The 129,102-nt window shown below is 40.5% G+C and overlaps 1 protein-coding gene across 1 annotated transcript; it reads left to right on the top strand.

The window, feature by feature from the left end:
- Window positions 1-19,824: 19,824 nt before the first annotated feature.
- Window positions 19,825-126,854, top strand: DCHS2 (dachsous cadherin-related 2). Its single transcript, XM_069854981.1, has 20 exons — window positions 19,825-21,594; window positions 68,573-68,764; window positions 75,171-75,402; window positions 85,417-85,653; window positions 86,988-88,007; window positions 89,240-89,427; window positions 89,918-90,017; window positions 93,500-93,657; window positions 94,845-95,688; window positions 96,615-96,854; window positions 101,528-101,662; window positions 101,905-102,114; window positions 103,306-104,163; window positions 110,156-110,266; window positions 113,577-113,785; window positions 115,272-115,423; window positions 118,604-118,734; window positions 120,233-120,516; window positions 121,755-121,893; window positions 123,926-126,854. The coding sequence occupies exons 1-20, from the start codon at window positions 19,825-19,827 to the stop codon at window positions 126,532-126,534; spliced, it is 9,819 nt and encodes a 3,272-aa protein (XP_069711082.1). The 3' UTR covers window positions 126,535-126,854.
- Window positions 126,855-129,102: the final 2,248 nt, after the last annotated feature.

Raw genomic sequence — 129,102 nt, 5'->3', positions numbered from 1 at the left:
TTGTGCTGCATCCAAGAGCACATTTTTTTAACTAGGAAAAGGCACTAAGAATCTTAACATGGCTTTCAAGTAAATCCCCTTGACAAGCAACCTTTCTGTATTGACTACTGTTTTACTGAGAGCTGACCTCTAGTGATATAGAGGATGAATATAAAAAAATCCATACAAAAATTTGAACATGTCTTCAGCTGCCAGATGACTGAACTTAATGTCCTTCAAGTATATTAATTCTTTCCTGCTCATCCAATTTCTTTTCTTCCCATGCAACACAGTAATGAACATGACTCTTTCCTTAAAAGCTTGGCAATGCAAACCTACTGGAATTGATAAGTTCTGTTAATGACTTCTTTCTATTTTGGAACTGAAAATCCTAGTGAATGAGTTCTATTATTCCATGTTGCTTTTAAATCAATTTTTAACAGGAAATTCAGAAGTAACTAGCAACTCAAACTGACCATGATAGCTAAATGAAATTGTAGATAAAAATAAAAATGCTTGTGTCTAATTGAAACAAGTATAGTGAAATATAGTGTATTTCTCTTCCTGAGCAAGCCCATGTTTTTTAATTTGCTAGGTCGTAAACGTCCTTCAATTACATAAGAGGCAAGGATACTACTCATGGGTTTATCCATTTGTAGTGGTGCTGGTACATGTGGTTGCTATGTCAATGATGCAGCTTTTCTCTAGCCATTAACATAAGACAACTGTGCTTAAAATGGCAGCGTTTCAAACTTTTACACACTGAAGAAAATGCCTTTATGCTTTCCAGTAACATAGCCCTGTGGTCTAGGGCAGTGTATTTTTTTTTTTTAAAGTGGTATTCTGTCTCACAGGTTTCAACTTCTCTGTAATTATTTTAGACAACTGTAGCCTTTAAAATGGAAAACTGGTAAGAAACTGGAAGCTCTGTAACTCCAGCTCAATTAATTACAACTGGGTAACTCCTTTCTTGTCTTCCTTTCTCCCACACTTGTCCCTGCCTTCTTCCATCAATAGCATCCCTGTGGAGCGTGCGAGATCCTCAGCTGTTCTGGAGAGCTTCACATTGTCTAGGTGCAGTGTGCAGTGCTATAGAATGCTTTTCCAGGGCCCCCTGTTGTTATGCCTTGCTGCATCAAACACAGTGACTGAACTAAGAGGTGGGAGCATTTTGTGGTGGGAAGTTGTTCTTGGAAATGGGAAAATATTGCCTGGATAAAAATCTTATATTCTCTCCTGACACACAGCCTGCTGTTTGCAGATGGCAATTCTCCCTCCACTTCTCTCACCCCACTTGATTTTTTTTTTTTTTTTTTTAGTGATCCTGCTAGTGATACAGTGCACTGTGGGTAAAATGCTCCCATGGTTGCTAGCAATACCCCATGCTAGTTTTCATAACAATACCTGACAACAGTTTTCACATCGCTGGCAGAATAAAACCGCGTAGTAAAGCTGAAAGCTGAATGATACACACCAAGGAAACCTAAACGAAAGTCAGGAAGATGTTGAAGTAAATCACACCCAAGGGCTTTTTCTCTTTAACTTCCTGTTCTGCTCAGCATTCTGCTCAGTATCATGCTCAGTAACAGTTTATTAGCCTCAGTTTACTCTAGGATAGACTGACCCAGTTGAGTCTGTCCTAGCCAATACTTTCTATTCCTGAAGCTGAGCAGGAGGAGATGTGGAAGAATGCCAAAATCTTTCTGCTAGTGAAAGGCTGTGATGGGAAAATGTCTATCTCCTCTCTGGGTGTTTCACATAGTGCTCTTTACTGTTCTCAGTTTCTTAAAATACCACAAATAGTTGCTATGAATACTGTTGTAAAGAGATCTAGTACTGCAGGTAATACAGGTCTTTCAATGGTGGGCAGAATTCCTATATGGTCTTAAAACTGTGTCCTTGGGAATATCGCAGGACATATACAGCTTGTGATAATATGGTATCTTGTACTATTAAAAAATTGCGGACAAAAAGCCACTATCCATGATGGTCACAATGAGGAAATGGAACATCCTGCTCTGCAGTATATTGCATCTCCACCCATGTCTTGAAAAAAAGTCTGGGTTTTTTTGGGGAGGGAGAGGGAAGGGGGGATAATGGGGTTATAGAAAATGAATAGCCAGAGCATAAATTTCCTTACGCTGTTCTGTAAATGTATGCCTTACACCCTGTTTGTGCCGAAGCAGTTCATTTGAAGTGACTATGATGGTAACTGGCGTCTCTTGAGAGGGGCATGTTGGATATGAAAAACAAAACTGGTCATTATCTGTGGGAGAAACCTTACAATTGACCACCAGGAGACAGCACATTTTAAAGTAACACAGCTGTTGTCATTCATACCTTAGGGCACTACTGTGTTGTCACACTGTCCTGTTTTCAAGACACGTCAGTTCACATGTGTTTTTTGACATGGTGTGTTTCTTTGGTGTATACAGGGTTGAAGTAATTTGTGATGGAATTTAGAAATCTTCCCGTATGAACAACACGCTCTGCCAAGAACAAGAAGCCTCATACTCTTTCAGCTTCTGTCTCCTATGCGTTTTGCTGAAAGGTTTTCCTGTACATTCTCATACGCAGTTCATGTAAAGTCACTTCTCCCCTCAGTAGATGGGGAACAAAATTAGTATTAAGCAAGAGAGGGTAAAAGCAATGTTCCCTGAGAAAGATTAAAAACTATTAATGTTACTTCTTGTTGGTAAGCAGATATAAAATAGATATATACTCGGATAAGTCAAATTCATTTGATAGCTTCTAAAATTCATTTTCAGTGCCTTCAGATTTCCTTAGGCTGCCGTAATTTCCCCTTGTGCCAAGGCTGATTAGGACACTGGTACAGCAGAGAGAAATTCTGCTTTCTTCCCTCCTGTGCGCACTATGCCCTCTCCCATGCTCAGTCTCCCTTTTACAGGGAGGTGGGAGATGATGGACAGAAGACCAGCCACAACTGTCTCCTCCCAATTCAGAGCTTTTTCCCCTGCCACCAGTTGTGCCTAAAGTCTGTTTGTCTCCTGTTTATTCATGAGCAGAATAAAAGGAAGATATTTCCCTACTGTGCACTGCAAACCACCAGGGAGGTGAGAGTATTACAGACAAAGAAGGAACAGTTTTCTTTTTTTCCTTTGGTACTTAGAGTGAGAAAGTCATCACCCACTGGAAACACTGGAGCTGTGTTTATAGGGTTGTATCTTCTAGAATTCACTGTGAAGCTTCTAGAAATGTGAATTTTAGGAGTGCTTTGCTGACAATGTTCTTTTTCCTGTTTGAAAGCATCACAATAAAAATAATGTCATCTATCATTTGCCACAATGGGCATTGAATATGGAGCTGGCATTTTTATATGCTTTCCTCCAAAGAGTTTGGTGTTGTTCTTTGCTTTTGAAATAAGACTGGGCAGCATTGATTCACTCCATTTGGTTTATGAATTTTAAATATAAAACATAACTGGCTTTCCTTACTGCCTTCCAACAGCAATCATTGTTTCTAGCAAGCATGCAGCCTGAGTATTAAGAGCATAGCACCACGGGATCATCCTCCGAAAGCTATGACAACATGACAGTGCGACTACAGTTATCTGCAGAGCTTGTTCCTTGCCAATTGCATTATCCCTGGTGTTTGCTAAGATGGTTTTGCACCTTGGCTGCAGGTCCAAGATGCTAGTGTTGAAATATTTTTGCTACTGATAAAAAATTTCTTCTGTAGGCCTGAGGGTGATGTAACCCTATCAGCCCTGGGAACCATGTTCCTATTTGGAGGCTTTCTCACAGGTAACGAGGTAGATCCCATCTGATCTGTGCTGCTCCATACGTGTTGCACCTCTTGTCTCACTTTCCAAGGGATGAGTGGCAGCAACAGCACCTTTGACAGAACAGTGCACTGACAGCTATTTGGAAACGTGTCCAGTTGTTCAGGCTGTTTGCTGCCTGATTATCCGTTCCCTCTTCCCCTCTGGGAAAGGGGTAGCAGGCCAAATGAAACACGTGCCAGATCCAGCCAGGCCATTGCTTTGGCCTGCACTACCAAACTTGCCTAGGTAGCAGAGCTCTATCAGGCACCTGGGAGTGACAATCTTTAGCCAACAGGTTGGTCTTGGACTACTTCTTCTGGAGCAGCACATCTTCTGGACTCCAGTACTGAAATCCTGGAACCTTTGAATTCTCCCAGGGTCAGTTCTGGCTCCAGTGAAACCCCAAGACACAACTGGCTGCAGCTCATGCCTCTGATAGCACAGCTTCCACTCAAAAAGCCCAGCTCAATCTCACTTTTCATTAAAAATCTGAGATCTTGATGCCAAACCTAGCATGCTCCACAACTTAACCAACTACTTTGCATGGTGGACATTGAGCTAGAAAAATGAAGCATATGAACATTCCTGAAGAAAAAAAATTTGAGATGGTAAGTTTACAGCTTCTATTTCACATTCTTTTTACACATTTTAAATGAAGTATCAGGACAGCAGTGCTATGAGTTGCATTGTGTGTGTGGCAATCCTCCCTGCTGCATCCCATAACAGGAGGAAGAGAGGAAGTGTTGCTTGCATGTGCTCTGCTATGAAGTCATCTTTGCCTTGCAAAAATCTCTTTGTTGGCATTTTCTCCATATCTGGGTCATTGAAGCCAGATATGTTTTCCATTTGTTGCCTAAGTTAATAGAATTAGTTTCTTCTTATTATTTAATATTGCATTTTAAATATAAAAATACCCCACTCCTCCAACAGTCTGATAAATTGTTGGAATACTATTTGCTCTCTTTGCCCTCTGCTCTACTTTTCACTTTTTTTCCTTCTTTATTTTATTCTCTTTGAACCACTTTTGCACACATGCCTGCCAAGTTTTATGTGTTCTCACGTGTGTTGTGATGCACACAAACTGTGTAAATGAGGTTTGCTGTTTTCTCTCACTGTGAGCCCAAGTCTGACACATGCTTTCTCTGGGAGAGCCCAGGTGACCTGTGTGCTGGGAACAGGACATGAGATGTACCAAGGACAAGAGGATGATACATAAAAAGTGCAAGGAACAGTTAAGAGAAGCAGCTTTATCATCTTTTAAATAGTTTCTGGGGCTGGTTGCCTGACCCACTTCCCATCTCTCTCTACTTTTTCCACAACTGTTCCGGGGTTTTGCCCCTTTACCAAAAGGAAATAAAACAAAAAAGAAAAATCAGAGTGCACAAGGGAATGAATATTAAAAAATAACACTGAAGTGAGATTTTTCATATGCTATTTGTGTCCTGTAAACCCAGCACAGAAGTAGGACCATAGGATCAAGATTTCCCAATTTCACGCTATAAAGCTTCCTCTATTAAGCCCTTCACTTTTCCTCTTTTCCCTTTTGCAAAGATCTAAGCCAACAGATAAGTCTTGTCTCATAGCCAAAGGCCAATAAATCCACCTGAGACACACCTGCGCGGCAATTAAAAAGTTACATTGTCCTCATGGCCACATTTTCTAAAATGCCTTTTCTCTGCCAGTATATTTGGTCATAAGACCTTTGCAGAAAGTTTTACAGTCGTATTTGTGCCTTGAAGCTGTACTAGTAAGAACAGAGGAGCTGATTTCTACCACACTGAGCAGTTCCGGTTTTCAATGTATATTCAGCTACAATTAGTTACTTGAAGTGAGGCAGATGGAGAGGGTAAGATAGGTGTGCTGGTCTGGTCTCATTCCTTTCAAAATGTTCAAACAGCATTAATGTACTGCTTCTTTCTTCCGTGTCCTTCCACTGCTCAGAAGGTGATAAACTGAGAGATCAGTATTTTTTCCGTCTGACCATCTATTTAAAACCCAAGTTTGAACCATTTTATCATTTGTGTGCCCTTGCCATCTCACTGTGTTTCTACAGAGGGAAAAATCCCCAGGCTGAGATACTAGCCCAAGTGTGTTGCCTTTCTAACAGAGAGACCAAACAATGGGAACTGGTTTCTGAAATGCCAAACATCGAACAGCTTCTTTAGATCTAGGTTTTGAAGAGGGAATTGCATCTCCCAGTGTTTTGGTGAGGACATTCAATACCTGAATTGATGAGCAGGGGGAAAGCCAGGCATGAGTTCACAGTGGAGAAATTTAGTAGGGAATCAAAGCCTCTCAAGAGAGAATCTTAACACTCCTCCTTACCTAAAATATATTTATTTCCCCAATGATCTTCCCCTCTTGTGTTTCCCCCTCTTGTGTTATCTGCAACAGTTTGATGTCCCCAGATGTCCCACATTGCTACCCATGGCTTGGGTGCATGGGAGAACAGCCTGCAGTCCGTGGGCTGTCATTGGGGTATTTGCCTGGCTGCAGTGCCCCAGCTGGGGGTTTGTTTTGGAACTTAGAGGATGAAATTCTGTCCCATTAGAGTAAATGGGAGGTTTGCCATTGACGTCAATCAGGTCAGCATTTCACCCAATACCTTTTAGATATGCTTTTATAAGTTATGACACTTCATGAATGAACTAAAACAATCCCTGTAGAAAATATATAAGATTTGTCCTCTATCTTGAGGGGGGAGCTATCTTCATTTATTGCCTACTATACTGGGTTTCTTGGAAAAAGATGCAGATGGGAGAGTCTTTATTACATTAACAATACGTACTCAATCTCGTATCTCTCCCTTGTATAATCCTTCAGCAGCAGCATTACACAGAGGTTAGCTGGGAAAAAAGAACAGATGGGAAGAAAATGTCTGCAAATGGATTTGAAGGGGGCTGAAGTGGTGTTTTCTGGATGGATCTGGATAAGGAGAACGCAAAGTGAGTATCTTGACCTTTGAGTGTGTCCATCTTAGGTTGTTCCAAGTCTACAATCCAAAGGCCTGGTTGGATTTCAAGTCTAATTCTGTCTGGATTTCCAAACACTCAGGACAGCATTAGTAGCCAGCACAACTTTTCCTTTTTTTTTTACTTTTTTTTTTACTTTTTTTTTCAGTTTCTGTCTGATGCCTGGTCAGGAGATTCTGATAAATCTTTCTGGAGACAGATCTTATCATTTTATCCAGGTCTTCACCTCCCCAACAGCAGGTTCATTCAACATGTTACTCGAGAGGATGCATCTTCCATCTGATTGGAAACCAATGACTGTGGAGATTATGAGTGGGTTTCATCCCTACTGTGAGCATGTAGTGCCTGTGCTCCACAGTCTACTTTGGCTACCTCTTGTCTTGATTTGAACATGTTAGTTTTGGCCCTGGAAGTTCCAGCAATTCGAGGAAGTTTGTTCTTTCCTGGCCCAGCCACCAGTTAGTTCTGGCCCTTGGCCTGGAAGGTTGCTAATGTGAGAGAAAAAAGGGGTAGCTGGAGAGCCATTTTTTGTTCAAGAGCTTTGACTTGGAAACTTGCTTTCTCCCCTTGGTCAGAACTACTTGGGTGGAGTGAGTAAGTGGTTTGGAGCTTAGGCAACGAGAGAAAGAGGATGGAGCTAATGTCATGCTGTTTTCTCTTGCAAGAATTGTTAGCAGGCAATTGGGGGAATCCTCGATTACCGTAACTGAGATCACTTTAAATATTCAGTCAAGTGAAGTCAGAAGTGGCCACTCAGAGGAAATAAAACATAGCTAATATAAAGCCTATGTGAATTAGAGCATGGGAAGATATTATGAATAACTGGTAGGAGAAAAATGTTGGTGATGCTGTTGACTGCAGAGAGCCAAGTCCCAAGCCTTTGCTAACAAATCCACATTGCTCAGCTCAGGTGTAGAAGCAGTAGAGCTGTTTGTTGGGTAGTTTTGTGTGCAAGTAAATAAGCTTATTTTTCAGAGCAACTTGGATGTCTTCTTTACCTGTGGTATGACTAATTCCCAGCCACAATAATTTACTTCTGTGTAACTGAGAGCTGTCTATATTTCCAAATGGATCCTACAGTTATGAATGCATGGCTGTTATTTATGCAATTAGAGAGGTGTATTTTAAACTAATAAGAAAATTTAATTGCTCATTGCAAAGGACTTGCACCTGTTTAGTAGTCTAACAGAATGCAATTCTGAGTGTTCTGGATTTTTTATTTCCCTGGTACGCTATTGAGTTCCGACTTCTAGTTGGTACTCCTGACACAGTGTTGTCAGGAAATTCATCTAGGCAATAATGGAATGAAAGTGTTGCAGTAAATAAAGCATTTCAGGTAAGTGCTTTAGTGCTCAAGCAAAGAAGCCCATGGGAATATTTCAACTCACTCTGATTTCCTTTAAAGATTATCTTGGCCATGAAGTACTACTATTTGTCCTTGCAATATGAATTTTTGCTGGAAAGCTTTGACACAAGTTCTCTTGTATCATATAGTTTTATAATAAATTAACATGGTTTGGCTGATGTTCTGGTTTAAGTCTGCTCTAAAACGGAAGGAAGGAAAGTAGCCTAAAATAGCAATTAGAAGAAAGATTTTAGGATCACAAATTATTTTCTGTTTCTGTCACTAGTTTAGGTCTCAGCTCAGAACACCTTGAAGTCAGAAGATATTCTTCCATCGATTTCAGTAGCTTTTGGATCAAGTGCATTCAGTCTGACTTCAGACAAGTCAGGTGATTTCTGTGCTTGGGAATGAAAGGTGAATGCCCTGCTTAACATTCAGCAGGATAGCTATAAAGCTTCATTTATTCATTCACACCTGCAGAGAGCTTTAGGACTTGCAAATGAATGCCACTTTTTAAAGAACAAACTGTTATTTCAGTGTAGATTAATTAATTTTACCTTCTGACTGGCTGCCAACAATCTTAGAGCAAAGAAATCCTGAAAGCCTGTGTCAAAAACTGAGCGCAGCTCTTTCATGACAGAGGGAGAAAAGAAAAAGAGAAAATGCAGACCTGAACTCTTCCCCTTACTGAGAATTTTGGTGTATTAAAATAAAAATTGTGGCTGTTGTGTAAAAAGGCCCTCTCGTGAAAGAAATGTATGTTAATTTAAAATTGCTGTTATTTTTTTCATTCCATTGCCATACAGACCTCTCCTGGTTTTTGATGAAGAGTGAGGTGAAATATCGCACAACTGAGCTGCAGAGAAAATATCAATCTGTTCCAAGTGCATAAGCCAAAATGGGCGTTCAGAGAGAGATCACTGTCATGAGCTCATTCTGGCAATATGGTCTACTCTATGGGTGTAAACTGAGATTTGATCCTGAGAGACACTCTATATAGAGCCTCCCAGGAGCACTTCCTTGTGTGTTTTTTTCTTTAGCATCAGCGAGGAAGTTGTGAACTGCTCCCAGACCTAGAAAAACACCTACAGCCCCCAGCGAGTCCCACTGCCCCATGGTCTCCTCTGCTCCCCTTCCCTCCCAACCATGAAGCAATAAACTGAAGACTCAGCCAGAGGAAAAACATGCAGATATTTCTGAGGGGACAATGACATTTTGTCTTATGTAACTATTTGGGTTTGTGTGGTGGTCTGACAGTTTTGCCTGTTTTCATTCAAGTGGGCTGATGTAGGGACGTGGGTGGCAGGGGCAAGGACGTGGTGATCAGGGTTGGGAAGCTGAAAGGCAGAGCGAGGTCCAGTGCGAGGTGGGCACAGTGTAGATCCCAGTGTCCCTGCCATTGTGTGGCAGCAGGGAGCCCAGGTGGGTCTTCCCATGGAGAGTGGGGGCCCTGACATGGCTCTGACATCCCTGAGGAAGGTTGAGGGCTAAGCAGGTCATGCACATTTCATTCCCAAGCACAGAAGGCACCTGACTTGTCTGAGGTCAGATTGAATGCACCTGATCTAAAATTTACTGGGGACCAGCCCTGAGGCCAGCAGCAGGAATATTCTTTCTCTGGTTCACATGAAGGAGAAGAATGACCTGGGTGCAGCCAAAAGTCAGCAGAGTACCCCGTTTCTCTGTATTCTGAATTTTTAGTCAATTAAGTACTTTGCTGAGCAGGAATGGGCAGCATTTGAATTCTCTAGGATATTTCTCAGTACTGTTTTTTTCTGCCAGAAAACCACTGCAGTGCAAACCACTGCTCACCCATTCTACTGCTAAACACTTTACAATTCCTTTTAAGAGTATCGTACCTTCCCTATTGGGAAAGCCTGAAAAGCACAGCAGTAATTCTTTTTGTTGGTGTGCTAAAAAAGGCTAGTAATTCTTCTTAGGAAAAATGTATTTTAAAATAGCTGCACTACTCCACCCAAAGCGCTGGCACCCAGTTTTAGTGTATGACCGGGAACCCAGCATTGCAGGGGCCATCCCCAGCTGTGCTGGCCCTGAGACACCCACTCTGATGAGCAGGTTTAGGAATCTGGCTTCATTTGCCCGATAGCATTGTTCAGCACAGTTCAGCAAAGGGATGCATTTTATGTTGTTTTGAAAGAAGCAGCCTTTGACATTGAAATTCAGGAGTGATGGGGTCAAGGCAGGTATGAACACATGGCAAGTGCAACTGAAATAGCGAGATAGGCCTATAGACAGTTTTTGCCTAAAATTAACTGTATTAATTTAGTCTTCCTATGATTTTTTTTTTGTTCCTGTAGCCACATTCTAGAGCATGTATGTACACAGGTTTAGAAGAACAGCTTTCCTTTTACAGATACCTAGCAGTCTTCCTTTTTCCTCTAAATATATTGCAGAAGTTTATCTTAAAGGCTTAAGAAGCGTCTCCTTCCTACCTCTTTTGGCTGAGTTCATTCTTGAAATACAAACACTGATTTCTACATCTGCTGCTGAGTGTCCCATGAAAGCATTACAACCCATAAACAGTTAGTTAAAGACAACAAGCAAAGAGATGCATATTCAACAATGTGTCTGGGAGCGGTGAAAAGACATTAAAAAAGAGATTTAATTGACAGTTTTATGTTGGGAAACAAAATGCTTTGGGTACTAGTGCAGTCTCCATGCTCGAAACTTTAAAACCACTGCTGTGCTGCTGTGATATCAAGCATCTGATAACTGACGTTCCAGAAGATACATAGCTGAAATTCATAAAACCTATATTATTTTGTTCTTAGGCATACCAGGAAAAAAAAAAGTCAGCAGTCAACCACAACTAGAGAAGGCTGGGAAAAGCAAGGAGGGACAAACAAGCCCCAAGGCCCCACCTTGGGATGCAGTTGGTGCAGGTTGTGTTGCTGACTCCCTGCGTGACTGTGCGCACATCAAGCTTGCAGATCTCCACCCCAGTGTTTTCACTGTGCAAAGACACTAGTTTGGCTCCAGAAACTGTGATGCTGAGATAGTTGTGGCTTTTCCAGCATATAACTCATCCCTTGGGTTTGTTATTTAAGGCTTGGGACCCTGAAGTTGGTGCTGTGACATCTCCAGCTGAAGAGCAGGGTCAGCATTACCTCAGGGTTCTTTGTCCATTGTGGGATGCAAATGTACCCTATGGACATGTAATTCAATGACTGCGTGGTTCCTCTGTGGAATGGTGATATTGACCTTTCTCAGCCTCATAAAGATTCTGTAAAGATAACCTCTGCGAAAAAGGGATGAGGACCTTGGATAATTCAGTGAAAGCACCATAGAAATAAGATTTCCCCCTACAGGCATAGAGTGGCTGGAAGATGCTGGCAAAACTGCTTTTAGATGCAGCTTGTATGTCCTAAATTAAAATAGGCAATCAACTTCTGTTTCCAGCACTTGCTCTTGGCTTACTTTCAAGCAGATACGATCCATTAATTAGGATTTGCACAAATGTGTTTTCACACATAGTAGAAATGGGTGCCTAGCCAAAAGCTAGTAAGTGCTCCGCTACCACTCACTGAAACAAAATAGGCAGAATTAGCCAGCCACAGTTTATTGCCAGCTGCCAACAGAAACAAATCTGCTACAGGAGGTAACACAAACATCCGCTCCCCTATTGCTTCTGGAGGGTTTCACCCCATCCAGCTGCACCTCCAGCTGTCACCTCCCCAAAGAAATGTGTAGTACTGCAGAACACCATGTGCGCTGAAAATCAGTAGGTCAGGATGCTTGTGTACTGGAATAAAGGAGATTGCTTTGTTCTTGTGTATTTAGAGCTTTGTCTTAACAGCCTGTTTAAGAAAACAGGCAAACGTTTTAGGATTGTAATCGTGGCAGTGTCCGTTGGAGCACAGCAGCCAAGACTCAGGCATCCAAACTCCTTATGAAATTATCATCTGGAAAAGGAGTGCAAAGGCTCAAAACCCACTTCTATTGTGAGCGTGTATGTGAGAGAGAAAATAGCCAGGGGCCTTAATTCACACATGGATTATAGTGTATTTTACTTTCAAAAGCGAAGCCCTTTTCTGATTTATAGCTATTTTAAATAACTACTTACCTCAAAACAGCAAGGGAATGGGCTGGCATAGTGGCTTAGCATATTAAGATACAGCTTTATGTACTGACCCTCTCTCCTTTCAGTGCCACAGGCTTGAGTCCTCAACAGGGACTTCAGCTGATGAAGTGATAGCAGCAGGCTTCCAGATCTCAAGCATACTGTGTGGGCTGCTTTTCTGCGATGAGGGCAGCTGCCTTGGGAAACTGGATTTTCATAGATGTGAAAGCCAGAAAGGAACAGTCCAATCATTTAGCCTGACTTAACTTTACTTAGTAATTCCTGCCTAAAGCCCTGTCACTTGTGCCTGAAATAGAACGTCTGTTAGCTGTCTAGCCTCGATTTAAAGACTGCGAGAGACGGAAAATGCATCCTGTCCCATGGCATGCAACTGCAATTGTTCTTGCTATTACTATATTGTTTGTGGTTTGAACTGTGTTGATTTTTAACTTCCAGCTACTGTATTTTGGCTTGCTGGCACCAGCAGTGCTGTGCACTGAGCTAGCCAGCATTCATGTTGGCTAACTGACATCCCTGAAAGAAAATCTGGGAAGAGCTAATTCACAACAATCCTCTAGCCGATAACTTCTTACATCTTCAGATATGGTTATAATGATTTTGTTCTGCTTGCTCTCAGCCAACTTGCTTTTCAAAGTTCACAGAGAGAGGGATTTTGGAAGGGTAGGAAATGCTAGGATACTGTATCCTGTATTCTCTAACTCTCTATCCTGTATTCTCTAATGCTGTACTTGTATCTGTAAATTGAGAGGCTGCATCCAGATGAAGATTATTTGTGGATTTAGAGGTTTTGCAAATACATTTGGTCACTGTATACTTTTGGTGTCATCTGCAGTTCAGATAAACACCACAGATGACAAGATTTAGTCCTGTTTTGTTTCTTGCCTTCATGTCTTTTTTTCTTTTGTTCTTCTCCTACACATGCAGAATTTGACTACTGGATTCGATTGCAAGTTGTGATCTCTTATTGTGCAAGAAAAGTTAATAATCTGGATAAACTCATACATTTTTGTGTGAAAACTCAATATAGTAGTCAAGCAAGGTATTATAACAAGAGTATTAAATCCTATTTGAGATGAGTCTTTAGTCGTAAGGAGGGTCGTTCCATATGTGTACTAACCCAGGAGCCAGAGGAGCATAATGAGGCTCCCATGATCCAAGAGGAGGTGGTCAGAGCCTTGCTTACCCAACTAGAAACCCACAAGTCTATGGGGCCAGATGGGATTCACCCTAGGGTACTGAAGGAGCTGGTGGACCTGCTGGCCAAACCCCTTTCCATCATCTTCCAACAGTCCTGGAAGACTGGGGAAGTCCCACTGGACTGGAGGCTGGCTGATGTTGTGCCCATCTACAAAAAGGGCCGCAGGGAGGACCCAGGAAACTACAGGCCTGTCAGTCTGACCTCAGTGCCAGGGAAAGTCATGGAGCAGGTGATCTTGAGTGCTATCATGAAGCACATGCAAGAGAACCGGGTGATCAGGCCCAGTCAACATGGGTTCACAAAAGGCAGGTCTTGCCAGACTAACCTGATCGCCTTCTATGACAAAGTGACTTGGCTGCTGGATGAGGGAAAGGCTGTGGATGTGGTCTTCCTGGACTTCAGCAAAGCCTTTGACACAGTTTCTCACAGCGTTCTGCTTGAGAAACTGTCAGCCTCTGGGCTGGACAGGCGCACACTCTCCTGGGTGGAAAACTGGTTGGATGGCTGGGCCCAGAGAGTGGTGGTAAATGGTGTGAAATCCAGCTGGAGGCCAGTGACAAGTGGGGTTCCCCAGGGCTCAGTGCTGGGTCCAGCCCTGTTCAATGTCTTCATCAATGACCTGGATGAAGGCATCGAGTGCACCCTTAGCAAGTTTGTGGACGACACTAAGCTGGGTGGGAGTGTCGATCTGCTGGAGGGTAGGGAGGCTCTGCAAAGGGATCTGAACAGGCTGGACCACTGGGCTGAGTCCAATGGCATGAGGTTTAACAAGGCCAAATGCCGGGTCCTGCACTTTGGGCACAACAACCCTATGCAGTGCTACAGACAGGAGAAGTCTGTCTAGAAAGCTGCCTGGAGGAGAGGGACCTGGGTGTTGGTTGACAGCCGACTGAATATTGGCCAGCAGTGTGCCCAGGTGGCCAAGAAGGCCAATGGCATCTTGGCTTGTATCAGAAATGGCGTGACCAGCAGGTCCAGGGAGGTTATCCTCCCTCTGTACTCGGCACTGGTGAGACCGCTCCTCGAATACTGTGTTCAGTTCTGGGCCCCTCACCATAAGAAGGATGTTGAGGCTCTGGAGAGAGTCCAGAGAAGAGCAACAAAGCTGGTGAAAGGGCTGGAGAACAGGCCTTATGAGGAGAGGCTGAGAGAGCTGGGGTTGTTTAGCCTGGAGAAGAGGAGGCTGAGGGGAGACCTCATTGCTCTCTACAGCTACCTGAAAGGACGTTGTAGAGAGGAGGGTGCTGGCCTCTTCTCCCAAGTGACAGGGGACAGGACAAGAGGGAATGGCCTCAAGCTCCACCAGGGGAGGTTTAGGCTAGACGTTAGGAAAAAATTCTTTACAGAAGGGGTCATTGGGCACTGGAACAGGCTGCCCAGGGAGGTGGTTGAGTCACCTTCCCTGGAGGTGTTTAAGGCACGGGTGGATGAGGTGCTGAGGGATATGGTTTAGTGTTTGATGGGAACGGTTGGACTCGATGATCCGGTGGGTCTCTTCCAACCTGGTTGTTCTGTGATTCTGTGTGATTCTGTGATATTTTATCAAGATATCTGGAGCTCAACTCCAAGTTTCAGAAAGAGCACTAAGCTCTGGATTCAGCAGTGGCAAATGGATGCCAAAAGACAGCTTTGTGTGAAATTAAACCCATGTAGTGGGAAGTTCTTGCATGTTTACTACTGGCCCCAGAAGGTGAACCTTTGCCCCTCTCTTAAGGGATTGCTTCAAATCTGCATCAGCTTGTTGGAATAAGAGACAGCAAAAGAAAGATGCCTTTCTTCTGCTTTATAAATAATTTTATAATATGTTAATTTTGATATACATTGAAAATCATACAAGGAAGTGAACAGCAATCAAAACCAGTGTCTTTTACACTTGGATAAATCCAGTTGCTAGAGTAATAAAATCTGTGGCTAATCTTACAAACTTAGTACATATATATAAAAGGCATAGGACATCAAAATGTGAAGGAATACTTATCTATCAAGATCTCATTTAATTCCACTAGAATTTTTTTCATATTTTATTTTATTTCCATTTTCCAGAAACTTTATTTATTAAAAAGGATCAGTTATGTATTAAGCATAAACAAGAAATTGCAGGGGTTGGTATGATTAATATAAAGTGGATAGAAGACCACGTTCGCATTTGCCTGGCAGACCCAAACATAGTCGAGCTGGGCGGGGGTTCTTTGTGATCCTGGGATGGAGAACACACATGACACTACTACTCCAGTTAGTAAGGAGGAGGCTGTTTGGTGAACCTAACTGCTCTCTGCAAAGGCAGCTGGGAGCAATCAACTTGACAAGTGAAGTGATGCTTGGGTTTGCAGCTGGAAAGGTGTCAAGTAGAAACAGAATGGGATTGACAGCAAAGAGATTAATGAAGGTCTGTAAAATGGAAACACAACATCAGCGCAGAAGATTATACCTGGATGATAGTATATGAGATAAGTGAACTAGAAGTAAAGTTAATGTGAAAATATTGATCTGGGTAATCCTACTTAGACGGTTGTATCTGAATGACAAATCCTGAAAGAATTACCCACAGAAGGCAGTGGCAACACACAATCCATGGGCAGAGTGAAGACTGATATCACAGTACATCTGGCAGAAAATGAAAAAGAACTCAGCTACTACTAGTCATAGCATAGCCTCATAACTCTCAAACTAGCATGAAAGTCTTTCCTACCCTTGAAATCAGACTCAGGTATGTTATTTCCAATCACATTCTGGCAAGAAAATTATTCTTCATCAGTGAATGTTCCACAGCAAAATGAGTTCTGCAAATTAGTTTGTGACCAAGAATGAAGGAATGGCTACCAGGAAAAAAAAGGGAAAAAAAACCCAAAAAACCAACCCCACTCTTATCTACATCTCACTGCATTTATAAGAAAACCAGCCCAATACATAACTTTCTATTATAGTAACTGTGACCAGCCTTGATTTGGTCACCAGCAAATCTATTGTGCAGCTGACATTCCTTCAAAGAGGTGTTGATGAAATCAATATACATGTGCCTGGGGCACTATAAATAATGAAACTGATGCTTTGCAAAGTTAACTCTTTCTCCCTGCATCATGTATTCCAGGCTGAACACCCACAGAGACCCTAGCCAGTAAGGCTGTAGACATCCTTTCTTAGTAGATCCAGCTGCAATAGTTGAAGATTAATTAGTTCTTCCTCACCTCACAATTCTGATTGAAAGCTTATTTATATGGGATGCCTGCAATCCAGCATAGGAAAAAAAAAATCACTGGGGTTAACAGAAATTGTTTCATCATTGGTTAATCTTCTTTGTCCTTGACAGTAAACCCACAGAGGATCAGAGAACACCACCTGGGAGGCAGAAATTGAAGCATGGTGCCTGCTGGCTGAAAGGCACTAACAAGCAGCTGAGACCATACTGCCTTCGAACAGCACAGGAAATAATTTCATGGACAGTTTTGGGGTTTTTTTTTTTGTTTGATTTTGTAATTTTATTTGCTTCAGCTCTGTCTGGAGCAGTTCAGGTACTCTCTGCCCTCAGCTGGCTGCTACCACCCATCCAGTGAGCGCTGCAGTGTTCCCACCCTGTGTCACTTCCAAGTCAGCTGATGTGGCTTAAACTGCTACTGCTGCTGGTGAAGATGATTTGCAGTAAGTCAGCGAGCTGCAGAAAAGGAAGCAGTCATGCTGCTTTACCACCTCAGTCATCTATGTCTTCAGCATCTATGACTTCATCTTAAGCTACCACAGCTGTTGCAGAGGCAAGGCAATGCTGGTAGGAAGAATTAACTCCAATAATGGTGGACCTTCATGGTTCTAACAGCACTACATCTCTTTCAGTGATCTTTTGTGTTCTAATATCATACCATCGCTTTAGTTTGCTACATTTAATTCTCGTTGAAGGAAAAAAAATCCAATTAATTCAAGGAGGATTAAGTTACAGCAAATATTGATTTACAAATACAGGATGATTAAATTTGAGCAGCTGATACAGTTATCACTTTCCAGCTTCCTTCCTTGCTCCGTTTCTGAAGGTTGGGTCCCTGCCACAAGGACAGCTGAATTGACATGTGGAGCTGCTCTGCATAGTGGAGTAGAGTGGTGCCTACGGAGGATTGCCTGAAGAGGCAGGGCTAGAAACTTTAGCGGTTTGAAAGTGAATTCACATTCTGCTCACCTGCCTACAAAGTCAGAGGTGGCCACCTCTAAGAAAGGGATGTGAGGACAGATAGAGAAGTAAGTTACTGCTATCTGACTGAGCATCCTGGCTAGCAAACAGCTGATCCCTTCTAAACTGGAACACAAAGGTATTTAGCGTTCTCTAACCAGCACCCCTTGTGTTCAAACAAGGTTGTGTTGAAAGCTACACTAGAAGGCTTGGTAGATCTGACTACCTAGCAAGTGTTTTCACTATGACAGTGACGTGTTGAGGAGGTGGGAGCACTAAAACTTTTCACCCTTGCTTCCTTTGGGACAATGTCATGATGGCAGCTTCCCTCCATGTCTTATCTGATGCCACTTCTCTTTTTCACGAAGTTCAGCAGAGAAGATGGGAAACAGCAGGGGTAGCTAAATATACCCAGGAGATGACATCTCCTCAAGATTTAGAAACTTCTGTTTGTGATTTATGAAAGAAAAGGAATGAAGCTGTGAACATGGCAAAAGAGAGAGAAAAATCTTAAGATGGGAATGAAGGAAAGAAGAAAAGGCTGAAGAAGGTGGAAGAACACTTACAAGGTAAGGCTTCTGCTTACAGAAGACAGAGCACCTGTAGTCTCCTTGAGATGTGGTATTTCTGCAAACACACTGTAGTGGGGCAGTTCTTTTATACAATTTTACTTGCTACAAAACTGTTAAAGTGCCCTGGTCTCACAAAATACACAAATGCTTGGTTATGTGTTAATACTGCCAGAACCGCAGATAACTAGGTCCATCTCTTTTTTTTCTATTGTCTTCACGCGTGATGTATCTGAACTTTGCTCTTTAGGCACTGCCTGACCTTGGCAACAGCAGGTTTTGTTTAGCTTTTCAGGGAATGTGCCTGATTGAATGTGATTCACGTGTTTTCTTAGTGACTGCATGGGACATGGCTGTTTTTCCAAACTTGCTGTGATTCAATGGAATTCAGGAATTTTCATATTGCACATCTGTGACTTGGGGAGGATCCATGTGTTTTCTCAATGAATATGAATTGAACTGGCAAGGGCCTCCATGTTTCCTTCTTGCTTCTATGCTTGTAATTATCACAGTATATAAATACACAGAGACTTTCTCAGAATGTGCCTAAGAAGATCTGACAAAATCTAGCTTTTGCTCAGCCCTGTCTCTATGTAAGGAGATAAGTTAGATATAGTGGATACATTCTTGTGTGCCTCCCCTCCTGTGCATGCAGACACACACACGCTAAGATGTCTAGATTTGTTTTAGTACTTAATTCTCCCTCTTACTCGGTTACGTGGAATTGGTAGGTCCTAACAGTCTTGGAAGAAAAATCCTCCTCTTCCCTTTCTCCTCTGTGGAGAAGGCCTCCCAACTGCTCCTCTGCAGCAGAGAACCGAGCTACAGGAACGCCTCCTGCTACCTTATGGTCTTTGCACTGATTTTAATTGTCTGTCCTAGGATGAATTTACTTTTCTTTGATTGACTGCCAGACTCTTGCCAGAAAAATGAAATTAAGTTTGATAAAGGAATGGTGTGAACAACAAGCCTGGTGACTATTGAAGTATTGTACTTAGCTTTCATGGAAAGACGGATGGTTAGTACTTAGCATTTATATGACGCTGTATATTTTCACTGTCACTGAAGAAACACTAATTTATTCTCAGACCATTCCCTGGAGAAGAGGAGGCTGAGGGGAGACCTCATTGCTCTCTACAACCACCTGAAAGGAAGTTGTGGAGAGAAGGGTGCTGGTCTCTTCTCCCAAGTGACAGGGGACAGGACAAGAGGGAACGACCTCAGGCTCTGCCAGGGGAGGTTTAGGCTGGGCATTAGGAAAAAATTTTCCCAGTTAGACATGGGAGTCAGGCATAGTGAAAAAGGAAGGAAATCCTGGTCTTGCTGAAGCTGATGGAAGTTTCTTCTTAAAGCATATTTAGGATAAATGCTCCCCCACCGTACCCAGCACTTACTGACCTAATGCTGGAATAACGACAAGCCTTTTCACAGACAACCAGGACGAGAACGATAGTTGGACTCGATGATCCTGTGGGTCTTTTCCAACCTAGTGATTCTGTGTGAGAATGCGAAGGTGAGAAAAACCCTTGCTGAATTGAGAGAACGCCTCCATCCTCGCGGATTCCCGTCTCGACCGGGACCGAGAGGGCGCTCCGGCCGCGCCCCCGCTGCAGGGTGGTCCTAAGGCGGGGGCGGCGAGGCGGGGGCTGCGGCGCGGAGCCGCCCCCTCGCCCAGCCTCGTCCTTGGCGGCGGCGGGCGGCGGGGAGGCTTTGGGGCTCGGGATGGCCGAGCAGCGGGGCGGCGGGGGCCCGACGGGGCGGGCGCTGGCGCTGCTGGTGCCGCTGTGGGTGTGCGCGGCGGGCGGCGGAGCGGCGGCCCCGTTCCGCCTCAGCCTGGCGGTGGACGAGGGGCTGCCGGCCGGGACGCTGGTGGGGGACATCCGAGCGGGGCTGCCCGCGGGCGCGGGGCCGCCGGGGGGGTTCCTGCTGTCGGAGGGGAGCGGCGAGTCGGCGGTGCTGGCGGATTTCCACGTGCAGCCGGAGACCGGCGTCATCCGCACGGCGCGGCCGCTGGACCGGGAGCGCCGGGCGCGCTACAGCTTCGCCGCGGCCACGCTGCGGGGCGACGTGGTGCAGGTGGAGATCGCGGTCGCCGACGTGAACGACCACCCGCCCCGCTTCCCGCGGGAGCACCTGCGGCTCGACGTGTCCGAGCTCAGCCCGCCCGGCACCGCCTTCCGCCTGCCCGCCGCCCGCGACCCCGACGCCGGCCGCTTCGGCACCCGGGGCTACGCGCTGCGGGAGGAGAGCGGCGCGGGGGACTCGCCGCTGTTCCGGCTGCGCTACGGGAGGCCGGAGCCGCTGGAGCTGGTGCTGCTGCGGCGGCTGGACCGGGAGCGGGCGGAGGCGCACCGGCTGCTGGTGGAGGCGTGGGACGGCGGCGTCCCGCGGCGCCGCGGCCGCCTGCGGGTGTCGGTGCGGGTGCTGGACGAGAACGACAACGCGCCCGCCTTCAGCCGCGGCGAGTACCGGGCGCGCCTGCGGGAGGACGCGCCGCCGGGCACCGCCGTGTGCCGCCTGCGGGCCACCGACCCCGACCTGGGCGCCAACGGGGAGGTGCGCTACGCCCTCGGCCGCCGGCAGAGCGACCCCGACGGCTTCTTCGCGGTGGAGGAGCGCACCGGCGTCCTGCGCCTCCGCCGCCCGCTGGACCGCGAGGCGCGGGCGCTGCACCGGCTGGTGGTGGAGGCGCGGGACGGCGGCGCCCCGCCCGAGGTCTCCAGCGCCCTGGTCTCCGTGGCCGTGCTGGACGTGAACGACAACCCCCCGGTCATCCGCCTCCTCTTCCTCACCGACGGCGGCGGCCCGCGCGTCTCCGAGGGGGCGCGGCCGGGCGACTATGTGGCCCGGGTCTCCGTCTCGGACGCGGACGAGGGCGCGGAGGGCGGCGCGGCGCTGGCGCTGCTGGGCGGCGACGGCGCCTTCGCGCTGAGCCCCGCGGGCTCCGGCGTCTTCTTCCTCCGCGTGGCGGGGCCGCTGGACCGCGAGAGCCGCGACCTCTACGAGCTGCGGCTGGTGGCCACGGACGGCGGGGCGCCGCCGCTCTCCGCCGAGGAGCCGCTGCCGCTGCGCGTCGCCGACGTCAACGACGAGGCGCCCGCCTTCCCGCAGCCCCGCTACAGCGCCTCCGTCTCCGAAGCCGCCTCCCCGGGCACCGCCGTGCTCCGGCTCAGCGCCTCGGACGCCGACGAGCCGGGGTCCCCCAACGCCGAGGTGCGGTACGCGCTGGAGGGCGACCCGGCCGCCCTGGCCCTGCTGCGCATCGACGCGCGGAGCGGCGCCGTCAGCACCCGCGCCCGCCTGGACCGCGAGCGGCGGGAGGCGCTGGAGCTGCGCGTGGTGGCGCGGGACGGGGGGCGCCCGCCGCGGGCCGCCGCCTGCCGCCTCACCGTCCGCCTGGAGGACGCCAACGACAACGAGCCGCGCTTCGAGCGGCAGGTGTACCGCGGGGCGCTGCCCGAGCACGCCGCGCCCGGGAGCTGCCCCCTGCAGGTGAGCGGGCGCCGGGGACCGGCACGGGCGGGGGTGCTGGGCGCCGAGCTGCAGTTACCAGCCTGGACGGGGGCGTCGAGCGGGGAGCTGGAGTTCCCAGCCCGTCGCGGGGTGCTTGGCGCGGAGCTGGAGTTCCCAGCTCATCAAGGAGCATTGAGTGTGGAGCTGGAGTTCCCAGCCCATCGAGGGGTGTTTGGAGCAGGGCTGGAGTTCCCATCCTGGACAGAGGGCATTGAACACAGAGGTGGAGTTCTCATCCTGCTGAGGGGCGTTGAGTGTGGAGCTGATGTTCCCAGACTGAGCAGGGGTTGTTTGGCGTAAAGCTGGAGTTCCTATCCCAGGTAGAGGGTGCTCAGCGTGGAGCTGGAGTTCCCAGCCTGTCGAGGAGCGATCAGAGCAGAGCTGGAGTTTCCAGCCAGGCGGGGGGCACTGAACACAGAGCTGGAGTTCCCAGCCTAGACGGGGCGTTCAGCACGGAGCTGGATTCCCGGTGTGTCTGCTCCCTGCCTTTGGGCTGCAGCCCTTACACACAGTGCTAAATGGCACTGCTGCTGCTGTGCAGTGCTTTTAGCGCTGAGTCGTGAGCAGTGGGGCTTAGTTAATCAGTGCACTCGTAATACTGCGATCTTCTCAAGTGCCCTTCAGAATATGTTCCTCATCCCATAAAACTTGCAGCAGAGCTCTTCAGAGAGAATCAGGTATGGGCTCTCATTAAATCCGTGAGGGAGTTAAACTGCCTGTGATGCTTTTCATAGAATCACTAGGTTGGAAAGGACCCTCCAGATCATCAAGTCCAACCATTCCTATCACACGCTAAACCATGCCCCTCAGCACCTCATCCACCCATGCCTTAAACACCTCCAGGGAAGGTGACTCAACCACCTCCCTGGGCAGCCTGTTCCAGTGCCCAATGACCCTTTCTGTGAAAATTTTTTCCTAATGTCCAGCCTAAACCTCCCCTGGTGGAGTTTGAGGCCATTCCCTCTTGTCCTGTCCCCTGTCACTTGGGAGAGGAGGCCATCACCCTCCTTTCTACAACCTCCTTTCAGGTAGTTGTAGAAAGCAATGAGGTCTCCCCTCAGTCTCCTCTTAAGGCTAAACAACCCCAGCTCTCTCAGCTGCTTCTCGTAAGACTTGTTCTCCAGCCCCTTCACCAGCTTTGTTGCTCTTCTCTGGACTCGCTCCAGAGCCTCAACATCCTTGTGGTGAGGGGCCCAGAATTAACACAGTGTTTGAGATCCAGTCTCAGGAGTGCTTTTGAGGGATTGAGATGGTCCTCAGGGTGCAATCAGTAAGACCCAGCTCAGAAAGCTGGTGTGACCCACACTTTACAGCTGGGGGACACCCCCCCCTCCACCTCCCTCCAACCTACTCCAACACCCCCAGGGGCCTGATATGAAAAAATGTTTCTGGGGCCTTTGTAATTGTTCAAAGCTCACTCTACTAATGAAAAGAATCAATTCACCCTGCCTTTACAGAAAATCGTAGACTATTTTGGGTTGGAAGGGACCTGAAAGATCATCTAGTTCCAACCCCCCCGCTATGGGCAGGGACACCTCCCACTAGATCAGGCTGCCCAAGGCCCCATCCTACCTGGCCTTGAACACCTCCAGGGATGGGGCAGCCACAGCTTCTCTGGGCAACCTGTGCCAGTGCCTCACCACTCTCATAGTGAATGATTAATGTTAATAGGAAAATAAAATTATTAATGCTAATAGAAAAAAAAAAGTTCTACTTGTCCATCAAACCCCTCTTTGTTCTTTGCAAGTGAGGTTGAATGGAGGCTTTGCAGGGCCAGGCATCGCCAGGTAGCCCTTTTGGTTTTAGCTTGGAAGGATGTTTCAGAATGCATACATTTGAACTGTGCAAAGTCTTTACCATCAGCAGTTGATCCTAGGTAAAGGTACAAACGTTTAGGAGTTTGTGTGGAAAGTTATGTTAATTTAGGGGAAAACTGCTTAAAGAGGAGACCTGGGGAGAATTCAAATGTATTTTCTTAGTAGTTTTGAAGGAAAGTAATTCTATCTTTATTTCCAGGTGACCTACTCAACTTATTAATTTTTTTAAAATCAGGAGTCATTGATGATATTTTGGGGCTAATGAACATTTTTTTTCAACAAAAAGCATTTTCCTCTTTTTTTTTTTTTCCCAAATTGCCCTCTGAGCTTAAGACGTGCACAATTTGCACAGCTGTAATAAAAATGAATCTATAAAAAGTTTGGGAAGATTGCGCTCATAGAGCTTTTAATTTCTATCCCAAACTGAAAAGGAAATTAAATAACTGCCTTTTCTTTTTCCTTCACCTCCGGGGGAAAAAAAATAAAAAAGAGTATTGAGGCACTGGAACAGCTTGTCCAGAGGAGTCATGGATGCTCCATGCCTGGAGGTGTTTAAGGCTGGGTTGGGTGAGGCTTTGAGCAACCTGATCCAGTGGGAGGTGTCCCTGCCCATAGCAAACAGGTTGGGACTGGATGATCTTTAAGATCCCTTCTGACCCAGACCGTTCTTTGATTCTGTCCTGCTCCAGTGGCCCCAGGAGAAAGTAAATCCCATACTTTCCAAGTCCACCTCCTCCGAGGGAGGAATGCAGGGTGGCACTGACATCCATGGTGCTGAATGAAGAGCGATTCTTTGCTTTTGATTTCATCAGGTAGAAGTGTATTGAAGGATTCCTGCAGCGTTTTAAAGAAATGAACCTGTGATTGTGATTATATATATATATTTTCTGATAGGTTTTGATATACTAATAGTGCACATCTTCTAGCAGGTCAGAGGTGTCACGTGCATGGGTACTATCCATGGTGTACTGAATTTTAAAGTCTCGCTGTGCTGCTATAATCCTTTTCAGAGAGCAGAAAGTTGTGTTAGGCAAAGCTTCTAGTTAGAGATTTTGTGACTGTGGCAGCTGTCAAGTGAACTTCTATTTTGAACTTAATGATGGTGTTTATTTTGTGATACATCATAGTACCTTCTGTGTATGTTTGGGCTTGTAGGTTAAACTTGCTTCTACTGCTGGAGTGTGCTGTAGCTTTTAAGGTACCCAGTGGCGTAAGCGTCATTCACTTTATGCTACATGTGCATTCTTATGAGAAGTACCTGTAATTGCAGCTTGAAGAGGACATTAATTGGCATGAATTAGTGACAGTAATGTCAGTAATTTTTTACAAAATTTACTTTTTCCTGTGGTTTATTAGAAAATACATCTTCATTGGCTTTAGAGTCATCTCTGACAGAGCTGAGGAAGAGAAAAAATATTACCTGTCAAATGATACAGACTCATATGCATTCCAATGTTACGACAATTTGCACTTTTTTTCATCCATTAGGGAGGCTGTTGTAACTGACTGGTTAGAGGTCCTCAGTTCCTGTTTTTTAAAAATAACAGATTTCCTGATGCTGAGATCGTGGAGACTTTGTAAATGCAATGACAGCAAAGAAAGAGTTTGTTTAAAGCTCTTAAAGCTAACCAAAGTATACCAGAAATTATGGGATAATAAACCTGTGGGGTTTTATAAAATAATACTTAAAGGTGTAATATATGTAGGAAGGATGCGTGGGGTCCGAGGATTTTTTAGGTGGTTTGTATATTTGAGAGGAGTTGTTCATTTGTACTTGAAACACACATTTCCAAGAGGTATTTGCAGAATGTGAGAGTTCTAAAAAAAAAAGACATTTAAACATGCATCTTTTCCTAATTTCTATCTGCCTTCTGCAAAAGAAAAAAGAAGACCAAGGGAACAAAAACGGATGGAAGATACATCCATGCTGTGAGGGATGGAGACTTAGAGAGTATAATCTGTCATTGAGCCATTGAGCATGTAGCAACATTGACTATAGACTGCATTTTTCTGCCTTTTGTTTTCCTGGATGTTGAAGCGAGGTGCTAAAAGAGAAGTCCTTTCTCTAATGGTTTTAGTTCTGGATCATTTAGTCCACGCTGCAATTACTGAAACCAGAAATGAAACCAGCAAATTAGGTTCACATAAGTTATAAAGAGCTATACAATCCAGCTCATCCTAGTTAGAGGTAAGACAAAAAGAAGATAGAAGAGATCAGGCCATGCATTTCTCTGTTGGCTTCTTCAGCTTTCCAGTTCTAATTTTCACTGCATCTGATATGAAGATGCCAGCTGCAGAAAAGACAGATTTTGTCTGTTGTTTTTTAAAATTAATACGATTGACAAGAGGAAGACCAAACCCCAGACTGAATACAGTTACAGTGAAGAAATTAATAATCTAACCTATAGCTACAATGCAAAATTATTTGCTCATCCAATTCATATTCAAATTTTACTGAGTCTGAAAACAGTTAATGTCTTCACTTTTTAGGTTTATGATTTTGTAGCAGTTAGTCCTTTCAAAAATCACAAATGCCCCTTTGCACTCTAGAAGCTGTTCAGTAGATTCTCTGTATATTCTAATAGCTTTGTGGCTATAAAATCACTTTTCATGCATAACTTTTTGTAATCTATTATTACTATATAGCTTTAGAAGTATGGCTGGTCTGGGCTCAGAGATTAATAAATGTCGCTTTGTGCAGTAGTCTGCCGATTGCAGTACTGAACAGTGCATGAAGGGAGAAAAATAAAAAAATAATCAGAAAACGATATATTATTGTAATAGTTATTTTAAGGCAAGTTTAATAGAATTTCTACATATTCTTTTGATTAAGATTTCTGTTTATGGTGCCCTTTTAGCTTCTTAACAAGAGGAAAGCTGTTTCAATAATTTCAATAATTGAAAATTATTCAAAATAATATATAATATAATTCAAAATATAATATAATTCAATATAATATAATTCAAAAATTTCAATAATTGAAATGTTTGTAAGAATTAGACTCTGTTCCTTCATGCAGTCCTGTCTGTGCCAGTGTCTAGCACTGAGTGGATGCTTTGTAAATGTAAGAAGCTCTGATCCTCTTTTGCTGCTCTTACTTTGTAGTTCCTCTTAAATGTGGCAATTGTTAAATTTTCAGTGTCCGACACCAGCAAATAAACAAGTGTTCAGAAGAAAGTTATTTATCTGTACCCATATGTTAAATCTACAGCTGTTTGCTAACTAAACCCACCACTTAGAGAACATATGAAACCCTGAAACATCAGAAATATTGACATGGAAACATTTTGCTTTTATTGAGAATTAAAAATTATGCGAAAGTTTGAGAACACAAACATTTTAAAAATTACTGCAGAAAATGACCTTTTTTTCCCAGTTCTCAGTGAAGTCTTTTAATTAATGTCAGCGAGCTGGGTCTGGGAAGAGGGAAGGTTTGAAGGCTTGTGTGTGGCTAAGTCTGCAGTTGTCTGCACATTTTGGTCTATAGCTATGACGAGGAAAGGTACATGATAAAGGTAGTGTTGTTAGAGAAATTAGATGTATCCCTAACTTTGAGGTAGTGGCAGAGGAGTAGTGGTATTAAATAGTCTTAATGACATGCTTTATATTGCAGAAATCTCTGTATTAAAACATTGAATAAAAGACTAATTAGAGCACCAATGGTAAACACAGAGTCCTTTAATACCTTTGGCTGCTAAGTTTGTTGAGTTTTATGCTGCATAACAAATAAACATTCAGTTAAGTGTCTAGCGTGTGTTTGTTCATATCCGCTGACCTTTGGGAGTAATGACTGTGAACTACTTCTTTAGATGGAAGGTGTTCCTATTAAAAAATGTAGTGGTTTTGCTGGTGTTCGCCTTCATACAAAGAGCTGACTTCAGCAGTTGTGCTATAATACACTCGAGCAAATTATTAATAAGCTGTAAATGGCTGGATATGGCCTGTCCATTTATCAAATATTAATTTAAGTTTATAATCTGTATAGATTTTTCACAAATTGCTAGGTCAGCAGAAGGCTTAGTCTTTCTTGGAAGGTCTTAAAGCATTGGGAAATAGGCGAGTTAGGAATCTCTAAGTTCCAGCTTAATATGCATAGATCGACACACTGCAAAATGAGCATTTTTATTTTACTGCACTGCTTAATTAATTCTTGAAAACAAACTTGTAATTGCATGCTGGAAAAACATCAGTGATTTACAGTGTCTGCATTTCTGTTTTAAAATGCATGAGTTTGATTTGAAACCTAGTCAGAAGGTTAATGGGCTTCAATGTGCATATGGATAGCTTGGGGAAACTCATTCTGCAGTACTTCAATGGTAGAGGTTGAACAATCCCTACTCCACGTTCAATGTAAAGTGGTAAGTAATATTAACACTGCTGTAGTGAGGAGCAGAGCTCACTGTCCAACTGATTATCCAAATCCTGCTGCAGGTGTCAACAGTATGGAAGCAGCTATCAGCTAACAAAACACTGAGGGGAAAATCCCACACTGCTCACTTGGGAGAGGAGTTCCAAATAAGAGCCTGTGTATGTGTTGTGTCAGACCAATAGCCCATCTAGCCTGATCTCCTCTTTCTCATAGATGCTAAAAGCATACGACTGGGGCAGCTGTAAGAACAGGGCAAACTTACATGAATTGTTCCCTAATGGATTCTTGACCTCCTACTATTTTGGGCTTGGGGACGTGCCAAGAAAAATAAGGTTTCTATGTATTTGTAGCCCTGAATGGATTTTTTTTTTTCTGTGAAACTTACCTAGCCCTGAGCTTTTCCCAGATATTATCAGCCGCAATGTACTGTGGCAAGGGGTGTGCTGATCAGCTACCTGCCTCCTTTGCTTTGAACATGAAGACAGGGGGAGTGATCAAACCCTGTTGCTCATGATTTCACACATCTGTTATGTAACCTTGCAACTCATTTCCAATTCTCATTCCTGTTAGCTGGGGGTGAATAATAGCATTTGGGCAGTCGCTGGTCTTGAGTGCTGAAATGTGTCACTGGTGGAAGTACTAAATTGAGCTTTGTTTACAAAGGTGATATAGTAGAAGAAAGTTCACTTTTTATAGAATTTGATAGAAAATAGTACCCTTGCTGTCTGTCTACAAAGAAGGATTACTGATCTATGTAGAATGGCATTTATTTCAGGAGGAGTAATAAGTTGTATTTCAAAAATTTATTAATCACAGTTCATTCAATTCTAAATTCTTTGAGGCTCCTTTATAAGAAGCTGCACAAAATCAGGAGGTTTTACATTTCATTGGCACTTGGGTGAAATGATTCTTCTCTAATGAATGTAGAATTGCAAGGGATTTACATCATGCCTGGATAACATGTCCTGCGGTGGTGTATTTAGCATTGCAGTGGAAGATGTGCAGATACTTCTCACCTTTTTGTACTGAACTGCTCTCCTATATATATTTTTATGTATTATTTTTATTTATATATACAAAAATGTGCATAAAATGAAACAGTTGTATCCAATCTAACCTATATGTGACAAAACGTAGTAACTGTCAGCTTTTACAGTAACTGCTAATGCACTCTAATGCAGAAGGAATGTTAGTAAGGACTTGTGCTGGCCAGCTGTGCTTGGATGTAAAATCTCTGCTGATTCTTCCTGATAATTATTTGATTAGGGTTTTCAGGTTAGATGCGAGAACTATGTAGCAAAGTAGGTAGATTACTGATGAAATTGCATTGTGTACAAAGTCAGTTCCTGTTACTGACTCTGCCATTTAAATCAAGTAGTGTGAAGAAGATTTTAACTAGGCTTTCTTTATATGGGTAAACCTTATAGTACAACCCAAGGCCTTACTCTTCACAGAATCATAGTATCATTTAAGTTGGAAAAGACTATTAAGGTAATCAAGTCCAGCTGTAAACCTAACACTGCCAAGTCCACCACCAAACCATGTCCCTAAGTGCCAGGTCTACATATCTCTTAAATGCCCTCAGGGATGGTGACAACCACTTCCCTGGGCAGGCTGTTCCAGTGCTTGTTAACCCTTTTGGTGGATAAATTTTTCCTAATATCCAATCTAAACCTCCCCTGGCACAGCATGTGGCTATTTCCTCTTAGCCTATCACTCATTAGTTGGAAGAAGATTAACATCCACTTTGCTACAACTTCTTTCAGGTAGTTGTAGAGAGCAATGAGGTCTCCCCTCAGCCTGCATTTCCCCAGGCTAAACAACCCCAGTTCCCTCAGCCTCTCTGTATAAGACCTGTGCTCCAGACTCTTCACCAGCTTCGTTGCCCTTCTCTAGACGCGCTCCAGCACCTTAATGTTTTTCTTACAGTGAAGGGCTCAAAACTGAACAGAATATTCAAGGCATTGCCTCACCCACACTGAGCACAGGGATGATTACTTCTGTACCTCTGCTGATAGCATCATGGTAGCATCTGACAGTGAGGATTAGCAGAACATGTTTTAAGGGATGATGTTTACGTTGCAACCCTTTTTGTGCTTCTTTCCCTGATTTCCACAAGCTTCCCATTGATAAATAGTTTAGTCTAGATGGATCAAATCTATGTTCTTTGAAACAGTGCTCTGTTTAGAAGTGGGTTTTTGTTCTGTAACCGAAAGTACAGCATTAGAGATGCAGCTCTAGATTCTTTCTCTTCCTCTCCTTTGCACTTAACAAAGACAAGCATTACTTTACTAGCTCCATTTCCTGCTGGATACGGCTTAAAATAAAAATCGGGATACTGTCATGCCTATTCACTTGTACTCACAGGCTGAACTGTTTTAAGCATAAAACTGTTGCAGTAACAACAATATTTGCTGTTTTAAAAACAAATGTATTAACTTCCAGCCTTGACAGATGTCTCAGTCTCCTACGCTGACCTCGAGGGACCCTTGCGTAAAGTGGTTTTGTCTCCCCTTCCCCCCTCCTCATCCCAAGCTACTTCCCTCGAGCAGAGAATTAGGCTGTCACGCTTATGTCTGCTCCACTTCCACTGGCTTGTGCCTACATCTGGTACTGGGAAAGCGGTAACAGGAAGGGCAGTTCTTTAACTAATGTCTGACTAAACATATGCAAGACAAACAACTTGTGTATGCTCCATGTTTGTTTTTTTTAACAGTAACAAGCAAACATACGGTTTAGCATAGTGTCCAGGGAACTTGGTGTATCTTACCAGGCTGAGAAACTGCTGGAGGTGGTGGTATTCAGTCTCTGATACGTTAACTTCAACATGATCTTTTATTTTTGAATGTGTAAAACCCCAGTAAATTCAGTTTTATGTTACATATTCAGTTTTTCCTGCTACGTTTTGTAGTTGCTTTGAATTCTGAACTCATGTCCAGCCACAACTGAGCAATGATTTAACAAAACCTTTTCTCCTGGCCATCCTTCTGCGGTGTGACTGCAGTGATAACAAACCTATGGTTTGTACAAAACTATGTTTTCGTACAGACTGTTAACAAGGTCACAGATACATTGGTATATTTATCTCTTCTTCTGTACACAAATGGGGTTATATATTAAACATTCCCCACAGATATATAGGCATCTAATTATTTTTACTTGGGGATACATTGTTCAGATTTTTATAGGCTATTGCCTTGGGCATTATCCAATTTGATTCTGTAAGGAATTCCTAATTTTTTTTATAAATTAGCTAATTTTACAGATATGTTTCAGTTTGCTACTTCTATCACTGTGATGCTTAGTGACATTTCTGTAGGATTGATGCTGTGCTCTTACATGGGTGTGAACTCAATAAAGCGTGTCTCTTCAGTTCTCTTCTCAAGAGATTTTCAATTGCTTTAAGATGTTCCCAAATGGAGGAGAATAAGCTGTTTGAGACAAGGATTATCCCTTTGTAAATGTTTACGCTGTATGTTGTACCATAAGTGCATGCCTTATAGATAGTTTTCTTGGTGAACTATGAGAAAATACATTGATCTCAAGAATGTATCAACAAAGAATTTAAATTTTAAAATTTGCTGTTACATTTAGGGGAAATGGAACAATGTATGTACCAACACAGCACTTGCTCAGTTTTCAGCAAGTTGGTTCATGTTTTGAACATCTTGTGTGCTGTACTGTTACTCTTGCTCATGAAGACATCGGATAAAATTTGGTTTTACAGTGTTTTGAGAGATGGATTCACTGGAAGCATATAAGTTTCTTGGGGCATGCTATGCTTACACTTTTACTTACTCTAGAGTAGCTTTTAACATCATTGGTACCAAGGGTCAGTCGGTGTTAGGAGCCCCATTAGGATCCAGTCTCTAGCTTGCAGTGCAAAAATAGGATGGGACAAAAATTGCTCAAATAGAAATCTGGCCGTTTAACTTGGAGGACGGGATTCGGCTATTTTGTAAAAATGGCCTGGTAATTCCTGCCCGCTTTCTGCTTTGTGTAGATCTATAAGCCTGTGCAAAGTAAGTATAAAATGCTATCATGCAACATCGTGCCCATTGATGGCTGCACAAGTTGGGAGGCTCTTTCCAAAAAGCTTTTGTTGCAGAAGCACACAGGGAGCTAAGGAACATAAGCTGCAATGAAATTGGCCACAACGTGTTCTTTGGGGGGTTTTCAGGTTCTCTGGATTTTGAAAATCCCAACTAATTTAATGTGTGTCAATGAGTTTCTAAGGCTGAGAGTACTGTGTGCATGACACTGCAGGAGCAAGGGGATGAAATACACAGAAATGCAAATGTGACCTGCCTTTCCAGAGCACAGAACAGCTGCATAATGTAACATTCTAAAATAATATGTGCTACCATCACTAACAGTAGTAGAGTATTTCCCCACAAGTTTACTCTTAAGACAAAGTCACAACTTAGAAAATTACTTCTCCTTTAGATTTGTGTTTCTATAATTTTTAAAGGATGTAAGAAAGCGTTTCATTCTGATTTTAAAAAGGAGAGAGGCAAAACCTCATCTACTTGGCCTTTCTTGTTTGTATGTTTGCTGCTTTTTGTTGCTATTAAAGCAAATCTCTATATCCCAGAATTTGTTTCTTCTTTTCTTTTTTTAGCTGTCTTTGTAGTTGATGTCTTTAGCAATAATTTTGGCAGTGCTGCAGTCTTAAAATGATCTTGCTGTGATACCAGGCTGATTTTGTGTTCTTTTTCAATTGAAAAGAACAAACCCTGAATTTCTTAAGTTTGTAATTTGAAATTAAGGAAGTAAGTTTCATGGAACTAATCAATAATTACTTTATTACTTTATTTATTTATTTAAATTTCCATGTGTGTCTGCATCTGACAAGGGGGAAAAGACCTGGCAGTTGAAACATACCTTTTGAAAGGCTGACTGCTTTTAATTTTCAGAAATGTTTGTCTGAAGGGAGGACTCAAGCCAATATTTGGGAATTAGTCTGGAACATGTGTTCCATTTCCAGAACCCTGTGGTTATGGGCCACAAGTTATCCCACAGTTTCTAAAACTCTGTTGTTGAAATGCCATATTGGAAAACATTTATGCTTCCTGGGATATTTTTGATGTCATTTTTATCTTATTGAAAGCCACTGAAAGTGTACTTTTTGAGACTTTGATTTTATGCTGTGGCATTATTCTTACTAATTGCTCATAATGGAGACCTTGTTTCAGGCCTATTAGTGTGCAGTAAATCCTGGTTATTTTACCTAGAAAGCATGGATGAAAATTAGAAACATTGCTGGGGAATCTCAGTACCTGCTATCCACAAGGGCTCCCAGTGACTACAGCTTCCCTCAACCACCCAATGTTTCTGGGAAGCAGAGCAGAACCGCTGCCCCTTCTGAAATGCATGGGCAGGTGGGTGTTTTTCACAGGTCTCTGGCTTTAGCTGGACCACTGGACCTCTCTGCCCTATCATACGTACTTGCTATTTTCCAAGTGGGTACTGACAAGTTATTTGAGCAAGAATATTAATACTTAACTGGTAATCTGTTTGCATTATCCAAACCCTTTTTTAATTTTCTCTTTGTTAACAGTTTACTTCTAACATTATGTATTCATCACTTAAAAACTTTGAGATGCAGACTAACTGTTGTTTATTCCTCTGCTTAATTTAAACTTAAGTTAAAATTACATCGTCTGAAGTATTCATGTCCGGTAGCTTTATTATTTTCATTGATTTGTGAGTCTCTGAGAAGTTAAAGCTCCTGATAAAGAAATGGTTCCTGGTGATGTTGTTTCTCCAAGAGCATGATCATTCTCTGTATATCTTCAAATCTAATGCTAGGGCTGAGGAGGTGTATAGCAGATACAGAACTTTAATCTATGTGATGCTGGGCAAAAAATCCACCAAACAACATATCCTATCAGCATTAGCTCAACACATTACAGCTGTTAAAATCTCAGCTTCTTGCTCTGAGGACTGTCTATGTTTCTCTTGGCTTGTAGACTTGCATATGAATTCATTCTGTTTGCTTTTTTTTTTTTTTTTAATAGCATACAGGTCAACTGGAGTTGCTAGTAGAGTTCCTCCTCTGGCGGGATATTTCACTCGCTGGTGTGTTTAGGGTATTATTTTGTTAGGCCATTCATTCTTTAAGCCCCTGGAATCAGAGCCTTCATGGGGTCTCTACACTCCTTCTGGAGATACCATAAATCTTTCAAGTGACTATTGGGATTCAGCCCAGCTTCTCTTGGCTTCTGCACCTTCTGGCTTTTCTTCATAACAAAGCTTTTCTCACATTTTGTTCTCACATGAATCTTACATATTTCCAGTTAAATATGACGACATCTTCTTTCCCCTCTCTGAAAACTATTGAGACTGCCTGCTTTGTAGGCTCTCCTTTCAAGTCTTTTTAAGCTTGTGTTTTATCCTCTATTAGTGTTTTTTTTCTTACTTGGGTATTCTCCGCTCTTTCCACATCCTCCTTGTGGACCAGCAGGAGATAACTCATTCCTTACTTTAATCAGCTTCACCCAATGAAGGAACTGTTATTCTTAGTGGCCAGTCATTCTGTCTGGTTGGGGTGGTGTGGTTGGAAATAGTATGTATGAGAATTACTCGATGAAAAAAAACAATATTTATAAAAAAATGTCCAGTCAGGCAAAGTTCATGAGTCATCTACAGGGAAGATTCATGGATGGTCACAACGAGTGTGGATGTTCTCTCTTCTAGCTGCAGTATCCATAATACAGATAATCTTTATGGGATAAATTATTCCAGAACTTAAAATACAAACATTAATTTGGTAACACCATCTTGAATTTGTTCTTTCAATCCATGTGTTTTGGAGTATTTAATCAATTTTCAATAACTCCAGCACCATCAGTCACACATTCTTTTAGATGAATTTTTTGGATCATCAATATGATTTTGACATTTAGACTAGTAGCACAGGATAAGTAGTAGCAGGATTAGGCTGCTATTGATATCTTGCTGGTTCATATCCCTAGAGCCGTGTCTTCTCCTAGCTCTTTTATCACACTTATTCTAGTGCTTCAGATCTTATCCTGCCTTGTCTGAGCTGAAGAATTAATACAGGCTTTCAGTTAGAATGAAACTTAAATTTATTTTATTGCCTTTATCTATTTCAAATTAAACATGAAATGAACAAGGTGTTGCAGGCTGAAAAAAAACCAGATACAATTCAGACTTTATATTCCACAATCACAGCTGTATACTTGTTCTTGGAAAACATTTCTAGTCTTGAAGGTATTTTTAATCATGGTGACGAAGATGCTGTAGTATGCCATGATGTTTCCCAGGGAACTGATGATAAGAAAACTAGAACATGGAATTTGTCTTTCAGAAACAAGACTCAAGAAAGGAAAGCTGAAAGAGAAAGAAAAACAAGGTTGTCATTCACAAAGGGGAGTTTACTGTGAAATACAAGTTTTTTTTCTTTCTATTCTGTCACTGCTCTTGCTTTATTTCCCTCAGAGGCCTCTTTGATACTGAAAGCCTGACTTAATTATCTTTAATTAAGTAGTTCAATCTAAGGTGGGGGACACTGAATTCAGTGGCTCACTTTGGAGGAACAGGCAGTGAAGTTGTAGAAATGGCATAAAATTGTGAAAGTCTTCAAGAATGCTTCTGCACAAGTACTTGCTGGGAATGGCAGTGAACAAGTTACTTCACAGCTTAATTGCTTTGACCAGGTGTTAACAATCTTGAGGGGGGCTGCTTCAGCTGGGTTCACTATAGTGGGATGTAACACTTTAGGCAGTTAATTGCCTAATAGATTTAATTTCTGCAGAAGAGATTCATTGTTATTCCCTAGATATTTCATCTGTTTGGCATTTAATGTTCCCCTTGCCTTTGCTTACCACTTAGCAGAGTATTTTCTCACTATGTTAGTCTTCCTTTGGTTAATGTATGCTGCGAGCAGGAAAAATTGATTACTGGAAGTTTAAACCTGTATATTGCAGTTGAAACGTCAGTAAGTTTAGATAGCATTCTGAATATCTGTTAATCACAAAGCTCTGCATTTTGGTAGTTGTATGTGGGAAGAACCTTTCGTAATTTCAGGTATTTATGTGTCTCACAGACTGCATTTTAATATGACAAGGATGATATTTTAGTGAGCTCTGCTTAGAGTTCATGCTGTTGTTCCCTGTGACTAGAAATGGATGGATTTAAGAAGTTAGCAGTGAATGTCATCTTTTTGTCTTTATTTAGCATTTTGAAAGTATCTGAAAGGTGTTGAGATATGGAGATGTGGTAAGTGGTGTGCCCAATTTAAAATCTCCAGGTTAGGCTACAGAGATCAGTAGGAGAATGTATTTAAGTTAGGCTGGTACTGCATGGAAGTAGTCAAGTATTCTGCTATGCTCAATCTCTATTATTTGATTGGAAATTCCCCTTTACATATAAATGTCAGGTTCTGTTAAACCTGCACAGCAAGACTTACGATTTTTTTTTTTTATGTCTTAGTAGAGGTTCTTACTTAGAAAACTTGTAGAAGTCCAGCAGATATTTGAAAAAGATACTTTGGTAAATTCTAGACATCAATATTTTCCATAGGAATTGTGCAAAAAAACGACATTGGGTTTTTTTTTCCCTCTAGGACAGTGATGTTTGTGATAAAGGGAATTAAAAAGAAGAATAGCCTTGCCTATGCTAGGGTTCAGGGCTGACCTATGTACAGCCTCATGTAAAGCTTTTGGCCTCTAAACCCAGCAATACAGAACATGGAGTTCAGGTTAAAAGGCTTTTCTGCAGTTGTATTTTTAGGTTAACCAGTGTTAACTGAGCAGTGAGCACGATGATTGAAGGTGTTTTAACTGGAATGGGAGACGGGGTTCTTTATTCCCAGTCCTCTACGCAAACTATAAAAGCTAATCTTATTTATTCTGTATTTTTAATATTTTACCAAGGTGCGTAGTATCTCTACACTTTGACTTATATGACTACTTTATTTTTCTTAACTGATTTGCAACTAAAGCTGTTACAGCTCCTTACGTGTGTCTGGTACGTTCTGCTGGACAGATACGTTCCTCCCAAAGTTACTCATATAAAATACATACATTGCTGCACTGTGCTTTATCCCATGAAAATCTTCATGTTATAAGCAACACAAAACCTGTGGTGTTTTTTCTTGTTGTTCTGCAGCGTGATTGGTACCTTCTTACCCAAGACAGGGCTCAGTCTGTTTCATTCCTGCAAAGAATTGCTGAAACTTACCAGCAGACTTTTCCAAATGTCAAAGCTTGAATCTATTCACCATCATACTTCTCTGGCTCTACCAATGTTGTTTTGTTTTTATATCAGAAGGTAAATTTTTGTCCTGTATTTTTGGCCATGATGATTCTTTACTTGTGGAGTAAACTAAACATGCCAAACTTCTTTATTATGCAGTGTTTAGCATATAGTCCTGTTTTTTTAATTCCTTGTCCACTCGAATTGGAAGCTTTAATTGGTAAAAATTAGCATTAAGTGTTTATTGAAAATAAGCACTTGGGGATGGTTTTGCAGCCATTTATTCCTGTTCCTGCTGTTGTCCTTCCTTAGTACTGTCTGACTTGAAAAGAGAACAAATGTTTTGTGTTGAAGCTGTTGATTACCCATATTGGGCAATCCTGTTCAAAGTTTTAGAGCTAAAGAAAAATCTCTCTTCTAGTCTAGTCCTGTCTTAAGCCCTTGAAAATGGCTCATAACCAGGGCTTTACCAAAACATTTATTTGCCTGTAATTATATAGTCCTTTAGCATGTAAATGTAAAGACTAAGACAAGTTTTAATTTTATCACTGTCAGTTCTCTGATGTCTGTTATAGTATTACTCTTGCTTATTTATTTCTAGTTTTGGAAGTGTACTTGTAAAGCAATTTAAGCTATCTCATTAACTACAGCCATGAAGAACAGCAAAATTCAATGTGCTTGGCTCTGCCATTTAGATTTCTATTTGTTTCTGCAAATTGACAGAACTGTTCATTAGTATTTTGGTATGAATTCCTTACAAATGTGAGTAACGTTTCTAAGTTTGGTTTGGTTTTTTTTACTTTATCATTTTTTGCTACTGTGAATATTTCTCTAAGTTTCTGTGATATTGTGAGAATTACTTTAAAAAACTTTATGATGCATTGCAGCCTGTCTTTAGATGCATTAATTCATAAATAGGAGCTTGATTTCACTGTCTGAGTCCGAGGATGTTTAACATAAAAATCAAAGCTTGAATTCTTTGATAGCAGTATTTCATCAGGAATTGAAATATTTTGTGAGATTATTTTAGTTGACAGTAACTGTCAAATTTCCAGTGTCTTCATTGCAGAAAAATTCCATCCCAGCTGTCCCTATGTATCCCACAAATGCTATTTATCAACAACTGTCCTAAAACAAATTTTAAGCTGCACATTTTATACTTTCAGACTGACTGGGGTTAGTATTTTATTACAGAACGAGATTTGCTTTTTTCCGGAGCTGAGCAGCTGTAGTGCATCCAAATGCCTTCATCTGAGGAGCTCCAGAACCAACAGGTCAGGTCTTATTGTGAAAAAGAAACCAAGTGCCCACTTTTCGTTGAACAGGATACTGACTCCTCGCTGTGAAATCAGGTCTCAAATGAGAGTAAGGAATTTAACAGCTGCTTTTAGCTTCTCTTCAGAAGGCTCACGAGCTTCCATGGAGGTTTGTGTTCATTGTCCTTAGGCAACAAAGAAACCTGACTGCTTGAAACTGCTCTCATTCCTTCCATTTGCCTGGATATTATTCTCTGTGCTCAAGTAGTGACTCTTTCCACAGCTGCTTATCCTCGGCTCTGACTGTACAGGTTGTGTAGATGAGTAGGTGTGAGTAAATTTGTTTTCACAAGCAACTTTGTTCTTTAGGCTGACAAAAGCAAATATGGATTTCTTCAGGGGAAGAAAACTTCACAAAGTAGAACTTGAAATAAACCTTAAACAGTATTTTTTCCATGCTGGCACTAGATGCGTGGCAGATGCAGTTATGGTAAGTAAGGAATTGTGCATGCGTTATCTTCTGGGACAAAAGCAGCCGGTGTAGCTGACCTCATTTTTGGGAGTAGAAATTCTTTATGGAGCATGACAGACCTCTTCTGCCACCTCTTTTTTCAGACCTTTGGACTGGAAGCTTGGCACTGCCAGATGACATAGGCAAAGAAATTCTTGAAGTGTACAATGAGGCAGTACTGTGTAACATTAATAAATGGAGAAAAAGCACATTAAACCTAATTTATGCAACTTGTGAATGTACTGGGTTCTTAGTGTTAGAAAAAAATATTTTTCTTAAGCATACTGAATAACGATAATATAAAAAATACTGCTTTCATAATACATCCTTGTGAGATTTTCATTCAGTAGTTACATAAATGCTTAGCTTCTTTAAATGGCCATATTGAAAATATGTGCTCTGACCACCTGTGTAGTGAAGTCATATCTTAATGAGCTTAATCATCTTAGTAAGTGTCCCTGTTTAGCCTACCCTGGCCAGCTCAGTAGCTAACGCTGGGCAGCCTTTGGTCCCAATCCCTGCTCCAGGAAAGAGAAAAAGGGAATGAGAGAGAGAGAGACAGACTTATGGGTTGGAAACCAACACTGAAACAATTCTAATGCAACAATAACAAAAGGAAAATATTAATAAGAAAATGGTAAAATATAGCTCCCCTGAGGACCATTACCTCACTGCTGGCATTGCAGGACACGCATAAAGATGGTTCTGAATTGGACTCAGTGGCAGGTGGGAGCTGGATTCAGGAACATGAGGACAGGTTCTGGGACAGACAGTCAGACAGATGAGGGTCTCATCAGCCATCTCATCAGCTGACCCTTGTGATCTTGTAAGCTTTTATACTGAGTATGATGTGTATTGGCTGGAATGATTTGTTGTCCAGGCTGGATCACTTGTCCTGTTGGCTCCTCACAGCAGATGTGACCCCTTTCACCACCAGCTCTGGGAAGGCCTTAATTTGCATAGGAATAGGCATAAGCAGTGGCCCATAACCTACAACTACCACTGCCTATTCCTATCAGTCTTAGGAAAAGTCAGAGACTATTAGCCCAAACCAGAACAATAAGCTTTACGATCTCATCAACTACATTCAAAATGGTTTTGAAAAATGAAGGTTTTGGGGTTTTTTTGTTTTTTTGGGGTTTTTTTTGTCTGTCAGTGCAAATAGGCAGAGTTAGGATAATTAGTGTTGAAAATGTGAGAATTCTCCGCCACCTCAACTCTGTGTCTGTTCTCCTTCTTCCTAGAATGGATGTCAGCAACATCTTTTCTTTAAGTCTCAAATAACAGTAATTCTTTCTTTGGCTGTAATTTTCCTTCAATGATTCTATTTCCTTGTTTATTTACCTGTGTTATCCTCGTGTCCCCCAGACTCTCCAGAATGTGCTAGCTTCTGGGAGCCTCCATCCTTGCAATATGGGACCTGACTGAACCACAATTGTAGATTCTTCCTGCTGAACGGCCGTTTCTGTGTTCATTGCTTTAATGAGAAGTTCTATAAGGAACTGGAAGGAATTTAATTTTGTTCAAGTGAAGGACTCGCATGTCTGTCTCTTTCAGAAACTAGTGGTGCCTTTGGCCATAGTGCTTGTTTGCCTAAAGGGAACAGAAATATGTTTCTTTCTCCTTTCTTTTGCATGGACCAAATACTGCTTACCTGGGGGGGGTGGCTGGATTTTGTTTGAGCTGTTACTGTCATAAGAGTTTAATTAGATGGATTTTAACTTCTATTTTGATAAAGCTAAGGACTGTTGTTTCCCTCATCGCTTCTGGAAATGACCTCTAAATTTTTTATGTCAGTCGCAGAAAAAAGCATTCGAAAATGTAACTTGAAACTGATAGTTTTATCACTTTAGAATATCAGTTTCTCCCATAGGTGAGCCGTTTCCAATAAACAGGTCTGAAGATGAGGTTGGGAGCCTTGAATTTGACCTGTTATTTAATGGAGAGTTAGTCAAAGGAGAAGAAACTGAGAGGAGGTGTGTTGAGTGACTGTAGCCACTGAGGTACTGCCTTGCTGCCTTTCAATCTGGTTGGAGCCTTTCCAGGATTTGAAGCCACAGTGTGTTCATCTGCTCTGTTGCAGTGGAACTTGTGAGGCCTAAAGATGAAAAAACTTGTGATCATTGCAATTAAGTTCAACTGTGGCAGGAATGGGTCACTCTGGGCTGCTCTGACATGCTAAGTGTTTGAGAAGAATGATAGATTCAGATTAATATCAAAACAAGAAGCATAATATTCTGTAGGGAGATTGATTGCTGTGGGTGGTACTTGAAAGGTGTTAGGGCATTTCAGTAGCATGATTTTAGGATTGCTAGGGTTCTTCTAGCTGTCTGACCACATGAAAATCTTACTCACATCTTGGATACCTAGGAAATAGTGCTTTTATATTTGATAGCAGAGAAAAATGTTAGCAGTACGTAAGCCGTTATATTTAATTCCCACCCCCCCCTTGATTTTGTGGAGAGGAAGAACAGGGATGTTTTATGATTTTCTGAAAAGACCTTTGAAACCAGCTCAGTGCAAGTGCTGTAACCCCTGGAAGGTGTTTATGGCAGTAACAACCCCAGCCAGGAAGAATCTCACTTACTGGCAGTTCATGCGTAGCCTTGGAGGCAATTCTTGTCAAGTCTCTCATTTGTTTTCCTTAGGAGTTGGGAGGTTATGTATTACAGATGGTAAGTAAATAGAAGAGTTGAATAAATGGAGAGCCAAATGCGGTGTGCGTCAAAGGAGACCTTTCTCAAAAGAGTTTTAAAAGGGAGTATGCCATAACTGAAAAACAAGGAAGAATTAAAATTTGTCCTTATCCTACAAACCCAGATTGTTAGGAACAGCTTTGTAGCATGTTAGTTATTAATATGGCCTCAAGTTGTGCCGGAAGAGGTTTAGGCTAGATATTAGGAAATGTTAGCTTCACTGAAAGTGTTGTCAAGCACTGGAACAGGATACCCAGTGAAGGAGCTAAGTCACCATCTCTGCAAGACATGTAGGTGTGGCACATGGGGACATGGTTTAGTGGTGGACTTGGCAGTGTTGGGTTTACAGTTGGTCTTGATGATCTTAAAGGTCTTCTTCAACCTAAACAATTCTGTGAATCTGTAATATTCTTACTCTTGACTCCTTCTTAGCCTTGAGGAATGGGACTGAATGTCTTGAGCTGATTACTGTAGCTTCATTTGTCTTTGTCACAGAAACAACTGTGAAAGAAGCTGCTTCTTTTGGCAGTCAAGCAAATGGAAAGTCCAAAACTGTAGAGGTAGTGAAACCTCTGTTCTAAAAGTGTGTTTCTTTGTGGTTGATGCTGCTACATGTCAACAGGAACTTGTTCTGTCAAAGGAGAGAAGAGTTTTAATTTTGCCAGTGCTGTTATTCTGGGGCTTCTTTGGGAACCAAAAGGTATGTTACAGAAATAACTGAGAGTTTCCCCCATGATCCATAGTCTGATTACATTTATTTACATTAAAAGGTCCAAATGCAGTTGTTCACACGATATTATCTGGTCGCATGCAGAATGACTGCTCTGTGACCTTTCCAATTTGGTAAAAGTGCTATGTAATTGTGGACAGGTGAACTCAGTAGACAAAATAATATCAGTGATTAAAGCACAAAAAAGAGGGAAAATGTATCTGGTTTTATATTACTCAGCCAAAGAAAATAAAGACCAAGACCTCAACAGTAGCTGAGAAGTATGGGATTCTGATGCTTACTGAGAAAATGGTTTATATATCAACTGTGTGCTAGTTTAAAATGAATTCAACATCTGTAATTTTACATCAATATTGTAACTGTATATATATTTAAGCACGTTAATGTGAGACAGCTGCTTCAGCTTTGTACAGAGATCAAATAAATAGAGAGGAGCTGGAAGTCAGGAAGAAGAATTCGATTAATGCCGGGCTCCGAGCCTGGTGTGAGGAGAGGGGCTTTGGCTTCTTTGATCATGGGGTGGCTCACGCACCCCCAGGCTTTCTTGCTAAGGATGGGACACGTGTGCCTCCTAGGGGGGCTAAAGCCCTTGCTAAAAACCTAGCTAAGCTCATAAACTGAGCATTAAACTAGATGTGAAAGGGGAGGGGGTTGAGACCAGGCTAGACAGGAGCAAGCCTGGATGTGGGGCAATGGTGATTCAGAGAGAGTGTGCTGGTGAGGACCACCAGTACATCACCACACAGAAAGTGGGGGAGAACACACCTGGGGGTGCTAAGGGGGATACAGGCACTCTGGTGGTAGCTACTCCAGTTACCAGGCAATTGGGAATGAACTCTGTTCCCTCTAAGAGGGCTGAAGGCTCAGCAGCTCAGCTGAAGTGCATTTACACCAATGCACGCAGCATGGGGAATAAGAAGGAAGAGCTGGAAGCTGTCATAGGGCAAGGAGCCTATGATGTCGTTGCCATCACGGAAACATGGTGGGATGACTCATATAACTGGAGTGCAGCTATGGTGGGGTACAAACTCTTCAGGTGGGATAGGAAGGGTAGGAGAGGAGGTGGGGTAGCCCTCTTTGTAAGGGAGGACTTGGATACTGTTGAGGTGGATTGTGGTGATAAGGAGATTGATTGCCTGTGGGTTAAAATCAGAGGAGCCCACCAGAAGGTAGATTTTGTGATGGGAGTCTGTTACAAACCACCCAGCCAAGGAGAAGCAGCTGATGAGCTCTCCTATAAACAGCTGGTGTTAATCTCTAGATCAATGCCTCTCATTCTTGTGGGAGACTTCAATCTTCCTGATATCTACTGGAAGTACAATAGAGCAGAAAGGAAGCAGTCTAGGAGGTTCCTGGAGTGCGTGAGGACAACTTCCTTGCACAGCTGGTGAATGAACCAACAAGGGAAGGTGCCCTCCTGGACCTGCTCTTTGTGAACAGAGAAGGCCTTGTGGGGGATGTGGCAGTAGGAGGACGCCTAGGACAAAGCGATCATGAGATGATGGTGTTGTCAGTGAAGAGGGTGGTTAGCAGGACAATAGCACTTAATTTCCAGAGGACAGACTTTGAACTCTTCAGAAGGCTGGTTGCAAAGTCTTATGGGAGACAGTACTTAAGGGCAAGGGAGCCCATGAGTGCTGGGAGCTCTTAAAAAAGGAAATCCTAGCAGCTCAGGAGAAAGCTATCCCCATGTTCTGGAAAAAAAAGCCGGCAGGGGAAAAAAACAGCTTGGTTGAACAGAGAGATCTTGAGTGATATCCAGAAGAAGAGGAATGTTTATGGGCTCTGGAAGAGGGGACAGGCCTCTTGGGTGGACTACAGGAGGGAAGTGAGATTGTGTAGAGAAAAAATCAGAAGGGCTAAGGCTCAACTAGAAATCGGACTGGCAAAGTCTGTGAAAGATAACAAAAAATCTTTCTATAAATAATAAAAGGAGGACTAGGGAGACCATACAGTCCCTATTGGACGCAGAAGGAACAACAGTGACAGGGGATGAGGAAAAGGCTGAGGTACTTAATGCCTTCTTTGCCTCAGTCTTTAATTGTAAAGAAGGTTGTTCCCTCTGTGTACAAACCCAGGAGCTAGAGGAACAAAATGAGGCTCCCATGATCCAAGAGGAGGTGGTCAGAGCCTTGCTTACCCCACTAGAAACCCACAAGTCTATGGGGCCAGATGGGATTCACCCTAGGGTACTGAAGGAGCTGGTGGACCTGCTGGCCAAACCCCTTTCCATCATCTTCCAACAGTCCTGGAAGACTGGGGAAGTCCCACTGGACTGGAGGCTGGCTGATGTTGTGCCCATCTACAAAAAGGGCCGCAGGGAGGACCCAGGAAACTACAGGCCTGTCAGTCTGACCTCAGTGCCAGGGAAAGTCATGGAGCAGGTGATCTTGAGTGCTATCATGAAGCACATGCAAGAGAACCGGGTGATCAGGCCCAGTCAACATGGGTTCACAGAAGGCAGGTCTTGCCAGACTAACCTGATCGCCTTCTATGACAAAGTGACTCGGCTGCTGGATGAGGGAAAGGCTGTGGATGTGGTCTTCCTGGACTTCAGCAAAGCCTTTGACACAGTTTCTCACAGCGTTCTGCTTGAGAAACTGTCAGCCTCTGGGCTGGACAGGCACACACTCTTCTGGGTGGAAAACTGGTTGGATGGCCGGGCCCAGAGAGTGGTGGTAAATGGTGTGAAATCCAGCTGGAGGCCAGTGACAAGTGGGGTTCCCCAGGGCTCAGGGCTGGGTCCAGCCCTGTTCAATGTCTTCATCAATGATCTGGATGAAGGCATCGAGTGCACCCTTAGCAAGTTTGCGGACGACACTAAGTTGGGTGGAAGTGTTGATCTGTTGGAGGGTAGGGAGGCTCTGCAAAGGGATCTGAACAGGCTGGACTGCTGGGCAGAGTCCAATGGCATGAGGTTTAACAAGGCCAAATGCCGGGTCCTGCACTTGGGGCACAACAACCCTATGCAGTGCTACAGACTAGGAGAAGTCTGTCTAGAAAGCTGCCTGGAGGAGAGGGACCTGGGGGTGTTGGTTGACAACCGACTGAATATGAGCCAGCAGTGTGCCCAGGTGGCCAGGAAGGCCAATGGCATTTTGGCTTGTATCAGAAACGGCGTGACCAGCAGGTCCAGGGAGGTTATTCTCCCTCTGTACTCGGCACTGGTGAGACCGCTCCTCGAATACTGTGTTCATTTCTGGGCCCCTCACCATAAGAGGGATGTTGAGGCTCTGGAGTGAGTCCAGAGAAGAGCAACAAAGCTGGTGATGGGGCTGGAGAACAGGCCTTATGAGGAGCGGCTGAGAGAGCTGGGGTTGTTTAGCCTGGAGAAGAGGAGGCTGAGGGGAGACCTCATTGCTCTCTACAACTACCTGAAAGGAGGTTGTAGAGAGGAGGGTGCTGGCCTCTTCTCTCAAGTGACAGGGGACAGGACAAGAGGGAATGGCCTCAAGCTCCACCAGGGGAGGTTTAGGCTGGACATTAGGAAAAAATTTTTCACAGAAAGGGTCATTGGGCACTGGCAGAGGCTGCCCAGGGAGGTGGTTGAGTCACCTTCCCTGGAGGTGTTTAAGGCACGGGTGGACGAGGTGCTAAGGGGCATGGTTTAGTGTTTGATAGGAATGGTTGGACTCGATGATCCGGTGGGTCTCTTCCAACCTGGTGATTCTATGATTCTAAGTCCACATGATGAGCTGTTTTTGCATGCAACAGAGAAGATCTAGTACTATTGATAATTCAAAGTGGTGTAGCAAAATGCTGTTTCACTGCGGAACTTTGTCTTGGCACTAAGTTAGCAGTTAGTTGTATCTCACTGTAGGTTTTTCTGATTTCCACATGTTCAGAGTTCAAAACTGTAGATGCTTGTTATCTGAAAAAACAGCAGAAATTACTTTCGTAACTGCTGTTGGTAACACATGTCAAGATGAGAAGCTTTTAAAGATTACCAAGGTGTCTATCAATGACCAGTATGTCCATGGATTGAGTCACATGATCCTTGAAGTTAACATCAGTAGTGCTAATACCTCAAAGAATGTAGAGGAGTTGCATGTAAAGTAAAGCAGAAATCGTGCGAATACACGTAGTACAGTATTTGTTCACTAAAGACTGCTTTTCTGCACTTTATTTTTTGAGTTGTGTCATTTGCTGTGATGCAGTTCTTGATTTTTGAGTTCATGAGCTTGTTTTCAACATGAAATGTCTCTCACAGGCGTGCTTATATGATAAGTGAGTATTCATTAAGGATTTAATTCTTCTGTTGAGTTCTGTTTAATTCCTGAAATGCACATTTTCCCGTTACACTTGATACTTGGATGTTGGTAGCCTGAGTCTGTGTCCCAGACTTTCTCTAATTTGTCTTTATGTCTTTATTTATTTTGCAAAACACTGTCAGTATTTAGTAGTAAATTATTTTCTTTACCTTTGTGAGAGTATCTCAATGTGATTGATTTGCGCACCGGTATTAGATGAATACATGCCCACATGACTTGTTTCATATTTTATCACTGATACTATTGCTGTTGAGTGATGTTATTTTCTATACTAAGCGGGAAACGAGCCTTGATAAAGGCATAGAGTCTGCATTCATTTTCCTTTAAATGCCAAGGTAATGGCATTATAAAGCCAATGATCATTTTTCTGCAATTTCCCATTCCATTGCTAGCGTATTAAAACAGTGGAATTCTTCTAAAGGAGAAGGATTATTAAGGGAGGGTAGATACACCATGGCACAGTTTGCTTTGAATTTGTTATTAAGTATATTTTTATTAATTACCTGTTAAACAAGAAATTGTGTAAGAGTATTTATTTGCAAAAAATTGTAGTTTAAGAATTTTGAAATATCAAAGATGCAATTCTCCTGTAATTAAAGGAGTCATTGAGACTGGAGGGCAGCTAAAGCAACTAGTAGTTAGTTTTCATGGTGTTACAGAAGATAAAGAGTAGATTCCAGGACAGAAAGGAGACAGTTGCAGGGGGCAAAATAATGTTGAGGAAGAGAACTTCTCCTCCATGGTGGCCTGTGTAAAGGGCTTTTCTTTTGTCTGAAATCCACAGGTGGTATAAGTGGTGTTGGTTTAAAAATGTGTTGGGAGTGGAGTCATGGTCAGTTCAAATCAGTCCCTCAGGATTTCATGCTGTAACAGAGAATACTGCTTGTGCTGGGAAATGGATTTTGACATACGTTTTGCAAATGCCTTTGTGTGCTACCATGATAGTGTTATTAAAATACTGAATTCCTTGTGCTGCAGAACAGAAAGAATTACCAGAAATGTAGCCATGATTTTTTATCTTCATCACAGAAACTACTGGTTTTTATACTTTTCATGTTTGTAGTGTAATTTTATACTACAACTTATAGTGGAATTTTGTAACTTCTTTCCTGCCCTTTCTTAGAATTGGGTGAAAAAAAATCCTTTTAACTGTAGTTTTTTGCTATCCCATCTCATGGCTTTAGAAAGTGTTCTTAGTTTTTTTTCTTCAGAGAGTTTCTACAGTTTTCTGTCTGTCCTTTCTTTGGTCTCAGTCTATCCTTCCTTTGCCTTTTTGTATATTATGTACTTTTAGAAGTATTAGTGTGTAGCCACATATTTTAAAAAAACAAATATTCACTTGAATTTGCTCTTGGGCTTTTGAGTTTATGTATGTGGAGCTGTGTATCTTCTTGGAAGAGCTGTGGCAAGCAAGAGCTATGTGTAATGCTCACTGTCTTTACGTAAAAGCTCATTCTCCTTTCCTCCAGTTGTTTCAGTTCTTTACACATCAGCAAAACTTGAACAGAATTTGCCTTTTTGACTTGTCCAGTTTAGCCTATTCTTTTGCTTTAAAGTTGTCTTCATGATGTAATTAATTTAGGTTAGTAAAATTTCTTTTTCTCTTGAACTGGAAAGGCTGCCCTTTTTTTAACCCCGTGCTAGTAGGCTGAGCTGGAAGAACCACAATGACTTCAGAAGGAGTATTTTTGGCCCCTGAAATGATCTTGGATATTGCTTTTATTTTTTTATGAATGGGTGAATTACTCTGATCTGGTGGAAATGGGTCTTTACAGCATCAGACAAGAAAGAACTCTGCATTGTGGGCTGTGAAAAGCATGATGCCATAGCCAGTATGGTATTAGTATTGAGGACAGCTTTTAGTACAAACAACTGTACCCTTTAGTACAAAGAAATAGGCACCCATAATGTGTATCTGTGTGGCAATCCTGTTAGCTCGGCTGCTGTTGAGAAGGAGCAATTTCTTTTTTACCATGTAGACAGTTTATGAATGTGTGTTAATGGTAAAGTACTACCATTAAGCACAGCTCACTGTTCAAGAGCTTCAGCTGCCACTTTACATGGTTACTGTGTTCAATTATTTCTAAATGTACTTCCAATCCATTCTACATTCACATCAAAACACTCATTTTGTGTTGTCCCACCTGTGCTCCTTGTGCATAGAATCACTAGGTTGGAAAAGACCCACCGGATCATCGAGTCCAACCACAATGTCATGCAATGTGCATGACCTTACTAGATGTATGTTCAGGCTGGGCTGCTGGAACGTTAGGTTACAGATGTGAAAGCAGCTCAAATGACGAAGTTGTGAATCTTTATGGAGCACAGAGGATATAGTGGCTATGTGGAGATTATGTTTCTGTTTCCTGTCACAAAAAACTGTGTCTGCAAAACACAGCAGTTGACTGCTCAAGTGTGCAGACTTCTCAAATTCTGTAAGTGCACATGTGTGGAGCTGATGGGCCAGATGGACTGCACTTACTTTGTGGTAGAGCAGGTGCTTTCCCACCAAAACCCATGACTCTCAGCATAAATTATTCTTTCATAAATTTCTGAAGTGTCTTTTTTAACACCTTATAAGAAGAATCACATTTTCAAATGTTATATTCCTGCATTTTTCCCATTAAGTTTGCTTTCCTCTCTTAATTCTTAGTTTTCACCTCTCTGAGAAGTGTAGTTCTAAAGCCCTTGCCAGAAACCTAGCCAAGCTCATAAATCGAGCTTTAAACTAGATGTGAAGGGGGAGGGGGTTGAGCCCAGGCTAGACAGGAATGAGCCTGGATGTGGGGAATTGGTGATTGGGAGAGGGTGCGCGGGCGAGGACCACCAGTACCTCACCGCACAAAAAGTGGGGGAGAACACACCTCGGGGTGTTAAGGGAGATGCAGGCACTCTGGTGTCAACTGATCCAGTTACCAGGCAGTTGGGAACGAACCCTGTTCCCTCTAGGAGGGCTGAAGGCTCGGCAGCTCAGCTGAAGTGCATTTACACCAATGCACACAGCATGAGAAATAAGAAGGAAGAGCTGGAAGCTGTCATAGGGCAAGGGGCCTATGATGTCGTTGCCATCACGGAAACGTGGTGGGACGACTCATATAACTGGAGTACGGCTATGGTGGGGTATAAGCTTTTCAGACGGGACAGGAAGGGTAGGAGAGGAGGTGGGGTAGCCCTCTTTGTAAGGGAGGACTTGGACATCACTGAGATGGATTGTGGAGATGAGGAGGTTGAGTGCCTGTGGGTCAAAATCAGAGGAGCCCACCAGAAGGTAGATTTTGTGATGGGAGTCTGTTACAGACCACCCAACCAAGGAGAAGCAGCTGATGAGCTCTTCTATAAACAGCTGCGGTCAATCTCTAGATCAATGCCTCTCGTTCTGGTGGGAGACTTCAATCTGCCTGATATCTGCTGGGTGTACAACACAGCAGAAAGGAAGCAGTCTAGGAGGTTCCTGGAGTGCGTGGGAGATAACTTCCTTGCACAGTTGGTGAATGAACCAACCAGGGAAGGTGCCCTCCTGGACCTCCTGTTGGTGAACAGAGAAGGCCTTGTAGGGGATGTGGCGGTAGGTGGACGCCTAGGACTAAGCGACCATGAGATTATAAAATTTTCTGTTCTAGGTGAAGTGAAGAGGGTGGTTAGCAAGACGGTAACATTAAATTTCCAGAGGGCAGACTTTGATCTCTTCAGCAGGCTGGTTGGTGAAGTCTCATGGGAGACAGTACTCAAGGGCAAGGGAGCCCAGGAGGGCTGGGAGCTCTTCAAAGGGGTGGTCCTAGCAGCTCAGGAGAAAGCCATCCCTGTGGTCCGGAAAAAAAGCCGGCAGGGGAGAAAGCCAGCTTGGTTGAATAGAGAGATCTTGAGGGATATCAAGAAAAGAAATGTTTATGGGCTCTGGAAGAAGGGACAGGCCTCTTGGGTGGACTACAGGAGGGAAGTGAGATTGTGTAGAGAAAAAATCAGAAGGGCTAAGGCTCAGCTAGAAATTGGATTGGCCAAGTCAGTGAAAGATAACAAAAAATCTTTCTACAAATATATAAATAATAAAAGGCGGACTAGGGAGACCATACAGTCCCTATTGGACACAGAAGGGACAACAGTAACAGGGGATGAGGAAAAGGCTGAGGTACTTAATGCCTTCTTTGCCTCAGTCTTTAGTCGTAAGGAGGGTCGTTCCGTCTGTGTACAAACCCAGGAGCTAGAGGAGCAAAATGAGGCTCCCATGATCCAAGAGGAGGTGGTCAGAGACTTGCTAGCCCGACTGGACAGTCACAAGTCTATGGGGCCGGACGGGATTCACCCTAGGGTATTGAAGGAGCTGGCGGATGTGCTGGCCAAACCCCTTTCCATCATCTTCCAACAGTCCTGGAAGACTGGGGAAGTCCCACTGGACTGGAGGCTGGCTGATGTTGTGCCCATCTACAAGAAGGGCCGCAGGGGGGACCCAGGAAACTACAGGCCTGTCAGTCTGACCTCAGTGCCAGGGAAAGTCATGGAGCAGGTGATCTTGAGTGCTATCATGAAGCACATGCAAGAGAACCGGGTGATCAGGCCCAGTCAACATGGGTTCACAGAAGGCAGGTCTTGCCAGACTAACCTGATCGCCTTCTATGACAAAGTGACGCGGCTACTGGATGAGGGAAAGGCTGTGGATGTGGTCTTCCTGGACTTCAGCAAAGCCTTTGACACAGTTTCTCACAGCGTTCTGCTTGAGAAACTGTCAGCCTCTGGGCTGGACAGGCGCACACTCTTCTGGGTGGAAAACTGGTTGGATGGCCGGGCCCAGAGAGTGGTGGTAAATGGTGTGAAATCCAGCTGGAGGCCAGTGACAAGTGGGGTTCCCCAGGGCTCAGGGCTGGGTCCAGCCCTGTTCAATGTCTTCATCAATGATCTGGATGAAGGCATCGAGTGCACCCTGAGCAAGTTTGCGGACGACACTAAGCTGGGTGGAAGTGTCGATCTGCTGGAGGGTAGGGAGGCTCTGCAAAGGGATCTGAACAGGCTGGACCGCTGGGCAGAGTCCAATGGCATGAGGTTTAACAAGGCCAAATGCCGGGTCCTGCACTTGGGGCACAACAACCCTATGCAGTGCTACAGACTAGGAGAAGTCTGTCTAGAAAGCTGCCTGGAGGAGAGGGACCTGGGGGTGTTGGTTGACAACCGACTGAATATGAGCCAGCAGTGTGCCCAGGTGGCCAAGAAGGCCAATGGCATCTTGGCTTGTATCAGAAACGACGTGACCAGCAGGTCCAGGGAGGTTATCCTCCCTCTGTACTCGGCACTGGTGAGACCGCTCCTCGAATACTGTGTTCAGTTCTGGGCCCCTCACCACAAGAAGGATGTTGAGGCTCTGGAGAGAGTCCAGAGAAGAGCAACAAAGCTGGTGAAAGGGCTGGAGAACAGGCCTTATGAGGAGCGGCTGAGAGAGCTGGGGTTGTTTAGCCTGGAGAAGAGGAGGCTGAGGGGTGACCTCATTGCTCTCTACAACTACCTGAAAGGACGTTGTAGAGAGGAGGGTGCTGGCCTCTTCTCCCAAGTGACAGGGGACAGGACAAGAGGGAATGGCCTCAAGCTCCGCCAGGGGAGGTTTAGGCTAGACGTTAGGAAAAAATTCTTTACAGAAAGGGTCATTGGGCACTGGAACAGGCTGCCCAGGGAGGTGGTTGAGTCACCTTCCCTGGAGGTGTTTAAGGCATGGGTGGACGAGGTGCTGAGGGATATGGTTTAGTGTTTGGTAGGAACGGTTGGACTCGGTGATCCGGTGGGTCTCTTCCAACCTGGTTATTCTGTGATTCTGTGATTCTGTATGTAGCACACATTCATATTCTTGATGATTTGTGATTTTTTTTCCCCTTTCAACTGACTTTCTTAAAATGTCAATTTCTAATTTTAACTTTTGCAGTTAAGACACTGGGTTTCCTCTATCTGCATGCCTCCCCCTTCCAGCCCCCAGCTTCTCTGCTGCAGTTTGAGCTGCATAGGTGGCATGTTTGCTTGAGGACACGTGTTCTTCCATTATTCCCTAATATCAATTCGTATTATTTAGTCTTTCTGTCAGTTTATTGCAGTCCTGCTCTATGCAGCCTTATGGCACCCTACCTTTAAATTTGCACACTGAATACTTCCAGCATTACAGTAAATAGCCTATTTCCAAATTTGAAACATCTGCTGATTAAGTGAGTTCCATACTTTATGGTGAAGTGAATCTAAAGGTCAGAAGTTGTTGTGGAGGTGTGCCACAGTGCTGTCTGTTGATGCCAGCTCCCATGATGATGAAGATCTGAAGAAGGCAGAGCAACCAACTTCATCTTTGTTCTTGGCAGAGGGCTCTGGCATGTCAATTTGGCTCTGTCCTTGAAGAGACCACTTCATGCGTTTTTGCCTTTCACGAGTTAGTAATCATTAGCAATGATTAATTATTAGTCATTACCAGTGTTCCCTCAGGGTGAAGAGACCTTACTGCAGTCCAGAACAGAAGCATAGATGAACGTCAAGGATTACTAGATCATCATCGGTGGAGAAAGATCTTTACTGGAAATTCTCCACCATTTTCTAGAACACTGTCAGAGGCTGAGGTTTTGCATTTCTACAATGCTGACCAATGCCAGCCTCAGACTTTGTCAAGGGGTGGGAATTTTTTTAATGCTGAATGATTGGAATCTGCCACTCTGTTAGCCTAGCTTCGCCACTCAAGCTGTGGCTGATATCAAACAGGAAATAAAAAATTGCTGTTGTTTAGCTTGTTCAGAAAATGATCAAAGGGACCAAGCAGTGCAATTATGAAATAATAAATAGTTAAGAGTAGATATAAAATAAAACACAAAATACTCCATTGAACAGAAAGGGCATAAGTTAAAAAATGACGAGACAAAATTCTTCTGGAGTAGAAAATTTGTAGCTATAGCTTGTCTTGGTAAATCTTTTAACATCTTTGGAGAAAGCTTAGACATTTACACACATACCACAAGAAAAGATAGCTCATTCAGAAAAGTTTTGGAAAGAATGAAACCTTGACCTTTGGTTACTAGCCTGTTTAACTGTTACGCTTATGTTGAATCCTTCATAGAGGAGGAGAAAGAATAAGGAAAAAGAGTGGTTTATTGACTGTGGAGTTCTCGGGTCTTACTCTTCAGGCTTTGCTCCTGGCTGTTGTCAGGAACACAGGGTCCTGGAGTCAGTTGTTCCCTCCTGTGTGGAAATTTTATATCTTTATAATGTTCCTTCAAAAGAATCATAGAATCACCAGGTTGGAAGAGACCCACCGGATCATCAAGTCCAACCATTCCTATCAAACACTAAACCATGCCCCTTAGCACCTCGTCCACCCGTGTCTTAAACACCTCCAGGGAAGGTGACCCAACCACGTCCCTAGGCAGCCTGTTCCAGTGCCCAATGACCCTTTCTGTGAAGAATTTTTTCCTTATGTCCAGCCTAAACCTCCCCTGGTGGAGCTTGAGGCCATTCCCTCTTGTCCTGTCCCCTGTCACTTGGGAGAGGAGGCCATCACCTTCCTCTCTACAACCTCCTTTCAGATAGTTGTAGAGAGCAATGAGGTCTCCCCTCAGCCTGGTCTTCTCCAGGCTAAACAACCCCAGCTGTCTCAGCTGTTCCTCATAAGGCCTGTTCTCCAGCCCCTTCACCAGCTTCATTGCTCTTCTCTGGAGTCGCTCCAATGCCTCAACATCCTTCTTGTGGTGAGGGGCCCAGAACTGAACACAGCATTTGAGGAGCGGTCTCACCAGTGCCGAGTACAGAGGGAGAATAACCTCCCTGGACCTGCTGGTCACGCCGTGTCTGATACAAGCCAAGATGCCATTGGCCTTCCTGGCCACCTGGGCACACTGCCGGCTCATGTTCAGTCGCTGTCAACCAACACACCCAGGTCCCTCTCCTCCAGGCAGCTTTCTAGACAGACTTCTCCTAGTCTGTAGCACTGCATAGGGTTGTTGTGCCCCAAGTGCAGGACCCGGCACTTGACCTTGTTAAACCTCATGCCATTGGACTCTGCCCAGCAGTCCAGCCTGTTCAGATCCCTTTGCAGAGCCTCCCTACCCTCCAGCAGATCAACACTCCCACCCAGCTTAGTGTCATCTGCACACTTGCTAAGGGTGCACTCAATGCCTTCATCCAGGTCATTGATGAAGACATTGAACAGGGCTGGACCCAGCCCTGAGCCCTGGGGAACCCCACTTGTCACTGGCCTCCAGCTGGATTTCACACCATTTACCACCACTCTCTGGGCCTGGCCATCCAACCAGTTTTCCACCCAGAAGAGTGCGCGCCTGTCCAGGCCAGAGGCTGACAGTTTCCAAAGCAGTTTCACTTAGGAAAGAAAGAAGGAAAACAAAAAAAGAGGTTATAATGTGTCAGGGCAAACTGGGAAACAAGCTCCAATTCTGTCCAGTGGAACAAGATCTTGAGAATAATACATGCTGGTGAAACAGAAACCAGTAGTGCTGTAGCCCTGATATCCCCATCTCTCTGCTCTGTGCTCTCCAGTGTTTTGTGTGGCTGAAATTTTAGCTGCTGTGATTCTCGGTTGTGTAGTTTAACAGGAGCCAGATCTCTGTAAGAAACTGTTTAAAAAGTTAACCAAAAAGACTGTTGCTATGTGTCTGCTGTATAGCTGCTGGTGAGTAGGAGCTGCCACTCTCTGTGGAGGTATGGGAAAGGATGGGACCAGGGCTAGGGATGAAATGACATGGCAAAGGTTGGAAAAAACAAGCTATTATTTTGGCCAGAGGGTGAAAAGGTCCAATAAAGGCAGCAGTGATTAACTAGCTTCATGGGCAGGTACCAATAGTATGCACGAGATGGAATCTGTTGAGAGCAGAATCTCATTATTCAGCAGTTCCCTGTTCTAATATGTCTTTTTAGTTTGTCCAGGAAATAGAGGAACATCACACAACAATGAAAATTGTTGTGTAATAAATAACTACAGATTTAGCACATAGATGTGACAAAACTGCATAAGAATATCTTGTCTGTTTCTAGTTTAAATGCCATGTTACAAATGGTCTCATCCATTAATTTGAGAAAATAGGGAATGGATCATCTAAAAGTGATTTAGAATTAGAGACATACTGTCTGAACATTCACGGAGGCCTCAGTCCTTTTTAAACATATGGATGTACAAATTCTGCATACATCAAGTTGAATATACACTTCTTTTTGGAATTGCTGTGGTTTTAATTTTTGTTTCTGCGGAGTAGATACTAAAGAACACTTCTGCTTGCCAGCACCATCTCATTCTTCTGATCACTGAAGATGAAATTCATTCCAGTTAGCTGTTTTGATCACTGAAGGGGCTACATCCAAAATATTGAGAAACAGTCCCCAGAACAGACTATTTCCTTTTCCTAAGAGAAGGCAAAACACTTCAGAGAATTCTGGAGCTGAGCAAAGGGACCTAGCCATCTGGTTTTAATCAGCTCCCACTTCAAAACAGCTGTGACTTCTGCTTTGCAGGAAGTGTAGGAACTGTGGGACTCCAGTGTCCTCTTTGTGGAAGAATTCCTTATCAGAAAAAAAGGGATGCTTCCATCTGTATCACTGATGTGGCCAATTTATACACTGTCAGCCCTTCTTATTTCCTTCCCAGAACTTAATCCATCTGTTGCTTTTACTAATTAAAATTTTCTGCTAGTATACAGTGTGCTTTCTTTAGATATTATGCTATAAAACTTGGCAGCATTCTATGCTACACCCATGTATGAGGTTCCTTTTGTTATGTGGTACATTTTCCAAAGACCTAAAGTTCGTCAGATATTAGATCCTGCTATTTAAAAGCCCAACTGATGCAGCAAAAATTATTGATGAATAAAGTAAATGGAGTTTCTTACGGATCAGCTGTAATGGGTAATGGACTAAGATCCACTTGTGCTGCAGGTTTGTGGCTATAGTATTGGTTATTTTCCCTCTCTCTTTGCTTTGACCCTGTTAGTTGGCTCTGGACTCTTCTGGCCAGGAAATTTTTGTAACCTGGCATTTCTCAATTTCTCAGCTTTGCAGTGAGTATGGCCCAGCAAGGCAGTAAGCGCCTGGCTCCCCATTTGATGACAATGTATCCATCACATTGTCAAATGAAATGTGCATCTGGCTGTATATCCTGACTCACATGCATGCATGTAGCATGCTGGTCTCATGGCGGTCAGGTAATTGGGGTTGTGCACGGAGGCTATATGAATGGAGATGGATTGTAGGAGGAAGAAGGCTGGTGCACATCGCAGTTTCATTCAGACATCCAGCTGGTCTGCAAAGGGGATAGAGGTACTTCTGGCCCTGTAATTCTGAGATGCGGGTAGTTAATGGCCTAGATATTACTGTGTTCATTTGAAGATCTGTAGCTTGTGACAATTATTTTCTTTATGTCAAGCTTAGTTGGTATCCTAATGCGTATCAAATAAATTTTATTAGCTCTTCACTGAACAGAGTTTTCCTTGTATGCATGGTAAGCATAATACTCATAACACTAATTGGGATTTGTAGTTTGGGATCAGGAAGTCATTTATGGTAGGCTCTTTTTTTAGATATTAGAGTGTTTAAAAGCTTTGTCTTTAGAACAGCTTGTGTTAACCTTAGAGTGGTGATGACTTTGTGGTGCTTCTGCTTAAATGTCATGGAACACAAGTCCTTTTTGGGAGTGGCTCTGACACCTCCACATATTCAAAGCTGGGCCACCTGAATCATATTTGTAAATTATATAGGTAACTTAAATTGAAGAAACTGCTAGTTTAGTTGCATACATTTATTGTGCACTTGGTGAGTTTTGTGTTTCAGAGCAAATAAAGAACTGAAGACTTCTTTTCTGTTAGACGGTATCCCAGATTTTTTTTCCTGTTATGTGATTGAGGATATGATTTTGCATGTTCTGTGCCTTTGATCTTTCTGATGATTGCTTATTGATGCACGTTGTGGTCTACTGGCCTCTAAATTGTGTGAGCGTGAGACTCATATAGAGAAAAAATAGCTAGAAGCATGGACATGCTGTGTTGGAGACTTAGGAAACAAAACTTGTGTGTTTATGAAAAATTGATTTAGAAAGGAGGAGGGGAGAAATGTCTCTACTTTGTGTCAAGCTTCATTTCTGCAGCAATCACTAGGAGATATAGAGATCCCTTGCTATTTTTTTGTCTACAATTAACAAAATACAAAAATATTCTTTTAAAGTGCCATGAATATGTTATTCAAGCTGTGAGTTTGGCCATGTTGTAAGTTTTCTATAAAAGCAGAAATGAACCAAGAGAGCCTTCATCTTCTTACTTCCAAGTGTAAGTTAGCTATGATTTATAAGACTCCAGTTACATAAAATATATGCTCTCCTTAGGACAGAGTTTATTCTTCTTTGGTTATAACCCAAGAAGTGCAGCAGTTCACAAGTGTATCTGTAAGTGACAGTTTAGGCAGCCTATGCATGGTGTTTGTTTACCACAGATGTGCAATAACAAACCCTTTTTCTCTGACAGCAAAATCAGTTTAAGAGAATTCTAACCTGTCTACTCATTGACCCTTGCTAGTGTGACTCTGAAGTGAACTAGGAAAAGAATTTTTGAAATAATCTGGCTAAATACAGAGAAAGATTCTTTGGTTTTATTCTGCTTCTCTAGTTGGAGGATTTAAGCTCTGCTTTTAGTGATCTTGTTCGCAACATGGCTCTATAAATACTTGTATCAGTCTAGCCAGAAGTACTGGCTGGACCATTGTCATTTGTGGCAAGGAATTAGCAGCTGAGACTGGTTTGGGGGCTTGGAAAATGTTTGCACAAACGTGTAAGTGTGCAGTTTCAGTCTGTCTTAAGCCCGTGCCACTGCTGAAAAAGCTTTTAGGCTCTACCTGAGCTGTACTTTCCTACCACTACCATTTGTCCTGAGGTTAGCTACATCAGGAACTGCTGTGGCTGAAATCTAACATTGCACCAATAAAGAAGATTTTATGATGAGCTTTAACTAGGTTATTTCTCTGATTTTACTTCAAATCTAGTTACACAATCCTGCATGCCGTAAAGGGCAGGTCAGCTGGTGGCAAGGCTGCTTATTAACTTCTGCAGTTCTTTCTTTGTAGCAGCCTGCTGTAATTCGTCTATTAGAGACAAAAGTACAGTCAAACGATCTCTTTATCATTAGTGTTCAGTTTTAAGATCAAACACCTACTCTGCATTCAAGATATTTATTGATTATTTAGGTTTGCTGAGCTAGTATATCACATTACAGCTGTATAAATATAATAATTATGTTGATTGATCTAAGCAAAAAAATTGAATTATTTTAATTAATTTTAATTAACATAATAATACATGGCGATAAAGGTCATATTATTGATCTGTTGCTCATAATAAGGCATTCTAATGGAAAAAATGTCCTAAGCAACACGATAGCCAAGACCTTGAGTCTCGTTAAATATAATTTTAAAATTAATGTTGCCACTGAAAGTTAAAACATGCTCCAGTGCAAAATTACTAAAATAACATGTTCTGTACAAAATATTTCTTTATTTCTGTGATAGATATTCCAGGTTATTAAACCCACACCACCTTGCTTTGTGTAATTTGCGCAAAATAGAGAAACTTCTGCGTTCTGTTGCTCAGAGGTGCTCAGACTTAGAGTTCTGCAACTTAAGATAGTTAATGAAAAATAATGGATTTGTACTTAAACTCTTAACAGTGCATAGCAAGGTTTTAGCATGTTATAAAATCTAAAATTATAGCACAGTATGTGAACAGCATTAATGAATGGATGGAGCTGCTTTTACTAAAAAGTAGGGTTCTTGATTTTGATGATCAAATAAGACTTTGGTCCTGCAAATATTTGCTAGCTGCTATGAAAATTAGTTTTCCTTCGTCAGAAATATGTTCTCCTTTCATTTTTGTTCTTCCAGCTTATGTTGCCAGTAAAAATGTATCATGTTCTATCTGGATATATCTGCAGGATAAGAAGGAAGTCAATGTAGAACAAATAGATGACAAAGTAGATGATCCTTTTAGCAGACATTTTTGGGATGTTTCTTGCTCCCAAAACACATTTTATAACCACTACTCTGCCATGTAATAAGTGGGCACTAGCAGCAGTGCAGCTTGCTATGATTTCAGGGATCAACAACTTTATTTTGTGATCGTCTGGATCCTGTTGGTGTTTTAAGTGTGACAAGGGCATGTCTTCCATATTGGGCCTGCCTCCCACACTTCTGGATCCTGACTAGCATCAATGGAATTTAGCTGCTTGTGCCATTTTGCATAGCAGCAAAACTGAAGGTATGTCAGGAATTTTTGGGTTAAATAGGAGTGGACTGAGGCTCTGGCTAGCATCAGAGCGGGAGTCGAAAATTAAAATGCAGACTGAAATACCCTATCCTCTGTGGATCTGGACTTGGCTTGCTGGATGATACCTGATTTTCAGAGTGGAAGTATGATGCTGTAATGTACTTACACTGTTTTTCTCCTTTGGTAATTTTCATCTTTCTTGCTTTCTGTAGACTAACTGAAAGCAGTAAATCATAGATACGGCAATATTTTTATTGGCAGGTATGTTCATTGTCATCAGTTATACACATAGAAGAGCAAAGAAGGCAAAAAGCTAAAATCTCATAATTGTTCATCAAGGAAAATACATTTTCTTTCATTTACTTGTCTCAGGGAAGATACAGAATCTTACAAAAAATCAATATGTTGTTAAGAAGATACAAATCAGTGACCTTTTATGAGAGATTCATTTATGAAAAGGGATTAGTCTTATCTGATTTTAAAACCTTGTAGTTTATTAGGGCATCCCCAAGCAAAAAAAAAAAAAGTGAGGAAGCACAAAACCATGCATTTGCTGAACCATTTCATAACTGTTTGAAATGACTTACTGTAATTGAGAAACATAGTGCTTACTTGATATTACAGTGAAAAGCACATTCCACATGCTGCTGTTGAGCATATTGTGTACATAACTGAGCACATTGTATGATATTTTGCACCGTGTAGCTAAGGAAGAGGAGTCCTCACTTGTTCAGTTCTCACACTAGTGGTTGTGGGCAACTCAGCTGAGAGAAAGTGAATCACTTTCCAGGCCTTTATATTAAAGGAGTGGGGTTTGGTTGCTGTGTTGGGTTTTATTTCTTGATGTTGAAGGTGGCAAGTACAGAAGGAACAAGCAGGGTTGTAGTAGGGATGAGCGGCTCTTCCTCTCTAAATGGCATTGTTTTTATGGGACTAAGTCACCCATGTACTTTCTAAGGGGCCTGACTGCCATCCCTGGTTATATGGTTGGCGTCTTCAGTGTGGGAGTTCTGATGAGTCTCTTGACACCAGTGTCTGTTTGTGTCCAGCAGTCTCTGCTTGTGTTTAGGTTTCTGTACTTCCCATTTAAAAGTTGTTCAGATGTAGTTAATGTTTCTGGTGGGACTTACGAACACTTTCGGAAAACTGATGACAGTTCTGGGAGTGATGTGGGGGAATCGGCATCTGCTGCAGGAGAGATTAGCAAGGTCGTGTCTCTGTAGCACTTACTGTCAGTTACTGTGGTAGTTACTGTGCTAAGGGAGGTGAAAAGAATGCAGAAATATTTACATCTGATTAGCACAATGGAGACATTTTTCATCAGAGCAAGTATAACAACTAAGGATTTTGCTGGGGTTTTTTTTTTGAGAATGTGGTACCTATAGTGACTGGCAAAGCGAGTGTCAATGCTAGTTGAATATTCACCTTAAATTCCAGATGTTATTTTATTTTGTGGTTTTCTGGATAAAGCCCAGTTGAGATTGAAGAGCAGGATTCTCTCTCTTGTCCCTGTAGCTCTTGTTCAAAGACAGGCTGTTAAATCCTCAGGCAAATAGTTCATGTTCTTGAAATCAAGGCTCATACCTTTAGGACTGAAGCAAGTATACCTGAAGCTTTATTCCTATTTCTGTGCCATTAAACCTGTGGTACTAGGGAAATGGATAGTGATCTAGTGTGCTGAGACAGACAGATAAAAATCCAGAAAAGTAATGTATTTATTAAAACTGTTTTCCGCTTTGGCGTAAGCATTATTGTCCACACTGCCTCAGGCAGGTAGGAGGTGAAGATCATTTGGTTTGTATTTTATTTACTGTTTTCTTGCCAAACAGGGTTATAAGTAAGGGCACTGAATTTAAGATGTCTAATGATGCGTGTTCCTGTCAGCTCATATGCTGCACCCAAGTAACTTGTGAGGACAGGCACCCAAATGACTTTTGAGAACTACCTGTAATTCCACAACCTCATCTTACTCATTTTACTGACAGCATGCCACCAACACAGGCTGCTCCTCTCCTTCCCTCTCATAAAGGTCTTGTGTAATGGATTTTTCCAAAATACTGGTGGTCAGCTGTTCCAGTGGTATTCAGGTTACTTGCATGTGGAATTGCAGCAGTCATCTGGTAAGGGTCTGTCATCGGGCATTGCTGTATTGCCATAAACAGGCCTGATGTCCTTTGGTTCAATTGGAAGGGTGTTGGATTTTGAATTGGTGGTGTCTACAGGAGAGGACCATACTTATACCATTCGGCAGCAGCATAACTCTATCGTTGAGCTGATTCCTTTCAGTTTTCTGGTAGTTTCCCAATGTCTGCATTGTGTCCTGTCTTACATTTTGATGATAAATATTTTGGAGTAGTTGCAGTATGGTTTTATTTACCATACATTCTTTTTTTTTTAAAGCTGACTACTAACAATTAATTTGCTTTTCGCGGTATCAGGAAAACTGAAAATATTAAACACAATTTTTATGCATAGGAGTAAATTCTATCTTACACTCTGTCATGAAGGGTCCCCCAGACAGATTTTGAGCTATGAAAGCTGTATCTTGGTTAGCTGAAATCAAATGGACTAAATATGACAAAATAGTTGGTATGGGAGCAATTTTTGAGCCATGAAAAATTGATTTAATATTTTTAGTCTCATTTAATTGCTATCAGAGATGACCATTGTCGTGAGTTATTTGGTCAAAGTGCCTGCTCTTTCTCATTGTAGTCTACCTTTATTCTGTCAATCTGAAAGCAATGAAATTAATTCTGGTCACTCATGTGTGAAATTCAGCATTGCAAAGCAGTCATAAGGCTGCATAGTCTAAATCCTAAAAATGTTCTTTACTTAGGATGCAAAGTGCATGGGCCTGGTTTTATTATCTGCTTAGTCAATAAGATTGTATTTTCTGATTTGGTTTTGTGTGCACAGGTAATTTCTCCTGTTTTGCATATAACTTAAAATATTTGCTCTGCTCTTCAAAATACATTCAGTTGTTATAAACCAGGAAATAATGCCTTGGAAACAGTAAAGAAATCTAAATCAATTGACAGGAACATTATATTAATTTTTTGAAATGGCAGGGTGACACAGAAATATGTACTTGAGGATTTTGAAGCAGTGGAGGCAAGCAAACAAAAAAATCAAAATGGGGACTTTTCTCTTAAAGCAGTTTAAAGCAATCTGGGCATTAGGAGCTGATGTAATTCCCTACAATCTTTTTGTTATTTATTGATAATATTATTTCATGCCTGTAAAATATGGTGCCAGCTTGCTTGTTTCTGTGAGTTGTCATACTTCCACTGAAGTGAATGTTAGCATTTTAGGATTTGCTGAATATTTGCTTTCTGTTAGACTTTCCATACTTGTAGCATAACACTGAACAGGGTGTTTGTTCCCTCCTCTATAAGTGTATTGCCGGCATTTTTTTAATTCATTCAAATGTACGCGTGTTATAGGATTACAGTGGACATCAGTAAGGTTAATGATCCTTAATTACGTAGTGGTTCTGTTTGGCTAATCTCAGAGAAAATTAAATACTCTTTCCATATGCACATGAAGTTAATTTCTGTACTTGCAACATTGTCTTATTCTGTCTCCTTAAATGACTGACTCTTTCTTTTTTTATCTTCTTAAACCCTTCAGTACCTACCAGTTTCCACTATTTATTTTCCTCACGCATTAATATGTCTGCTTAAGTGTTGGTGGATCACGGTTTTTTTAAATTATTCTCCGTAATATTTCTCTAGGTCCCCCATTTTCCTTCTTCTGAGAGGATATCTGTGTTCTGACCCTTTATTACTTTATTGTTAGTGTCAGCAGGACAGAAGAAACTTTCTCTGATGAGTTTGCAGGCTAGACAGTCTACAAACAGTAGAGGATGTAGGCTACAGAAAGCATGATAGACTGGAGAAGTCTAGCCAGTAGCTGTCCATACCATGACTTTTGTTAGCTTTTAAAAATGTTTCTTGGGGAAATACTTTGTTCTGTCTTTCCTTATTTCCAAGTTTACACTCCTTAATGCATCTTCAGTTTAGTGTATTGAAAACATATTTAGTGAAAGAATGAAAAAGGACCTGTGAGCATAACCCTTTTTATTTCCCCCTCTTTCTTTTATTCTAGATCTCAATCTCATATTCAGCCTAACAGGTGTTACAGCTTGGTGCTCTCTTTCCTCCCCCGTCTCCCAAGGCATATAAATCCTTTCAGCTCTATCACCTTGACAATATTGCCAACATATGATACCCTAGATCAATCCACTGTGAAAATTCCTGGTGCTGCCTTAATTTCCTCCTGTTTGGACTGCCATAGTTTACAGCTTTCAAGCACTCAACTGCTGTAAAACCCTATAGGACTGGTACTAATGCAGTATGGTATCATAACCCGATGTGTTTTGGATGTGACTACTATGGGCTTTAATTTTGAGAATCTGTGGTAACTTGTTCCCTTCATCTGTACTTTCAAAACTTGAATTTGTTAGCGTGCTTTCAGTGGATTCCTCCTTCTAAATCAACTTGCATCAGTAATAGTTAATTGCTTCCTTGACTCCAAGTGTAGTGCCATTCAATTTCAGCTCTCTGTTGCAGTAAATTTTTCGTTCACTTTCAATTCCAGATTCTTCCTGCTTCAGATCAAAGGTTCCATGGTGACTGACTGAAAGAAGGGCTACTAAGTGAGCTGAAATTGAATGGATGAGAAGGACTTGAACAGGGAGAAAGATTATATTTTTATAAATGGCAAAATTACTGCTACTTAGTTCTGCTGCCTGAGAAATTATTAAAGCAATTGAAGTCGATCACAGTTAGACCTTCAAATTTGTATTGATTTGAACTGAAGCATTTTTTAGTTAACCATTCATTATTCCTTTGCATGTACTGTTCAAATTCTGAGGACTGCATAATTTACAAGACAGAAAACAAGTCACTAGACATAATGGGCTGAACTTCTAACAATACCCTTGAATTTCACACCCGTAATTAATCACCTGTGCTCAACTGCAGGCATAAATCTTAGCTTCTACACATGTAACTGCGTGTAGGCACAGGGAGACACTACCTTTCAGTGTTATCACTCACATGAGATGTCAGGCACAAGAAATAAATGAAATACTTTTCTTATAAGGGCCAGGTGAATTAGTGTTCTGTAGCATCAGGGTGGCAGAGTGCTGAGAGCATACTAGGCTTATGTTTTATTTTTTTTATGATAGAAATAACATAGTACAAGGCAGGTGAAGTACACGTGTTGTAGGTTTGATTTATATACAGCTGTAAAGCATTTTTCGGGCTGGATCTTTGTTCTGCTGAAGATGAGGGTGAATTTTGCCTTCAAGTTACTCAGAATGAGTGGTTGGACTGGGGTCAGGAGTGGCCATATGTTGCACCCTGTGCTGCAGCAGTGGGATGCAAACAGCAAGGCTGTGAAAGAAGCACGAAGGGCTGAACAACCACAGGGCTCCCATAGAGGAGTTTTCTGTTTGCAGCACCAGAAACTCTGGTATAAGGGCCTTCAGTGCTCTGATGAACCATTTGGAAAAAAGAGATACATTGGAGTGTGTGGCAATCACTTTCACATTGATAATTCTTTTAAAATACAGGAAATCTCAAGCATCCTATGCAGAATTGAAGTCTAGAGAGTGCTGAAAAAGTCTAGAGAGTGCTGAGTGTACAAAGAAACAGACAACCAAAACCCAACAAAGGAAAAAAAAAACCCAGCTAATTGAAATAATGTGTATTTTTTGGGTTGTCTGTAATATTAAAATTCTGATGGAAGTAACTGGTCTAGAGTAAGTTTTAGTTCTATAATTTGCCTTGGCACTTCTTACATGGTTTCCTTTTCCCCACTTCTATGCTTTTCAGCCTTCCCAAGCCATATTTTCATTCATTTGGTTTTAATTCAGTAAAAGTTCAGTATTGTAGTGCCAGAACAATTCCTCTGTGGGCGAAGAAGTGAGCATGTGATGAAGGCATTGACTAGTCTTTAAGGCCTTGTTTGTAGGACAAACAGCCAAGGACTGTTCTAGGGCCCCGAGGCCAAATTACCTGGCACAGCTTGTGTCCATGTAGCTAGATTCATTTACATCCCTACAACAGGATGACCTCATCCAAACTTATTGCTAGGAATAGTCCCCGGCCTGGCCTACTTGATCTTTTTTAAACTGTGCCTTAAACTGTGCCAGATGTTTATCTGTACGTGCAGTCATGTGCAGACCCCTGCCTTTGCCTTGTCTGTGATTGATGGCCACGGGTCTCACCTTATCAGCCTAGATGCAGGTGATGGCTGGCTCAGACCTCCTCTCTGAGCTCACGATAATTTTAGCTCTCAGGCTTTGCAATAGTAAGGTTTCCAAAGCTTCATTAAGTTCTTCAGGCATTGTACTTGCACAGGTAGGCTAATGGAAAAAACACAGCATTTATCATCTTTGAAGTATAAATACAAATTAAAACCAACTGAGGCGGAGAAATCCTTTAAGTATCTCCAATAATGACAGATTGGAGAACTAAATTACTGGCTCTTTTAATGTGTACTTATTTTTGTAAGTTATTTTCTTCTGAGGTCTTTGTAAATTTAAGTGAAAGCTTTCATAATGGAACGTGCCAAAGGACAGCCAAACTCATTACAAAATATTTTATCAGAGAGCTGTAAAATTGAAGGTGCAAGGTAGAAAAATATTCTGTTTATCAAATACTTATTTAACCAATTCACCTCTTTCCCAAAGAGCAAGAGTTTCACATGAGCATCCTGTTGACTTGACTTTTGGTGGCTTGTGAAGCAGCACAGTGGTGTCGTGGTGCTAATGCACCTGGGCAGTGTTTATTTGTGGAGTTCCCTGGGGATGGAGGAGGCAGTGGCAGGTCTCTGTTGCAGCCTTGGCTGTTCAGGTCTGTCCAGTTGAATCTCAAAACTCTGAGGTTGGAGATGGAGATGCTAGCCCCTCTGGTCAGTGAGCCTCTTCTAGCACTGAATAATCTTCAGGCGTCTTACCCATCTCCTGCCCTGCACCTGAGCAAAGAGCCTGGCATGCTGTCTTTCAAGTAACTTCCTCCTGGGCACTGGATAGTGGCTATTCAATTCCCCTGAAACTTTCTCTTCTCCAGGTTAAAAAAGCCCTGTTCCCGCAGCCTCTCCTCGCAGGGCACACGTATGTGGTAATGGCAAAACATAATTGCTACAGCAATCATTTATTAAAATATTTTAAAGGGTTTGTTGATTTCTGCCCACACGTACTCCTTGTGCATCAAAAGAAAGGATTTTAGTGTTAGAAAAAACTTTCAGCTGTGTTCTGTATTAAATCACTGGGAAATTATTGGGTTCTTTTAAGTATTTTCTGGGCTAGTCACTGCTTTAATCACATGTTCAAACATTGACCCACTACTGTTTGTATAATGTCTCCTGAGTCCCTTAAAACAGCTGAGGGAGGGTGATACAACATGTTGGAAGTCACCCTAGGTTTTAAGAAGCTTCTGAAGGCATCTTATGTACATCTACTGTACTGGTCTAGTCTGATCCATTGGTAACACAAGAAGACTTAAGCATGGAAAGACTTAGCTGGAAAGAAAGGGAGGATCACATGGATTTCATTTTGTGCCCTCGATAAGTCACCCTGCCCCATGGCTACCATTGCCCGGCTCTGGCCTCTAACTATCACCCAGTTAGGTTTTCTTCCTTGCCACCTGTTTTCCTGATCAGTAGGACTTAGTATTGTATATGTGTGTGTGTATATATATATATATATATATTTCCCCACTTCTTGCCATGTGGTTGCATAGGAATCTCTCTCTGAAGGGAGTGTTTTTTAAAAGTATTTATTTACAACATTTTTTTGGGATTTGCAGCAGAATTCATGCTGCTTTTTAGATTTACTTAATATAGCTGAAAATAAAAAATATTAGGCTTGTTTGTCATTCAGCCATTATAGCTACATGCAAGGCTACACTGGCAAGGTAATTAAGTCTCTCAGAGGGACTTACTGCCATCTGTGTATATCTTGCTTTGTGCTGTGCATGCATGTGATGGTCGTGTTTAGTTGTGTTTATAGAGCTTTGGCTCCTCGAAGAGAGGACTGGAGATCAACACCCCCCCTCCAGTCCTTAACTAGTGTGGATCACTGTGTCACCAAGCCCTCTTTCAAATGAAGTACAAAGTTAAGCTCTGTGGAATCTTTTAGAAAATATATTAGGTAAGGATGTCCTGCAGCACTTTTCTGTCTGAGTGCTGTGTTTTTCAGAAGACCTACGTCCACTGAAAGGAAAGTAGCTTAGGGCATGACCTACTAACATGGCTTAAGGTGTATGGCTCTTCCAGTAACTGTGAGTTCGCTTGATTGAAGTAATTATTGACAGATAAACAAGTAATGTTACAGACGAAGTCTAGTCGATACAGATAAGGTCTAGTCAATCTTTCGTTCTTGTTGCAGTAATTACACTATCAGTAGCTGAGTCATTATTTTATGAACTGCAGACAGACAGTGTAGGTAGCAGTGTGATTATTACATGTATACACATTTGCTTTTAAAACACAAACAGGTATATTTAAAACAGTGTCTGTGATTTTTTAAATGATGAGGAAATGGCCTCAGGCTCCACCAGGGGAGGTTTAGGCTGGACATTGGGAAAAAAAATTTCACAGAAAGGGTCATTGGGCACTGGAACAGGCTGCCCAGGGAGGTGGTTGAGTCACCTTCCCTGGAGGTGTTTAAGGGACAGGTGGACTAGGCGCTGAGGGGCATGGTTTAGTGTTTGATAGGAATGGTTGGACTTGATGATCCGGTGGGTCTCTTCCAACCTGGTGATTCTATGATTCTATGATTTTGCTGGTTTCATTTTTACCTCTGTTGTTTCCCTGCAGGTCAAGGCAACAGATGCAGATGCTGACCAGTTTGGTGAAATTGAGTATTCTCTTTATGATGGATTCCACTATTATGAGAAATCCAAAGCCTTCCAGATTGACCCAAGTACTGGTCAGATCTGTGTGTCTCAAGATATTGACAGGGAAGGTGATCCAGCCGTTTACGATCTCTTAGTCAAAGCTACGGATGGAGTAAGTCTTGCCTTTTCTTACTGCTGGATTTGTGAATGTGTTTGCAAATTTGAGTGTGTTGTATACTTCTAAAGGAAAATGGCGTATGTGAAAATTGCAGAATTTTTTCCCCTAAAGAGGGCAGGATTTGATACTTCACAAAGCATAAATTTTGACCAAAATTGTTAAAATTGCCTGTGAAATCCAAAATCACTCCCAAACAAATTGTTGAAAACCATTTTAAGATGTGTTAGTCCTGGCTGATTTCCCCTCGCCTTGGAACCAGTGGATCTCTGCTCCCCACTTTCAAGTTGACAACAGCAATAATAAATCACTAACTTGTGCTAGAACTGTCTGGCTACTGTGGGTGCCAGCGGTTTTTCTGGATAGCTTTCCTCATCCTTTCTAGCCAGCAGATGCCATTGCAGTTGCTGTGGCTGGGTACAGCCTCTTTGCAGCAGTATGTCTGAATTTTTTCCCACTTTAGAGGAGGAGCTGGTGCTCGAAAGTAGTTATTCACGGTACAGTGAGGGCGAGGTAGTTGTATGTGGCTGTAATAGCCCATTTCAGGTATCTGTTTGGCAAGGACAATGAGGAGACATGGTGGGAATACATCAGGATGTCTGGATATGGATACTTGGTCTACTGGATGGCACAGAAGAGTTTGGTAATCTGACTCCTGAAAAGAACTGGAAGAAAGTAATTCCTGGGTTCATTTTGTTAGGAAAGTATCCGAAGGGTATTTGTAGTGAGAGGACCAGAAGAAGACCAGACTTTCTTGAGGTTTAGTAGTGAACTGTGAAGCGATTGAAAAAAACATTGCTAGTTGGTTGCAAATATTGACACATATGGACACTTTTTTAAACTTGCAGATTTAGGTTATTCAGGTCACATTTTGCAGCACAATTTGAGCTGAAAAATGTTGAAATTAAATTATTTCAGGCTACACAGTCTTGATTTCATACTTTGGATATTAAGCTTGCACTTAAGGTATTGTCCTAAGCATGTCTAATATAGATTTAAAAATTTATACTAGTTGTGCTTGAGGTACTGTATTTTTCACAGTAATGTATGTGCTTTTTGCTACAGTATACTGATGAAACTTCATGAACTGTGACTTCCATATTCATAAGTAGATAAAAAGCTGCAGTTGATGCTTGATATTAATTACTGCATTTTGTGAGGTGTATTTGTAGCTGAGGGTATATTTGTATGCTGTTGAATTTGGATATATGTGTAATAGCTAAGTAATTAGTCTGCTTTTTTTCTTTAGCTGTCATTATTCAGTATTTATTTCAGGGGTTACAGAAGCATTCTCTTCTATTAATAGTGCCTTTAGCGGTGTGCCTTTTCTTCCCCATAGATTTGGGGTTTTTTTGAGCAGAAACAATTGTATATGAATGTTGTTTGTTTGTTTGTGTGTTTATTCCCTAAGTCTATCTTACTTTAACATCTAATAATCTAACAATGTAAGTCTCTGTGTTAGGACAGTGTCTGTAATCTTTTCAGCAGAAGTAAGTCAATATACCTGTTTTGGAATTTCTCTGATTTGTCATTTCTGTCTTCGAAAATCCTTTCTAGGCAAAGTTTTTTAGCACACGTGTGCGAATTTCCAAGTCTTAAAGAACAGATTAGTCAGTATTATAACATATAACAGCAGAAAATTCTGCTATGGTTCGTCCTTTCATTTTTTTCCCTCTCATATACATGGTTTGAAGCTCTGTAAATGTAAAGAACACATACGTGTATCTGGACTATCAAGGTTAGTCTTTGTTAGAGAGCTGAACATTTGCAGTGAAATTCTGATAAGTTTCTCAGATATCCAGTGCGGTCCAGAAGATTATTTTGAAAATATGAAAGAAAATAGTTTGTGTGAAAAAAGTTTGATCCTTTTTTTGGTTAAATTAGTGCTCTAGTGATAAATCTTAGTCAAAAGTTAAAGGAAAATGCCAGTGCATTGAAGCTGTAGAGCATTTAGTTTTCAAAATGTTCTGTGATTTACCTTCTTTTAGGGACCTTGTCTTTTCAGAAGTTCAGTAATAGAGGAGGGGGATTCAATTTTCAATTGCCTTGTCAGTGACAAGCAGGACTTGATCTTTTTACTGGAATTCAGTACTTCATAGATCCCGATGATTTCTTGTCTAAAATATCTAAATACTAAAGCACCTAAATTCAGTATTTATTATCTATTTTCAGTATACATGAACTTATGTTGATTTACTTCCAATTTTTAATTGTAGTAGGATGTTTCATCTGCTGGAATTCTGCTGCTGATTTTAATGAATTATAGATGTTAGGTGTGGTGTTCAAAGTAGAGGCTGTGATCCGGGGAGAAATGTGTACAGTGAAAAAGTGAGGGGTCACTTGACAAAGCAGAGGGAGAGAAATGGAAAGGAAAGAAAATAACGAAGTTAATTAGAAATGAGGAGGAAAAGAAATATTTGCCAGGTGTTGCTCAGTTCATCTTACAGTAAAGCTATCAATTTTATCCACCTGTTCATGGCCACTCCATTACATGGTTTTGGAGCGAGTTCATCCTGTATTTTATGCACTATGTAGAAAGAGTAATGGGAGAACAGGAGTTGCATTCAAGAGCCCATAGACGGGCATGTGGGAAACAGATTCTGTTAAATTGGTGTTAAATAAACATCCTGTGAGAGCTTGTGGGAGCACTTGCACTAATGAAGTGGAGACAAGACTGATCATAATGTTAGTATTAGGCTTTTCAGCTGGCAGCGCTGATTTTGGTAGTGAGGGTGACCCTCGTGTTATTCATATGCCATCACTTGCTGCAGATCATGACACTGCCTATCACATAGAATATGACATCACCTCTTTTTATGTTACTGCTCATCTTCAGACAAGTACTGGAACGATCATTTGTTAATCATGTAAATTCTGCCAGTTATGTATGCTTGTATTTATTTAGACTCTGAAGAACAGAGTCTAATAACTTTCTTACTGCCTTTCTGTATAGACTGCCTTTCTATATATTTCTGCCTTTCTATATATTCTGTATAGACTTTCTTCTTGATCTGCTCTTTGTTAAACTGCACTGCTTGTCCAGTTTTCTCTGTCTTTTACACTGAAGCTACTGAAATTTAGAGATAAACACTTGACACTCGCAAGCAAAGCTTCTGAAGAAGTTAAAGCTTTTGAAATAATTTGCAATGTCTCTCCATTTTGACAACATTCAAGGTAATGTATCTTTTACAACAACAACAAAAGTCTTCGTGTCAGGAATCCTATATGTCGCAGTTTAGTTTGAAACAAAAGCTTGACAGCACCATTCACTGACAAAAACTTTGGAGTCTGTAGTGGAAATCTTGATGGATTCTTCAGTGTTTTACAGCATCAACACGGCTATTCAAAGCAGCACCATTTCTACTTAATAAGCCAAATAATTTCTTTTGCCAAAGGCAGGATATTTTTATTTTTTGAGACATAATAAAGGGATATGCTAATAGCTTTATATTTTCACACAAATTTGGTCCTGCCAAAGTACAGAAAATATTACCTGCAGTTAGTTTGACTCAGTGGTGGTTTCTTATGTCACCTTTTTGATCCACAGGACACAGAGATCTCAGGATTCTTACGAAGAAGCTGTTGTAATTGTAATATTTTTACATCATATAGCACAACAGTAGTTAAAAAAACTTGAACATTTGAGAAGAGGGATTTCAACATGAACAACTGTGGCTTTCTGTTGCCTGTAATATGTTTTGACAAATGTAATTTTCTGTGAGCAACAGACTTGTTTAAATCAACTTCCATATTTTGGAAGATCTGTATCATGCTTTCTTCTGAGTAGACCAAATATATCCACGTGCTTAGAAATTGCAGTTTGTTCCTTCTCACTTGGGATGATACTTAAAAATTTCATAGCCGGAACAAGAATGGGGCCATAACCAGTTAATATAGTAAGTTAATATAGTTCTTGACTCATGTGTGAGGCAATAAACTGCTTCTTCAGGAAAAGAGGAATGCATCTCCATTATAAAATTTGGTCTGTCTTCCGAGAGATTAGGTATTACAGTAGATCTTCGATTTGCTTACACCATATACTTAGAATTAATCTGTTTCCAAAGACTTTACAGTCTTAACTCCATAGGATAAATACAAATTGACTGAAGAGTGGGCTTTTTTAATGTCTGTTTAACAATAATGAAACTTGGAAGAAGCAGTTTAACACAAGTTCTCATGAGTTTTTGCAGCTTGGTTTCATGCTGTTCCAAATCTTGCCTCTTTCAAATGCTTTTTATTACAGAATCACAGAATGACCTGAGTTGGAAGGGACCCACAAGGATCATTGAATCCAGCTCCTATCCCTGCTTAAGACAACCCCCAGATTTACACTATTTGTCCGAGTGCATTGTCCAAATGCTTCTTGAATATTGTTAAACTTGGTACCATGTCTCCTTCCCTGGGGAGCCTATTGCAGTGCTCCACCACCCTCTGAGTGAAGAATCTTTTCCTAATACCAAACTTAGGCCTCCACATGCGCATCTTCCTGCCATTCCCTTGGGTCCTACTATTGGTCACAAGGGAGAAGAGATCAGCATGTGCTCCTCCTCCTTCCCTTGTGAGGAAGCAGTAAACTGCTATAAGGTTCCCGTTCAGACTCCTCTTCTCCAGACTGAACAGACAAAATTACTTCAGCTGCTCCTCATATGACTTCCTCTCTAGAATTTCAGCAACTTTGTGGCCCTCCTCTGGACACTCTCTAGTAGCTTGAGATCCTTTTTATGCTGCAATGCCCCAAATTGCATGCAATACTTGAAGTGAGGCTGCACCAGTGCAGAGGAGAGCAGGACAGCCACCTCCCTCGACTAGCTAGCAATGCCATTTATATTTTAGGTTTAAAAATAATTGACGTGAGCAGTTGTGTTACAGAAATATGCAACCTAGTTATTTTTTCTGTCAGAGATACTGGGACTGCTAACTTAAGTTTGGACTCGCACAGGGTATCCTGTCATGTGTACACAACAATATCCTATCTGTATTAATGGTTTCCTTAAGCGACTGGGACAAGCACAGCACTTTCAATGTGACTTTGAAGAGCATAGGATTCTTCCTGCATTTCTATCTTAAGGTACTGTATACAGCATGTGCAGGCTATACACACCTATGCTGATTTGTGCCTCTGTTGTACACCTCAGTGCCCTAGCATTCACTGATAGCTGCTAGTTACAACTATTAAATAGTCTTGGTAATAGGAACCCCTCCAAACTCATGGAGGGAGCCTACAGGGAGTATGAGGCATTGCCTCTGAGAAGTATATAGCCATTTGCATCACTCACGCCTTGTGGGGTCTACACTTAGGCACCCATAGAATTGTATTTTTTCCAGATTCAGTGTTCTGCTGTAGCAAATGGCAATTTAGCAGCAGTGTAGCTTGATAAGCCAGCTTGCAGTTGCTTCTCGCTTCTCTGATTTCACTGCAGACCAAGGCTAGATGTGCTCCCATTGCTTCCTGCCTGGTATTTCAGTGGGCTCTTGATGCGTGCCTGTAGCAAGAGCTTCAACCATATGGATGAAGACTGGGGTCGCAAATATGTCTTGTCCTGAAATTGACTGAGGCCTGGCTTTTTTCCCAGCATTTTGTGTAGGAAATAAAAACAAGAGCAGAGAGGTTGAGCCAAGCTCCCTGGAAAGCATGGTGAGTTCTCTTTCCCTGCAGGATCAGAAATACACTGGAAATTATTATGTAATTATTATGTAATCGGTTACAAATTTTACATGAACAAATTGCTTCAGCTGTGTGCTTCAATCAGATTTGGTAGTGTTCTGTCTTTGCATGCACAAAGTGAAGGTATTAGTATAGAGATGCACACGTGTGTGCATACATACAGATATATACACACACATTTGCATGTACACAAATACACATATGTGTGGACGCATGCATACTGCATGAGCAGAACTGCTTAAACCTGCCAGGGTGGTGAACTGAGGATAGGTCTTTCAGGCAGCAGCCTGACAGGCTGGCTTTTTTGGCTATCCTGCTCTGCTCTCAGCCTGTGTTCTTGATCAGTTGTTGAAAAAACCTTATATTTGCTGTTATGATGGTGAGGCTGAGGGGCATGTGCTTCTTGGGCGGAAAGCCCTGACTTTTATCTGTGAAGGAGTAAGAGTGGGATTAGACTGTAAAGGATTTGACATCTAGTGCTTGTTAGTATTAACAAAAATAACTTCGTGTTCAGGCCTCACCACTGTAAGAAGTTTAACTTTGTGTACTCAGCCGACTGGACTTGTTCTGAGTGTATTACTTGTCTGAATGCAGTATTTTGGGGTATTAGAGATACCGTATGTTGCAGCATGTTCCATTTCCTAATGATGGGCTGAAGGCAGATATGCATCAGTCTGTTGTATACACTTTAAAAATTGACCTTGTTTTTTGTTTTTATCTTTCTGATTTATCCAACAGGGTGGACTGAGTGCCCAAGCTTTTGTTTGCATTGAGATAGAAGACATTAATGATAATCAACCTGTTTTTGAGCAAGCTGTGTATGTGACGAGCATCAGCAGCCACACACATCCAGGAACAGAGATCATTAATGTTGTTGCCACAGACCAGGATTCAGGCATATATGGTATTGTCACATATGAACTGGTCCCAGGAGAATTTTCTTCTTTTTTCACAGTAGATACTTCCACAGGTACTTTATGAGTCTGCAATTTAAAAAGACATATAACATGTACTTCTTCCTGATAATGCTTTTTTATTTGTAGTTGTGTCGTACAGTTGAAACTTAGATTCTGCTGGAAAATGATTTAGGTTTAATGTGAAGCCTTTTTATTCCCTGGAATAAACAGAAAAATGGGAAACAGTACATGCCACTACAATAGAGGAGAAGCTGTATACCACTTGTCCACTATTTCAGGTGTAAAACTAGTTATCATTGTAAGAAATAATAAAACCACTATTTTTTACAATAATATATGAATTCCTGAAATGTTTAGATTTTGCCTTTGAGGAGCAATAGAATATCCTTCAAATAAGCTTGTCCTTCCATTTAATCTCTTTCTGTCCTAATCTTTACCCACACTCTGCTAGAATAACATTCCATGCTGCTCACAGTCTTGCAATATGCAGTTGCCTCCCTATTTGATTCAGTTATTAGCTTTATAAGTGTCTTTTTCTGCTTTTTACCTCCTGATGAGTCTTTTCATCCTTCTGGTTTCTGAAGACAGATTCAGTGAAGGAGTGACGAAAACAATTACAGCAAAAGCAAATCTGGGTGAATTTTTTTGAAGATAGGTTGAATCTCCTAGATTGAAATACTTTTCTTATGACCCTGAAACAGCCCCTGTAGTCTGCTTTCTAACCTTAAAACAATTATCAACATCGGCTGGAAAGAAAATGAGCAGTTTATCTACAGATGTCCATGCTGTCTTCTAGGGAGTGGTTAACTAAACTGCAGCTACCATTTTACTTGAGACCTAGCCTTTGCATGTGAATTTGTCCTGATCAGCAGTTTTGCTTCACGATGGTAATGGCACAGGGGATTTTTAAATATGTTTTTAGAATTTTGTAATGGTTGTATACATTAGCTGCTTAGTGTACAAAATGTTGCAAGGCTGTATTCTTTAAAAATGGTGCCTATTTTCATTTTCTTACACAGTCCCCAAAATATTCTGGTGAACAGAAGAAACTAATCTTCTTAGGAAGTTGGTCTGTTTCTCTTGGCTATTTCAGAATTTATTTAACAGTGGAATTTTAACTGCCTGTCCAATCAGATTCTCTGGGGGATAACTGATGTAAAAAAATACATTGGTCAATCAATAATCAGGGAGCAGGATCTCCACAGGCATTTAACTAGTTATTTTAGAACTGCCCCAGCCGGCTTGTCAGAGAAAGCCCTTGTGGATGGTGCTAGCAGCAGTGGCTTTCCAGTGGTTCACTCTTGTCAGAAGCTTCTTCCTCAGAGTGAGAATTTTTGGCCATTTTTTCCAGTATTGGCACTTGAAATAGGAAAAATATCATGCTGAATCATGTAGACCATATAACTTCGTAAGTTACTATTTTCTTGTGGATCTATCACAGTATTTAATCAAAGGCACACCAAATGCATGGTGAAGTTGCGCGAGATCACTGTTGCTGACATTTCATGATGAGAAGAGTGTTTAAGTCAGAGACACTACACCCAAAATAATAGTGCTTGGAATCGGATTGCACTTAATCAGATCTCCTGGGTAATTCATGAGGTCAGACTGTGTCTAATTTTAACTTATTAATATTAATGGTATGTGTGTTGAGGTGTAACTGAATAAGACACTTTTTATATTCTTCTGTGTCTACCTACAATAGTGCTTATGCCTAGACGCTAGTGAGTAGAATGGTTTTTAGACTTTTGGTGAAAATAAGCATTATAAACAAAATAAACATTAAAATTGCCAGTTGTCACGCAGAAGTTTCGCGATCTTTGGAGGTTAAATAGCTGTGAAAGTGGTTCAGTATTCAGAGGAAGATGAAACAAGTGGCTTGCTGTTAAGGCACAGAGATTTTGTGCTTTTTCTCCTTACTTCTTAGGACAGTGACATTTTCCAGTTTTTGTAGTGCTAAAGCTGTCTTCGTATGATATATAGCCTAATTTAGATTTGTCTCTCTGAAGGTTATGTGAGGGGCTTATGTGGGCTGTATTTTGTGAACAATGAACAAGTGTGACAAGAAACAGGAATTCTTCAGGTGGATCCCCAAACCAATAAGGCGATCAAGATTATATTGCAGTTTTGTCTTTGGTTTTCTGATCTTGTGGATGTGCAGTCTGTGGATGTGTTCTACAGTTTTTCCAGTTTGCAGTATGGCATATTCTGATTTATCTGCTCTTTTCACAGTTAGAGGACCTAAAAAAAGGTGTGGCAATGGTGTTGAAGTCTTCCATGAATTTGCTTTCCTCATAAGTTCAGTTTTTTAAATGATTATTTTTTCTCATTGATAGAGCATTAAGAAATGAGGAGTGAAAATCAGTGCATTAGTTTTTTATGACCTTTAGTATTAGATGTAGAAGTAGACAGAAATATTTTCATTATTATGAGATATAAATTAATTAATAGCCAACGGTTTGTCACATTACACTGTGATACATTAAAATTATATGCAAGATGACGCTGTTCTATATGGCATATATAATTTCTATTTTATGTCATCTAGATTGTGTATTTGAAAATTTATCTCACTGTAGACTTTTCTTAGGGGCTGTTTTTGGAGTGCTGCACTTAGAATACTGACTAAAGATTCATGCCTCCCTCCCCCCTATCCCTTTTTCATTTTTTAAAGATCAGCAGATAAAAAAAATCAAAACCGTTACCCAAATTCTTCATTACTATAGCTTGTTTCTGGCTGTTGCTTCACTAAAGCATTTGTATGGATATATCAAGAAAGCTTTTAGCTTTGTATGTTGAGCTGTATTCACAATACAGGATATCGTACCAACTGGTCAACCACTGGCTGCATAGGATATATCAGTGGTGCTTTTAATACATAGTTATTATGAGGTTGAGCCGCATCCACGCTCCTCCAAGGGGCTTCATCTTTTGTTTCATGCACTATGACACGTGGATCTCATATATAGATAAATTCAGTGGGCATGGGAAGGAAGAACCTTTCATTGAGCTGATAGGTAACTCTGTTTTTTAAATTATACGCAAATCTATATTAGTGGTATATATTTGCTATTTTAGCTTTTAGATACTGCATTTATTGTTTGTGATATGATTCTATACCCATAAGTAACATTTATTGCATTTCCTTTTGAAATGAATGAAGTATTTTTAATTTGATTGATGATAGACTGTCCACAAGAGAAAAACCACTTTAAAAACTGTGTGAGTAGAAAAATGTATGGATAGGGAACTGTAAACCAGTTCCTCTGCTAGTTCGTGACTCTTGCTATCATTTGTTTCTGGTGCTGGTCTAAACAACATCTTGGTTTCATTATGTTTCCTTTTGTAGATAACTGATCCATGCACGGTCTATGAACAATACTCATTAACTGGTTAGAACAGAGCAAGTTGAAGAGCTCTTCTGGCTAAGAAACTATTTGGGCTATGTTAAGTTTTTTTTCCCCATTGTTATCTAACAAGCTATCTGAAAGACAGTCTATTTATGGTTATGGCTGAGTAGGTAATTAAAAATGTAAGTCACAGGATACAATCACAAGTGTGACAGAAAACCCATGCAGTGCTTAACTTTAAGACTTCAGGATTAACAACTGAATTGCTAAACTTTCATTATGGAGTCATGAGAAACAGAACCAAGTCTCAAAACACCCTCTTCCCAACTCTCTCCTCTTCCTGGGGTCAACTTTACTCCCGATTTCTCTGCCTCCTCCCCTTCAGTGGCATGGCGGGATGGGTAATGAGGGTTGTGGTCACTTTATCACACATTGTCTCTGCTGCTCCTTCCTCCTAACACTCTTCCCCTGCTCCAGTATGGGGAACATCCTGGGGGAGGCAGTTCTCCACAAACTTCTCCAACGTGGGGCCTTCCCATGGGGTTTAGTTTTTCATGAGCTGCTCTGGCATGGGCTCCTTCCATGGGGTGCAGTCCTTCTGGAACAGATGGCTTCACTATAGGTCCACTGTGGGGTTGTAAGTCTTGCCAGCAAATCCGCTACAACATGGGATCCCCTCTCATAGATCTACAGGTCCTGCCAAGAGCCTGCTTCAGCACAGGCTACAGAGTCCACATCCTCCTTCGAGCATCCACCTGCTCCAGCATGGGGTCCTCCAAGGGCTGCAGGTGGATATCTACTCCACTTTTAACCTCTGTGGGCTGCAGGGGAACAGCCTGCCTCACCAAGGTCTTCACCAAGAGCTATAGGGAAGCACCTCCTCTGCCTCTTTTATTGACCTTGATGTATTAAGAGTTGTTTTTCTTACATATTCTCACTTCTCTTTCCCAGCTGCTGTTGTGCAGCAGGGATTTTTTCCCATCTTAAATATGTTATCACAAAGGCGCTACCACTTGATGGTCTTGGCCACAGCCAGCAGCAAGTTCATCTTGGAGCAGACTGACGTGGTTTCCCATCAGGCATAGGGGAAGCTTCTAGCAGCTTCTCACAGAAACCAAACCCTGCAGCCCCTTTGCTGTGCAAACACAATACAGTAAAGAATTTGGAGAGCTTTCCATTGATTTGAAGGTACTTGAATCAACCTTTTCTCATAGTATCAGCTGCTACTTATTTGCCAAAAAAATACATATTGAGTACAACAGACAAACCTTGTTTCAAGACCTGGTCAGTAGTTCAGCATTAAAAATAGCTTTTTTAAGCACAAAAGTACAGCTTCTGCAAAATGAACATCCTTCTGAGGAAATTTTGAGTAGCTAAAAAGATAATTTCCTTTAAGATGCGTTCTGATTTCATTTTAACTGAATAGCATAGGTCATCATGTGACTAAAATGGCCTGTAGGACCTGTAGAGCTGTCTAGTAGGTTAGTCCATTGGAGAAGAATAAAAGGAGAAATACACCTGAAGGACATGAAAATTTAAGAATATAAGAGTTATTAATTTAATCAGCCAAAAGGCAGATGTAAATCCAGCATCTTTTCTCTTTAGCAGTGCCTGCTAATGGATGGAAAAAGAGGGATTAAGTGTAGAGCTTCTGTGGAACAATTCCTCCATGGATATGTTTTTCTCGTTTTGTCAGTGTGCAATTTAGTGCTAAACTATTTCCATTACTGTACTATGGCACCATATATAAATGCAATTCAATGTCAATTAAAATAAACTATTTTATTCAAAGCACCAGAATAGATTCATTTCTGTTTAAGGATGTTGACAAGTTTTCTTTTATTGAAAAAAATGGACAAGTTGTGGTTTAACAGTTACATCTTGGGGAATTTTTCATTACATGAAAGGTTTTACTTTGTTCTTATTACAATACAGGTTGAAAACAGTAGTTGAAATAGCTAAATTTATTTTTGGGGAAAAAATAATTTCAAGCATTGCTTAACTCCATGTATTGTGGTGCTTAATATTTAGCAGATTTTAATATGCATCAGAGGAAATAGGGAATGCATCCTTTTTAAAGAAAACAAGGCCATTTTCAAATGATTGATGATGCTTTTGTATAGTATTGTAGGAAAAAATAATTTCTTTTTAAACTACTTTTGGCATTTTCAATAGCATGTGGTACATTTGCTAAACATATGAAGAGGTTCACATAAATAACATTTAAAATTAGGAGTGTTTTATTTTGGACTATTTTGAGGCCACTTTCCTTTTAAACTTCAGTTTCTTTAATTACTGTTTTTCTGATCTTTCATACGAAATTGATAACACATTCAGAATGTTGCAAATCAAAGGAATATGTCGGAGACATTGGTTTAGCTCACTAAGTTTTTGCCGAGTGATTTGTGGACATCTCTCTTCCCTGAGATCTCATCTGATGAGAAATCTAAGATGAAGGGTACAGGAAACACTACACAAAATTTACTCTAGTAAGTATAAATGCAAATTTTGGCCCTGAAAGAAAGCTGTGGGGGAAGCTACATGAAAAAAAATATCCATAGTGCAAGCTCTTAATATATGTGGCTTTTTTCTTCTTTTATGAATAAATTCCAAGAGAATGGCCCATCTATAAAGAGAAAAATCCCTACAAGCTGTGTGCTAAAAACTCAGCCATGCGATAGTGAGGGAACGTGTGTACTTGAGATTCCTTATGCATGAAGCAATGCATAGTATTTACAAAAATATTCTAGCCCACATCCATTTCTTGTAGTTAAGTTAGCGTTAGAACTCAGAAGAACCTGCCAGGTGAGACAAAGAACAAATTCACATGGCATTACATGGATGATGTGGGCTGATAACAGTAAAAATGAGGAAAAGGAAAAAGATGAGCCCAAACCTCCCATTTTGAAGAGAGGAATAATGTGAAATTTAGACAATCAGCACTTTTCTTTGATAAAGACTCTATGAGTCTGAAGTACAGATGTTCTTAATGTACTTCATGTTCTCAGTTAACCTAAAGAAAGGAAGAAAGTGGCAGGTCACACAAATAGAGCACATAACCTTCGCAAAATGCCTTCACACTGTTAGAATGTTAAAATTAATGTAGTGGGGGAGTATGTGTAGTAGAAGATCAGAAAAACTTAAATAGAACTGTCAAGCAGAAGCCCTATTGTTCTTCCCTATAAAAATGATGGTTTTAATGTTAATGCAAAGTCTGCACCTCCGAACTGCATCCACCTCTTGGAAGATCACCCGGTCTGTGCTCATCCTAAAAATGTTTTGGACATAAAAAAGCACATAAAAAGCAGAGCTCAAAGTGTGTCTCCACACTAAGAAGCTGGTGGGCCAGGTTGGCTAATACATGCTCTGAGCAGGTCAGTGGGTCAGCATTGACCTATGTACAGGGCCAGCAGCCAGCTTTGGAGGTGAATTGGGGTGAAGAACTATATGTATCTTTTTGCCATCTGCTTACTGTCTGAGCTGCATGTCAGGGTATGCCAGCTGGATATTTGCTGAAGGAATACTACCATCATTTAAAGTTGTTAGGTAGTTCAGTTTTGTGGTCTTAGAGGACACTTTTGATAGCTGTGATTTTATTCCTCCTGCTATGTTCTAAGGTTGCCTTTATTTCATGAACAATGAGAAAATATTGAAGCTATTAAAATGAGTAGGCATTTCTATGCCATCCAGGCTTTGTTATTGAAGGTAATACATCCTGATTTTTATCTTTGCCTCTGCAGGGTTTGACTGATTTGACTATAAAGATAGGGCTTGGTTTTGATTTGCTTACATGAGGGCCCTGTGGAAAAACACATAGGTTTTCAAAGTGGTCAGCTAGAGGTATGAGTGGAAATCCTGTTAGGATAACCAATATTATTTCTGCCATACAAAAAGGACTTTTGTTGAGTAGACCTGCTTTGGTGATATATGCTGTTGTAATGTTAGGACTGAACACAGCATCATGCAGATGATCAGAAATACATTTTAAAAGAATTATTATATGTGGGCCCCTGTCTCCTGCTTTTAACTCTTGAGAAACAGCACTTAGCAGCTAACTGACCTGTGGAGTAGGGTCCATCTCCACAGAACCAAGAACAACAAAATCCCACGAGGAATTTTGTCATTGCCAGAGGATGGCAATTGCAGAAGTGGTGTCTTTCACTAACGCATTTGCATGTTCCGGGTGAACATTGGCTTCATTTATATTTCATTGTAGATGGGCACAGAGCGAAGAGCAAGAACAACTTGGAAGTTAGTGCCCTAGCATGTACAGTGAGTGAGTAAGTATGAAGCAGACCAAAGAGTTGGCAGTCATGATTTCATCCTTCATTTGTACTAGCTCTTGATGGTACATTGGACTCTTCAAACTGTTTTAACAATTTATGCTAGCCAGTAAGCACAGATTGTTCTGCAGCAAAGTGTCAGTGTCTCCCGTTATGGCTGTGCTGAGCTAACCTGTGCTAGTGCAGAGCGGTTGTTCCCAAACTAGAGCCTGTGGTGTCTGTTGTTATCATGCAACCAGCATTGCAGATTCTGTCGAAAACATGTGTGCAAATCATGACAGGCAAATCTGGGTCTTGTTTTTGATTTCTAACGCTTGGTATCTGCAGTTAGTTCTACCCATGCAGATCTAGTCAAGAAAATGAGATTGGCGAGGAGTAAGTGAGACTAAGTGTTGAAGCTTCATCTGGTATTTAATTATGTGATCGTTCACTGTGAAGCAAAATTGATTGCAGCTCTCTCTCCTGCAGAATGAGAAATTACCAGAGGATAAAATCTTCAAGGCACTGTACTAATGTAAACAATAAATTTAAAGAATGGGAGTTAAATGTTATTAAAGGCAGCAGATAAGTCTGTCCTTATACACGGAGAGCTAAGCTCTGTAGAAAGAAGGTGGCATTTTTCTCGCATTGACTTCTTGAAGTAGAACGACAGTTGTGTCTGTGTGATCCCCTGCTGTAAGCTTCAGTCTCAGTTAAACGTCCCTTTCAGAGCAGCTGTCTCATTATTCCGTTTCCTTTAGTAGTCTTTCTGGAAAGTGTTTTTCACCATCAACAAATATATTTTGTACTGCACTAACCTAATTTTCCTCCAAGTTCTCTGAAGCAACAAATTCTGAGATGCAAATGACTATGGCTGGTGCCCAGTCAAGACAGTTTTTTACTGTAGTGTCCTTGCAGTAAAATTGGAAAGTATTCCACATGCACATTTGAATATTTATAAGGATTTTATTTATTATCCATTATTCTGCTTAAAAATGCATCTTAGCAAATTAATGTTGTGGCTTCAAGATAAATTTTGAGAAGATACATTGTAGTTGAGTCATGCACTGATTCTTCTAAGGCACTTTGAATTAAATCTAAATTTTACCCTGTCTGACGAACAGGACCACTAAATGTCTGACTTGAATGCCGAATGTTCTCCCTACTAAACCTTTTTTGAGAGAAAGGAAATTACAAAGGTAGATCAAAGTTTAAAAGTTTGGTTTTACTGAGCTGCTAGAAGCTTTGTGTCTTCACCAGCTTCTACAAAAAGCAGAGATGGTTTCTTAAAGGTGTCTGTTGATATGTAGTAAGTTGTCCTTATTGTTTGAATCACTGGCATTTACTGCAACCTTACTACTTAGCTTACTGCAGTTTTGGCATTTAGTGCATATTTAACTAAACTCAGTTATTGCTAACAAAATCTTCTTGCACTTTGTCACCTCAATCTTCATGTTGAAAAAATTACTTTACAAATAGTTTTCTGTGTGCAAAATCGGTGACCATCAAAGGGTCTTAGAATATTACCTGGCTGAAAGCAGCTGGTCTTTAAGTATGTGCCTCAGGCTATAATTCTTTTATACTGTTTATGAACTAACAAACATACTTTGATCTGCTATATTGCTCTATGATTTTGTGTGCTCCCCTAAATTCCTAAGTATTTATGCTCATTTCAACCAGACCAGACAATTTAGAGTGCTCTGAGGGCTAATGATTTGCTTGTGTGTTTATATCTTCATTTATGAATCCTGTATTTGCTTGCAAAGGACAATGAATGACTGTCTGTCTCTCGCAGAACAATTAGCAATAATCAGTTTTGGATAATTGTAGACCATTATGAACATCCCGTAGAGAGCTATGATTTGGATGTAATTCTCGTTGCTGAGACTGAAGTTTTCACTCAAACAAAGCTTTCTTTAAAGTTCATACAAGCTTTTACTGTAAAGATGATCAGAGAGGATTCCTGCCATGTTCATTCTTCCTATGCATACTACCATCTCAGGTAACAATAGTTAGATGTGGATGGTTTTAGTCATATACAGAAAATTGAAAATTAAGAATAATTATCTGGTATTACTAAAGACATATTTTAGCAGTCGGAAGAGAATGTATTTGGAGACAGCTAGTCTCATTCATCAGGGTCAAAGGATGAAACTGTATTTATCTTGAGGAAGGCACATCCAAAATGCTGTATTTCTGGACAGAGTATTGCATTTTCTTTTCAACAAATTATTTCATAAAGTTTACATAAAATGTAATTGTTAGAGCCTTGCAAGTTCAACAGACCTTAGAATTTGCTATTAGAGGGTATTTTACCAGAAACTTGTGATCAGACATCAGGTGATTACTTCCCAGATACTTTCCACAGAGCCCATTGCTCTTAAGATTTCTGTTTCAGGACTTCAACCCAGATTTTGTAAATGTTTTATTTGAGAACTTTTCTGTATACTTTCAGGAATTATTTACCTGACCTCAGCTCTTTGTCACCTGGCAAGTTCTGTGCTCTTCCTGACTATTTCTGCACGGGATGGTGGTGGCCTTCCCTCTGCCACCAATGCGGCTGTTACAGTAAACATCCTTCAGACTGTTTCAGCCCCTGCCATATTTGAGAGATCCCGCTATGCCTTTTCTGTTCCTGAAGATGCACCTGAAGACTGCCTGATCGGCACTGTAAGGGCCAGAGAACCTCCAAGTAAGTTGTTTGCTCAGACCACACTGCATCTTAGTTGTGACCATTAGCTGGAAATATTTCATATTACTTATTCAGTCCATTGAGTAGTTCTTATTGTTAGTATTTACAACAACAGCTGTAATCACTGCTGTATCAGGAAGCTTTCTAGAACAGATGGAGATTTGTGGCGCTCTCCTTGGTGGTCCATGGGGAAAGGCAATGTCTTACTTCAATGTACAAATTTGCTTTGCAATATAGTTAAAAATACCTTAAGTAGTTTCCTGATATGAGTTTTGCATGTAAATGGGTGCTGTAGCTTCCAGGTGGTTTTCTATAACTGTAAATGGGGAGGTGGGAAGCATGTTCTGAAAGTGTTAAGGAAAGGTCTATGTAACAGTGTGACTTGTATTAAAGCATTAGCTGTGAGAGACAGATCTTAGAGCAATACTCAAGAGCAGAGAGTATTCAGAAGTTTCAGATATCTATATGAAGTGCTGCTGCTGAACACCCCTGACATTTTCCCAAAGTGAGTCATGAATTCGAGATGAATATTTATGGCACCTTTTGAAAATGTATTTAATCCATTTGGTTTCTGTATTGTTTTTAGGAGGCAGTGGGTTAGTTCCTGCCAGGACCCAGTCATAAAAGACCCTGTCCTGAGAGCCATATATATTTGGGTCTTATGCAAAGCTTGACGATGGATCTGTACATATAAGTTGATAGAGGCAGAGGTTTGAGTTTGATCAGTAAAATCCTCTCATTATCACCTCCTTGTTAGGACAGTGTATTAACCACTGTCCTCGGGGTAAGGTAGTACCTGTGGAGTGGCCTTGATAATAAGCCTGAACCTTTAAACAGTTCTTGCTTTAGGTAGCATCTAGTGTGTAAGGGTTATAGCAATGGCCATCCATGAACAGTTCAGTGAAATGCAGTTCTTTCAGAGGACTGCCACCTATTTCATTCCTTGCTATAGCGAGTGTCTGTGTGTAGTGAAATTACTCCCATAAGACTAATTTATATGGGTGTTTTTCCTATATTTCATATCAAAGAAAACCAAGAGCCTGTTATACCTTTATCTCTATAGAGTTTTATCATACCAGTGAGGTGAAAATAGAACAGTACACAAATGGACAAACTGTGTACAGTTAGATCAAGCCTTTGCAGTATTTATTACTGAACGACTCCAGGGACAGGAAGTAGGAGGTATAAAAAGCCCTAGAAAAATATCTGTATAGCTTACATTTATTCTGCTGAATTTAACACCATACATTCTTCACAGATGTTCTTACCAACCTTCATGTTATCCCTTTCATGGGTTTTTTAAAATATTTTTTTGTTGTTATTTCTATTTCTAGATTCTTTAGAAGTGGTTTCTTACCAAATTTCCTCTGGTGATCCACATGGAAAATTCTCTATTGACCGCCAGTTTGGTATTATCCGCACCAAAAGCCAGCTTGACCATGAAACTCAGTCTGTTGTGGTGCTCACTATTCAGTCACAGTTGGGTAACTCCCCTGTTTATAGTAGCACCCAGGTCAATATATCTGTGATAGATGTTAATGACAACCCACCAGTATTTCTTACCAAATCTGATAAGGTCACTATTTCACATACTCAGCCTCCTGGCACTGCTGTCTACGTTGCTCATGCAGAAGACAAAGACAGTGGCTTAAATGGGAAAATCAAATATAGTATTGCAAGCAAGCAGTCAAGTGCATTTAGCATTGATCCAAGCCTTGGAGTGGTAAACCTCATTAGGACACTGTTTGCAGATGAGCAGCGGGAATATACTTTACACATAGCAGCTGAAGACTGTGGGAATCCCCCTCTGACTTCTTTGCTAATGCTGACCGTGATTATTGAAGAGCAGAAGATGGGCCCCACTTTGGTTTTTCAGAATTTGATGTATCAAGTAGAAATCAGTGAAGCTACCTCTCCAGGTGCCCCAGTCATTCAGGTTCAAGCTCACTCGCTTAACCTACACAGTGTTTCCTCCAAGCTGATATATTCCTTAGAGCCTAACACAGATTCTGTTTCATTTGGAATCAGCTCTGATACTGGCTGGATTTTTCTTCGGAAACGTTTGGACTATGAGTGTGCACAGATACTAAGTTTTAGAGCAGTGGTCAGCACATCCGAGGATGAAAATCCCAGTCCAAATGCAAGTACATCAATAATAATTAATGTCCTGGATGAAAATGATAATTCTCCCATGTTTACGCGTGCGAGCTATTTCTTTGAAGTGGAGGAAGATCCACTTCCCAAGGGTGTGATTGGCACGATTACAGCTGTTGACAAAGACTCAGGAAGAAATGGACAACTTTTGTATTTCCTCTTGTCTGATGGAAAGTATTTCAAGATGAACTCCAACACAGGTAGCATTTTATGATTTGTAATATGCCTAATATTGCTTTTGGAAAGCAGCCTTCCCTAAGGGAGTGGCAGTAAAGCGTAAAGCTTTCAGGAAATGCTGCTGTGAATCAGTTGGATTGGTAGGTGAATATTTCAACTAATAGCTTCACAGTTTTGGGAATGAAATAAATTTGACACATCCTCATGAAGAATGAACTAATCCTTAGATTGTATTTTTTCATTACTTCATTCTAGTCACTTGATTGTAAGTCTCAGTGTTTTAATAATAAATAAAAAGGAGTTTTAAGTTACAGCTTCAGTACATCATATGAAGAACTTAATTGCCTGTAATCGAATACAGTTGAAGAGTATGGATCAGCCATAAGTGACTGTAAAGGGTGACTATGACATTTAACAATTACAGTGTCCTAAAATGTCTGTGAAAAATTCTGTAAGTTGTATTAAAACTGAGTTCACATTGTACACGGCACCACAGAAAGAAAGTTGACTGAGAGAAATTTCTCATGGCACAGGCTGCACTCTGCAGTGAGTGCCTCGAGTAACGAATACTGTATCTACAGAGTATAACACCACAGAGTACAGCATGGAGAGCCCAGAGAGGTGAGAAGACCTGTAAGGATCACAGGCACTTTAAATAATCCAATTAAGCAAAGTGAAATATAGCAAGCAAAGATATGCTGTTCAAAATTCCTTTTCCTACATGTCTCGTCCTCATGGGGAGTGAGGAGACTCCCAGAATTTTTCTGTATGAATTCTAAGAATAAAACTGTCATTTCAAAGCAGGTTCCTGGTGAGTACATTTGTAGACATTTAAAGGCAAACAGAGTACTAGGAGTTAACCAAGAAGATCTTAAAATAGTATGTGGTTATCTGTGTGAAGGATTTTGATCAACTGGAGGTCTTCAGCAACACTGTATGGTTGAGCAGATGGAGAGAAGGTTGGGTCAGATTTATTCGCTAGATTTACTAGAATGTATAGGAGACATAAGTCTTCCTGATGAATGCACAGACATTGTGTTCAGCATTTCCTAACCCAGGGGCATTATGAAGGCCATTTGTCAGTAGTTAAAACCCTGTGCTGATATATTCTCTGTCCTGGAGTGTGGTCAAGAAAAGGCCAGATGTATTTCTTTGGAAGGTCATCACATCGCTTCATACTGTTTTATGCCTTTGCTCCAGGGCATCTGCTGTACAGTAAAGGATGTAATATTAATTTTTTTTTTTTTATCATCAGGTGAAATTATAAACTGGGTCGCACTAGACCGTGAAAAACAAGCTCACCACCAGCTTACTGTGCTAGTGACTGACCACGGATCACCGCAGCTTAATGCCACAACAGACGTGTACATCACCGTGAGAGACCTCAACGACAACAAGCCCCTTTTCCCTCAAGCCGCACCCGGGCAGGACATGCGGTTTAAGGTGGGTGCTGCTGGTGGGCTGCTCTGCCTGGTTCCGAGCACCACCCTGTGGCAGGAACCCAAACCCCTGTGCTGTGAGAAACCAGCAGTAGGGCACCAAGAGAGGAAGGAAACACTTTCTTAATTGAGACTCGAATACATTTGCAAATTTCAAATTTTGTCAAATTATCACACTTTTGTGCCTTGCGTACTGTTAGATGTAAATGATATACATGTATAATGCATGCAGTAGAATCTATTTTAAATTCTGACCTCTAAGCCTGCTGTAGTAAAGATTTTTGAATTAGTGATATATGCAGATCATAACAGTGGATTAATATAGAATTGTATTATTTAATGATTTCCTGAAATGCTCTTTGTGCTGACTGTAAATATTACTGAAACTGAAAATAGAGCAAGAGCTAAATTTTGTGTTAAGACAAGGGATATATTTTAAGTCTCACTGTTATCTACATATATTTGCAAATTATTTGTAAACTGCTTGATGACAGGTTTTGGAAGGGCAGCCATCAGGAACACTTATTACCACTGTCTTTGCGAAAGATTTTGATTCTGGAAACAACAGTGTTGTGCGGTATTCAATAGAATCAGGTAAGAATTTAAAGTGTTACTCGTAACAAAACATACATTGAAAAACAAAGATTTTAGAGGTGCTGTGTGTATGTACAGGAGTTTATGTCTATTTTGTGTCTGTTAGAATAAACGTGCCTGTGAAAATAGGAATTGGGACCGTTATTTTTTTTTTTTTTTTTAAATATCTGAAGAGGCACAAACAGCTACCTTTTCTCCCTTGCCCCCCTGCCCCATCTTCCCAGGGATTTGGTTGCTTGTGTAGCAGGTCAGAGAGTATTCTAACAACACTCAGAAATGATTACGACTGTGATCTTGCCTTATATCGTACAGTTTAGTGTTTCAGTTAGTTGTTTAACATCTTTCTTTAGATTTTCTTTTCCTATGACTAATTTTCTATGAAAATTTTCTTGCTGAAAGAATGGCTCATGGCAGTCTGAGACAGAGATCAGAAGGACCAGCAGATAATCTGGGCAAATAATGGGGGTTCTGGGTTTTAGTTTGTATTTCACCCTTTGTTTTAGCACTGTATTTGGCTGACAGTGTGGCTGCTTAAAAATACTTCTCCTTAGTTTTCCCCTTAATTCCTACATGTAATATTTCACTTCAAGGTTATGCTATAAGATCCAGTTCTGTTTGCAGCAAAATAACAAAGCAACCCTGGATTAGAACACATGTGGGACTGTGGCATTAATTATGGTAAGAGACATAGATTTGATCTCTGGTTTTGCCACGTAGCAGTTGCTGCACTTCAATATAAGAGGGAACTCTGTCTGTAACCAGTGAGGAAAACCATAGAATCATAGAATCATGATTTTATGATTCTATGATAATTTGTACATAGAACATACTGTTTCATCAGAGCAAGAAAACATTTGCAATATTTCCATCCACTTAGTGCATTTCCTCAGGTATTCTTTTCTGTGTAGGTGGAGCTCAAATGTGTGCTGGGTTGGATTAAACTCATTATAATAGTTTAGATTAAACTCATTACAATAGTGCAGAGTAAAGAACAGTGCACTGCAAAGCTACATTACTCCTCACTCTTAAAGAGTGAGGGAATTTGTAGCCTCTTGCCAAAGCTGAAATTACCAAAGAGCCCTATGGATTATATTATAGTGTGTATGTACCCTTTTGGCTTCTGCAGAGTAGCAGAAGATCCAAATCCACAAGGCCCAGAGAACTCGTGCTGCTTTTTTCCACCAAGAGGTGCTTAAAAAAATGAGACGTTTAACAACTCTATTGAAAACTTTGTAGTTGAAATATATGTAGATAATAAAAAGCTGCAGGGTCAGTTTATGGCCATGTTTTTATTGCCTTCATGTGGATACAAGTGACTGCCTCTTCCAGAGGGAATTGAAGAGAATTGTGAGCTTCTGCATTGTGAATAATAATAATATTTTGCAGGAAATTATCCCCCTTAAGAAAAAGGGAATAAGTAGTACCTGACCCTTTGTTTTGAAGGGTGATGTCCAGGCAACGCTAGAGCTGTTCTTCAGGGGTCTCTGCCTGTCTGTATGTCTAACTATATCCCCTTCCATCACACAGCACATTGGATTTTCTTACTGGCTTCACTGTAGAACCTGAGAGGGGAGTAAGAGTTCAAATTATAAAAATGACTAGTAAGACAAAATATGACTGGTCTTGCAAATGCTGTCTCTGGAAGGAACAAAAGGATAAAAACAGCAGGAAAAAAAAGCACTGAAAGAGCCCTCCCAGCCTTGCAACTAGAAGTTTTCCAGATAAATAAATCCAGAAACTGTTGAGCTTCTCTTGATACTGATTTTTGTTGTTCTTGTTAGTTGGCTCACAGCCTTTAACATCTGCTCTTCTGTTTCACAGTAGACTTCTTGCCTGGTTTGTATTTAAATAATATATTCTATTTCTGGGACACTTTTCAATACTAAAATATGAAGAAGAAATATGATCTGTTTTACAGCTATATTTGTTAAACACAAAAGCATCAGGTTAATTTGAGTACTTCATGCAGACCAGTGCTTTTTTCAACAGCTGAGGGGCTGCTACAAGATTAAGAGCTGTGTGTCAGTATCTATGTTCAGTTTATAAGAGTCACTGGGTAATTTTTAATGTTCTTGAGACCTTAAAGAAATGCCAAGATTGAAGCAGTAGATTAAGCTATACAGGAGTGCTAATGACAAATACCAACAAATTACGTAAGGAAAAATCTGTAAAAGAACTGTGAGCTTTACAAAGCAGAATTTCATCATTCAGAGAAGAAATGTTTCTTTCAAAATGACCTCCCCCTCCCAGAAAATCAAAACAAATCATTATTTAAACATTTATGTGTATGGAAATGCATGATCATAAGGCCATACCTCCACTTCTGTGTGCAAAAAGTTACTTGCATTGGATTTTAAGAGAGAAGTAGTTATGACAGATTTGATTTTCTGTTTCTGGTTCAAGTTCAAGTACAAGTAATAGATACTTTTCAATTTAATTGAAATTGGAGAATAATTTGCATTGCATTCCTTGAAAATGAGAGAGGTGGGTGTTGGTCTCTTTTCCCAGATAACAAGTGGTAGGATGAGACAAGAGGAAAAGGCCTTAAGTTGCACCGGAGGGGTTTAGATTGGATATTTGGAAAAATTTCTTCATGGAAAGGGTTCTCAAGCATTAGAACATGCTGCCCAGGGGAGTGATTGAGTCACCATTCCTAAAGGTATTTAAGACTTGTAGATGTGGTGCTTAGGGATGTGGTTTAGCGGTGAACTTGGCAGTGTTAGGTTAATGGCCAGACACAAATTGCTATTTACTCTTTTATGGTGGATTTTATGGTGACATTTTTCTTTGCAACTCTAGCATAAATGTAATATGATGTAGCTGCAAGTAGTAATTTTAATTAGAAGTTGCTTGTTATTAGCATGCAGCCAGTCCTTGATGAAGGTTGTAAACATAATTTCCAATATTCACATGTTGCTGCACAACAATTTACTGTGATATTCTAGCCCAGTTAGCTTCTGATTCAGAACATAGACAGGGCAGGCAGCATCGCTGTAGTTATGCTGTCTTCAGAGTAGATAGGGCTCTTTGCTGACCTGTAGTCTGTGAGGGACATGAGCCAGCTGTGTATCCAGTATCACCTACTTGACCCTTCATTCCAGTTCAGAGACTTAAGACTTAATTCTTTCTTTGGCCCTGCCTGCCCACTTGTGTTGGAAATAGCATAACCAGTCCTGGGGTGTCTGCTGCTCTCCTGATGCGCACACCATTGGTGTGAATAAGTTTGGTACAAAATAGAGCAGTTGCTTTAGTACATAGCATTTCTGTCTGTACCTTTCTAGATGTAGAGTAAGTGTTTTATAATAACTGTGCTCGGTGAAGGAAGAAGAGGTGAACCAAGTGAGCCAGAGAGATCCAAATGAGTGCAGCAGGTTCCCTTTCCTCTGAGTCCTGCTCTTTCTTACTGTTAATTACAATGTTCAGTACCATGGAGGCAAGCTGAGGAGGTCCGCAATAACTCCTATCCACTTTTTCCCCCATAGAAGAGGATATAGAATACTTCCAGATTGATGCTGTCAGCGGGGAGTTAAGGACAACCTGGTCTCTGTCACACGCTGAGAGATCAGATTACAGAGTGGTGGTCACAGCCAGGGACCAGGGGACACCTGCGCTTAAAGGATATGCTGCTGTTTACATCCAGGTACTTGTTTACATTTTAGAGATACAACAGTTATGTTACATACTTTGTTTGTTTGAATAAACAATTTTGGGAAAAATTAAGGAAATAAACTGAAAAAAGAAAGAAAAGTTCAAAATCATGAGCACCATGTCTCACGGTTTTCTTCTTTGCCGTTTTTCTGTTGAGGGAGGTAATGAGAGGACAGACTCATTTGAATTGTTAAGAATACACAACAGCATTCTGTGTTGTCTTGCAAATGGGTGTTGTTTGTGCTTTAGCAGAAGGTCATTATGAACACTGGAAAAGAGAAGGAAAACATCCAGGTAGGCAGAATGAAAAACAAGTATCAGGAGGGACTGAAACTGAGGGAGAGACTAGATATTTTTTTTTCACTATATTACTCTCTTTCTGAAATTCTGTCTCTGTAACCCAGCATAAGAATAGTTCATTCCTTTGTGCTGGTTTATACAGGTCAGCTCTGCATGTGACTGTGAAATGCAGTGTGTGCTCTTTCCACAGCCCCCCACCTGCTGTCCACTGAGCCATAGTGGGGCTGCTTGGTCCCGGCTGCCTGTGTGCTCCTTTATCAGAGATTAAATGTCACCAAGGCTGCTATTTTCATGTCATACAGATGATGTTTAATTTTGGATAGCTTGGAAAAAAATGTTTCAACGAAGACAAGGCAAATGCACTTCCCACAGTTAAAGAAATTCTTTATTTTAAAACATTAACTTGGAACACAGGAGCAATCCATAAGGAAAACCCTGAAACCCTGTAATGACATAAACAACCCTCAAAAAAAGCCCCAGCTCTCTATTTAGGTTTATCAAACTGTATAATGTGCTTTCTTTGTCGCATCTGTCCCTGTGATACTCTCCTATGCAGAAGGGCATTTGAAATGCCTCAGAGTAGGGGCTGAGATAGCAGTGTTCAAGTCATGTTGCCTTGGCCCCCTGTGATTCAAGGGGTGAAAGACAGTCTTCTCCCTTTTTTAATGTGGGAATGAAAGATAGAAGTTAGGGAATGACTGCCCAAGGACTATTTGAACTCTTACAGAGCATGTTGTTTGTTTTCTGGCTTTGAGGCATAATTAGGATAAATACAGTCGCAAATGACAAATGAATTAACTCTCAGTTAAGGAAAACCATATTCATTACACTATTAATAATAACAATGGGAAAGTATTTCCATCTGTGCTTTTGTTGCAGGTAATCTCACTTCCCAGTGGGACACCCATCTTCTCTCAAGTTTTCAAGCACTTTGTTGTACCCGAAAATTTTAGACCTGCACAAGTGTTGAATTCTCTGAAGTGGCCTGATCATCACTTAACAACTAACAGGAAGCTACATTTCAGTATTGTTGAAGATGATGATGATGATGTTTATTTTGAAATAGATAGCTTGACAGGAGACCTTTTTCTTTCCAAGGAACTTGACTATGAAACAACTTCGCACTTCCTTTTGCAAGTTATTATAAAGGACTATGATAATAAACCTCCAGAGAATACTACTATCTTCCTAAGTATTGATGTAGAAGATCAGAATGATCATGCTCCATATTTTCAAGATGACTCTATAGTGATTGGCATAGAGGAAAATGTACCTGTTGGCACTCTGGTTTACACATTCAATGCAAAAGATGGAGATGGCAGTTTTCTGAACAGCAAAATACAGTATTCCTTAGAAATGAGTAATGTGGGTGAAAATCCCTTTCGTATTCACCCTTCGTGTGGTACCTTAACCACAGCTTTTCCACTAGACAGGGAGGTTACTCACTCTGTTATCCTTACAGTGTCTGCAGCAGACCAGGCAATAAATCTGACTGATCGGAGGCTTGATTCCCTGGTTGTGAAAGTTGTTATTTTAGATATCAATGACAACAGTCCCAGTTTTACATCTTTACCTCTTTCCTATGTCATGGAGAATGTGGAGGTGGGCTTTCTTGTACACCACATAACTGCCAAGGATCCTGATGAGGGAAGAAATGGACAAGTTACATATCACATTCTTTCAGGCAATGAAAACAAAGCATTTGTATTGGATAAAATCACAGGTACTGTAATTTCTCTAAGATTTCTTATGCTGTGTTCTTCATGGTAATATTTGGGAGTGCATACAACATAATACTGAAATACCACATTACTATGGTAGTCTACTCAGGAGACTTACTGTTCTTAGATATAGTTGCCTTGAGCAGAGCATCACGCTAGCATGGTATACTACATGCAGTAGGGAAACTCAGTGAGACAGCTCAAAAATTTCTACATGACATGTACTGGAGTGCTTTGCAATAGCACATTAAGGAATGTGGGAAGAAAGTGTGTGCAGTGGTATACTTCATTCGGATTTTTGCATGATGCATACTTAAAGCATGTGAACGCACGTGTTGCTATATGTACACATGAGGAAAGGCAAAATTAAATCAAGAAATGTGCATTACACTGTGGGTGGAACATATAAAGTGGAGACTTAAAGTGCTGATGAATTTTATTCTTCAGCCCTCTGAAATTCTCTGGTTCCCAAATGAGTTCTGTAACTATTGTACCATCTGCACACAAATGCCAATCTCAGCCTAACGGTTGCAATATTTTCTGGTTCTTATTCTTATTTTGAATCCATTGTGTGATACAGATGACACTGATTTGTAGAGCTCCTAATTGCGTAGCTTATGTGCAAAAGAAGACAAATATGTAAGTTATATGAAGTTAAAAAGTTAAGCCAAAAGTTAAATAAAAAGGAATCTCCGAACTTCACTTGAATATTCTATGATCCCAATTTCTCTCCACGTCAAAATGAATATTACTGGATCAATTAGTACTCTAAAAGTAATCACAGGTAACATTTGACTCCAAAGTCCAGAAGCTTTGCGGCAGTGACACAGCATGCATGATGATGCTACATTGAAGCTGTGAGTGCTGCAATACCTGGGATCCTAACCTGGACCAGAATATTTTTTAATACTGTCTGTCTTTATAATAGGACTTTTAACTACAGCTCAGTTTCTGGATCGTGAGATTCAGGAGTGCTACAGTTTGACAGTCATGGCTCTTGATGATGGCAGTCCAGCTCTCTCTGCCACACAGGTCCTAACCATCGTTGTTCTTGATGTGAATGATGAGACTCCAGTATTTTTGAAGCAACTTTATGAGACTGCAGTTTGTGAAAACCAAGATCCAGGGGAGGTTGTAATAAAGGTGGAAGCTGTGGACAGAGATGCAGGTAATTTCTGTCCTTTTGTTATTGTTTTCATTATGGACCATAGTAAGCAGATCAAATCTTGTTACGTGCTGTGAATCCGTATAGAGCCATTGTGCATTTCCTGAGCTAGTATATGAGTTTTGAGTTACAAAACATGGGGTTTTGTTCTAACTCTGAAACTTTATTGAGGGCTTGGAGGTATTCTGACTTGTGTGCTGGGGTAGTTTCAGCTTAAATGTAAAACGCGTGCTTGCATGGTGGAGGGTAATTCAGCCCACTGTAGCTTTCATGTGAAGATAGCCACCGTGCTCTGATTAAAAATCGGCAGACACTGTTCAACTCAGTTAAAGTTAATATTTGAACTCTTTGTTGCTCTGAATAGAGCATTTTGACTCTTTTTCAAACAGTTCATCAGAGAAGGGTCCTGGTTCTATAACAAATATGCACTAATCTTTTCTGATCAGAGGAGGGCACTGTCATCCAAGATTTTCCAGCTAGTTGACGTGTGAAGGGATCGTGGAAGCCGCTCTGGATTTCAAATAATAATTACTGTACCTAGAAGCGTTAACGCATTGCTTTTCAAACAAATACAGGGGAGATGAGTAAGAAGGGATGGTTCATATGCTCTTTGAATAGCATGTAAGGACTATACATGAAAGAGTCTTTGCCAAGCAACAAAGAATTCCCTCCAGATCTTCATCTACCTGCTCTTTTGAAAGATCTAAAATGCACATGATGTTAAGGGTAGTTTGTGTGCTGGAGAGAATCTTAAGTAATGTCACAAAATGCATACAGTTGATGTAACATGAAGCAGTTACACAGTGTCTGTGGTCTGCAGTAAAGATAAAACCTGGAAAGATAATTAAATATTACAGTAATGCTGCAGCTGGCCCAAATGTTGTCAGTGAGTGACTTGTTTTGCGATGGGTTCACTTTCTGTGCATCTTTAGAACATTTGTTTAAGGTTGTGTAATTGGAAAAAATAGATTAAACAATAGATTTTGTTAGTAAAAATTTGCATATTCGGTAAGATGTGTCATTTTAATGTAGAGCACGTATTGATTACAAAAGGTTGATGTGAGCTCAATAGAAGTATTATATAGAAGAGACATTTCCCCACAAGTATGTGAAGTATTTAGAAACTGGGAATGGGTGGGTAGCCCTGTCTGTGAAAATCTTTGGCAGCTGAGCAGCATTGAAGTCTACCTCCTTACTTCACTTTTCCAAGTATTTTCTTTAATTTGTGGATCATGCTATAAAGAAAAGGCAGTGCTGGAAGTAATAATTTGCAAGATAGTAGAGAAAAGAACTAGGCGTTTGTTTGAATTCCTCTCTCTCCTTTCTCTATGCCTTATATTTATTTGCTGCACATCTTGTGGGAAATACAGCAGAAGTGAAATTTTGGGAACCATTTGGAGCATGGAGCAGGGGTGGTTTGGCAGGATGGAGGGGAAGGGCATTCCAAGTGTACTGTGTGGCACAGTGTGTGCCTGCCTGTGCAGACACTTTGGGCTGAAGTAATGTTGTGGCTGTTGGTTCCTTCCAGCTTTTTTTTTTAAATATATTTTCCAGTAACCACAATCCTTCTTTCTCTCACATTTGCCTGATTTAGCCCTGTGTCATGTGTGTGTAACTGTATTGTTCCAAACAAATACTGAAGTGATGCTCGTAGTTTAAGAAAATAAGATTTATATAGGAGTCATGTAAATATAATGCTATTCACTTTTCTTATGTTTTAGGAATACAATTTTTTAATAAGATGCTCCTCTTATGGTGTTCCTTATATTTTGCATCATATTTTTTACCTCATATTTATTCACTCTTTAAATTGCAGTTCGCATCCCAGTAATCTTTGCATAGTCTCAGTGGAGGACTTTCCTACCATCACAGGTTTGGTTTGATTTTTTTTCATTTTGTATGTTCCCTGACTGACCACAGGGAGGTATCATTTTTACTGACAATTGCAGCCATCATCAGCTTTCTCTTTTATTTGTCTTTCTGCTTCATTCTCTGCAAAGAGAAGAGGGAAGGCAAGCAGCTGTCACCTGCTTTGTGTTTGGCTCAAGCTTCTGAAGGTTGTTTTTTTTTGGAAATAACTACTAGAATTTTTGCTTGTTATGATTTTCTTTCATGTGGATATCCATGAAACTTCTTGTTCAGCTAGGTCCCTCCTGCACATTACAAAAGCTGCACTTACTGCAACTCTATGTTGCCACACCTCCTCTAAGTCCTCTTACACTGTAGGAGCTCTTTACCTAACCCAAGGCCAGCATCTAACACTCAATGTCAAGTAAATACAAGTTTAAAGACAAGTAATACAAATAAATGCTGGAAAAAAATGCCCAGGAAGATAAATATACCTGCAGCATATTTAAGATAGGTCACTGGTTTGTCTTGAGGTATGTCTTAGCAGAACCTCTGAGTGAACTGAAGTAGTGTTTGTCAAGGTCTCTTTTTAAGCTGATGTTCACCTCTGTGGTTCAGTAGTTATGTCTGGAGCCTTAGAAGAAAAATCTCAGAAAGTTGATAGGGATGTCTGACTTAGAGGTATGAGACAGGGCTTACTGTCATTCACTAGATATTTTGTTTTGATCGTATTCATGGATTATCATGGCCTTGACACTAATATTATAAAAATAAAATTTGAGCCTAGATTTGAGGTGAGGACATTTGTTCCCATTATTTCTTCACTGGTATTGCTACTAGACATATCCACAGTATAATGCCGTGGCTGCTGCTTCTGATAAGCTGTGGGAGAACAGGGGCTGCCCATGCTGTGGCAGGGGAAGTATTTCAGAAATAAATGTAATTGCAGTGTTACATAATTGTGTGCTTTAAGGGTTAAAAGTTTTAATTTCAACAGTGTGAATAGCCGCTTGGATGGTACCCATATGGTTTTTAAGCACTGTCTGTAAATAATGTCCATTGTGAAATCAGTCAGTGAATGCAATGAGTTGAAGCAGTTCAGTTGCAGGAGACCAAAGGTTAGTAGTTAATATCAGCTTTGAAGTGTTATGTGTCTTGTCTTCCATCTGTAGTATATTGGTGATTAAGGACAGAAAAATGGAGACAAGAGCTGCAAATACCTCATTAAATATAGTTGAACGGTGTCTAATATGGGCAGGTCGCATACTGCATTTGGTTACTTTAAATTTTCAAGATACTCCCCTTGATCGTCCTTACTGCTGGGATTTTTCTTCTTTCTTCTGAAAGGCTGGAAGGACTTTTGTACCTCATTTTCCTTCTGCTGTTTATTTCTATGAATATGTTCATCCATGGATTTAATTTAGATATGAATGTGTTTACAGTAATAATGCTTTCAATTAGATTTTAGTAGCATTGTCAACTATTTAGCAAAGCTATTCATAGGAAAACAGAGAAAGTGGTGCATGCTAAAAACTGCAGGCTCTGTTTCTTCTCTCAGACTGGTGTTTTTCCATCAACTCCAGTGTAGATTGTCCTCTTTGTTATTGTGGCAGATGAAAACAGGTAGGCAGTGTTTAACTGTAAACAACAGGTTTATTGCGAGTAGGAGCACTGTAGCTTTTCAGGTGGACTGACTGTCCCTATACTACAAAAATTTGCAAAACAAAACCAAACCAAAATACCAAACAATCCCACCCTCCCTCCCCCCAGTATTACAAGCCTTTCAAGTATAACGTAAGATTAAAGTTAAAAATATAAGTGTGGTGAAGATGGCATGATAGCATGATACTTTTTCTCAGGAGAATGTTAAAACTAGAAGAAACATGAAAGAAAGTATTTTATAACCACATTAGCTGAGAATGCAGAGTCACATTTCTTGTTCAACTCAGGTGGGCAACTTTAAAAGAAAGGTTTTTAAAGGATTGTACAATTTTAGCCTATTATTTCCTAGAGGAAAATAGCAAGACTCTTACCCCTGTACTGTACACAAGTGGTAGATCTAATTAGAAACTGAATGGAATTGACATTCAGAAAAACTTTGAGGGAGTGAAAATATTTAACCTTTCCCTCTGGAAATCTTACATGACTTTATAAAACCAAGCAGTAACATTTCAGACATTGTCTACAACTGGAGCTATATAAAAGGGCTGAGTTGTGCTGTGGGAATGTCCACCAAATAGGCTTTTCTATTGAAGACAACTAGGAGATGGCTATCCTGTGGGTCCTGACGGAACTTAAGCACTCACCTGCTCAGTATAATAAATGTTTAGAACTGATGGGGATGCCAAGAAGCAGATGTTTTCTTTGAATGTGTATACCATCCAGCGTTGTACTGTACAGGTACTTGCATTGTCTCCTAGTGAATTTAAGTGGAGAACCAGAGCTGCCAGAGCAGCCCAGTACCTTGCCTGACATCCTGTTGAGAAATAAACTGTGTCTGGTAGAGCAGAAGACAAATGTATGGATTCCATGACCTAAGTTAATGTTGTCTTTTACCGTGTTGATATGTCAGCTTGTTTGGAGACATGCCCTGAGTGCCAAGAAATGTTGCTGAGGTCACTTTGAACTGGAAAAGATAGGCACAAAGCAACATCTGGAGAAGACTTCTGTGTTAATGAAGAAGCAGTTATTCACTTAATTAAAAGTAATAATTTCAGTCGTAATCCATTTTTAGGGTGGGGAGGGGGAGAAGAAAGAGACACATCTGTAGACCTGAATGTGAGGAGAAGTGACTGTGTCTTATTAAGACTTACATTTTTTCTTTTAAGGACTTAATTCCTTGCTTCAGTATGAAATCTTACCAGGAGCTGGTTATGAGAAATTCAAGATAAACTCAAACAGTGGAGAACTCATAACAACTGCATCACTGGACAGGGAAAACCAGGAGGTTTTCAGTATTAGAGGTAACAGTGTGAAACAGGTATGGGTGCCTGTAAAATGGGAAGTGAGAATGGATGTGATGTTCCTAGCAGTGTTACTTTTTTCATGCTGTCTGAATTAAGTGGAAGTGGTAAGACTATAGGTGCAGAAGAGCATGTGCTTTTTGCATAGCACAAATAACTCTCCTCTTCTGCTATTATTAAGGAACACCTGTTCTTGCATCCACAACTGTTGTATAATTTTATTTTTTTTTTGTTAATCACAGTTTTGGTTCGAGATAGTGGAACTCCATCGCTGTCAAGCTCGGTGACAGTTATCTGCAAAGTGCTAGATGGAAATGATCACTCTCCTACATTTCTTCTTCCTGCCTCTGAGATCTGTATTCCAGAGAACCAACAGCCTTCTGTCGTTTACATTACCCGGGCTGTAGATATGGATGCTGGAAATAACGGAGCTCTAAGATACAAAATAATTGGTAAGTTACATGCCATCATTTTTGTTAGTACAGATCAGGAAGTATATCAACAGCAGTATCCAAGTTTTAGACTAGTCTTGATTTTGCCAGGCCTCCCTAGCTCCTATGCTGTCCACATTCTTCTTTCATGTGGGAAGAAAAAACCCCAGATCTTTCACTTCTTTGTCAGCATTTATAAGCACCTTCCAGGCATGCTTTCAGTCTGGTTTTTGGATTGGAAATAGCGTAGAAAAGAAAAACAAAAAATGACAAATGCTGGAAGGAGGCATTAATTACAAAGGCATAGTTTTGTCCATTTTTATTACAGTTGTGGACGTTCTGAATGTAAATATAACCTTGCCAATAAGTACAAAAATTAATCTAATTTTATTTATTTAATTTTATTTCATGAGAGCTTCTTTCACCGAGCAATTAGTAATGTCATATTTGGTTTTCATATTGCCAAACGCTTGCTGTTTCCACTATGCCAATGTAAGCTCCACAGCTGTTCTAAGCCTCCTGTAATAACTTTGCACAAATAAAAGCTTGCTATTCTTACTTTGGGTCTTGGATCTCAGCAATAGCTCAAGATAGCTGCTGTGGTAGCAGCCGACACATTTTTCTCTGAAGAAACAGTTATGAATTCCATTATGTTTTCTTGATTTTTCATGATCTTTGATCTTTCTACATGTTATAAAGTATGTATGTCATTCACTGTTACTAAAAACACTGACTTTTCTGTGAGCTGCTTCATATTTACCTCCCCAGGCCCCTCAAATCAAGAACTTGTATAACTATTAATTTCCAAGAGACAGGTTTGTAGAAAACAGCAAGGAGCAAATAATTACAATTGTCAGCAATGCTTCATATGTTTCTGAAATTTTTAACTAAGCTTTGTGCAGCAGCATAGTTGCAGGAGATTTTACAAGATGTGCTGCTTCAGGAAAAAAGACATGCATCTGGCAAAATAGCCACTCCATGAACTGATATGACATTCTGTCTTTACTGTCATTGCCACCTACTGATTTAAATGAAATACAGGTTTTAATGCATAGAAGAGGAATAAGATATGCAAAGGCACATGCATGAGTGCACTAGCTGTATGAGTAATTGGATCGTGTTATTGCAATTAAAATTCACAAGGGTGTTCACAAGGGATTCTTTTTTCAAAGGCAATTTTTTTGATAATTTTATTTTTTATATGTTTGAAAGGTGGAAATGTTGGAGGATACTTCACACTAAATAACACTTCTGGAAAGCTGCTGGTCACTCGTAGCTTAGACAGAGAAGATGTCAGCAATTTCACTCTTGTTATTGAATGCCATGACCTAGGCATTCCGTCAAAAAGCTCCACCACACAGCTCTATCTAACAGTTTTGGATGAAAATGACCACAACCCGCTATTTGCAAAGACCCAGTATCAAATCTCTGTGAGAGAAGACCTAAAGGAAGGCTCAGCCATCCTGGACCTCTTTGCTTCTGACGAAGATGATGGACCGAATGGTGAAGTTACATATGCCCTCATTGATGACACCTTTGGCGCATTTGCTGTTGACAGTGTAACAGGGTCTATAGTTACTACAAAGCAACTGGACCGGGAGACCAAATCCCAGTATACATTTAGGGCTGTGGCAAGTGACTGTAGCACCCATTTGCCAAGAAGCACCACTGTCAGTGTTGTGGTGAACGTTGATGATGTCAATGACAACGATCCCATTTTTTTGCAGAATCCTATCAGGGCCTTTGTGCCTGCTGAAACCACTGTGAATGAGACAGTAGCCACTGTGAGAGTGGAGGACGTGGATCTGGGGTCAAATGGAGCTGTTGTTTTTAGTTTAATGCAAGCAGAAACTGTATTTCAGATTGACCCAAAGACAGGCGACATCACTCTTCAGGAGCCCTTGGCTTCTAAGGACTTCAGTACCCAGCTGCTAGTGACAGCTTCAGATGGAGGTATCTCACCTCGAACAGCCACAGCTGTGGTCATTATCATTACAGAAGAACAAGAGGAGGAGATTTCTTTCAGCCATAGCCTGTATGAAGCAAGCTTGCTTGAGAACAGTGCAGCAGGTGGGCATCAAATCCTGATTTGTGTTCTTGTGGTTGCCAATCTCCCCTCATTTTTGAATGGCAATTGTGATAAATAGTAAAGGGCAGCATTTTTCCTGTGCAGCAGCAGGGAAAAGTTAATTTTGATGTAGCAAATACCCGTCTGCTCTGTTCCAGTGCACCAGCATGAAAGAATCACGGTCTGTTAGTTAAAAGCATTGTCTGGCTTTTGAGTTTGCTGTCCATGTGCAGCAGTGTTGTTCACATGAAACACAAGGTGTCTGTGTCACAGGTGGTGTGTTTCCAACCCTCAGCCTGGGAAGCCTTGAGCATCAGTGGCTCACTCTTCAATCAAAATTACTTTAATGATGAGTGGGCAGCATTTACCTATTGTTTCAGGTATCAATGCTAACAAGCTCAGATGAGATGAGTGGTGTGTACCAGTTGTGACACAACAATTTTAATTTTGAAAAACCCTTCATGAACTGAAATAGCTTTCAGAGATACTCTAAAACTTTACTGAAGTTTTGGACTTCCCAGAGGAAGGAGAATTGGATATAAGGAGGCTGTAGGGGTGAGAAGTTCAGAGGCTGTGAAACGTTTTGTCTTGGACATTAGGAAAAAATTTTTCACAGAAAGGGTCATTGGGCACTGGCAGAGGCTGCCCAGGGAGGTGGTTGAGTCACCTTCCCTGGAGGTGTTTAAGGCACGGGTGGACGAGGTGCTAAGGGGCATGGTTTAGTGTTTGATAGGAATGGTTGGACTCAATGATCCGGTGGGTCTCTTCCAACCTGGTGATTCTATGATTCTGTGACTTTACAGTGTATCCATGGGCAGAGCTTGTGCTATTGAATGCTACCAATAGATGCATAGCTTAAATCATACAGTGCTTACAGATTTATTTAGTTTTCTTCAGTATAATGATGAGAATTTCTGCTCTAATTTTTATTATTCAGAGAACATTTGTAGTTATGCCTCCTGCCAATTAGTTATGGGAAGTACCTTTTCCTGCTTCAGAGGATGAGTTTGTCTTAATGAGGGGCAGAAAGGAGTACCTTTCTTATTTTTCTGTGCACAAATCCTTCTGTACAATTGCCCAGACACATGTAGGGATCTGACCTGCACTGTATTCTTGTTTCAAACACTGCCTCATGAGGTTCACCTTGAACAAGTTGTTTATCCTATTTATATTTCAAATTTCCCTCAGTAAAATGAAAGCAATATTCCTTTATATCTTAGGGGTATCATGAGACTAGTGAATTCTTAGCTCTCAAGTGACAGCCTATATATTTGATTAGGAATCAGTAAAAAAAGAAATTATTTTTTTAATAATTTTGGACAACTAGGTAATGTGCTTGGGTAATTACAAACAGGATAGAGAACTAAGGGTGAATATGGCTGTTGCAGTAACTACTGGTGTGATTACTAAGCCATTCCTTTCTCTTGTGCCTGTTTGAGACTACAACTCAAATTTTCAGCAGCGTATTTTAAGATAAAGATAATGCTGTGACTGTTACTGATATTTCAATTAACAGATCAAAAATAGGCAATGAGATTTTATTTTTTTTTAATTGAGAGACTTTTTTTTTAACTATAGTGAAGTATTTTGCTTGCAGGCTATTTTTAAGAAGTTGTGGTAAGTGATCAAACCATCAAGCTAGAGCATCCTTTTAGCTCTCTGACTGTCTGTCATAAAACACATGAGATTTTGGAAGAGATGTGAGGCTTCCAACAGTAAAGAGCGGAGCATGCAGTAGCTTGGTAGTAAAACACGCTCCTGAAATACGAAAGGTGCAGTTCCAGGTCTCCTCAGGCAGAAGTACATTACCCTTTCAGTCCATACTGAGCATTCTGAGTATGGAACTTATGGGTTAAGAAGTTATTTAAAGTTCTCTAATTTTTTTTAAGCCACTACTTTATTTATTGCTTCTCTCACAAATGCTAAATAGCTAAATTAATAAATCCCTGAACGCATTGATCCTGACATTTGAAAAATGCTTTTTATTCTATTAATTTGACCAGGATTTACAAGTAGTTTTGGGACCCCTAAAATTTATTTTTTTTAATGAATGTCAATCACAGATACCCTAAGACCTCCAAACTCTGTTTAACTAGCATCAGCACTGTACAGTAGTTAATCATGTGTCACTTTGCAAAGGAGAGTCTGCCCTGTGAAAATCAATTGTTGCTTCCAGAAGATACAGTTCAGATGTCACAGCAATGGGTGTTAATCTTTGTTCTCTGTCTTTTCATTGATCTGCTAATTGAGAGTCACTTGTGGTGATCTAAGGAGACCCTCTATCCTGAGTGTCTGGAAAGCAGAGAGATCCAGAGAGGAGCCCTGGGCTCTCAATTTTGCCTCTCTATTGCTACACCAGGCTTGTATTTTCAGAAATCGTTGTGAGAACCTGTTTGTCAGGCTTGCCAGAGGAGTAAGGTCCAGACCCTAGTGTTTCAGTGTTTTCAGGAGACATGGGCTTAACGTGCATTAATCCTTAAAATTTCTTTCTAGTTAAGAAAAAATAATAATAGGGGAGAGGTTTTGTTAGGAAACAAGTATTGGTTTAAAGAAAGAAAATAAAATTTAGGCCTTTATAGCAATACATAAACTAATCTGATCCAAAATTTTTTTTAAGTGTAGATACATTCACGGGTCAGGCTAGACAATACAGCCTAAAATTATGGAAGTACCCCAAGGGACTGAGGTAATAATGCCATAGTCAGATTGTTCTCCCAGACAATCTATAGAAGATATAAATAAGTTCCAATTTAAGTTGTTTTGATTAAAGGGGATTTAGCAGAGCTTCAGGGTAAACAGGAAAGTTTCATGACAAAATTTTAGTTTGTGTATTTAATACAAAGTCTATTTGCAAAGAAGATGAAATTTTTTTAACAGTATGAGAAGCCTTACCAAATACTAATACTGTTTTGGCTGTGCTTGTAGTATTTTCTTGTTTATATATTAAAGAGTAAATATCATATATTTTACATTTCAGTGGGAAAAAAGCATGATTATAATTAAAAGTCTCATAGAAGTTAGCTTACAGGATATATGTGATCCTAGGACCCCTACAAGTATGAATAGTAGCAGTGTATTCAGTTCAGGGGAGATTTACATTACATACTGATTATTTGTAGAACTGGTATTAATAAATGTGCCTTTCCCTGCTGATTTTATTTCTACCTTAAATAACAGAGGGGGAAAACTCTAAGTTTATTTTTAGAATTTCTTAAAAATCTGAAAAATATCAACAATGAAAGCCAAACCCAAGGGTCCTTAGTTTTAATTTAGTCTAATCTTATCAATTGAATGAGTGCCTTAGGAATTGGTCCTTGTGGTCAGATTTACTTTAAGTGTTTGACCTCCAAGTTTAATGACTTTCAGAAAACCCTATTCTTCTATTTTTTGTTTAATATTGAATATTTAATGTCTTTAAATGTTATAAACTGCATTACAACAGGCACTGAGAAGGCAGACAATAAATAATCAAGTCATTGCAGTCTCCAGAGGGTAAGAAACCTTATTATTCAGCAAACTTTCACTTGAATGGTTGTTTGCGTAGTACTTCACTGCAGACAGATTCATCAGTAAAACTTGTTGACTCCTCTTTTTTTTCTTAACATATATAAAATATGTTGCCTGTTATTCTGTAAGCCATCTCTTACTCTTTATGCTCAGTTAGCTTTTTCTTTCATTAGCAATTAAAAGGTCTCTAGAAATAATGACAAAGATGAACCAAGGTTAGATGACAAAGAAAGGAAAACCAGACTACTGTAATGACTGCAGAAGAGAAAAGGAAACAATTATATATATTATACAGTTGGTCGTTTCTGGTGTGTACGTTATGTCAAAACTCAGTACAACAACAGGTTTTGAGTCTATTTGGTTAGGTGTGAAAATACAGTCCACACTGTCGTACTTCAGTTTCAAGTCAGTAGGCATAATCTAAGGGTTGATATGTTGGCTATTTAAAGCACCTGAGATAATTCCAAATGCAATCATATTGCTGATTGAACTGGAAATACCCCTAAATATAAACATTTTAAATCACTCTTCACTTCCTTTGATATTCTTAACTGATCTATCACTGAATTGCACAGCATTTCAAGCCAATCTTGTCTGCTTTCTGCTGTGATCCTGTTGTTCCTCCTTCCTTGCAATAGCTTTAGTACTGATATCCTTATTTGGTGTGCTTTGCAGCCAGAAAGCTACCTTTCTCTTCATTTTCTGCAGTTCAAGTATTACATTGGTGACCTCTGCTTGAAGCTGTATTTGAGTCACATGTACTTGAAATTGCAAGCTCCAATGTATAGACAATGTCATTTGCTGTATACCTATATGGGGCCTATTTGTGTCACAGTGGACTTCAGAGTTCGGTCATGTTCTTTTGACAGTGAACTATAAAAATTCACTGTTTGAAGGAGTAATTTCCATGAAAGGCATTAGAAACTGAAGAAATTAATTCTATACCAAAAAGAAGATGTAAGTAATTTTGAGAACAATCCATGAAAGTAAGAAAAATATAAAACTTAGAAGATTAGGATTCAAGTTCCTAAAGTAGGATTTGAGCATCCTGCTAACTCCTGTAAAACAGGGATTCACGAAGAAGTGCTGCTGCTTCGTTTTCTGTTAGTTTTTTCTTCTTAAACTTGCAAGCAAACAAACAAAAAAACCCCGAAACCCCAAAAAAGACTGCTGACAGCCTTAGAAGATAAATAGACACATTCTTCAGACCTTGAATTTTTTCTTAACTATACTCTGAGGATGCTATGAATTATTGCATTTACAGTGCAATATAAGGCCCCATTTTAGTTCCTGAAAAAAAAAGTGCTGTGTTCATATGGGTCTTTACATATTGAACAATTGGATCTTACTTCCAGACCTTTTCTAGTAAATATCTTATAAATATATTGACTAGTACAGAAAACTGCACCTCTCAAGGCCAGCATATTTTTGCTTTTGATGGTCATATTTTAAGAGCAAGTGACAAACGACTTAACCCAAAGTTTCCTAGTTTTAAAAATTAATAAGCAACAATGCTAAAATAAAAAAGCAGATAAAAGTAAGAGCAGCATTTCCTCTTATTTTTCACACTAAAGTCCTTCCCTCTAAAATCCAGGACATGCACCATGAACAGCATGCCGTTTGTAATGTAATAAAATAGCTAGTTGTCTGTAATGCTGTTTGATAGAGTTCCAGTTGCACAGTAACGTCATTCCATCACAGCTGAATGGAATCGATTATGTTTAAATTAAATAATTAAAATCCACTAAAACTGATTGCTGTATATGCTAAACAATTTCAGAACTCGCTGAAAATGATAATTAGTTGGAAATCTTGGTAATGCTTTTTAAACTTGCTACAGACTTGGTAAATGTGATGATTGTGATTGGGATAACATATTCAGTTCTGCGTTTTTCCTCTAGTTCTATTTCGAACAGGATTTTTATTTAATGTCTTTTGTATTCTGTATTAAGTCATTGATCTTTTCATTGAATTTGGGTTCTCCTTATCTCTGCTTGCTTTGACGCTTATCAGCGCATACAGTTTTATCTTTCATTCTCTCTATCAGAAGATGACTACTTAAAATTTCATGTGAAATGTTCAGAAATCCAAATTGAATTCAGATACATAAAGGAAAAATAAATTCTTTATGGTGATTCAGTGGTAAGATGCATCCTTATGATGCACAAAAGAAGAACTATTTTCCTTGAAAGAATTCTTGAAAAGATAAGAAAACATCATCATTAATTTCAGTAGCTGATGAAGTTGTGATCAGATGAGTAATTTACTCAGCAAGGAGAGGTAGACAGTGCCTTGCCTATGAAGTTTCAACACAGTGAAGTGTTATGGGGGACTTGTTTTATTATGTGTTATTTTGAACTGAATAAGCACCTAGCCTACTACATAGCCTACTACTTGTCTGTACATCAGCTATTAATCACGTTGATATATAATCAGGGCAAAATCTTCTAAAGTGGACATGATGAAAATGTCTTATTTTTTCAACAGGTACATCAGTTCTAACTGTAGAAGCTTATGAAAACACATTTACGGGAGAAAATATAAAATACAGCATCTTCAGTGACAAAGAAAGCATATTCTCCATACATTCCAGTACAGGTACTTTTTAAAGTGCATACATGTCTATCTATCCATCTATCTATCTCTGTATCTATTTATTTTTCAAGTGTTGATTGCTTAATTAATGTGGTCTCTAAAATAAAGGGAGTTTCTACCACAAGAACAAAGGGTACATATCTTAGAGTATGAGTCTCCAGTTACAATGAATAAATCATTAGTAAAATCAGGGAGGTGGAGAGATCTGCACTATTGTAAAGTTGATGTGAAAAGAAATGGAACAGCAGTATTTCTGTTTAAAACTCTCTGTTCTGATTAACTATTGACCACCAGTTGTTGGGAGTTGATAAGCTACTGTGTTTTGATCCAAATGAGACTCTCTCTTGTTTCTCATAATGAAGTTGCCAAATAACTCAATAAACATAATTCTTCAGAAGTAATCCTAACGTAGGAAGCATTAAACCCTTATTGCGTTTAATGCTCTTTGTTTCAGGCAAACCATGACAGGCCTGAAAGTCAAGTTAGTTTAGTGTTTTAGTGATTGTATTTGCATTCCACAGCAGATCTGCTTTCATCTGCTCTTTGGTCAGGATCTTCTGATGGCAGGACAGCGGCATGTTCCCCATGTTCATTTATGTGCTTACATCTAAGACTGGTGCTTACATCTCTGGTTGCCTCTCAGCTCATAAATACCTTCTGAATAGCTGTAGACTTTCTAGGATGGCACAGACAGTGTAACTACTTTTTCACAGAAACAGTGTAACTATGTTATGTTCTTATCAAATCGTTTTCTCCCTGTGTGCCTGGAGGCTTTAATCTCTGATTATCCTGATGTCTCCAGGCATCAAGTGGTGTAGTCCTCTAAAACTGGTGCTAGTGATGGACAGTTAAATTGATGAGGGGCACCTGAAGTGCAAACTCTGGATTTCCAAGTCCTTCTTATTTCACTGAAATAAAACTAGAAAGATTAATCTCAAAGAACATCTTAGACACTGACATGTTTATCCCCAAGAAAGTGAATCTTCTCTCAAAAAAAAACCCCAAAAAGATGAGGGCATCAAACAGGATTTGACTTTTTTTTTTTTATCAAGTCAGGCTGGAAAATGGTTACATGAGGATTTTAAGTCTCATATGTGCTCCAATACATGCCATAAATATATGGGTACATTTAGCTCAGATACTCAGACATAGAATTAAGACTCAAATGAGGTCACGTGCAGCTGTTTATTTGATTATGAGGCATGCATCAAAGAGGAAAGAAAGAGAGAGATAAAGATAGGTACCCCTTCAGTGCAGCTGCATCCTGTCAGTCCAATGCTCTGTCTAGTGGGAGGATGTTTTCCTATCTTCACCCTTGCTTTGTTCCTTGTATGCTTGAGGTCATTCCTTGCTAACAGGCTCATTTCACTAACTCCTTCCCTTATTTTCCTGTCAAAAACATGCACTTATTCAGGCATGCCAGCTCCCAGCAGTGGTTTTGTCTGTCTTGTGTCCAGCTCCTGGCAGTTGTTCTGTACGGTGTCAGTATCCTTTATAAGGGCAGAGCCTGCAAACCCATCTTGTTCAGCACTGCAGTCCATGTGCAGTTGTCTAGGTGGCAAGATCGTCAGGTTAGGTGTGATGTTGAGACAGACCAGTTCTTTCTGTGGTATACTGCAGCGCTTTCCTCACAAATGCTGGTGGAGTTTCTGTAGCACAGGATGTCACAAATCTTGTTTTGAGATATTTGTGGTTTCTTCTGTTTCTTTTCTTCCTAAACCTTTGTTTTGTTTTTTCTGTTTCTTAGAAAGCATTAATTGCATTAATTGAAGTATAGTCTTTAAGGACATTTTAAGAGCAGTTCTTACCTCAGTGTTAATTTTGACACCAGTAACTCTCTACCCATTGTTTCTAGAGCAGAAGAATTTTTGTCTTTATTGATGAACTCTATATCGTAAGTATACTGAACAGCCTAAGGTCTACTCTACCTGACTTTTCAAGCACTGATGTTAATTAACCCTGCTTTAGAAAATATTTTCTCCTGTCCTTGAGAGAATTATTATATTGTAGAATCATATAAAGCACAGTAGGAAGTGACCCAAAGACAGAAACTCTCAAAAAACTCCAGTGATGGTAATTCTGCACGCTGTCCAGTAGCCTATAAAAGTCTTGGCAGATGAAAAAGTTTGAGTCATATTTGTCTGAATGTTTGTTGAAATTATTTAAACTTAGTACTTTTAAAATAATAACAATAGACATAGGCAATTTTGCTTTTGCCTTTTATTCTTTACATACTTGAAGACTGTTGTTAACTTGTTTTTCCTTCACATGCACTCTTCTAGAATAGCAGCTCTGGTTCTTTCACTCTTTCCTCCTAGGTGGCGTACTTCAACCTTGGTTATTTACTTCACTCTGCACTAGTCTTTTGTTGCTCTTTGTCTTCCTGAGTGTATTCTTTCTGCCATTCTGTTTTGCTTTGTAATTTTTAAGTGTTGTGCTGAAGAGAGACTACCTGTTAGTTTTGAAACCTTTATGTTCAAGAAACAATTTCTGAATGCTGGACAGATCCATAAACAATAGTCAATCATCTTAGAAAATAAAAACTAAAAAGCATTAGGTTGGAGAACCACAGTAGGGTTTCTTATACTATCAACAGGTTTGGAATATCCCAATGGGTTGGGATATTCATGGCATAATTACTAAAAAACTCATGCAAAACTGCATCTGAATTCTAATGAAATAAACATGCAAATTAACTGTGTTTGATATTTAGATGTAATGAAGTATTTTTATTGTATTTTTTGTATTTTTGTACTGTATTACCTAGAACATTGAAACAGTGACTGTGGATTACCATGGAAAGCTCTGAAGTCTCAATAACTTTCATTGATTGTTTTCAGTAGAATAACATGGCTCTCTACATCAGGAGGAGTCAATGTTTTAGCTGTATGTCAGTGAGACAGAGAAATTGATAAAGCTATTGCCCCATTTGGGTATAGATGGAGGGCTAGATGTAGCCACTCTCAGATGAGGGTGAAGAGTCTCTTCAGACCCATGCTCATTGTCACATGTAAAGGAGGACAACTCATGCAGGCACTTTCTTCCTTTCTATCTATCTATAAGCCAATCTGCTTTGTGAAATTTCCACTGTGGTGGTTGATCAGTGAAAACTTAGCTGTCCCATGTTTGTACAATAACTGGCATGCGGAGGTGACATTAGATAGAGGAAGGACATGGTGGGAAGCTTGCTGGAATTCTGCTATGTTCAATGAAGGAGACAGCAAACATTTGGGATTTCATAGCTGTATTTCTGGGTGTTTTTTATTTGCTGCATAAGTTACATCTTGATTATTCATTTTTTTTAATAAACCAGGTGTGATCACAGTAAAAGAGCCAAAGTTTCTTGATTACGAAGTTAAGAATAAAATACATCTTTCAGTATTGGCTGAAAATAGCCTGAATTCAGTGCTCTGCGGAGTGACAGTTTTGATACAAGATATGAATGACAATGTACCTAAATTTGAGCAAAGATGTTACAAAGCATCTGTGTGGGAAGGCCAAACTAAAACAGACATTATACAGGTAAGTGGAAATATATGTTCCCAAGCCCAGTGCTGTAGTTAAAAAGAAGTTTGGTTTATCTGTTCTTGACTACAGTCCTGCTAGGTCTCTTCTGGACTACTGTAACTTAAAAACAGAGAGTGGCATTCTTATGTTGCTACAGCTTTGCTTAGATAGCTGAAATATTCAATGATTTTTTTTCTAGATCATGTTTCATATCTTTCATTCAGGTTTATTAAACTGAAGAAGAATTCTTTATCATACTGCTAGTTGTGGAGCTAGGATTTAAATTCCTTTTTTTCTTAAAAAAAATATCTGTTTCTCTCTTCAAGTAGTTGAAAAATACCATTCAAAGCTGTAGTTCTGGCTACAATGTAGGCTAGGCCTTGCATTAATGCGTCTGCTGAAATGGCTATAGCAATAAAAAGAATACTTTTAACTCGTCAGACTAGTAGAGTGTTCAATTTAAAATCTGATGCCTAAAGAGCAGCTTGTCTCAATTTAAATGTACAAACACTTCTTCTTCTGAATGGATCCATTTTTCTAAAGTGTTTCCAGCTGGCCATGTCAGAGCAAAAGAAGACATCAGTTGGACTAGAAGAACACATAATTTCCTCAGTACATGTTCTTGCATTGCAAGTCAGGTCACAGTGAGGGTCATGTTAGGTACTAAAGATATTCCTTCTCTAGAGAATAAATAAATGGAAAGCTACAAATGCCTCCAGGGCAATGTGATTAGAAACTGATGGACATTGTATTCAGAGAAACATATGTCCAGCAATGGAGAAAAATCAAAAGGCAGTCAACCCAGATGTGTAGTCAAAATTTTATGACAGCATACATTCTAGTATGTTTCCTTTATTCAGTCTGACTGATTGCCTCAGCTATGGTTTGAATCCCGTATTCCACATAATACTTGTTCATCAACCAGAAAAATACAAAACTGACTCTTCGAAGAGTCACAGGAATCTGTGTGAAACCTGTTCACTGCTGTTGAATATCATTTATTCTGCTGGTTTTATAGCTTGCCTCTGCCCCTTTCATGTTATCTGTTAATATTTTAAAATGTTATTAAGGAACTTTCCTGTGAAAGCTCTGAAATCTTAATAATTAATTACTTTAATACTTTTTATGTTTGTATAGCAGTAATACTTCAAGGACCAGTCCTGGACCCCTGAGAAAGTACATTTCTATACACTAAAAAGAGACAGCATTCTAACAGCAACCTTGTAATAATACCAGCAATGTAAAATGATTACATTCAGTCCTAGTGCTTTATGTAGCCGCACTTCAAATTATTCAGGGAAAGCATTTATGTGGGTACTGTTGCAATTCATGAGCTGATTTTGTGACCTCGCCTAGCACTCATGTTGGGGACCAATATAATTATTAACTTAAATTTACTCAGTAGAAAGTGACCAGACATAGATGACTGCAGTAAAAGGTTTTTCTTTCTGAAATCACGTTCTGCCATTTTGAATTAAGCCTCAATTTTGCTCCCAAACAGATATTTGCAACTGACCTTGACAGTGGGCTGAATGGAGAAATCGAATACTCAATTTTATCTGGTAATGAAAATACAGCATTTCTAATTGATTCAACACAAGGGATTTTAGCAACTGATGCAGTCCTAGATCATGAAAGCACTTCGTATTACAGGTTCGTATGCAAGGTTCTTATAAAAATGTATTCTTCTTTTTGTTTACTTTAACTTGAGATTGCTCATATCTTATAGTTTTCTGTTGATATCTGTTACCCACAAAGCCTGGGTACAAGCCAGACAACATTGAGAACAGCATTACAGCTGCCCATTTGCATCATGGATTCTTGCACACTTCTCAAATTTAAGGGAAGAAGGTCTAGTCTTGTTTGGCACTTGCAGCGCTTACTGATAAAAGTGATCATGATGCTTCACTATAGGAATAATGACTGGACTTTAGTTTAAGAACTGTACAGCCATTCCTTCTCTGGATCTATTTTTTGTAAATACATAAAGAAGCAGAAAGCACTCAAACCAATCCAAGCAACAGGACATGTTATGTTCTTTAATTAGAATGTATTCAAATTTTCTTCTCTTTAGTCAAGTAAATACACTTCTGTAAGCTGTTGCCATCTATAAGCTGTCTTGTACTAAGTATTAGTTGTTTCCTGTCTTCCACAAAAAAGGTGAGAAGATGTGATCAAGTGGACATGACAATTTTTCTTAACAGGTCACGCCATAATTGGAATTAGAAAGCAAATGAATCACACTTTGAAGAGAAAGTAAGCGTATGCAGATTCATTAATATACCCTTTTTATGTACTGCAGTCTCTACAAAAAGTAAAATTCTATGTATATGTCAGTAGAAATTACCTTTTTTCCATACAGTTTTGGTATCAATTAAAGTATTTGCAAGTTTTCCTGTCCTCTTGGGCCTCAAATTTTTAAACATCCAATCAGACTTCTTATGAACTAGAATAACTTTTAGAAAACCACATAAAAGAAGATAAATATAATATGATTTTTAAAAAATACCAGTGTAATTTGATAATAGCATCATAAAGGAAACGTTTTAACCTAATATGCAGAACACTTAATTTTGAGTTTACTTCTCACTTTTACATGGAATCAGAAACATCAGTTCTGATTTTTAGTCATTTCAATAGCATAATATGTTTTATTTGTAACTAGTACTTTAAAAGAGTGCCTGGAATAAATCCTTCAAAGGATTCATACTGTCGATGAAGCATTGAACAGGTAAGTAATTCTCGTATCTTTCTTTAACTGGGAACCTGATTTATTTCAGTATTTATGTTGGAATTCTACCGTTTTAAATTAGTGGTTTGAGGAATCTGAAGGTTCATATTCCTTCTCTTTTTCTCTTTATGAATCTGTACATTGTTAGGTGACAAGTGAATAGCAAAAGACACTTTCAAAACTGTTTTCCTGTTTAGTTTCAAAATGTTACCATTGATTCTTTCAGATTTACAAGGAGATGTTTATTTTATCTAAATTGAACATTTTCATCCCCAGAATTTCTAAATCCCTTATAACAGGAATTATAATGAAAGTGTTGACAGAACCTTAATTTTAATGCCTTGGCTGAGATGTTTTTATGAGAGTTTTTTCCTGAAACCTTAGAAAATGATTATTTTTAGTAAAATATTTCCATATGTATACACTACCAATATTCATTCTAGAAAAAATACACTTTCTGTATGGAATTATACACGGTCACCAATTGAATACTCGCCTGCAATACATGTTATATATTCTGTCAGCATCAGAAACCACAAAAGCACTCAGCAAAGCTGGTGTAGTTCAGGAACAGAAGTGCTACAATCCACAGCTTGAGATATAGATTTATAGAATAGTTTGGGTTGGAAGGGACTTTTAAAGGTCATCTATTTCAACCCTCATGCAATAAGCAGGGATGTCTCCAGCTAGATCAGATTGCTCAGAGCCCACCTCTCTGGGCAACCCATTCCAGTGTTTCACCAAACGGCCCTGGTATTCCATGTTGTCATGTGAACATTTAGGTAGTTACATATATTAATGGATTGGACATTAGAAAAAAATTCTTCACCACAAGGGTTATCAAGCACTGAGACAGGCTTCCCTGGGTAAGTGGCTAGGTCACCATCCCTGGAGGTATTTAAAGATGTATAGACCTGGCGGTTAGGGACATGGTTTAGTGGTGAACTTGGCAGCGTTGGGTTTGTGGCTGGACTTGCTGATCTTAAGGGTCTTTTCCTACCTATATGACTCTATGATTCTATCTGTTTGACACTTCAAACAGAAACCGTGACTTAGAAGGAAGGGGGAGAAATAATGCATTCAGAAGATAACCCAGAAAATATGATGAAACATGGAAACAATTGCTAGGACCCAAAATGTTTAATAGAAATGCCATTCTCTGACATATATATCCTTTCCCATAGCTTAGTGTTTTCTTTTTTTAATCTGTTCAATTTTTAGAACACCTGTTGAGTTAAATTTAATTTTTACTTCACTTCTGGATAATTTTTAATCTTGAGTAGGGGTGAATTCTTCTAAATAATCTTTGCTTACAATAAGCATTTGCTCTATTGTTCAACAGCTAGTTCCCACAGAGAGTAAATGTGCTGTTATTGATGTCTATCAGGTCGTTGCTTGCTGTTTTCTTTGCTATATTGTTTATGGAAATCACATAGTAGAATCTGCTACCCATCCTTACACAAATGTAAAATTGAAGCAAACAGCCAAACTCTCTTAATCTGGTCTCACTACTATAATTGGGAACTTCACCACTGTCAAATGGTCCGTGTATTCAGGTTTTTCATTTTATCACTTACATTTATAATACAACAAGGGACCTATTCTGTATCTCTGCAGACGTTTTGGCTGAATATTACTGTGAATGTTTTCATGCTATCTAGTTTTGACATTCCTGTTGTCCCTTTATAAATGATGAGGAGAATCAGATTCCTCCAAAGGACAATTCAGTACTTAAGTTTTAATTCCTGCTCTGAATTGCCAACTGAAGAACTGTCTTATTTAAGAGTTTCTTGCTGACTTGTTTAACCATCTATGTTTGGTGTGAAATTGGGTGAAATTAATATAAATTAATAATTCCTTCTTATTTGTATGATTTTGGTATGTTTTTGCCACCTAGATTCTCCTGGACACTGTTCTTGCAAGACACAAAAAACAGAACTCAAGACAGTCAACCTTACAGAAAGAAAGATGTAATTTAAGAGTTGCAATGAAGAGCACAAAGGGCTAATCTTTTAATTTGTAATTTTCCCCCTGCTTATAGCATTGGTGGATAATTCTATGATTTCTTAGGAATAATGACAATTAGTTTCCTTTGTTTGTAGGTTGGTTGTACAAGCCGCTGATAAAGGAAGCCAGAGACTTTCTGCTACAAGTATTGTGCAGATACAAGTGTTAGATGTTAATGATAATGCTCCAGTTGTCCAACCACCAGGTGAAGTGGAGGTCCCAGAAAGTAAGTGTGATACTACAGCAAAGTTTTGTTAAGACTGGGATTTATCGAACAATAATAGTGCTTTCGGTGGTTTGTGTAACCAAGTGATCCTAGTAAAAAGGGTAATGAATTGTATCACTACTGAAATATCAGAGTAAATTGTGATCTGCTTTTGTTCTCAGAAATATTATTCTTAATCTTTAGAGATTGTGTATAAGAATAGTTTGGAGCACAACCATAGGCAATTCAGAAAGAAGAAAACAAACTCTACAGAAATACATATGTCATCTGTTCATTTTTGACTGCAGTGTCATATTCTTCAGATGTCTTCAATTTCTGCTTTTCTCCAATAAAAATACTTGGTGTTAAAGCCAGCATTGCTAGAAATGAGATATTTTTAGCTTCATTGTGATGAAAGAAATAATTTCTGTAAATTTGAATGAAGCCTTAAAATGTTCTATAGCTTGATCCAGTTAATGTTCATGAAGAGAAGGACGCAGGAGCTCCTGAGTTATCACCTCAGCATGCATCTGGTATATTGTGTGAAATAAGCTGAACATTTGCAGACTTTGAATCTGAAGCCCAGCATTTTCAAATAGAGGCATCATGCATGTGATGCATTAAGATATACAGCAGAACATTTATAAAGGTTTCGGTGCCTAAATTCTAGTACTCCTATTAACAAAAGATGTCAAGGCTGTCTTTCTAGTGATATTCTTTTACCCTTTCCTAAATTTAGTTCCCACCAGTAACGACAAGTTCAGGATTCATAGATTCACAGCAGCTGTAAACTACTAGCCACTTATTTAGGTTTTTGTATTGCATTTAAGAACATTTGCTTGAGGACATCACAATACATGTTTGAGGCTTAAAACTCCAGACACGCAAATGGGAGATGGTTTAGTTTCTGTTTGTCAGATGGTCACTGTTACGTTCAATTTGTAGTGTCTAGTACTGTCAGTTTGGCACATAGCAAAAGTTGTCCGCATCGAGTTTCTCAATCTCATAGGAATATACCTTAAGCTCTTAAGATTGATGTGCCACGTAGGTACATCTGAATGTTGTGTCTCTCTCTGGTGGCCTTCTCTTCCTCTGGAAGAGCTTCAGAATTGCAGTCACTGGCTCTTCAAAAACCAGGGGACTCTGATGCTTCAGTTATATATTCTTGTGGAAGTTTGGTACTGTTCAATAAATTCATGTCACCCAAATGCACATGGAAATCCATGCGAGTTCCTTTTGCTTGTGAAGAAACAGTTATGGCTACACTAGATCTGAGAGATTCTAAAGAAAACCTGAATTAGAAGTGAAACAAAGCAGATGCATTTAAAGAAGTGCACTACTGTTTCCATAGTGGTTTTTGGTATTCCTCTTATTCTAAAAAAACAAGATCAAAATACACCAACAGCTAGTACAGAAAGATTGCATTTATCTAAGAAACAGTATTACAAAATTGGTGAAATCTTCAGAAATTGTAGCATCATCTTTTAGCAATGTCTTATCCTGAAAATTATTGTTTCAGATGCCGTGCCTGGTTATACAGTGACTCAGGTGTCAGCAAGTGATGCAGACTCCAGACCAGCACTTCAATTTGTTATTTATGATAATAGTAATGGAATGCAATTTGCCATCAATCAACACACTGGTGTGGTCACAGTAGTGGAGCCATTAGATTTTGAAGAAACTGCTGTGTATAAGCTGAGAATTGTAGTTTCAGATTCTGTGCATCAAACAGAAGCAGAGCTTACCATCCTTGTGCTGGACGTCAATGATAACCCACCAGTGTTTACCCAGGATTCATATCAGGTGGGAGTGTGGCAAATGGACAACAAACGTGTGATATCTTTCTATATATGATGATAAATAGTAGGAGTGCTTGTTTATATTTGTCTTAAAAATGCATTTTGGCACTGTGAAGGAAGTTCCCTGCAAATTATTACTGAGCAGAAACAGAGCAGAGCTCTTCTGGGAAGCCCCATCCCCTTTCTTGAAGTTCTGCTAAAAGGACTGAGAGAAATGTTCAGTTTTCAAGACTGTGGTTTCTGACTTCAGAAGAAAAGTGATGTGAATGCTAGCTGTACTCCAAACACTGTACGTTCATCACTGGGAGTTACTGTATATAATCCAAACCAGTCTGGGGGCAGGGTCCAGTGTTCAGAACTTCCTTCTTCAGAGAGAATGGTAAACAAGTTGGTATGTTTATTCTGGGCTTGTTACTATGGCACAAATTTCTTAAGTTTTACTTACACAGCTCCAGAAAAGTGTAGCAAGTGCCCCCATGCTAGGTCATGCATATATTAATTGTAATGTGTAACTGCCATATAGCAATGGCAGTCATCTAGGGGTTGAGGGATGTGAGTTTTTACCTTTGCAACATCCCCTGCTAGACTGAGGAGGGTACAGAGCTCAGCTTTTGCACTTCTGGACAAGCTCAGAGACAAAAATATGAGGCCCTGCAGGAGACCTGGATTTAATGATGCTAAAAATTTGGGTTAGTAAAGATATTTCAACCTCTGAGCATGTGCAGGTACAGCAATTTAGTCACTTAGATAACTCTGGGGTGGCTTGTAGGCACCTGTGGAATTCTTAGATGTCTGAGATGTAAGGATTTGTGTAAATTGCTTACTTAATCTCATAAGTCTAAGTTCTGAAAAAAAAGAAATCCCTATTAATGCTCGAATGATTTTTAGACCTTGCCTTAAGTTTTCCTCAACCCTCACATATGTCTGATTTTGGAGAATGGCTTATGCAAGTGCAAGTGCTAGGAATTTTTTTGTAGATCAGAGCAGACATTACAGGCAAGGTTACTAATTGATTCAAAACAACAGCTATTGACTATTCTAACATAAACAGCTGAGCTTCTCTCTCTACCATTCTGATGTTCTGATGTGTTGTGTGGATAATAAGATATACTGCTTCTTTTCAATCAATGATATGTGTAATTGCTTATTCATCATCCTGTAAGTTTTACCTTTTTATTATCTTTTCTAGTGTTTTCATTTTACTAAGCTCTATAAAAACTGTAATTTTGCCTTATATGTCAGGTGAGGCTGCCAGAGCTCATTTCTATGGATGCTGCTGTTCTGACGGTCTCTGCTATGGATAGGGATTCAGAACAAAATGGGATGATTTCCTACAAAATCCTCTCTCCCTCTCAAGGATTTTCCATTGATCACAAGAATGGTGAGTCTGTAAACATGGTTGTTTATTTCAGTTTTTTCAGTGTAAATTACAGTCCTATTTTACTTCTTCACCCATTGCCAGTGATCACTTGAGCTCTAGAAATCTTTGGTGGTGAAAGTCCATCACATGGTTTGGCTAAATCTGCCATTATTGCTGAAGAAGTGACGACATTAAAGAATGGAGTTCTCAGTTTATCCCTCAACCATGCACAAGGCAGCTAGTCTCAACATCCTGTGGATGCTACAGAAAAGTTGCCGTATGATTTGCATTAATTCTTAACGTTTCAGCTGATGTATTAGATTTCCTTCAATTTAAGCTCCTACTTACTATTTTTCAGTACAAGTTGAAACTGTCATGAAGCAGCTTCTCCATTGGGCAGTATGTTTTTAAGAATACTTCTTTAAAGAGATTATGTTATCCTATAATCTTAAATGGAATTTAAAGTTTTTCTAACTTGAGAGTGCTCTCTCCAAGGTACATTATTTTCTTCAATAATTAAGTGGTGTACAGATCTAAATTTTTTGGCCTAATGTAACACTCTGGGAAATGGAAAACTGTGTTTGTCTCTCTCTTTGTATACATGTATACATAAGGTTTTTGGCTTCCAAGATTTCTAGATGCTGCAACTATTGTTGAGTGAGCAAGTTCTTAGCACTTCTTCACTATTCTCATGTGTACACATGAGATGAATTTTTTAATGCAATATTTGTTGGCTGGTGGTAACTGAACACAGAATATAGCACTGTCTCACCCAGTTAAAGCAGTTGTTATTTTTTTTCCTTACTTACTTGTTACTCTGTATTCACCAACCTATCTTTATGGTTTTCAACTGCGATCAGAGAATTGTCACACAGTGTGGTGGCACTTAGCAGTACACTGGAGAGTGAAGTGGAAGTAGATGGCTTATGAACATAGATTCATTAAATGGTTTGAGTGGAAGGGGCCTTTCCATGTTCTCATCCATCCCTGATGTTAAGATAAGCAATTTGAATGAAACATGTTTACATAACTTAGTGGCAAACCTATCTAAATAACAGACAAGCCCATAATGCTGTTACTGGATTGCAAGCAAAACAGGAGAACAAATGACCTTCAGTAATAAGCTCGCAAAGCATATTTAGCCTCTTTTAGTTTAAAACCATTTCCCCTTGTCCTGTAGCTACGGGACCTGCTAAAAAGTTTGTCCTCATGTTTCTTACAAGCCCCCTTTAAGTACTGAAGGGCCACAGTAAGGTCTCACTGGAGTCTTCTCCAGCCTGAACAACCCCAGCTCTCTCAGCCCTTCCTCGTAGGAGCGGTGTTCAATCCCTCTGAGCAGTTTTGTGGCCCTCCTCTGGACCTGCTTCAACAGGTCTGTGTCTTTCTTGTGTGGAAGGCTCCAGAGCTGGATACAGTACTCCAGGATGGGTCTCACTGGAGTGGAGTAGAGAGGGAGAATTATCTCCCTTGACCTCTTGCCCACGCTTCTTTTGATGCAGCCCAGGATATGGTTGGCTGCCTGGGCTGTAAGCACACATTACTAGCTTATGTCCAACTTTTCATCCACCAGTACCACCAAGACCTTTTCAGCAGTGCTGCTCTCAATCCCTTCCTACCCCAGCCTGTAGTGTTACCAGAGGTTGCCTCTCTCCAGGTGCAAGACCTCATACTTGGCTTGTTGAACCTCATGGGGTTCAAATGGACCCATTTCTGAAGCTTGTCCAGGTCCCTCAGAATAGCATCCTGTCCCTCAGGCAAGTCAGATGCACCGTTCAGCTTGGTGTTGTCTGCAGATTTGGTTAGAGTGCACTCAGTCCTGTTGTTTGTGTCATTGATGAAGACATTAAACAGTAGTGGTCCCAGTATGGACCCCTGAGGGACACTACTTGTCACCGAGCTCCATCAGGACATTGAGCCATCTCTTGGGGGTGTGCAGCTATTACAGTTGAGTCCTTTTTCAAATATGACTGATTAGATTCAGCTTTTGGAATCACATTTACTTGCCTTAGTGAGTGTGAAGCATAGGCTTTTGTTAATTCTGTTTTATTTTCAGGTTCAGTGTTTGCTACAGGACCAGTGACACAGCTGGAAAAGTTTTCCATTATTCAGCTCTTGATAGAAGCCACAGATGGTGGCAGTCCCACTCTGAGCGCAGTTACCTCTGTAGAGGTGCACATAGAAGATGTAAATAACCATGCCCCTCAGTTCACAAGGATTCTTTACAATCTCAGTGTAAGCGAGGATGCCTCAGTTGGAGAAAGTATCCTTACATTTTCAGCCACTGACTATGACTGGACACATGTTAATATGTATGTTGAATACTCTATTATTGATGGCAATGCTGAGAATTTATTCTCTGTGGAAACAAGAATCATTGAGTCAGAAACATCCTACAAACATGTTGGAAGTCTTGTTTTGAGCAGTGTTCTCGACAGGGAGAAGACAACTTCTCACCATTTGGTCCTCCTTGCTTCTGATCGTGGAACTCCCTCCTTGAATTCAACTGCCACTGTGCTAGTAACTGTGCTGGATGTTAATGATAATCCTCCAGTATTTATCAGCTCTGAGTACCATATTCATGTCAGAGAAAGCATATCTGTAGGTAGTCACATCACTGAAGTTTCAGCAAATGACTGTGATGCAGGCACTAATGCAGAAATCACTTATGCAATCATCTCTGGAAATGACAAGGGACATTTTCATGTGGATGGGAAAACAGGATCAGTGGATTTGATGAAAACACTGGATTATGAGGATACCATGAAATTTACTTTGATCATCCAAGCCACAGATGGAGGAACTTATGTAAAAAATGTGGCTTTTTCTGTTGTTCTTGTTAGCGTCCTAGATGACAATGATTATGCTCCACTGTTTGTGTTTCCCAGCCTGAGCTGTGTTATCAGTGAAAATCTGCCTACCTTTTCTTCTGTGTGCACTGTTAATGCACTGGATTTTGATAAAGGCTCCTATGGATACCTTACTTACTCCATCCAGTCTTCATGTTTGGCTCATCGTGAAGCTCCTAGAGACCACGACATGTTCTTCATTGATCCTTTGACAGGAGATATTCATACAAAGCAAATGTTTGACTATGAAAGTCAGAATAGGTACTGTCTCATAATCCAAGCAAAAGACAAAGGTGACTCATTGGCTACCATTACAGTTCAGGTAGATATTGAGGGCAGAGATGAATTTGACCCAGTGTTTACACAAGATCAGTATTTCTTTAATCTCCCCGAGAGGAATGAAGCAGGCCAATTGCTTGGCAGAGTGACCGCATCAGACAGTGATGGTGGGCTGGACGGAGTTGTTCATTACTCCCTGCTAGAAAGTTCTCCATTCTTTTCTGTGAATCAAACCAGCGGTAATATTTATTTGACTCAGACTGTTCGCAGAAATAAAAGTGGCAGCAGAAGGAATGATGACACCCTGGAATTGTTGGTAAGAGCTCATAGTCCCAAAATTGAGTCAAAGTTCACAGTGTGCACTGTTTTGGTAAATGTTTCTAATTCTTCTGAGAGTGATCCCACAATGTCAGCATACAGCCTGACCATTAGCATTTCAGCCTCCTCAGTAGTGTTCCTATTACTCGTGGTCAGTCTTCTTATGTTTATTCTGAGATATAAGTGGAAAGATCTGATGAACTCTCGTGTGAAAAAGGAAGCAGTATCCTCCTCAGTTAGTGATATGAATTCAGCCAGTGGAGATAAGGACTGCCAGAAAATCCAAAGTACTGGGACCAGTATGCTTCCCATGGGTACCATAGCAGAATGGCTGAGCCAAGCAGGAATCGGAGAGGGGAAGGATGACTGTGTCCCCTCCAGGCATTCAGACTCCAGTGGCCATGGTTCTGCTGAAGGAGAAACTGCAGAGGATGAGGAAATCAAAAGGATCAATGAGCATCCTTGCGGAAAGAGCACTGCCTCAATACTGAGCGAGCACAGCTCACGGATGCCAGATTCAGGGATCCCAAGAGAGTCTGATCAGCTGTCCTGTCAGTCTGCAGAAATGGATGTCATGGCTCCCATGCAAAGCTTGGAAACCGTGCAAGCCATCGAAGGCAGAGAAGAAGCCTATGCACATAAAATGTTGTCTCAAACACTTCAGAAAACTGGAATAAAAGAGAAAGACGTAATGGCAGACCTCGCAAGAGAATATGTCTTGATATCTGATAGGCAGGACTGTGGATATGATTCGCTTGCAACTCTCAGCACCTCTGATGAAGATCTCAGAGGTGGCTATAAATGGGATTGTGTGCTTACCTGGGAACCCAGATTTCAACCTCTCGCATCAGTGTTTACTGATATTGCAAAACTGAAAGATGAAAATGTACACATTCATAGCTTCCCTAATGAGAAGAAATCTCTTGTTTTCCCACCCCCCTTGATAACATCAGTAGCTCAGCCTGGCATAAGGACAGTGCCACCACGAATGCCAAATGCAATATCAGGGCAAGCATTTAAAGAATACCCTCGTTCTGCCCTTACTCATAGTACTGGATATCCTCCACCCACCATGACCCCCAGTTTTTCTCCTTCCCTCTCCTTACTTACCATACAGACGCCTACTGCTTCTCCAGTAATGTCTGATGGGAAAATGATAGGAACATGTCTTATTGATCCAAGCCATGAACTTGGAACTGAAGAAGAAATTCAGGTCTAGGTTGTTATCATGCAGTTGTTTATGGTAAAAGATATGGCTTGAAATGTATTTTGTTATTGTTCAACAAGCAAAATATGCCTGTCAAAGCTGTGTCACCAGTATTACTTGTGTTTTCATTAGCTGAAAAAGTTAAAATATAAAATAGCCACAAACTTGGTAGTTATCCTTCTTGTTCTTCCCAGAATACACTGTGAGGCTTCTGCCCTTTCAGCTCCCAACAACTGTGTTTTCCTATGTAAATCACACAGCCAGGTGCCTGATAACCCACTTGACGAGTTTTCCTGGTTTGCTCATAACATATGCCAAAACCGAATAAATGGTAGTAGTTTTGTACTGTGGAAGAATTTTATTAGCATGCTGGTGGGTTCTGACTGCTTCAGTGGTGGTATCGGAAGCCAGCAAGCAATGATTATATGAATAATAATGGATCACTCTTGGAAGACAGAATAACCAGAGGTAAGATAAAAGTAACCGTCTTCTCTGTTACTAGATTTAAAATAGATACCTATTGTCTTTCTGTCCTGTTACAGAAGCTGTCCTGGTTCCCAGGCAGCTGTAGGAACAGACAGTGTTACAGTTCTGAAGGTTACGTGTGCCTCCACCCTGGTCCTTAGTCTTGTGCTGGGCATGTCTGCAAGACCAAATAATCTGGCCTCATTTGTTGTATGTATCATACCTATGGCATGCTGTGTATATACGTATATCTAGACACATACACTTACTTTATATTGTATTGGATCAATAAAATACTCAGAAAATACATCTAAAGTAACTCTGGTTTCTCTTCAGTGGATGTTTAAAAGTCTTTTTCATCATGTATATTAAAACTGGGCTATAAAGGATTGTCTAATTGATGCCTGTGAATCTATTACAAGTTGGATGTGTACAGAGGTATGTATTGCATGGGTCATAACAGGTGAAAGAAGAGCATACAATGTAGATAGGTAAGTGATCTTGTGGGATCAGCATCATGCATGCAGTGGCTTTTGTTATTTCCTCTGTCATGCACATCAAGATTTGCAGCCTGTGGGCTCATAACCTGTTTGAATAAGATCCTGATTCTAAGGCTACAACTGCTCTGTACTATCATGCAACAGGATCCATGCTTCTATGAAAGAGTGCTTCTTTTAAAGCTGGCAATTGTTCTTCATACTGCTGTGATCTGTGAAACAAAATGTAGCCTAGGAATGCATCAAGGTAGGCAAGTGTTACTAAGAAATGAGACAGTATGACGAGTTTTACAGTCAGTCGAAAATCTGTGTCAGGAAGAGGAATGTGAGGAGGAGAAGTCATTCCCAGTACATATCTCAACTTGGAGTATTGGTTTAAGGCCATTATTTCAGAATGAATATTATTCTCCATGTGTAAACATGCTTTCTACAGCCTATCTGGTTTGTATGCTTTAACTTCTGAACTAATTTCTAATAAAATCAGAGGTGTTCTTTGAGTTGTTTTGTTCTGTATAGTTATAGTTTCAGGGAGACATGTGGCACACAGATCTACCTTTTCTATGTAGACTTAGCAAATCTGATTTTATTTTGAGGTGGTGATGGTCAAGTGGCAGCTATAGCTCTGGAGAACAATGAGCATGTGCTGTCCTGATAGGGGTCATTGTTCCAGAGGGTGATTGGTGGAAGGATAAATGCTTTACATGGCAAAACTGTGTTTGATCTTTCACACTGATGGATATGAAGTGGTAGGTGGCTCGTTGTTCGTGTATAGAGTCCTGGCTAACTGAGGAGTAACTTTTTCTTCACTAATACTGTTGCAAATTGAATACTACTAGCAGTAGAAATCACTAGAAAGCATTGTCATAGTATATAGCATAAGATATGGACCTCACCATGCTAATGTCTGCCCACTTCCTATAGTTCTGCATGAAAAGTGAAAAAACCTCTGTTTCTGTTTGTGCCCTTTTGGCTCCTTCACATTCATCTTGTTTTCAATACTTTTCTGTAAAGAACAGGTCTGATTTGCATCCTATTTGTCAAGCACACAATATAACCAATGCATACTTTTTGCTCCTTTTAAGTGTTACAGCACTCTTTTCCCTACCTCTTATGTATTTGCTCATTCTGTATCAAATGGTAAACAACACTTAGCATATATATTATTGTTTCATAGACAGTCAGGCTTAAAAATGTGACCAAGTGTTTGCAATATATCATGCGTAGTGCTTTTAACCTTACTGTTTCTTTCCCTAAGTAAGCAATATAACTTCTGTAATTTACCATGTAATATTACCTTGCCCTGAATTGGCTGTGTTACTTTTCAAGTCTGTACACCAGCTTTAGCACTTTGGAGAAGGTACAGAACTTGTTAATGGAAAATCATATTAAGCTCAAAATGCATAAGCTATAAAATAAAAGACAGTTGTCTCTTCTAGAATTTTGGCTGCCTGCCTTCTGGATTTGCTTGTTGGCAGCCTTGAAAACACTGGTGTAAATCAATACCAAATGGATATCAAAATTCCATCTACCAGCACTGCACGTTAAATTGATATTCAAACAGATTCCTGTGCAAAGAGGAAAAACCTTTATATTTTTAGGGAGTCCATCATTTACAGAT

The sequence above is a fragment of the Phaenicophaeus curvirostris genome, chromosome 4 (assembly GCF_032191515.1).
Source record: "Phaenicophaeus curvirostris isolate KB17595 chromosome 4, BPBGC_Pcur_1.0, whole genome shotgun sequence".
Lineage (NCBI taxonomy): Eukaryota > Metazoa > Chordata > Aves > Cuculiformes > Cuculidae > Phaenicophaeus > Phaenicophaeus curvirostris.
Note: the sequence above shows the minus strand (reverse complement) of the source record. Positions and strands in the feature narration are given on the sequence as shown.

Bases quoted from the DNA above. Each gene is read 5' to 3' on its own strand.
- DCHS2 (XM_069854981.1), top strand. From the start codon at position 19,825: ATGGCCGAGCAGCGGGGCGGCGGGGGCCCGACGGGGCGGGCGCTGGCG. The intron at 85,654-86,987 runs GTAAGTTGTTTG...TTCTATTTCTAG, and splicing joins AAGGGCCAGAGAACCTCCAA to ATTCTTTAGAAGTGGTTTCT. The intron at 121,894-123,925 runs GTGAGTCTGTAA...TTTTATTTTCAG, and splicing joins TTCCATTGATCACAAGAATG to GTTCAGTGTTTGCTACAGGA.